Source organism: Dendrobates tinctorius, unplaced genomic scaffold (assembly GCF_039654945.1).
Source record: "Dendrobates tinctorius isolate UK_male_01 unplaced genomic scaffold, ASM3965494v1 ptg000028l, whole genome shotgun sequence".
Taxonomy (NCBI): Eukaryota; Metazoa; Chordata; class Amphibia; order Anura; family Dendrobatidae; genus Dendrobates; species Dendrobates tinctorius.
The window spans coordinates 26,579,049-26,723,227 of NW_027361696.1; the positions used below are offsets into that span (position 1 = coordinate 26,579,049).

At 46.3% G+C, this 144,179-nt stretch overlaps 3 protein-coding genes across 3 annotated transcripts; 1 reads left to right on the forward strand and 2 right to left on the reverse strand.

The window, feature by feature from the left end:
* Positions 1 to 2,817: 2,817 nt before the first annotated feature.
* On the reverse strand, positions 2,818 to 6,601 carry LOC141085243 (von Willebrand factor-like). The gene is made up of 4 exons (XM_073570515.1): positions 6,491 to 6,601; positions 5,863 to 5,927; positions 5,575 to 5,613; positions 2,818 to 3,589 (listed from the first exon to the last, which is right to left on the reverse strand). The coding sequence occupies exons 2-4, from the start codon at positions 5,897 to 5,899 to the stop codon at positions 2,910 to 2,912; spliced, it is 756 nt and encodes a 251-aa protein (XP_073426616.1). The 5' UTR covers positions 5,900 to 5,927; positions 6,491 to 6,601; the 3' UTR covers positions 2,818 to 2,909.
* Positions 6,602 to 45,154: 38,553 nt separating this feature from the next.
* LOC141085245 (SCO-spondin-like) lies at positions 45,155 to 93,962 on the forward strand. Its single transcript, XM_073570517.1, has 4 exons — positions 45,155 to 45,277; positions 45,388 to 45,445; positions 59,401 to 59,442; positions 93,508 to 93,962. Exons 2-4 carry the CDS (start codon positions 45,409 to 45,411, stop codon positions 93,858 to 93,860), a joined length of 432 nt encoding a protein of 143 aa, XP_073426618.1. The 5' UTR covers positions 45,155 to 45,277; positions 45,388 to 45,408; the 3' UTR covers positions 93,861 to 93,962.
* On the reverse strand, positions 46,600 to 55,372 carry LOC141085244 (uncharacterized). The gene is made up of 2 exons (XM_073570516.1): positions 55,164 to 55,372; positions 46,600 to 49,928 (listed from the first exon to the last, which is right to left on the reverse strand). Exon 2 carries the CDS (start codon positions 49,920 to 49,922, stop codon positions 47,259 to 47,261), a length of 2,664 nt encoding a protein of 887 aa, XP_073426617.1. The 5' UTR covers positions 49,923 to 49,928; positions 55,164 to 55,372; the 3' UTR covers positions 46,600 to 47,258.
* Positions 93,963 to 144,179: the final 50,217 nt, after the last annotated feature.

Sequence of the window (144,179 nt, forward strand, 5' to 3'; positions counted from 1 at the left end):
GCGAGTGCATGGACAGGATAACCAAAAAGGGGTGGACAATCTAGTAGACGAGTACCTTCATGGGCTGAAGTTGGTCACAGGAAGAGAGGTCGAAGTGTCGTTTTCACCAGGCTCCTCGTTCTGCTGTTTATTTGTGGTCCATTCTGGTGTAGCTGAAAAAGCTAAGTGTTGCTGTAGAAGATGTATTGCTGGTACCGTGTTGAGTGTGCAAATGTTGTACTGTAAGTTCTGTGTCGGGAAGATAATAAAGCTGAACTGTATGAAATTATTCTGGGCTCTGCCTCCCATCCTTTGATCCCCAGGGAAGAATCAGCTGTCAGCACAGTAAGTACCGTGCTGAAGTGTCCACTCCCCGGCGATGGTTTACAAATGCACAGTGTCCCCCACGAGATGACCCCAACTTTGACTGTCTGTTCATTTTAAGGGAAGGCTCAGATTCCGTCAGTACCTGCTCAGCAAGAGGGCCAGGTAAGGAATTAAACTCTACAAACTGTGTGAGAGTACCTCAGGGTACACCCATAGGTTTAGAGCTTATGAAGGAAAGGACACCAGGATTGAACCCCCTGAGTGTCTCCCTGTCCTGGGAGTGAGTGGGAAAATTGTGTGGGAATTTTTGCATCCACTGCTGGATAAAGGTTATTACCTCTACACCAATAACTTTTATACTAGTATCCCACTCTACAAATCCCTAGTTCCTGCAGTACTGTCCGCAAAAATCAGAGAGGCCTCCCAAAAATGCTACTTGGGAAGATGCTCAGAAGGGGTGACAGCAGAGCCCAATGTAGCGACCACCTGCAGGTTGTCAAGTACAAGGACAAGAGGTATGTCCTTCTCTTGACCTCCATACACGGTGATGGCAGCGTCCTCAGCACTGTACGATGTACTTCTACACAGGTCTGCAAACTGGACTGTGTACTGGGGTACAACAAAAACATGGGGGGGCGTTGATCTCTATGATCAACTCCTCCAACCGTACAGTGCTTTGAGAAAGGCCATGGTGTGGTACAAAAAGTTGGCAGTGCACAACGTTCAAATGGCAATGCTCAATGCCTTCCTGCTGTCACGATGTGCACGCCACACCACGTCGTACCTTCAGTTCCAGGAGGTAGCGGGTAAGACCCTTATATTTGGCACTCAGTAAGAGGAGTGGGCCCCAGTACTTCGGAAACTGAAGGTGTTCGTATCGTACCAGGTCAGCATTTCCCGGGGGTGGTCCATGAAAAAGTCAAACGGCGCTCCTTCCCTTCTGAGCCCTGCCGTGTGGCCAAACAGTGGTTCCCCCCCCCCCACATATGGGGTATCAGCGTACTCAGGACAGATTGGACAACAACTTTTGTGGTCCATTTTCTTCTTTTACCCTTAAGAAAATAAAAAAAATTGTTGCTAAAAATAATTTTTGTGACTAAAGTTAAATGTTCATTTTTCCTTCCACGTTGCTTGTGCTCCTGTGAAACACCTGAAGGGTTAATAAACTTCTTGAATGTGGTTTTGATCAGCTTGAGGGGTGCAGTTTTTAGAATGGTGTCACTTTTGGGTATTTTCTGCTATATAGACCCCTCAAAGTGACTTCAAATGTGATGTGGTCCCTAAAAAAAATGGTTTTGTAAATTTTGTTGTAAAAGTGAGAAATCGCTGGGCAAATTTTAATCCTTATAACTTCCTAACAAAAAGAATTTTGTTTCCAAAATTGTGCTGATGTAAAGTAGACATGTGGGAAATGTTATTTATTATCTATTTTGTGTTCCATATTTCTCTGTTTTAAGGGCATAAAAATTAAAAGCTTGAAAATTGCAAAATGTTCAAAATTTTCGCCAAATTTCCATTTTTTACACAAACAAACACAAGTTATATCGAAGAAATTTTATCACTAATGTGTCAATATGTCACAAAAAAGCAATGTCAGAATCGCCAAGATCCGTTGAAGCATTCCAGAGTTATTACCTCATAAAGGGACAGTGGTCAGAATTGTAAAAATTGGCTTGATCATTAACGTGCAAACCACCCTTGGGGGTAAAGGACAATTGCTCCTGGGTACATGGGTGTTGGTTGTGTTATCTGTCATCTGGAGGAGCCTGGACTGTGATTACAGACTATACGAAATTTGTGGGACAACCAAAAGTTGGGAGACAGTGAGCATCACCTGATATGGGGGAAGTGGGACTACCAGCCCCGGGCAGCAGATCTTGTGGACTGGTGGCAATATATTTTGGCCATCTACCTGGATTTACAGTAAAATCATGGACGTAAGGAATAAAAAATAGTTGAATCGTTATCCTGCCTAGGTGATTATTGAAACCCACAACCACATATCCTCACACTTGACATGGACTTTTATTTTTGGAAAGTTTGTTGTAACTTTTTCCCATACATGGCAGATTTATGAGTTGACAACAAAGTCTGGAGTGGGTTAGATGCGACCATCAACTTTAAAGACTTATTATTACCTTCTTCAAAAATGGGTCTAATTATTTTTATTGTAGTTTGCTCATTGCCAAGGATACCGGCCATTACTGGCAGTGCCTACAAACTCTCCTCTACTGAGATTGTAAGCAGGAATTGCAGCACCACTCTGCAGAGACGAAGCATCAGAGAACGCACAGTTTGGGCCAGTGGTGCAATGATGATGTTTCTGTGAACTGTCAATCAAGGAGCGCACTGCAACTCAGCAAAGAAGAAGCATTGAGGTGGGCTCCTGAAGTGCAACCAAAGGACAAACCCTGAGGCAGGTTCACCTATTAAACTATCTAGATTAACAGTGATCTGATTGGTCAGAGATCTGTGTATGTAGAAGTACTGATACACATAAAAACAACGACGTTAGCCAATCAATTTATTTATATTAGACGCCTCCTTAAAAATCAAAGTCACTTTAAATGTATCAGTTGTTACAAAGACATAAAGTGGCAGATTTAATAGTAGTTACTACTTTTGGGGCAGTACTTGGGAAGGACACATTCCTTGCTGTTAGGGAGGCGCTTGTATCCGGGTTTGCAGAAGCAGCCAGTAGAACACTGCATTGTGCACATTACCGGTTCCGGACTGTTGTGTGCCGCACAGGTGTTGGGACAGTCATTGCCACAACCCTGGTACTCGGTGTTCCCACTGCAGCATTTTTCCACCGTCACACATTCGCCCTTGTCGTTTCTTATAGTGCCCTTCTTGCAGAAACATCCGGATTTACACACAGCAGCACATATAGGACTCCTGTTTTTGCAGGTCGGCGGACAGGCGCTCCCACATTGCTGGTACTCGGTGTTTCCACTGCAGCATTTTTCCACCTTCACACATTCGCCCTTGACGTTTCTTATGGTGCCCTTCTTGCAGAAACATCCGGGTGTACACACTTTAGTACACACAGGACTCCTGTTATCGCAGGTCGGCGGACAGGCGCTCCCACATTGCTGGTACTCGGTGTTCCCACTGCAGCATTTTTCCACCATCACACATTCGCCCTTGTCGTTTCTTATAGTGCCATTCTTGCAGAAACATCCGGGCACACACACAGCAGCACATATAGGACTCCTGTTTTTGCAGGTCGGCGGACAGGCGCTCCCACAGTCATTATGTTCCTCGCCTGTTTTACATCTGGCTGCAAAAATTTAAGATGAGAACAATAAGGAGCATTTTAGTGTTTGTACGGTGCTTCCGCTCATAGAGAAAAAACAATGATAAGTCCTAAACCAAATGCTGTAGAAGCCACTGCTTAATATATATGAGGTGCAGCCTTTATCTCTGTTTTGTCTTTTCTTTGTCAATAATAAACATTGTACATAAATATTTGGGGGTCTGTGAATAAAGAAGATGTGCTCTGGATCAGATCTGCAGGATAAGAGGGTGAACTGCACTAACTATGACGTAATTAAAGGGGTCCTACAATTTTTGGGACTTTTTACTTACTTCAAGAAAACTCCCTATTTATATGTTTATGGCTTATACCTGTGTGTATGTAATATGTAGTGTAGCATAGGAGTATTGGTAAACTCACGGATTGCAGTCTTCTACGGCATCCAGTGCTGCTCTGTCCTATTCTGAGTCACTTTTTTAACTTGCCGGATCATACAGGACTCCATGTGTGACCCGAAAGTCACTGTTAGGCCGGATCACACTACAGCGAGATACGGCCGAGTCTCGCAGGTTAAAACCAAGCTCTGGCCCCGGCACTCCGGAGCGCAGCGTGCAGCTCCATGTATTGCTGTGCGGCTGCACACTCCGCTCCGGAGTGCCGGGGCCAGAGCTTGGTTTTAACCTGCGAGACTCGGCCGTATCTCGCTGTGTGTGATCCCGGCCTTACAATGTAAATCTACAGCGCCTCATTCATGACTTTTAAACACACCTACTCTACACTACGTATGCATTCACACAGATTTAGTCCATAAAAATTTTAATGAGAGTGCTCATTTAATTACATGTAATCAGAGCTTAAAAATCATTTTGGCAATAAGGTTTCGCAAACAATTTTACACGGTTTGCCTTCTCTTACTGCAGAAAGAGTAGGAGCTCATACTCACTGGAGAGAAAATCGGACGAGTGCAATCCGATTAAAAATCGGATTGCACTCTGACCAATGTTCGTCAATGGGTGACATCTCACTTGCGATTTTTTTCCCATCCGAAATCATACTGAGAAAAAAAAAAAATCGCAGCATGCTGCGATTTGCTGCAATTTTTGCTTGAAAATCGCCAATGCAAGTCAATGGATGCTATTAAAAAACGGACCAAAAACGGACCATCCGTTTTCCATCCGATTTAAATGGATACATTACCATTCTGTGTCATAGAACACTGTAAATGGTCCTGTAAATGACTGTAGAAAAATAGTTGCCTAGAAAAAAAACGCATCGCATACGGATGAAAAATGGATGTAAAACGGATGGTGCAATTAAAAATCGCATACAAAACGCATGACAATTGCATAGTTTTGGTCCATTTTTTTCTGTCAAGAAAACGGACCGTTTTTTTTTTACTCGCAAATGAGGATGAGCCCTTAACTGAGAATTCATCAGTCAACTCAGGTGAGATTCTGACTGGAAGTATGTAACTCTTTCATGTATTTTTTAGCTTCTCTCCGCTGATCTATGACCACAGACCACATCAAAATTGAGTGTGCAATGAAACAAATAGCCTGTAAAAACAAAACGGCTCAAAATGTTAAATAAAACCCGTTTGCAAAAATTATTTTCATGTAAAAAATATAGTATATACGGTCTCCAAATGTGGACAAAACTGATACAATGTGTTATGCCACCTAATGGCCTGAAGGGTGGAGCCTCGCACAGGAAACAAAAAAGGAAGCCAAACTTCACCCTACCTAATGGACATGACACAATGTATCAGTTTTCTCTTAGTGCTCCATTTCAAGATTCCACTTTTAGATAAGAGCTTTATCTAAATCCTTCCTACAAAAAATAAAGCGTACAAGTGGGGCAAAGAATGTGACAACACCTCTAAGCATGAGTTGTCACTGTGGCCCATGGGAAGCTCCCTGGAAGATTAGACAAAACCAAATCCTTACATTATAATCGTCATGATACAAAGTAGGACATCATGTATATTATAGAGAATATCAAATACTTACTGGCTGCTGATTGTGCAGTGAACACCATGAGGAGCAGAGCTGCAAAATATTAAGATAAACAATAAAATAAATAATAATATAATAATAAATAATATTTCTAGTGCAAAATATTCATTAAAAACAGCCAAGGAAAATGGGATGTCATGATGTTTGCAATCCAACTAGATAAAAGTTATGCCTCCTCCTAATATACTGTATATGAATATATCTATAGTATAATACAATGTAACACAACAGTATACAGATATATAATGCAGTATACACAGATATATGACGCATGCAACTCACTCAGGGAAGCCAGCAGCACTGCAGATGTTCGCCCCATGTTTAGCGATGATGTTGCACTGTTTTTTCTGTAAATTATCAGTTGCATGCATTAGGGTGAGAAAACATCCAATATTGAGTTTTTTCTCTTGCTACATTGGGGAAATCAGTAAATGTTTGGGATAAGACTTAAATGACTAGTCTATTTTGCCAAAAAGCCTTCTCAGAATGAAACCATTCCTATAATCAACTGATTGATGGAGGTGCAGCTTCTCTTGGAAGCCGTTCAATTCCTTGCAGAGGCCACTAGAGGAGAAATGTGGTATTACATGCCAGCTGTTTAAATAAATGGGGAGCACCAAGGAAGAGAAGCTCTTTACAAAGGTCTCCAGCTTCTGATGCTTTCTTCCTGACATCCATACATTTTATGGGATGGGATAAACCCTTTAATACAGTAATGAAACAAGTGACAGATCCATTATAAGGGGAACTCCAGCCCCGATATCCTCAGTGTGGTTCCCAATGGATGCTATGAATATAATTTTAGCTCCATCTCCTGATGGGTATTCTATAGATGTATCACTTGTCTGTGGTATTGGGATAATGTGATTCTATCATTCCTCTGGATAAGAGCAGACATTTTGGTGCCTACCTGGAGGATGCACGGTGCCCGGGCTCCTGGTGATGCCGGATTCTACAAGTGCAGCATCTTATATACAGTAAGTTTAGGAGCGCCCAGGGTGTGATGTGTGACCTATGTATAATGTCATCATCACCAGACAATGTGCAACTAGTGAATGTGCCAAGAACAAACCGGAAAAACAACATCAAGAATTGCAAAATAAGAAGATTATGCAACTTTAACCACTTAGTGACCACCAATATGACTTCAAACTGACCTGAAATATGAGACTAGCATCCCCCACACAGATGACAATCCAGCACCTGTCAGCAGTATTCTATAACTGACAAATGCTGCATCAGTTATGATCAGCACCGACCATAGACATTTAACCTTTTAAATACTGTGGTCAATAATGACTACAGCATCTACATGGTAAACAGAGTGTGGGTGCTCTCTTTTTTGACCCATCGGCACCCTGAGATCTTGATCGTGAGTTCCTGATGTTTGAGATGGCAATTTGGGGCCCAATGACAGCGGCCTGTTGCAAAATTAGAAACATTTAGGCAAAAATAGATTTTTTTTATTCTTTTTATTTCACTTTACATGAATTCCTGAAAAGCATCTGAAGGGTTAACAAACTACCTGAAAGCTATTTTGAACATGTTGAGGGGTGCTGTTTTTACAATGGTGTCACTTTTGGGGAATTTCAATATATAGGACCCCCAAAGTAATTTCAAAATGGATTTGCTCCCTAAAAAATAAGTTTTGTAAATTTTCAGGACAAAAAAATTAAATTTGCTGTGACATTTTTAAAACCTTCTAAAACGTTAACAAATAAAACAACATTTTACAAAAGCAGCGTATGTAAAGCCGACATGAGAGAAATGATCAATGATATCATTGATTTTGTGTGGCTTGACCTTCTGGATTAAATGAATACCGTATTTTTAGGACTGTAAGACACACTTTTTTCCTTCCAAAATGTGGAGGAAACTTATAGTCCAGATGTATCGGCTCTGGCTGTGGTGGGGGAGGGTTTTGGCCGGGCAGCAGGTCACAGAGGCAGGAGCAGGCGGCTGCAGCTAACTCCTGTGCCCACTGCATTCCACACCCATGGGGTGGAGGGCAATGAATATTCATTTCTTTTTGGCATCCTGGTATGATTGACCCCATCCTGTTCCTGGTATGATTGGTCCCATTCTTATTCTAGTATGATTGGCCCCATCCCGTTCCTGGTATGGGGCCAGTCATACCAGGATATGGATGGGACCATGCATAACAGGACTGGGATGGGGTCAATCATACCAGGATAAGGATGGGGCCCATGCATACCAGGACTGGGATGGGGCCAATAATACCAGGATAAGGATGGGGCCATGCATACCAGGATTGAGATGGGGTCAATTTTACCAGGATAAGGATGGGGACATGCATAGCAGGACTGGGATGGGGCCAATCATACCAGGATAAGGATAGGGCCATGCATACCAGGACTGGGATGGGGCAAATCATACCAGGATAAGGATGGGGCCATGCATACCAGGATTGGAATGGGGTCAATCATACCAAGATAAGGATGGGGCTATGTGTTGTGAGTTCATTCTCTGGTTTACCAGTTGTGAGTTCTCCTTCCAGACTCCCTCTGGTGGTAACAGGAGGTAGTGAGGCTGATTTGATCGGTGGAGATCTGCCACCTGAGAATGAGGATGACGATTGGACCTCAGGAGTCTCAGATTGGATTTAAGACAGCCGACGCCCTATTCAGTTGCTGGTGATTCCTTCTGGCTTGTCAGCTCTTGGTTTTCAGCTCTGTTCCAGTCATCTAAAGCTAAGTTTTTCTGCTAATGTTCACACTTGATTTTGTTGGTCTATTCAGTTTTTTGTGTGGTCAGCCAGCCCCGGCTGGGGGCTGTGCTGAATTTCCACTCTTATTTATCAATATTTTGCCAATTTGCTTTTTGTCCCTTACTAGTTTGGTCTCTTTTTGCTCTGTCTCAGAAAATTTCATAGTGCTGATATAGTGGGAGAAGTCTAGTGACTTCAGGGTTAATTTTGCTATCAGAAGTGTTGGACATTATTTTTGTAGGGTTTTTTGCAGATTGCAGACAGTATCTTTCCTTTCCTTTCCTTTCTAGTTAGTTTGGGCCCCATCGTTTGCTCAGCCTATTTTCCTGCCTGTGTTTGTGCCTTCATCTTGTTTCACCGTCAATACATGTGTGGGGGCTATCTATTCCTTTGGGGTCTGCTCTGGGGCAGTTAGTTTTCCCCTTTTCATGCTTCAGGCTTATTTAGTCCTCCGGCTGTGATGAAGCATCTAGGAACATCATAGGTACGCTCCACGGCTGCTGCTAGTTGTGTGGTAGGATCAGGGATCTGCAATCTGCATAGTTACCAACCTCTCTGGTTTTCTGTGACTTAGCTTGTTTTGCTTTTTTCTCCTCGGTGACCCATTCATAACAGCCATGCATACCAGGATGGGGATGGGGTCAATCATACCAGGATAAGGATAGGGCCATGCATAACAGGACTGGTATGGGGTCAATCATAACAGGATAAGGATGGGGCCATGCAAACCAGGATTGGGATGGGGTCAATCATACCAGGATAAGGATGGGCCATGCATACCAGGAGTGGGATGGGGTCAATCATAACAGGATAAGGATGGGGCCATGCATACCAGGACTGGGATGGGGCCAATCATGCCAGGATAAGGATGGGGCCATGCATACCAGGATTTGGATGGGATCAATCATACCAGGATAAGGATGGGGCCATGCATACCAGGATGGGGATGGGGTCAATCATACCAGGATAAGGATAGGGCCATGCATATCAGGATTGGGATGGGGTCAATCATACTAGGAAAAGGATGAGGCCATGCATACCAGGACTGGGATGGGGTCAATCATACCAGGATAAGGATGGGGCCATGCATGCCAGGATTGGGATGGGGGCCAATCATACCAGGTTAAGGATGGGGCGGGCCCTGCATACCAGGAAAAGGATGGGGCCATGCATACTTGGTCGAGATGGGGACCCTGCATATCAGTATAGGGACGAGGGCAATCATTGCTGCCAGAATAAGGATGAAGGGGACCATTCCTACCAGGATAGGGATGAGGAGGCATGCATACCAGGATAGGGAAAAGGGTGCCATGCATACCAGGATAGGGATGAGGGGCCATGTCCATCAGGATAGGGATGAGGGAGCCATGCAAAGCAGGATAGGGATGAGGGAGCCATGCAAAGCAGGATAGGGATGAGGGAGCCATGCATACCAGGATGGGGATGAGGGCCATGCATATCAGGATAGTGATGAGGGTAACCATATTTACCAAGATAGGGGATATTAAGCACAGAATTGAGCACATTTTTTGCTTCAGGTTTTTTTTCCTAATTTCCACCTGTAAAATCTAGGTGCGCTTGAAAATTTCAATGTTTAAAAAATGTAGAATTTCTGATATTTTTAAACATAAACACTAAACATATCAACCTAAATTTGCCATTATCATAAAGGATAATGTGTCACAAAAAGAGAAATCTTAAAATCAATAGGATATTTTGGAGCACTATAAAGAGTTATTACTACATAAAGTGACACGTCAGATTTCAAAAATTTGGTCCAGTCATTATTATTAAACAGATAAGGTTTCTTGGTTTATTCTAATACTAGCTGAAGAGCCCGGCACTGCCCGGGCATAGTAACTAACTGTGGTTAGTTATAACAAATTATAATTATCCTCCATCCCATAGTCCCATGCCCATATACCCATCATACATATTCTCCATCCCATAGTCCCATGCCCATATACCCATCATACATATTCTCCATCCCATAGTCCCGTGCCCATATACCCATCATACATATCTGCCATCCCATAGTCCCGTGCCCATATACCCGTCATACATATCCTCCATCCCATAGTCCAGTGCCCATATACCCATCACACATCCTCCATCCCATAGTCCCGTGCCCATATACCCGTCATACATATCCTCCATCCCATAGTCCAGTGCCCATATACCCATCACACATCCTCCATCCCATAGTCAACCATTATGACATCATAATGAGCGGTGGGGCTTGCAGCCTATGATGACATCAGCGTCGCCATGGCAACCATTATGACATCATAATGAGGGGTGGGGCTTGATACACACACACACTTTTTCCCCATTATGTAGATAGGGGCAAAATTGTTTGGGGAATTGGAACGCGTGGGGTTAAAATTTCGCCTCACAACATAGCTTAGGACACTCTCGGGGTCCAGACGTGTGACTGTGCCAAATTTTGTGGCTGTAGCTGATACGGTGTGGATGCCAATCCCGGACATACACACACACATACATACACACATTGAGCTTTATATATTAGACTAGCTGAAGAGCCCGGTGCTGCCCGGGGATAGTAACTAACCGTGGTTAGTTATAGCAAATTATAATTATCCTCCATCCCATAGTCCCGTGCCCATATACCCATCATACATATCCACGATCCCATAGGCCCGTGCCCATATACCCATCATACATATCCTCCATCCCATAGTCCCATGCCCATATACCCATCATGCATATCCTCCATCCCATAGTCCCATGCCCATATACCCATCATACATATCCTCCATCCCATAGTCCCATGCCCATATACCCATCATACATATCCTCCATCCCATAGTCGAGTGCCTATATACCCATCACACATCTTCCATCCCATAGTCCCATGCCCATATACCCATCATACATATCCACGATCCCATATACCCATCATAGATATCCTCCATCCCATAGTCCCATGCCCATATACCCATCACACATCCCCCATCCCATAGTCCCATGCCCATATACCCATCATACATATTTGCCATCCCATAGTCGAGTGCCCATATACCCATCACACATCCTTCATCTCATAGTCCCATGCCCATATACCCATCATACATATCCTCCATCCCATAGTCGAGTGCCTATATACCCATCACACATCCTCCATCCCATAGTCCCATGCCCATATACCCATCATACATATCCACGATCCCATATACCCATCATAGATATCCTCCATCCCATAGTCCCATGCCCATATACCCATCATACATATTTGCCATCCCATAGTCGAGTGCCCATATACACATCACACATCCTTCATCTCATAGTCCCATGCCCATATACCCATCATACATATCCGCCATCCCATAGTCCCGTGCCCATATACCCATCATACATATCCGCCATCCCATAGTCCCGTGCCCATATACCCGTCATACATGTCCTCCATCCCATAGTCCAGTGCCCATATACCCATCACACATCCTCCATCCCATAGTCAACCATTATGACATCATAATGAGCAGCGGGGCTTGCAACCTATGATGACATCAACGTCGCCATGGCAACCATTATGACATCATAATGAGGGGCGGGGCTTGATACACACACTTTTTCCCCATTATGTAGACAGGGGCAAAATTGCTGTGCCCTTTAAGGCCTGGATAGTTCCGGCCTTAAAGGGCACAGCAAACCGTTGACTTTGTCTTGTCTCACCTTCTTACACCCCTCTCTCTTTTCACTCTCTATTCCACGGGCGAGAACTTGGGAGCACAACTAGAGAGTTTATTTACAGGTTCAGCGGTTTGCCGCCAAATGAATTGGTCCTGATTGTACCAAATGGGGGGCTGGCCGGCTTTCAAGCGACATGGATTGGAAGAAATAGTGGCGTCTTCTGGTGGAGGCAAAACCGAATCTCCATTCACTATAACACTTGGTTCAGGAGGCTCGAGACCCTGATCTGTGGACGTATTTCCAGATGGTTGTTCGAGATTTTCCTCTTGTTCTTCTTCCACATTCACAGGAGGCACTTCTTCGGAAGCTTTGGGAGTCTCTTCCCTCCGTATGGGTTCCTCTGAGAGGCATGGCCGGAGCATATTCCTGTAGACCACCCTAGTGGGTGCATCCTCTTCTCCTTCTGGAAAAACCTCATATACAGGTCATTCCACACCGATTCGACGCTTCACTCTGTATGGCCTACCTTCCCATCGATTTTCCATCTTGTCACGGGGACCAATGCACCAACAATCAATCACCCACCTGAAGATCTGTCCTCTGAAGAGGAAGTTTCACAACATGCTCCAGCTCCCGAAGCCGGGTCAGCACTAGAAGATGTAAAGTTTGTAGATGGTGACGATGTTGTCGGACCCAGGTGGACACCCCCGTCCATGGGTAATTCTCTCCTGGATCCAATTCCAGCTCCGTGACTTCCTTACATGCTCAGACAAGCAACAAGGAGTAAGGTGTGTGACTGGTGGTTTGATGGACTCGATTGTTATAGAAGTTCAAAAACGTATTCTGGCCTCCTAGCCTTTCTATCATCGTCAAGAGTTCTTAGCATGTGAATCAGGGTACGGTTGAATCGTTCACAGGCCCCGTTTCCCTGAGGATGATATGGTGTGATATGGGACCTGTCAAATTGGTAGAGCCACTGCAATTCATCCATCACTTTGCCTAAGAAACATGCTCCTTGATATGAATGGATCCGCTGGGGGCACCAGTACATCGGGTGGGCATTACCAATGCAAATTTTGTGAAATGTCTACCATCACTAGGCACTGGCCATATCCTTGATGAGCGGGCCTGATCGTTAAATAATCAACAGTCAATAGTTCCAGGGGAGTGGGGGTTATGTTCGTCTGCACAGGGGCTTGTTGTTCTGGGGACTTGGCCAACTCACAGGCCTGACAGAGTCTACAAGCTTTCTCGACCTCTGCTCTCAGCCGTGGATGGTACACAAACCGTTGGAGCCACTGAAACATTTTCTCAAGGCCAAAGTGAGCTCCCTTCTCATGAGCTTTGATGGCCAATGTAGGCAGTATTGTCTCCGGTATCACCACCTGCCACAAAGCTCCCAGTTCTCCCCGGAGTTGCACCTTCCTGTATAACAGTCCTTTCTCATCTGCAGACGCTCCCACTGCCGGAGGATCTTCAATGCTTCTGGGGTCAAAGCACTTCGCTGCTCTGGACTAGGCAGCTCCTCCATCGTCACCCAGTGCCTGAACAAAGCGTGTTCACTGTCCTCCTGCTACAATTGGACCCATTCATCCCGAGATCTTCCCCATACTCCTTCAAGGGGGAGGGTCTGTATTTGGTCCAGCGTGGCCGCCACCGTCCCAGCGGTCCTTCGAAACCAGGGAACCACTTCTCCCTCCAGCCATTCATCCCTACTCTTCCCTGTTGGCGCATGCCTTGCTCTAGACAGGGTGTCAGCGTGTGTGTTCTCTGCTCCCCTCCTGTAGGCGATTCGGTACCTCAAGGTTCCATCCTTTTTCTGCACCAATACAATGGGGGCCGCCCACAGACTCTATCTTTCCCTAATGACACCGCCTGCAACATCTGACTGAGCATTTCTCTTACTTCTTGGTACAACTGAGGGGGGATCTTCTAGTAGCGTTCTCGAATGGGCGCTGTCTCCCCCATAGGAATTTCATGGGTAATTGCCATGGTGCAGCCGAAGTCATCTTCGTGGCTTGAAAAAATGGATTGGTATCGCCCCAACAACGCCTCCATTTGATGCACTTGGGTGGGCGTGAGTTCGGACAGACGCGCCGACCCTCCTGGATGTATTAAGATTCAGCCGTCGGAGAGGTAGTGACTTTCACCGACCATGGGTCTTCTGGACTCACTGCTAGCTGTATGTCCTGGGGGCAGTACGACTTCTATCCAGGCAATTTACCACGTGGTGAGCGCCGCTGATCGCGGCCGGGTGTCAGCTGATTATCACAGCTGACACCCGGCACAATGTGTCAGGGGCGGTCACGGACCACCCCCGACACATTAACCCCTTGCACACCGCAATCAAACACGATCGCGGTATTCCGGGGGTTAAAGGGAAGCATCGGCAGGGAGGAGGCTCCCTCCGTGCTTCCCTGAGCACCCCAAAGCAGCGCAATGTGCAGAGTTGCTGCAGGGGGCTCTTTCCCTGCAGGTCCCCGGATCGAAGATGGCGACGGGGACCTTCGGGGGCCTGAAGGGAGCTGGCTTCCTCATGCATGCAAAGCGCAGGCAAGGAGGAAGCCTTGTGCAGTGCCTGTGACAGATCGCTGATCTGTCACAGTGATGTGACAGATCAGCGATCTGTCACAGGACAGTGATGTCCCACCTAAGACAATCTAATAAAGTTAAAAAAAGTGTAAAAATAATTTAAAAAAACGCTAAATAAATCTAAAAGAATGAAATATTCCCTAATAAATTCATTTTTTGGAAATAAAAAAAAAAAAAAAAATCAATAAAAAGTACACATATTTTGTATTGCCGCGTCCGTAACGACCCACCCTATAAAACTGTCCCATTAGTTAACCCCTTTAGTGAACCCCTTAAAAAATAAAAATAAAAAACGAAGCAAAAAATAATGATTTATTATCATACAGCCGAACAAAAAGTGAAATAACGCGCGATCAAAAAGACGCATATAAATATGCATGGAACCACTGAAAACGTCATCTTGTCCCGCAAAAAATGAGCTGCCATACAGCGTCATCAGTGAAAAAATAAAAAAGTTATAGCTCGCAGAATAAAGCGATGCAAAAATAATTATTTTTTATATAAAATTGTTTTCATTGCATAAAACCGACAAAACATAAAAAAAGACCTAACTGAGGTATCTCTGTAACCGTACTGACCCGAAGAATAAAAGGGCTTTATCAATTTTACCGCACGCGGAACGGTGTAAACGCACCCCCCAAAAGAAATACATGAAACGCTGGTTTTTGTTCATTCTGCGTCCCAAAAATCGGAATAAAAAGCGATCAAAAAGTGTCACGTGCCCAAACATGATACCAATAAAAGCGTCAACTCGTCCTGCAAAAAATAAGACCTCACATGACTCAGTGGGTCAAAATATGGAAAAATTATAGCTCTCAATATGTGGTGATGCAAAAACTATTTTTACAATAAAAAGCGTCTTTTCGCGTATGACAGCTGCCAAATAAAAAAAATGCCATAAATAGTAAATCAAACCCCTCTTTATCACCCCCTTAGTTAGGGAAAAATAATAAAATAAAAAAATGTATTTTTTTCCATTTTCCCATTAGGGTTAGGGCTAGGGTTAGGGCTAGGGTTAGGGCTAGGGCTGAGATAAGGGTTAGGGGTGTGTTGGGGTTAGGGTTGGAGTTAGAATTGGGGGGTTTCCACTGTTTGGGCACATCAGGTGCTCTCCAAATGCAACATGGCGTCTGATCTCAATTCCAGCCAATTCTGCATTGAAAAAGTCAAATGGTGCTCCTTCCCTTCCAAGCTCTGCCATGCGCCCAAACAGTGGTTTACCCCCACATATAGGGTATCAGCCTACTCAGTACAAATTGCAAAACAACTTTTGTGGTCCAATTTCTCCTGTTAACCTTAGGAAAATAAAAAATTGGGGCAAAAATATCATTTTTGTGGAAAAAAATGTTTTTTTTTTTATTTTTACGCCCGGCGTTATAAATTTCTGTGAAGCACTTGGGAGTTCAAAGTGCTCACCACACATCTAGATAAGTTCCGTGGGGGTCTATTTTCCAAAATGGGGTCATTTGTGGGGAGTTTCAATAGTTTAGGTACATCAGGGGCTCTCCAAACGCACATCACACACGCAGACCATTCCATCAAAGTCTGCATTCCAAAAGTCACTACTTCCCTTCCGAGCCCCGACGTGTGCCCATACAGTAGTTTTCTCCCACATATGAGGAATCAGCGTACTCAGGATAAATTGGACAACAACTTTTGGGGTTCAATTTCTCCTGTTACCTTTGGGAAAATAAAAATATTGGGGACTAAATGATCATGTTTGTGGAAAAAATACAATTTTTTTATTTTCATGCCCGGGCATTATAAACTTCTGTGAAGCCCTTGGGGGTTCAATGTGCTCACCACACAACTAGATAAGTTCCTTAGGGGTCCAGTTTCCAAAATGCTGTCACTTATGGGGGGGTTTCCACTGTTTAGATACATTCGGGGCTCTCCAAAGGCAACATGACACCCGAAGAGCATTCCATTAAAGTCTGCATTCCAAAAGTCACTACTTCCCTTCCGAGCCCCGACGTGTGCCCATACAGTACTTTTCTCCCACATATGAGGTATCAGCGTACTCAGGACAAATTGGACAACAACTTTTGGGGTCCAATTTCTCCTGGTACCCTTGGGAAAATAAAAAAATGGGGACTAAAAGATCATATTTGTTGAAAAAATATGATTTTTTTATTTTCACGCCCGGTCGTTATAAACTTCTGTGAAGCACTGGGGGTTCAAAGTGCTCACCACACATCTAGATAAGTTCCTTAGGGGGTCTAGTTTCCAAAATGGGGTCACTTGTGGAGGGTTTCCACTGTTTAGGTACATCAGGGGCTCTCCAAAGGCAACATGACACCCGCAGACCATTGCATCAAAGTGTGCATTCCAAAACGTCAGTACTTCCCTTCCGAGCCCCGACGTGTGCCCATACAGTAGTTTTCTCCCACATATGGGGTATCAGCATACTCAGGACAAATTGGACAACAACTTTTGGGGTCTAATTTCCCCTGTTACCCTTGGGAAAATAAAAAAATTGGGGACTAAAAGATCATGTTTGTGGAAAAAATATTTTTTTATTTTCACGTCCGGGCGTTATAAATGTCTGTGAAGCACTGGGGGGTTCAAAGTGCTTTAGGACAAATTGCACAATAACTTTTAGGGTCCTGTTACCCTTGGAAAAATAAGAGTTGAGGGTGAAAAGATCATTTTTGTGGAAAAAATATGATTTTTTAATTGTACCGCTGTACATTATAAACTTCTGTGAAGCCCTTGTGGGTTCAAAGTTCTCACCACATATCTAGATAAGTCCCTTGAAGGGTCTAGTTTCCAAAATGGGGTCACTTGTGGGGGGTTTCCACTGTTTAGGTACATCAGGGGCTCTCCAAACGTGACATGGCATCCGATCTGAATTCTAGCCAATTTTGCATTGAAAAAGTCAAACGATGCTCCTTGCCTTCTGAGCTCTGCCATGCGCCGAAACAGTGGTTCCCCCCCACATATCAGGTATCACCGTACTCAGGACAAACTGCACAATAACTTTTGCAGTCCAACTTCTCCTGATACCCTTGGTAAAATAAAAAAAATTGAACCTGAAGTATTTTTTTTGTGAAAAAAAGTTAAATGTTCATGTTTTTTAAATATTCAAAAAATTCCTGTGAAGCACCTGAAGGGTTAATAAACTTCTTGAATGTGGTTTTGAGCACCTTAAGGGGTGTAGTTTTTAGAATGGTGTCACTTTTGGGTATTTTCTATCATATAGACCCCTCAAAGTGGCTTCAAATGTGATGTTGTCCGCAAAAATAAAATGGTGTTGCAAAAATGAGAAATCGCTGGTCAACTTTTAACCCTTATAACTTCGTGCCGTATCTCTGTGATTTAAGGGCATAAAAATTCAAAGTTGGAAAATTGTGAAATTTTCAAAATTTTCGCCAAATTTCCATTTTTTTCACAAATAAACGCAAGCTATATGAATACAATTTTACCACTAGCATGAAGTACAATATGTCACGAGAAAACAATTTCAGAATCACCAGGATCCATGGAAGCGTTCCAGAGTTATTACCTCATAAAGGGACAGTGGTCAGAATTGTAAAAATTGGCCCGGTCATGAACGTGCAAACCACCCTTGGGGGTTAAGGGGTTAATAATGGGTAACTTGCGAATTTGCGCATTATTACGCAGTTCCATCACGGTCATAAAAAATTTATTAAGATTATTGCCCTTGTAACAAGTTTTACGTGGGTCGCACAAAACACGGTCTTACGGACCGGATTAAGGAGCATTTTAATAATATTGAGAAGGGTTTTATTGGACATCCCCTATCCAGGCATTTTAAGGATTATCACAAGAGATCAGTGAAAGGGGCAGTCTTTTGTGGCATTCAGAGTGTATTTAAAAACATGAGAGGGGGCGATTATCTTAAACAGATGTCGCGTATTGAATCCAAATGGATTTTTACCCTAGATTGCCTAGACCCTAAAGGGTTAAATCACGAAATAGAACTTTATGCCTTTTCATGATGTCAGGCTAGACCATCTATGTTCTATTTTGTAATGACCCTTTATGCTTTTACACGTAAACATATAAAAAAAATATATATTTTTTATTTTGAATTATATATTTTTTACTGACTACAAACTAGTATGGGTATATTTTCATGATATATTTATTTATATGTATGTATATTTATGTATATACAAATTTTAAAGTTGCGTCTTTGGGTATATCTTGAGGGCGTTTTTTCTATTTTTCCATTTTTTATCATTTATTAATTCTAATAAAGTGTTCCACAATTTTTAACTTTATATATTTTTTAAGTAATATTTTTGCACTTTAATCCTCGGGTTGAGTGCAACAGGATTATTAGGGAGTCCCCTTTAAATGTTTTTACAGACCAAGGAGGGCACTCCAGTAGAGGGGTGGGTACTTTACTTCCCTATTTAATGGTTATGGCAGTGGCCAGGCCAGCAGCCCTGACGAAGAAGGTCCGTGCACCTTCGAAACGCGTTGGCGATTGGCCCTTCTCAGCCACCGTCTCTCAGCTCCCTGTTCTAGGTGACGTCACCCAGACCACGCCTCCTTTACACTCCGACACTGCCAGCGGCGTCTCCCGGCCAGAGCACGCTGCGTGCACTAAGCTCTTGGTGAAGGTTAGGTGGGTTCCATCCAGGGGAGGATGCTCTCCGGTCCCCAGCCTCCCTCTACCCGGTGCACTCATTCCATCTCATGTGTCGTGTGATCCTGTGTGATTACCGGTGTATGGCTCAGTTTACATCTCCCTGCTCCGGCGCCCAGGACTTTCCTGTTGGTCATTCACGGGGATCGGCCATTCAGCGTTTTATCTCACATGACCCCCCATATTACTTTGTTGCCATTCCCTGGATGGAGGACCAGTTCATCTTAAGGTAGGCAGGTTTATTACTATTTATATACCGCATTATCTATATCCCTTCAGCCATCATTTATTGCAAGCAGACAGTTTTTCACCCATATAGCAGCAACTTTAGCGCGGTGCACTTTTTGCTTTTGTTTTTGCATTTATTATTACTGCCAGCCATCAGCACAGAAGCGGCCAAAGCACCTGCAGCTTTAGTTGGCACTGTTAGGAGCGCCGGTGTATTGTGGTTATAATTACCTTCTACATTAACCATTAGTAAGTCTGACTTCTATACCAGGAAAGATCTTTGAAGAAATTATTAAACAACATGTATGTCAATACCTGGATAAGAATGAAGTGATTAAACAGAGTCAGCATGGGTTTGTAACTAATAAGTCATGTCAGACTAACTTAATTTCCTTCTTTGACAGAATCACTGACTGGGTGGATCAAGGAAATGCTGTAGATATAGTATAACTTGACATCAGCTAAGCATTTGGCAAAGTATCTCACACCATCCTTATTGAAAAAATGACTAAGTATGGAAGGGACAAAGCAACTGTTAGGTGGATTCATAACTGGCTTAGCAATCGGACCCAAAGAGTGGTCGCTAATGGCTGCACATCCAGTTGGAAAAATGTCTCAAGTGGGGTACCACAGGGCTCTGTCCTGGGCCCTGTATTGTTCAACTTGTTTATCAATTATTTAGCTGAATGAATTGAGGGTAAACTAATTAAATTTGCTGATGACACAAAGCTAGGAGGGATAACTAATACTAGAGAAGAGAGGATTCAAAAAGATATAAATAAACTGGAGCAGTGGGCATCAACTAACAGAATGGTTTTTAACAGGGAAAAATGCAAAGTACTACATCTGGGCAATAAAAATGAAAAAAGCATATACAGAATGGGAGTAATAGGGTTAAGCAACAGCACATGTGAAAAAGACTTGGGTATACTAATAGATCTTAAATTGAACATGAGTCAACAGTGTGATGCAGCAGCAAAAAAGGCAAATGCAATTCTAGGATGTATTAACAGAAGCATACAGTCTAGATCACGTGAAGTCATTATTTCCCTCTACTCCTCTTTGGTCAGACCTCATCTGGAATATTGTGTCCAGTTTTGGGCACCACATTTTAAAAAAGACATCAACAAACTGGAGCAAGTTCAGAAAAGAGCGACCAGAATGGTGACCGGTCTGCAAACCCTGTCTTATGAGGAAAGGTTACAGGATTTGGGAATGTTTAGCTTGCAAAGAAGAAGAAGACTGAGAGGAGACTTAATAGCCATCTACAATTATCTGAAGGGCTGTCACATTGTAGAAGGATCAACTTTATTCTCATTTGCACAAGGAAAGACTAGAAGCAATGGGATGAAACTGAATGGGAGGAGACACAGATTAGATATTAGAAAAAACTTTGGCAGTTATTGTGATCAATGAGTGGAAGAGGCTGCCACGAGAAGTGGTGAGTTCTAAATCAATGCAAGTCTTCAAACAGAGGCTACACAGATATCTGTCTGGGATGATTTAGTGAATCCTGCTTTGAGCAGGGGGTTGGACGAGATGGCCCAGGAGGTCCCTTCCAACCCTACCATTCCATGAATTTTTTACAGGATGTATCTCAGGATCACTACAGGATCAGTAATGTAATGTATGTACACAGTGATTGCATCATCAGAATAGTGAATGCAGCTTTGGGGAATAATGCAGGATGTAACTAAGGATCAGTAATGTATATACACAGTGACTGCACCAGCAGAATAGTGACTGCAGCTCTGAAGTATAATGCAGGCTGTAACTCAGGATCAGTAATGTAATGTATATACACAATTACTGCACCAGCAGAATAGTGAGTGCAGCTCTGGAGTATGATACAGGATGTAACTCGGAATCAGTACAGGATCAGTAATGTAATGCATGTACACATTGACTGCACAAGCAAAATAGTGAGTGCTGCTCTGGAGTATAATACAGGATGTAACTCAGAATCAGTAAAGGGTAAGTAATGTAATCAATGTACACAGTGACTGCACCAGCAGAATAGTGAGTGCTGCTCAGGGGTATAATACAGGATGTAACTCAAGATCAGTACAGAACCAGTAATGTAATGTGTGTACACAGTGACTGCACCAGCAGAATAGTGAGTGCAGCTCTGGAGTATAATACAGGATGTAACTCAGGATCAGTAATGTAATGTGTGTACACAGTGACTGCAACAGCAGAATAGTGAGTGCAGCTCTGGAGTATAATACTGGATGTAAATCAGGATCAGTAATGTACTGTATGCACACAGTGACTGCACCAGCAGAATAGCGAGTGCAGCTCTGGAGTCTAATACAGGATGCAACTCAGGATCAGTACAGGATCAGTAATGTAGTGTATGTACACAGTGACTGCACCAGCAGAATAGTGAGTGCAGCTCTTGAGTATAATACAGGATGTAACTCAGGATCAGTAATGTAATGTATGTACACAGTGACTGCACCAGCAGAATAGTGAGTGCAGCTCTGGGGTATAATACAGGATGTAACTCAGGATCAGTAATGTAATGTATGTACATAGTGACTGCACCAGCAGAATAGTGAGTGCAGCTCTGGGGTATAATAAAGGATATAACTCAGGATCAGTAATGTAATGTGTGTACACAGTGACTGCACCAGCAGAATAGTGAGTGCAGCTCTGGAGTATAATACCGAATGTAACTCAGGATCAGTAATGTACTGTATGCACACAGTGACTGCACCAGCACAATAGTGAGTGCAGTTCTGGAGTATAATAGAGGATGCAACTCAGGATCAGTACAGGATCAGTAATGTAGTATATGTACACAGTGACTGCACCAGCAGAATAGTGAGTGCAGTTCTTGAGTATAGTACAGGATGTAACTCAGGATCAGTAATGTAATGTGTGTACACAGTGACTGCACCAGCAGAATAGTGAGTGCAGCTCTGGGGTATAATACAGGATATAATTCAGGATCAGTAATGTAATGTATGTACACAGTGACTGCACCAGCAGAATAGTGAGTGCAGCTCTGGAGTATAATACAGGATGTAACTCAGGATCAGTAATGTAATGTATGTACATAGTGACTGCACCAGCAGAATAGTGAGTGCAGCTCTGGGGTGTAAAAAAGGATATAACTCAGGATCAGTAATGTAATGTATGTACACAGTGACTGCACCAGCAGAATTGTGAGTGCAGCTCAGGAGGATAATATAGGATGTATCTCAGGATCAGTACAGGATATCCCATGCTTATGTCTCCTAGTATCTTAAAATAGAAAAATTTAAATATTCCCAGTGTCATAATTTGTTTCGCTTCAGTTTTGATTGTCTTAAAAAAAAGTTTATTCCTCTTTAGGTGTGGTTATAGACACGCATATGAGATACTATGTTGCAACACACATCAAATTAAATATGATGCAATCCTAAAAATAAACCAGGAACTAATACTACATGTACGAGCTTATAAATCGGATGAATGCATCGTGAGTAGTGTTGAGCGATACCGTCCGATACTTAAAAGTATCGTATCGGATTGTATCGGCCGATCTAAAAAAAAATATCGGGTATCGCCGATTCCGATACCGGAAGTCCCATTCAAGTCTATGGGACTTCCGGTATCGGAATAAGAAAAACCCTATTTTTGCCTTGTACAGCCTCTCTGGGGTCTGTACGGGCCTTTCGGGGGGCTGTGCCGGCCTGCCGGGGGGTCTGTGCAGGCTCCGGTGGTCTGTGCCGGCCTGCCGGGGAGTCTGTGCAGGCTCCGGTGGTCTGTGCCGGCCTGCCGGGGGGCTGTGCCGGCCTGCCGGTGGTCTGTGCAGGCTCCGGTGGTCTGTGCCGGCCTACCGGGGGCCTGTGCCGGCCTGCCGGTGGTCTGTGCAGGCATCGTCCGATGGGACTACAAGTCCCATCGGGCGAAGCCTGCTACCATGACAGTGATTGACACATTAGCCAATGATGGGACAGTAGTAGTCCCATCATCCGGCTAATGTGTTGAATGTAAAAAAAAAAATAAAAAAAAAAAAATTACATGCTACATACATACAACATATATACTACATGTAACATACATACTACATACATGCTACATACTACATGCATGCTACATACATATATACTACATATATACTACATGTAACATACATACTACATACATGCTACATACATGCTACATACTACATGCATGCTACATACATACTACATGCATGCAACATGCATACTACATATATACTATATGTAACATACATACTACATGCTACATACATGCAACACACACACACTACATGCTACATACATGCAACATACATACTACATACATGCAACATACATGCTACATACATGCCACATGCATGCTACATACATGCCACATGCATGCTACATACATGCCACATGCATACTACATATATACTGCATATATACTACATGCATGCAACATACATATACTACATACAATACATACATATAGACATACAGTACATATAACAGAGTACATACTTACCGTCACTTGTCACTTTGATCCCCGAAGCCATTGTCACCTGAGGGATAAATATCAAAATAAAAAAACACCAATATACTCACCCCGATCCGCAGAAGTCCACGAGGGTCCCACGTCCATCTTGCGTGGAGAACAGCAGCATCAGCTGATGCTACCGTTCTCTACCAGCTCCAGGAATACAATGACGGAAGGTAGGTATCCTTCCGCACTGTATTCCTCCACCACTGTAAAAAAAAAAAGTCCCTAGTCTCACTTTATGCCATTGCTGCGTGGGAAATTCCCACGCAGCAATGGCATAAAGTGAGACTAGGGACTTTTTTTTTTTTTTTTTTTTACAGTGGTGGAGGAATACAGTGCGGAAGGATACCTACCTTCCGTCATTGTATTCCTGGAGCTGGTAGAGAACGGTAGCATCAGCTGATGCTGCTGTTCTCCACGCAAGATGGACGTGGGACCCTCGTGGACTTCTGCGGATCGGGGTAAGTATATTGGTGTTTTTTTATTTTGATATTTATCCCTCAGGTGACAATGGCTTCGGGGATCAAAGTGACAAGTGACGGTAAGTATGTACTCTATGTTATATGTACTGTATGTCTATATGTATGTATTGTATGTAGTATATGTATGTTGCATGCATGTAGTATATATGCAGTATATATGTTGCATGCATGTGGTATGTATGTAGCATGTATGTAGCATGTAGGTAGCATGTAGGTAGCATGTAGTGTGCATGTATGTAGCATGTAGTGTGCATGTATGTAGCATGTAGGTAGCATGTAGGTAGCATGTAGGGTGTATGTATGTTGCATGTAGGTAGCATGTAGTGTGTATGTATGTTGCATGTATGTTGCATGTATGTTGCATGTATGTAGCATGTAGGTAGCATGTAGGTAGCATGTAGGTAGCATGTAGGTAGCATGTAGCTAGCATGTAGGTAGCATGTAGGTAGCATGTAGGTAGCATGTAGTGTGCATGTAGGTAGCATGTATGTAGCATGTATGTAGCATGTAGGTAGCATGTAGGTAGCATGTAGGTAGCATGTAGGTAGCATGTAGGTAGCGTGTAGGTAGTGTGTAGCATGTAGGTAGCATGTAGGTAGCATGTAGGTAGCATGTAGGTAGCATGTAGGTAGCATGTAGGTAGCATGTAGTGTGCATGTAGTGTGCATGTATGTAGCATGTAGTGTGCATGTATGTAGCATGTATGTAGCATGTATGTAGCATGTAGGTAGCATGTATGTTGCATGTATGTTGCATGTAGGTAGCATGTAGGTAGCATGTAGTGTGTATGTATGTTGCATGTAGGTAGCATGTAGTGTGTATGTATGTTGCATGTAGGTAGCATGTAGGTAGCATGTAGGTAGCATGTAGGTAGCATGTAGCATGTAGGTAGCATGTAGGTAGCATGTAGGTAGCATGTAGGTAGCATGTAGGTAGCATGTAGGTAGCATGTAGGTAGCGTGTAGCATGTAGGTAGCATGTAGGTAGCATGTAGGTAGCATGTAGGTAGCATGTAGTGTGCATGTATGTAGCATGTATGTAGCATGTAGGTAGCATGTAGGTAGCATGTAGGTAGCATGTAGGTAGCATGTAGGTAGCGTGTAGCATGTAGGTAGCATGTAGGTAGCATGTAGGTAGCATGTAGGTAGCATGTAGTGTGCATGTATGTAGCATGTATGTAGCATGTAGGTAGCATGTAGGTAGCATGTAGGTAGCATGTAGGTAGCGTGTAGGTAGCGTGTAGCATGTAGGTAGCATGTAGGTAGCATGTAGGTAGCATGTAGGTAGCATGTATGTAGCATGTAGGTAGCATGTAGGTAGCATGTAGGTAGCATGTATGTTGCATGTATGTTGCATGTAGGTAGCATGTAGGTAGCATGTAGTGTGTATGTATGTTGCATGTAGGTAGCATGTAGTGTGTATGTATGTTGCATGTATGTTGCATGTATGTTGCATGTATGTTGCATGTATGTTGCATGTAGGTAGCATGTAGGTAGCATGTAGGTAGCATGTAGGTAGCATGTAGGTAGCATGTAGCATGTAGGTAGCATGTAGGTAGCATGTAGGTAGCATGTAGGTAGCATGTATGTAGCATGTATGTAGCATGTAGGTAGCATGTAGGTTGCATGTATGTAGCATGTAGTGTGTATGTTGCATGTAGTGTGTATGTTGCATGTATGTTGCATGTATGTAGCATGTATGTAGTGTGTATGTATGTAGCATGTAGTGTGTATGTATGTAGCATGTATGTAGCATGTATGTAGCATGTATGTAGCATGTATGTTGCATGTATGTTGCATGTATGTTGCATGTAGGTAGCATGTAGGTAGCATGTAGGTAGCATGTAGGTAGCATGTAGGTTGCATGTATGTAGCATGTAGTGTGTATGTTGCATGTATGTTGCATGTATGTTGCATGTATGTAGCATGTAGTGTGTATGTATGTAGCATGTAGTGTGTATGTATGTAGCATGTATGTAGCATGTATGTAGCATGTATGTAGCATGTAGGTTGCATGTAGGTTGCATGTAGGTTGCATGTAGGTTGCATGTATGTAGCATGTAGTGTGTATGTTGCATGTATGTTGCATGTATGTTGCATGTATGTAGCATGTATGTAGCATGTAGTGTGTATGTATGTAGCATGTAGTGTGTATGTATGTAGCATGTATGTAGCATGTATGTAGCATGTATGTAGCATGTATGTAGCATGTATGTAGCATGTATGTTGCATGTATGTTGCATGTAATGTGTATGTTGCATGTATGTAGCATGTAGTATATATGTAGTATGTATGTTACATGTAGTATATATAGTATATATGTAGTATGCATGTTGCATGCATGTAGTATATATGTATTATGTATGTAGTATGTATGTAGCATGTATGTAGTATGTATGTTACATGTAGTATATATGTAGTATGTATGTTACATGTAGTATATATGTAGTATGTATGTTGCATGCATGTAGTATGTAGCATGTATGTAGCATGCATGTAGTATGTATGTAGTATGTAGCATGTATGTAGTATGCATGTAGTATGCATGTATGTAGCATGTAAATTTTTTTTTTTTTTCTACATTCAACACATTAGCCAGATGATGGCACTACTACTGTCCCGTCATTGGCTAATGTGTCAATCACTGTCATGGTAGCAGGCATCGCCCGATGGGACTTGTAGTCCCATCGGACGATGCCTGCACAGACCACCGGAGCCTGCTCTGACCACCGGCAGGCCGGCACAGCCCCCCGGCAGGCCGGCACAGACCACCGGCAGGCCGGCACAGACCACCGGCAGGCCGGCACAGCCCCCCGGAGCCTGCACAGACCACCGGCAGGCCGGCACAGACCACCGGCAGGCCGGCACTGACCACCGGAGCCTGCACAGACCACCAGCAGGCCGGCACAGCCCCCCGGAGCCTGCACAGACCACCGGCAGGCCGGCACAGCCCCCCGGCAGGCCGGCACAGACCCCCGGAGCCTGCACAGACCACCGGCAGGCCGGTACAGACCCCCGGACAGTCGGCACAGCCCCCCCGAAGGCCCGAACTGATGGCGCATCATGATGCGCACAGACAGCACAACATGATGACGTCATTTCGGCAGCCAATCAGAGCCACAAAAGTGGCTCATTGCACTTTGGACTTCCGATTCCGGTATCCGATACGAAAAAAGTATCGGTACTCGGTATCGGAATTCCGATACGGCAAATATCGGCCGATACTTGCGGTATCGGAAAGCTCAACACTAATCGTGAGAAAACATCACTTTGCACTCGCACCAAGGTTATTCAGTGAGTTAGTGCTGATCTGTGATTTTTTTTCTAAGTTCTTATCCAACTGAAAAAAAAAATCACAGCATACTGCAAGTGGATGCGATTGTAGATAGATAGATAATAGACGGATATATTATAGAATATATAATAGATATATAATAGATAGATATGTAGGGAAGGTGACCTGACGGACGGATTTGTTAGTAGGAAGAAAGGACGCATTGCACACTTTTGACGGATGTCAGTTATGACAGAAAGGAGACAGCAAGAAAAGTGTAGATGGAATGCAGTACCTTTGGTTGAGCACAAGATGGCAGGGGAGAGTGTAAGTTCAGGACTTGACAGCAGCTTAGGGCTTAGAAACCGTTAGTCATGGGGGCGAAGTTACAGGGAACCGGGAAAGTTATAAATTTGACAGGAGGGTTCCAGAAAGTTCCAGTCCCCGGGAGGAGCTCAAGAGAAGAGGAGCTTGTGGCAAAGTGGGTGTTGTGAGGAGAGCTCAACCAGGGGACTGAGGAGAGAGAAAGTCAGGGGGGTGGTCCTGACACGAAGTACAGTAGTACAGACGAGGCCCCGGAGGAAAATATACCAAAATGACGACGACCTCTGATCAGTAAAATTGCTGTTGGTGTACAGGCCTAAGGCGGCCACAGTGACCGAGCAGGCGGGAACGTCACTGAGTTAAAAAGAAGGACGGTGTGTGTATCAACGTCTCAAGTGAAAAGTACGGTGTGTACCGGGGCCTGGAAATGGAGAGCTGGGGAAGAATTGCGGTGTTTTGCTGGGGCTGTCAAACAGATGGCTAAAAATAAACTTGGACCTGTTGCACCCGAAACCTGCCTCCATTTTGTGTCTGTGACGTCTTTGCGCAGTGAGAGAGGGACCACCCCCCCAGTCCGGCCCTCGACTCTACAGATATATAATAGGCAGATAGATAATAGATAGGTTCAAGCAACATATTGTAATCTGATTTCTTGTATTTTATTCTACTTCTTCTTCTCCGCGTTTTCTGCAATTAATGCAGCAGCGCTGTTCAAGCACCACATATTTCCTTCAGGAACTGCCCATCTAGTTCCTTTTCTTCTCTTACTTTGGTTTAACTCCATCCTCCACTTCCCGATGCATTCCTCTGTCGTATGTGTGAGTATATTTGTATGTTTGGTATTTTCACCTTTGGTGGTTCCCTGCTTGGAACACTAGATGTGCTGGGAGGTGGGTGGAGTTCAGAATATATATATATGAGCGGGATGGTTTAGGATGAGAGGTCAGTCTGACAGGAGGTCAGTGAGGAAGGAAGCCAATCGGGAGGAGTGGGGATCCCTGGAAGAAGGGATGGAGGAAGGAGTGCTGCAGCTGCCTCAGTGACCTGAGCCAGCTGGCACGGGAAAGGAAAGGAAAGAAGGAGATGGACATTGACCTGAAGCCTGAGCTTCCATAGAAGGGAAAGGACAAGTACGGAACGTAGGAGTAAAAGGGAACACAGAGGACGTGGGTTAGAGGAAGAACCCTGCCTAGAAGTTCTAAGCTCAAGGCCGGGGCCTGGTCCCCGAGGTTGTATGAACACTAATGGTTCTGCAGGAGACACTGGTGGAGTAGTGGGCTGTAAATGCACTACTCCCATCTAAGACTTGAGGGCACAACAGCAATACGGATAGAGAGCCGGGACTTAGGAGTAGAGAGTCCCCGAAGCAGGCTACAGCTGTCTGCCGTACAAGTAGAGTTCTTGGCAACATCTGTCAAGAGGAACTCCAGTGTTACACGGCACTGGAGATCTTCACACCTAAAGGCGCTATAGAGGAGACGTTCAGGAAAGGCACATAAGTTGGCGGAGTGTGGAAGGGAGCTTTCCATCTTGCCTGGAGGTTGACTGAGTCCCAGACCCGGAGGACAAGAAAGTGAAAGAACAGGGAGCGCAGGTGGTCTTCTCTTCCATCCTCCCAGAGGATGGCCATGGAACAAGGAGGTGGAATAAGATTCTGCAGGTGAACAACTGGCTACGTCGATGGTGCCGTCAGCAACGATTTGGATTTCTGGATCACGGAGTGAACTACTTATACGATGGACTACTTGCTAGAGATGGGGTGCACCTTACGAAGACTGGAAAACATGTATTTGGAAGTCGCCTTGCTACACTTGTAAGGAGAGCTTTAAACTAGAACAACATGGGAAGGGAAGCAAAAGACCAGAAAAAGCCATACACCTGACAAATGCTATTGAGAACTCTGCTATTAGAAGTGGAAAGAAAGAACAAAGACGAAAGAATCTAATTAATAAAAATATTGGAGAAAGAGAAACCAATCACAAACTAAAATGTTTCTATACTAATGCACAAAGCATGGGCAACAAACAAGGAGAATTGGAACTACTAACACAGGAAAAGAAATATGATGTCATTGGAATCACTGAAACTTGGTGGGACAATACACATGATTGGAATACAAGACTAGAAGGATACAACTTATTTGCAAGAAACAGACTTGATAAACAAGGAGGGGGTGTCGCATTGTATGTTAGAAACACGTATATCTGCACAGAGATTGAAGCTTCAGAGACTGGGAGTTCTGTGGAAACTGTTTGGGTAAGAATACAAGGACAGAACAATGGAAAGGACACCATTGTAGGCATTTACTACAGGCCGCCTGTGCAAGCTGAAGATATGGATGAACTCTTTATGCATCAAATGGCCAAGTTCTCCAAAAAATATGACATAGTTGTCATGGGAGATTTCAACTATCCAGACATTTGTTGGGAATCTCTCTCAGGCAAAACTAACAGGTCAAGGAAATTCTTATCCTCTCTTGCTGACAACTTTATCTTCCAAAAGGTAGGGGAGAAAACAAGGGGAACTGCTACCTTGGATCTAATCCTTATAAACAGGGAGGAAATGGTTGAGGAGGTAAAAGTGGCTGGGACCCTAGGAGGTAGCGACCATGCTATTTTAGAATTTTGGATAACTAGAGGCGGAAGACTTGTGAAGACTCAGACGTCAAGGTTAGATTTCAGAAAGGCAGATTTTAAGGGATTCAGAAAGAGAATTGGAGGGATCCAATGGCTGGATATCCTTAAAGACAAAAATGTCCAGGAAGGATGGGAAATCTTGAAAAATGAAATTCTCAAAGCACAGTTGTTAACAATTCCGAAAAGAGGGAAGAATAGGAAGCATTTAAGGAAACCAAGATGGATGAACACAGAACTTAAGCACATGCTAAAAAGGAAGAAAAAAAAATGTTTACAAAATGGAAAGAGGGAGGCATATCTAAAGAAGAATATAATGCTGTCTGCAGAACCTGCAGGGCACAAATCAGATTATCTAAAGGTGAAAATGAATTGAGGCTTGCAAGAGATGTCAAAAGCAATAAAAAAGGATTTTGGGGATATGTCAAAAGTAAAAGAAAAGTCAAAGATGCTATAGGATTTTTACAGGATGAAAATGATGAAATGGTAAGACAGGATGTTGAGAAGGCTGAACTTTTAAATTCCTATTTTGCATCTGTTTTCTCTCAGAAAGGAAATGTAACATCAACTGTTATTCACTGTCCTATTAAGGGAATAGAAGAATCCAGGATATCTATAAACAGAAAGATAGTGAGGAAACACTTAGCTAACCTAAATGAATTCAAGTCTCCAGGTCCAGATGAATTACACCCCAGAGTACTGAAGGAGATAGCAGAAGAAATTTTTGAACCCCTCTCCATAATCTTTGAAAATTCTTGGAGAACAGGAGAAGTGCCAGAAGACTGGAGAAGAGCAAATGTTGTTCCTATCTTCAAAAAGGGGAAGAAGGTGGACCCAGGCAACTATAGGCCGGTGAGTCTGACTTCTATACCAGGAAAGATCTTTGAACAAATTATTAAACAACATGTATGTCAATACCTGGATAAGAATGAAGTGATTAAACAGAGTCAGCATGGGTTTGTAACTAATAAGTCATGTCAGACTAACTTAATTTCCTTCTATGACGGTATCACTGATTGGGTGGATCAAGGAAATGCTGTAGATATAGTATATCTTGACTTCAGCAAAGCATTTGACAAAGTCTCTCATACAATCCATATTGAAAAAATGACTAAGTATGGAATGGACAAGGCAACTGTTAGGTGGATTCATAACTGGCTTAGTGATCGGACCCAAAGAGTGGTCGTAAATGGCTGCACATCCAGTTGGAAGAATGTCTCAAGTGGGGTACCACAGGGCTCTGTCCTGGGCCCTGTATTGTTCAACATCTTTATCAACGATTTAGATGAAGGAATTGAGGGTAAACTGATTAAATTTGCTGATGACACAAAGCTAGGAGGGATAGCTAATACTAGAGAAGAGAGAGAGAGGATTCAAAAAGATTTAAATAAACTGGAGAAGTGGGCAGCAACTAACAGAATGGTTTTTAACAGGGAGAAATGCAAAGTACTACATCTGGGCAATAAAAATGAAAAAAGAATATATAGAATGGGAGGAATAGGGCTAAGTGACAGCACATGTGAAAAAGACTTGGGTATACTAATAGATCACAGACTGAATATGAGTCAACAGTGTGATGCAGCAGCAAAAAAGGCAAATGCAATTCTAGGATGTATTAACAGAAGCATACAGTCTAGATCACGTGAAGTCATTATTTCCCTCTACTCCTCTTTGGTCAGACCTCATCTGGAATATTGTGTCCAGTTTTGGGCACCACATTTTAAAAAAGACATCAACAAACTGGAGCAAGTTCAGAAAAGAGCGACCAGAATGGTGACCGGTCTGCAAACCCTGTCTTATGAGGATAGGTTGCAGGATTTGGGAATATTTAGTTTGCAAAAGAGAAGACTGAGAGGAGACTTAATAGCTGTCTACAAATATCTAAAGGGCTGTCACATTGTAGAAGGATCAACTTTATTCTCATTTGCACAAGGAAAGACTAGAAGCAATGGGATGAAACTGAATCGGAGGAGACACAGATTAGATATTAGTAAAAACTTTTTGACTGTTAGAGTGATCAATGAGTGGAACAGGCTGCCATGAGAAGTGGTGAGTTCCCCTTCAATGGAAATCTTCAAACAGAGGCTGGACAGACATCTGACTGGGATGATTTAGCGAATCCTGCTTTGAGCAGGGGGTTGGACCAGATGGCCCAGGAGGTCCCTTCCAACTCTACGATTCTATGATACAGCACAGAAGCGGGCACTACAGACTGTGAGTAAAGCTTTGGAACTACATGCCCTGGTGTCCTCCATTCCTTCCTGCATCCGTCCGCCTGACACTGCTACATCCCATGCACCAGACACTACATCACCTAAGTGTCTCCACATCTACACAGAACTGGGACAACAGCCTTGCCTGTGGAGGGCTATACCATCATTGCTGCACCACCCCATCTGTCCCGGAGGATCTGCATGCAGCGTCGGCTTAACACCTCCCTTGCCGAACACCACAGGTGGCGTCACAAACTATTCATCTAACTACATTCCACCATTCACATCTCCCTATTACTTGGGTGCCCAGGGCCACGGTCCGGGTCACCGCTGCTGTGACACGTCCCACTGATACCGGCCCGGTACCAAGTATCCCACAGCTCTGGGAGGGCGACCCAGAGTCATGGCAGATAGACTATGGCGTCCTTAGTTTGAGGGATCAGGTAGCTTGAGATTTAGCATTGTTAACGGCAACTAAAAACTTTGCAGCTCTGACCTGCATTATTGAATAACATTGGTCTGAGTGCAATACGATTTTGTATTGGATTGCACTGGTCCATTTTATGTGCTCGTGTGAAAGCAGCCTAAAAGACACCATCTGACGACCTGCCCTTTCTAGCTGTTTTCTAGATTTGGCGCTAGTGCACCAAGCTGGCAGGTAGCCGGAAGCCAGGCATCATGGTCCCACAAGCCACGTGTGGCTCCAGAGACAGAGGTTGGGGATCTCTGCTCTAGGAGACATAGCATAAAAGTAATAGATTTGTTGGTACCTAAACTTCTGTATGATGTTCAGGGAATGGACAACGCCTGAGAGTGGACCCTCTGGGTCGCAGATCTGGAGCCCCTGGGTCGAGCGCGCCAGGTGATGACCGACCCCTATACAGGGATCGTTAGGGGCAAAACCGCAGAGGACAGAACCGCGACAGCCGGTACCAAGAGGGACGGCTCAGGGACAAGTAGGGCCAGAGGAGGGCCAGGGACACTGGGCAGAGATAAGCGTACCTGAACAGGGTTATAGGGAGAGCAGGAAACCATGCGGCAGCTACTAGAAGGGCCAGCAGGAGTAGCCACAGAAGCAGGGGGAATGCAGATGTGGAGAGCCCAGGAAGAGATATAGGGACGGATAGGCAGGAGGGGAGAGCACCAGGGAACCAGGAGAGCGAGGGAGGAAGCAGGACAAGACGGAGGCTGACAGGGAGAAGGCGAGAGGAATATAACCAGAGAACTATAGTAACACTATAGCGGCCAGAACAACGCGTGGATTAGCACACAATCATCAGGCGTCCTCTCTACAGAGCGGACACCTGAAATACTTTAGGATCAGGAAGTGGGTAAGCGAGCACCGCCCTCAGCGACCCCCACCGCCGGCAGAAGAGGGAGCGCTGGCTCGCGCCCGCGGCCTAAGGGAGGAGCCCCGGGACGCCACAGAGCTGGACGCTGAGTGAGAGTGCGCGCTGCAGAGGGAATGCCGGTAAGAAGGGGCAGCAGCGGTTGCCGCCGTAGAAGACGCCAGGGCGGGCACGGCCGCCGATGTTACATTCTGCAATGGGGAGCATCCTACAGCTTTGGGACTAGAAAAGACCATCAATGGAGGATAGCTCAGGTGGCAGGAAAGGGGGTCTATTCTGGTTTTAGGCACTTGAAGGATTATACTACACATGCTTTACTACTTGTAACCTCAAGGAGATGTTTTTATCCAATGTAACTCCCACATCTACTTGGAGTAAGGTCTGGATGCTACTAAGAATGATGAGCAGAATCCTGTCAATGAGATCGGTGGGGTTTTCAGATACCTTTATCCATATTAGTTCCTAGCTTGTTAATCCCTGAGACTTGGCAAGTGTCTACGTCAGTTCATCCTTGGGTGATGGACCTTGTGTTCCCTTATGTTTTCCTAAGGAGATTAAAACATATACTTAAGGAAAATTGAAGACAATAAAGTAATTAATATGCGAGGACATGAAGTAACGAGGAAGAAGAGTGACGACAATGTAACGTGTAGTCACTGCCAGGTTGGAATGACGTGAAATATTGGGAAACTTCACATGATGAATAGACAGTTTATTATACATATTTAGGATGTGAGCCAATTGTGTCATTAATATTCCACTTGTACAATTGTTTCACTTACAATACACAGTATATAATAGTCCTGGCATATATATTACTCAATACAATGCATAAATGCAAAAAATGTATATGTAAAATATCAGCTCTGGATTACAGATCATAGTGTCTGACAGTGCAGTGTTATCAGCTCAAGTACATAATAATCCATCATACATACCCTCTAGGATGAGCCTTGGTGCACAAATAATAGCTTCCTGATCATATCTGACTGCTAGAGAACATACTAATAAGACAGGTAAAGTGGTAGAAATTTTAGGAATCCTGACACTATACAAGAGTCTCAGGATGGTGCTTTGCAGGTGGTGTGGGTGGGCACTGAGTTTGGAAGTATCTGAGCTGTTGGACAGATTCAGCTCTGTTTCATGGGATGTATATGTGATGAAGGAGCAGCCGCCGTCTTGGATATGGGGCATAATGCTCGCCCCACCTTCTGACACAGGGGGGAGGAACCCAGCATGCTTAAGAACTGAGAGCACATGGCAGAGACACTCACTCTCACAGAAGAGCTCAGGAGCCAGACCCCCGTGGTCAGTCCCGCAGTGGACTGTCCACTACCTGCCCGTCCCAGCCTGTCCTGATCGGAGGCCCTTTTCCAAGCGGCTATGGCACAGCTCGAGGCTGGTAACGATGCCGCCCATGACAGACTCCTGGTGTCGACAGAGAAAGCGGCAGAGCGTGAGCATACAGAACGTGTGCAGCAGGCTACAGAACGCCGTGAAGCTGCGGAGCGCCGGCACCAAATGGAGATGGCTCAGCACGGGCTCCCGCTGGACGCTCCAGCCCCACCGTGGACCAAGGCTTCCAAGGTCCGGGCGGAGGACTTTTCCTTGCTTGAAAAGGATGGAGACCTAGATTCCTTTCTACTGGTCTTTGAGAGAACCTGCCTTCAACACCATCTGGCCCTGGATCAGTGGGCAAAGTGCCTGACCCCCTGTTTGAGGGGTAAGTCCCTGGAAGTTTTGGGGGACTTACCTGCTGGGGAGGAACAGGACTACAACAGCATCAAGCGGGCCCTGATCCAGCACTACAACCTCACCCCAGAGTCGTACCGCAGGAAGTTCCGAAGCCTGCAGCGGGGCTCAAAGGACTCCTGGACTGACCATATGCGGACACTGCTTAGAGCTGCGGAGCACTGGACTTCGGGTCTAGAGCTCACCTCCCACCAGGAGGTCCAGGAACTGTTCATCACGGAGCAGTTCTTGTGGAACTGCCCAGAGGACCTCCAGCAGTTCCTCCGTGACCGGAAACCAAAGGGGGGCTTCTGCTACAGCCGCCCTGCCAGGCGAGTATGCCAACAGGGCATCTGAGCCAAAGAAGCCTGCCAGCAGCACCTGGAGAGGGGGTAAGCCCAATCCTGCCCCTGTCCCCTCAGCACCCAGAGTACAAGGGGTGTACCCCCCTGCTGCCCTCTCCAGGCCAGGAGCAGAACCCAGGCATTGTCATCATTGCAACCAGCCAGGACACTTTAAGGCTGCCTGTCCCCAGCGCCATAAGGCCCCATCCCTGTCCCAGAAACCGTCCACTGTTTGGTGTGTGGGAGGGGGTGGTGGGAGGTCCCTGGACAATTACCAACCCGTCACTATCGGCCGCTTAGCGGTCATGGGACTGCAGGGCACAGGCGCTGAATGAATCCTGGCACGTCATGAGGTGGTGTCTCCTCAAGACTTGGTGCCTGGGAAAACCCTTTCTGTCTCCGGAATTGGAGGCGTTGAACCGGCGCTGCCCGTCGCCAAGGTGTTTTTGGACTGGGGCGCCGGGAGGGGAATGAGGGAGGTGGGAGTAACGCCAAATATTCCTGCCAATGTGTTACTTGGGACCGATTTGTGGCGGCTAGTGTCTCAGTATGGGGCCACTGAACCTCCATGTCCGGCTCCCCAAGAATGTCATGACTCTACTGTGAATGCTAATGTTAATGTGTTGAATGTACCTCCAACAGTGGAGGAGGGAGTGAAACCTGATGGTAAGCCATGCACTGACACTACACACACAGGGCTCACAGTGAGGACAGGTGAGAAAACTGCAGGGGAGAGCTCAGAGGTGAAGGGAGGGGCTGCTATGGGCAGTGTAGGGCCCCTAAGTGAATCCAGCCTGCCGAGTCTAGGGCCTCTGCAGAAAGAGGAACAGGCCATGGGGGGAGGGGGCGTCCCAGGAGAGGAGCCACCAGGTAAGACCCCAGGGCAGGAGTTCCCCGCATCCAGGATGTCAGGAGGCCAGGGAAATCTGCCTGACCCGGCGACTTGGTCAGGTGCCGAGGGGGAGCAGGCGCTACCTGTGGTCTCAGCGATCGTGGCCACTGTTACCAGGAATAAGAGCGCCGGAGCCCAAGGAGCCTCGCGGAGGTCCGACGGCTCCCCCCTCTCCGACCAAGTGGCTGCCGAGTCAGACAGCAGCCAGGAGACAGATTGCGGGAAGCTGACAGAGGATGTGGCAGTTTCGTCAATTCTTGCCACATCGAGTTAGGGATTTCAGGCAGCGTTGGAAGCTGACGCTAGCCTGAAAGCTCTCAAGGAGCAGGCGGCACAGCCTCCCCTGGAGTCCGACCGTGAGCGAGTGGTCTTGGACCAGGGATGGCTGTACCGGGTAACGGTCCAGCAGGGTTCACCAGAGGTGTGGCCCAGGGACCGACAGTTAGTGGTACCCTATCCGTTCAGGGCGGAATTGTTGCGGATTGCACATAAGATTCCCATGGCTGGACACCTAGGGATCACTAAAACCAGGGCCAGGCTAGCTCAGCATTTCTACTGGCTGGGAATGAGGACCAAGGTGGCTGCCTACTGCCATTCGTGTGACACCTGTCAGAGGGTGGGGAAGGCGGGGCGGCGCCCCAAAGCCCCACTGGTAACTCTGTCCATCTTCAAAGAGCCTTTCTCGAGGGTGGCTGTGGATCTCATTGGACCTCTGTTCACTCCCAGCCGCTCTGGGAAATGCTTCATACTTACGGTAGTGGACTATGCCACCCAGTACCCGGAGGCGGTAGCTTTGTCGTCCATTCGGGCTGACAAAGTGGCCACTGCCTTACTGGAGATTTTCTCCAGAGTGGGGTTTCCCCAGGAAATGCTCACCGACCGAGGGACCCAGTTCATGTTGCAGCTGATGGAGTCTCTCTGTAAGCAGATACAGGTGCAACATCTGGTAGCCATCCCGTACCACCCACAGACCAATGGCCTGTGTGAGCGGTTCAATGGCATCTTAAAGCAGATGCTGAAGATGTTGGTCGACTCCCACGGGAGAGACTGGGAGAGGTATCTATCACACCTGCTGTTTCGCTACCGGGAGGTCCCACAGGCCTCAACAAGGTTCTCCCCCTTCGAGCTCCTGTATAGGTGACGTGTACAGGGGCCCCTTGCTCTGGTGAAGGAAGCATGGGAAGGGGATTTGGCCACCCCTGGAGTGTCGGTCATTGAGTATGTTGTGCGCTTCCGGGACAGAATGATGGCCTTGACATGGCTGGTGCATGACAATATGGTCCAAGCCCAGGCTGACCAGAAGCGGTGGTACGTCCACAATGCTTGTGAGCGGACCCATCAGGTGGCTCAGAAGGTGTGGGTACTGGTCCCTGTACCTCAAAACAAGCTTCAGGCAGCCTGGAAGGGTCCATACCTTGTGCACCAGTGGCTCAATGCTCTCACCTATCTGGTCATCCTGGACCACACCCGTGGAAGGAGGAAGGCCTTCCACGTGAATATGATGAAGGCCCATCATGAGCGGGAGGCTTGTGCCCACCCAGTATGCAACCTTCCCGAGGAAGGAGAGGTAGAAACCCTCCTGGATCTGCTCACCCAAACCAAGGCGGGTGGATCCATCGAGGATGTGGGGGTTGGCCAACAGCTCTCGGAGGACCAACGTTTCCAGCTGGGGGTCACCCTACACCCCTTTCGGGAGCTGTTCAGCAGCCTGCCCGGAAGGATTGAGACAGCCGTCCATGACGTGGACACCGGCAATCACCCCCCGATCCGGCGTTCAGCATATCGGGTCTCTCTTGAGGTGCTGCAGCACATGCGCCAAGAGATAGATGATATGCTGAAGCTGTGGGTGATCCAAGCGTCCAACAGTGTGTGGGCTTCGCCTGTAGTCCTCGTCCCTAAAAACGACCAAACTACGCGGTTCTGCATGGACTACCGGGGGCTCAACGCTGTGACGGTCACCTGTTATGAAAGAGTCACCGTAGGAGGCAGACACAAAAATAGAAGCTACGTCCAGAAAACCAGAGAAGTTGGCAACTATCAGATTGCAGACCCCTGAACCTATCAACACAACTAGCAGTAGCCGTGGGGGGTTCCTACGGTGCCCTAGACCCCTCGATCACAGCCGGAGAGCTAAATAGCCTAAAGACAAAAGGAAATCTAAACTGCCCCAGAGCAGACCACAAAGCAAAAGGCAGCCCCCAACATATAATGACGGTGAAGCAAGATGAAAAAACACTCACACAGACAGAAAGACAGGCTGAGGAAACGATGGGGCCCAAGCTAACTAAACAGGACAGGAAAGGAAGGTTGCTGTCTGCAATCTGCCAAAACCCTATCAAAGACATAAGCCAACAGGCTGATATGGAAAAAGACCCTGAAGCAGCTAGGCTTCAAAAAACTATATCAGCACTCAGGTATTTTCTGAAGACAGAGCTAAAGGAATTCAGCTCACCCCAGCAGGGAATGGCAGAAATCCAGAAAAACAAAGCAAAACAAAGTCAAAGCACAAATGCAAAAAGCAGCACAGAAAACTTAGCTTTAGAAGAGCAGGAATTCAGACTGGTCTCCAAGAATCCCTCAGAGAAATCACCCGCAGGGCAGAAGGGCGTCGGCGGCCTTATATCCAGTCAGTAACTCCACTCAGCCAGTCATCATCATTAGGCTCAGGTGCTTGATAATCAGGCTCACTACCTTTCTTTACCAGAAGAGGGAGTTCATCGGGCCTCAGTGGCGAAGGGGAAAATGAACTCACAACAGTCACCGATGCGTACCCAATGCCGCGCATCGATGACCTGTTTGATCAGCTGTCTGGGGCCAAGTACCTAGCCATCATGGATCTGAGCAGGGGGTACTGGAAGATTCCCCTGACCCCTGGGGCACAGGAACGCTCTGCCTTTATCACCCCATTCAGACTGTACGAGTCCACGGTGATGCCATTCGGCATGAAGAATGCCCCTGCCACTTTTTAGAGGATGGTCAACACGCTGCTCAAGGGACTGGAAGGGTATGCGACCGCGTACCTGGATGACATTGCCATCTTCAGTCCCACCTGGGAGGATCACCTAGAGCACCTGGCGCAGGTGCTCGGGCGGATCCTACAAGCAGGCTTGACCATTAAGCCGGAAAAATGCCAGCTGGGTATGAGTGAGGTCCACTACCTGGGACACCAGGTAGGTGGGGGAGCTCTGAAGCCAGAACCACGGAAGGTGGAAGCCATCGCATCCTGGCCCACCCCCAGGACCAAGAAGCAGGTGATGTCCTTCTTGGGGACTGCCGGGTACTATAGGAGGTTTGCTCCACACTATAGTGTACTGGCCAAGCCCCTGACGGACCTCACCAAGAAGAAGCTGCCCGTCGCAGCCGACTGGACAGTCGCTTGCGAGACAGCTTTCCAGGCACTCAAGACCGCCCTTTCTATCTCTCCTGTACTACAGGCAGCTGATTTCACGCGGCCGTTCGTAGTGCAGACCGATGCCAGCGACTTTGGCTTCGGTGCTGTGTTCAGCCAGATCGACACTACGGGCCATGAACACCCCATTTTGTACCTGAGCTGGAAGCTCAGCCAAGGGAAGTGTCCTATTCCATGATGGAGAAGGAATGTCTGGCAATTGTGTGGGCCCTGCAGCGTCTGCAGCGATACTTGTATGGATCCCAATTCACCGTGGAAACAGACCACAACCCCCTCAGCTGGTTACACACAGTCTCTGGGATGAATGGGAGGTTGCTACGCTGGAGCCTCGCTCTCCAGCAGTATCACTTCATCATTTGCCACAAAAGAGGTAGGGACCATGGTAACGCTGATGGGTTGTCCCGGCAAGGAGAGGGTGCTGAAGGGCACATGGGGGAACACAGGAATGTGATACCCCCTAGCGCCCTCTAAAGCAAGGAGGTGTGATGGAGGAGCAGCCGCCATCTTGGATATGAGGCATAATGCTCGCCCCACCTTCTGACACAGGGAGGAGGAACCCCGCATGCTTAAGAACTGAGAGCACATGGCAGAGACACTCACTCTCACAGATGAACCAGATGATGATGATCTAAGAAGGAACTGGGAACATATCTGCCAAGGGAGCAACGGCACGCGCTTTGGGGTCTGTCCGGCAACTAAGATTCTTGTACCTGTGGACTGCAGAGCTCCCGGCATCCACATGCAACCTACAACCTGGTTAATTGACCTCCAGCTTAATATCTCTAAGTCTTATACCATTATTGTTATATTTTACTCTGACTGCAAATCCACAGTAATTCCATTGTATAACTTACTGTATATTTCTGTAATTATCTAGTGCGCCCTTAAGGCAATTAAACCATAAAATTAATCTTGGGCTGGTTCTTTTACTCTGATTACGAATCTTAGAATACCCAGCGGGTAACAGGACATCCTCCCTGGCGGCCATTTGCTCTAGGTGCAGTTCCCTTACTGACCTGAGAGACAAAGGGGGCACCGGAGAGCTGTGCCTGTGTAGTTACGTCACATTGCTGATGTGGGAGAAACAGGTCTCCTTCACAGTATAGTTTATAGGCACAGAGGAAGAGCTGTCAGGAAATTCAGGGTGTAAACAATTTCTAACCCCATGGAAGACTGCATGGTCTGAAGAGTGGGGACGCTTTAGCGGACCTCCAGATCATTTATAAATTCTTTTCTGCCTGGAAAACTAACTAGGATGAACCTAGTGACTTTATAATATTGACTCATACTATACAAATGCAGTGGGTACGGAAAGTATTCAGACCCCTTTAAATTTTTCACTCTTTGTTTCATTGCAGCTATTTGGTAAATTCAAAGAAGTTCATTTTTTTCTCATTAATGTACACTCTGCACCCCTTCTTGAATAATAAAAACAGAAATGAAGAATATTTTGCCAATTTATTAAAAAAGAAAAACTGAAATATCACATGGTCATAAGGATTCAGACCCTTTGCTCTGTATTGAGTAGATGCACCATTTTGAGCTAGTACAGCCATGAGTCTTCTTGGGAAAGATGTCACAAGTTTTTCACACCTGGATTTGGGAATCTTCTACCATTCTTCTTTGCAGATCCTCTCCAGATCCATCAGGATGGATGGTGAACGTTGGTGGACAGCCATTTTCAGGTCTCTCCAGAGATGTTCAATTGGGTTTAGGTCAGGGCTCTGGCTGGGTCAGTCAAGAATGGTAACAGAGTTGTTCTGAAGTCACTCCTTTATTTTAGCTGTGCTTAGGGTCATTGTCTTGTTGGAAGGTAAACCTTTGGACAAGTCTGAGGTCCAGAGAACTCTGGAAGAGGTTTTCATCCAGGATATCTCTGTACTTGGCCGCATTTATGTTTCCTTCAATTGCAACCAGTCATCCTGTCCCTTCAGCTGAAAAACACCCCCGTAGCATGATGCGGCCATCACCATGTTTCACTGTTGGGATTGTATTGGGCAGGTGATGAGCAGCGCTTGGTGTTCTCCACACATACAGCTTAGAAATATCACCAAAAAGTTCTACCTTCATCTCATCAGACCAGAGAATCCTATTTCTCATAGTCTGGGAGTCCTTCATGTGTTTTTAGCAAACTCTATGCGGGCTTTCATATGTCTTGCGCTGAGGAGAAACTTCCTTCGGGCCACTATGCCATAAAGGCCCGACTGGTGGCGGGCTGCAGCGATAGTTGACTTTGTGGAATTTTCTCCCATCTCCCTACCGCATCTGTAGAGCTCAGCCACAGTGATCTTGGGGTTCTTCTTTACCTCTCTCACCAAGGCTATTCTCCCACGATTGCTCAGTTTGGCTGGACTGCCAGGTCTAGGAAGACTTCTGGTGGACCCAAACTTCTTCCACTTAAGGATTATGGAAGCCACTGTGCTCTTAGGAACTTTGAGTACTGCAGAAGTTCTTTTGTAACCTTGGCCAGATCTGTGCCTTGCCACAATTCTGTCTCTGAGCTCCTTGGCCAGTTCTTTTGACCTCATGATTCTCATTTCGTCTGACATGCACTGTGAGCTGTGAGGTCTTATATAGACAGGTGTGTGCCTTTCCAAATCAAGTACTATCAGTTTAATTAAACACAGCTGGACTCCAATGAAGGAGTAGAACCATCTCAAGGAAGTGATGCGCCCTTGGGGCCGTGGAATACTCGGTACCGGGGCGGTCATCTTAAAGGGATGTGTCACAGTGGCAGTGACCTGGTCCGTGGCCCCAGGTGGTCATGAAAAGTAGTATTGATTAGGGATAAAGTTTATGTAGTGATTCGAGATGCCAGTTGGAGTGTTCGACTTTAATATAGCCGGCACTGCAGATGATCCCTGGGGGGGTAGATGGTGATGGCAGTGCAGATGTTAAACCCCCTCCAACCAGGGCTGACCCCCAGAGATTGTGATGGAAGTAGAAGGCACAGAGTAATAAGTCAGGAGACAAGGAAAGTCACTTTATCATTTACTGTAGTTCAGCTGCAGTTCAGAGGAGATATTACAACTCTCACCAGGTTACAGTCTGCTCTGCAGAATGGGAGTTACCATTCTCTCTGCTGTGACTCGGTGTAAGCTTCCTGCTATTCTAATCCCTTCTGGGACCAAGGCTTCCCGGAGTTTGAAACTTTCCAGTATAGCCACTACTCACTGTGTTTTCCTCCTCTGGCAATTTGCAGCTTGGATCCTGTGTGAAGCTCCAGTTCCTTCTTGCACAATCTTTCACTGATCCCAGTTTGCTGCAGTCTTCCAGGGGAAAACACTCTTCTGTTGGTTGTATAAACTCACAGTCTCTCAGCTTACCACCCTGCTCTGAAAGCATGGATGGCCCAGGGGCTGATCCCTGATTCTTATTAGCTTTACTCGTGGGGTGAGCACATGTCATGGCTTCCAGGAGCGTTCTTCATTCTCCTTCTTCTTCACTGAAAACAACTCTGGACTCCACTCCCTCCCAGTTAGGGCAGGTCTGCAAAGCTCTAAGCTTCAGACAAGTAAGGGAGTGAGGTAAATTGTGTGTGTGTGTTGTGGTCTCTAGCAGAGAAAGCATAACTCCCATTGCTTACAAAACACATGCAAAACGTACATATTTAACCCTTTTGGGGTGGTAAAGACGCAGGGCGCCACAGAGGATCACAAGGAAATGGAGAGCATGTGACTTAAAAATGAGTGTCTGAGCAAAGGGTCTGAATACTTATGACCCTGTGATATTTCAGTTTTTCTTTTTGATAAATTTTCAAAATTTTCTTCATTTCTGTTTTTTTTCAGTCTAGATGGGGTGCAGAGTGTACATTAATGAGAAAAAAAAGAACTTTTTTGAATTTATGGCTGCAATGAAACAAAGAGTGAAAAATGTAAAAAGGTCTGAATATTTTCCGTACCCACTGTATATAATATAATGAGTATATATAATTCAAATAGCTTAATTGCATACATATTTAAGCATGTAGCATTGCCGGCCCAAATGAAGGCACATTTGCAGTCAAAATGATTCAACGCCTTGTTAGTGCAAGGTAATGATCTCTTTTTTCGACTGTTTGGACAACTCTCATGGCAACCAAAGAATAATAGCTGCATACTCATTAAGAATGTTGTCAAAAGCCAGTCTGTCAATGTATCATGTCTGCAGCAGGTCATAACAGCCAGAGGGTCTCTGTTAAGTGCTAAAAGACGCTGGTCATGAAGAGGTGAATAATCCTGCAAGAGTCAGTAAAATTCACATTTTATACAGAAACTTCTCTTTACCTTATTTTACATTCTTCTTATTTGATGGGTCTATTGCAAACAGCAGAAAGTTTGTAGATTTTACTAATGAAATGATTTTGCCATTGAGGAGGGGAGGGTTGAATTAGAGCTGAATTATTACTTAAATGTTTACATTTACCCCAGAGCATCGCTCTGTTTATGTTTCCGCTGTTGGGACATCTGCCCTCAGCATAACCTGGGGCAATGTTACTGTAACAATAGTTCTCATTGTCCCAAATGTTACATAATATCCCTGGTGGCAACATAGAACTGGAAATGAAGTATAGGTTAGATATAAGGACCCACCCAGCCAGTGCTATATAAGCTGCCCTTCCGTGGGGAAGAACATCAGTACTGCAACACCTGACATAACGCAAGTACCAGCTTCCACTGAACTACAACTCCTCTCATCTAGACAGAATAATGGCTGCACATCTTTTCCCATTCCGTAGAGAGCTCTGATACAATGTAACAAACCCCGCACCTGTGTCATGATCAGGGCAGATCAGCATTCACTGTCAGTGGGCAGAGGTCTGGAAAATGCTGAATATTCTAATTTCATTGTTTCTTTTTTACAGGAAGAAACTTCAGAAGTGAAGATGTCGCCCATCTCTGCCCTTCTGCTGTCATTGCTGGGTGAGCGTTTATTACGCCTCTTATTTCTCTCTTTCGTGTTTACGGAGTTTTTCTAATTTCAGTTTTTATTTCCAGAAATTGTTGATCAGTTTGATCAGTTTGATAAATATTTGTATTGATCTTGACACATTTTGTGTCATTGTCTCCATTCCAGGGCCGGACTGGGACAAAAAGCAGCCCTGCCACACAAATCCCACCAGCCCACATACTATAACACTCCCCCCACACCCGATCAGTGGATTTTGCTATACTTTGTCATGCCCTTCAACACTCCTCTTAAAGGCGTTATTTGAAGAGCCATGTGTGAATGCCGCCGCAGTGCACATGATCAACCGCTTCTTTAGAGCGCCGGTTCTCGGGATCATGGGGGTCCCAGCGGTCGGACCCCAGACACTATATAGGTCTCATGATAGGGGATTACTTGGCATAATCCATTTAAATGGGTTTTCCAATATATACACTGTATTTTTCGGACTATAAGACGCACCTAGGCTTTAGTGGAGGAAATTAGGGAAAAAAAAACTGAAGCAAAAAATTATAATTCTGGCAGGAATGGTCACCCTCATCCCTATATTGGTATGCAGGGTCCCCAGCTCATCCAAGTATGTATGGCCCCATCCCTATCCTGGTATGCAGGGCTCCATCCTTTACCTGTTATGATTGACCCCCATCCTAGTCCTGGTATGCATGGCCCCATCCTTATCCTGGTATTCCAGGGATGAGGAGGTATGCATACCATGATGGTGATGAGGGCCATGCATACCAGGATAGGGATGAGGAGCCATGCATACTAGGACGAGATGGGGCCCTGCATACCAGGATAAGGAAAGGATCATATCAGAATAAGGATAGGACCAATCATACAAGGACCGGGATGGGGGCCAGTCATACCGGGTTGATAAAAATAAATGAATATTCATTGCCCTCCAGGCCCATGGGGGTGAAATGCAGTGAATATTCATTTCTCTTTAGCAGCGGGCACAGGAGTTAGCCGCAGCCGCCGGCTCCTGCCTCTGTAACTGTAGAAAAATATATATATATCTTCTTGCACGGTTGAGAATCAAAAGTAAAGGCAATGTTGAATTGAGGATAAAATAAATCTTGTTTTTAATTGTTCATTTCAAAAAATGATTACAAAAATGAAGAAAAGTAAGTTCATGACATGCAGTAATTATTTGAAGAGAAAACGAGCATTGTTCTTACATATAGTCTTGAGCAGCTGTCCGGGTGTTAGAGAGTCTCAAGGGATATGAGATCTCCTGAACAAGAGTTAGGCCGGCTTTATATACTATTCTGACCTATAAACTACAACCACATATGGTGGCTTGCCACTATGTTCATAAGTTCTTCCATATTAAGTGAACCGTAGTTATTTTAACAATATGCATACAGTTATTTATGCATTACCTTAGTCTGAGATATTTAAGCCTAAAGTCTGAGATCTTTAGAACCATTCATTATCTCTAAATAGTCACATTTTGACAGCTTTGACTATTTTGACCTATACATTTGACAAGAGAGACAGCTGTGTGAGCCAAGGAATCCAGAATAGCTCAGTCACACTCTAACCAGAGCCTCTGCTAGCTGGACTAGACTCTGTATGTGAGAATTAATCTATATGAGAGAATTAATCTATATTATAGAAATACTGATATTTTACAGTCCCCCCTGATTATGATTTGAGACATATCATAATCAATCCTAACTCATTCTCTCACCATTCGTATCACATTCATTCTTTATTCTGAAAACCTTGTATCAACATCTGCCCTGAATGTCATCTGAATTTTCAAACCTATTGTAAAAACAAAAATTAAATCAGAGAGTTATATTTTTTTCGTTTTAACATCTCTCTTAAAATATCATCTTCCTTTTTCATTTCTATCTTTATATTCTTATAAATACTCCTAATTTTACACATAATAATTATTTGATATATTATACACAGCAAAACTATGATAAATAAAATAACGATCGGATTAGACAATACATTTCCTGCTGCCATTTTCGCTGAAGACTGTGACCAACTGGTTACAGATTTTCCTAAATTTCTCCACCAAGATGAGCCTGACATACTCGTCCATTCATGTTCAATATCATTTAGATTACCTTGTTCATGTCTAAATACAATTTCAGCTTCTTTTAATTGTTTTGTCAGCAGATTTAATAAACCCTTGTCTTTCTTTATTTCATTTGTCCACAAATCCCAAGGAAATTTATTGACTTGTGACAAATTGAACTGGATCGGAAGGATTTTCAGACGTCTTGAGCTTATTGACGTAATATTAATACTTCCTTCCTTCTTTGTGAGAGTTTTAACATTTCCCTCAATACAATATAAACCCATTGTCAGATTTTCGACATGTACACAAGATGAGAAGAATGCAGAAACTGCTTCTTTTCCTGACATGACTTGGAAACAAGTTTTGTTAGCGCTTACTGGTGTCACCAAGTCATGTATCGTGTGGACATTCTCAACTCTGGCATAACAAGAAGTATGATTATGGAAACATGAATGATAAATGACTTTATCCTGTCCAGGTAGACACATTACCTTGGAAACAAAATTTAAGCATGACGAAATGTCTAATTGTTCAGTGTTGATACCATCAAATGCAAAATCTGTGTACTGTAATTGATAATATAACAATTGTGTAGGACTGACAGGAATTCCCAGAACACCTATAGGAACCAGGGTTTCTTCTCTTCCTGACACTGGAATCAATGATGTTCCTACACAAATGTTCTGTTCACATCCTAACCACTTATTTACCCACAAATCTGTATGGTTTAACGCAAAGTTATATTCTATGGGCAAATTTCTTATTAGCCCTAAAGGGGTAATTCCACTTTGTAAGGCTTGTGCAATCATTTTCAGATTGGTGGAATATTCAATCTGAATTTCTAGACATGTTTTGGCCACTTGAGATTCCTGTTCACTTTCCATCAAAGCTAAAGTAGCATCTTGAAGATGTGATACAGAAGATCCCAATACAGTAGCAGTGTTCAAAACCATCTTTTCAAGGACTTGATTCAAGCTTTTCTGAATCTTTACCCCTTTTACTCCAATATACCCAATATTTTCCAGATCTGATTTAAGTGTATGAATGTCCATAGTGTTAATTAAACTTCCTACTGTTCCTAATCCCCCCAAAATACCTTCAAACACTCCCCTCTTACTTCTAACCTGTGTTGAAGTTCTTTTCCCAAACCATTGTTCTATTCCCATCTCCATGTTAGTGAGATGTGGTTGACACTGGGGATATCTAGAAGAGATTTTCCAGTTAGACATGTTAAAGGTCCATACCATGGTCAGAAACACTCCATCTCGTAACAGAGGTTTAATTTGGAACTGATTGATCTGAAAAGGAGTAGATGGTTGAAATCTTGTCTGTGTGCATACATTATCTACTGCTGACCATATATTTACCTTTACATCTCTACATTGTTTGTAGTTATATTTCGTTAAAATGCAACATTGGTAAAGTCCAGAATCCTTAGGAGATGGATTATCTACAGAAAAAATAAAATCCTTATTTAACCATCTCACGTTACCGGATTGACCTCTGTGTATAACATTTGTTGGACCATTTGAAAAACTTCCCAAAAATGATTTATCTTTGGTCCATATTAACAAAGATTCTGAAGGTAGCTCTAACCTCGTGCTGCATTTTAGTAATAAAGGAGACATATTTTCTTGACTATATACTGCTTGTGGTGTAACCCTTACTTCTGGAGCTATAGTATTTGAAACTGTAAAAACTACAGATACCTGTACTTGTACTGGTTCTCTGGTTATCTGAAAATTCCATGTTTTTACCCAATCCTCGTCTCCTTCTGTAATAGAAAGAAATGAAGGATCTAAAACTTTCCCAAAAAGTTGTGTCTTTAACAAAGCATCTGTTTTGGATGTTTCAACTTTCCCTTTTGCGATCATATCATTTGTAATGTCGCCTGACCACACAGCTTTCTCTTCACCTCTTATCTCTATATTCCAGAATAACACATCTGTAGGACTACATTCCCATGTGCCTGTCTTATTATTGTGTATATAATCTCCTTGTAACTGTGTGAACTTCGTCTTAGGTCCTGTGGTTGCGTGTAATATTATGTCAGTGTCATGTATGAAGTGTAGCTCAATACAGCATTTTGCACCAAAACCCATGCAAATGTTTCCAGTAATATCTACTGAATCGTCCGGTATGTCCTCATCTATTAAGCTTTGTAGATTCGTTCCTCTTGGTTTCCTTGGATGTAAAGTTCCTTTGAAAAGTTCCTTCACTTCACTAGTATTTGTTCCATGGTGTGAAATATCTTCAGCGTAGATCACAGTTGAAACAGTACAAAACAGCAGAAATGTGATTCCCATCAGATAGTAGCTTTTCCTGGGCAACGTCTTTTTCTCCTGAAGGATTGGTGTTGAATCCCTTCCGTCAAAGACGTGGAGTTTCATATTCCAGTTCTTATTGGAATCCATTTCTTCCTAAAAGAAATGCAGTATCATTATTTTGCAATATACAGTTTGCATTGATCAACATGTACCCACAATTTTTGTTGTCTGCGGGTATTTTTAACCACCTTAGATGCTCGTTGCACAAGTATCATCACTTGTCCCATGGTTTCGATAATTTCAAAGGGACCTTCCCAATTACTTTCCCAAGGTCCATTCTTCCTGAAAGTTTTAATCATCACTAGAGCCCCTTTCTTGAATTTGGATACATATGGTGGCTCCATTCTCTGCATTCTTGATGCAGCATGTGGAAGAATCGTTTTCAAATTTTCCTGTAACAATTGCAACCATTTGGACCTTACAACAGCATCTTTTTGTGGTGTAGACAAAAATGGTTCATGAGGAAAAATCAATGGCATTTTTCTTCCTGTCATCAGTTCAAAAGGAGTAAACTGAGTTGTGGCAGAGGTTGTTCCTCTTACACTCAACAGTACAAAAGGTACTGCATCAACCCAAGTATTGCCTTTGTCCAATAACATCTTGGCAATTCTGGATTTTATTGTTCTATTCATCCTTTCCACAATACCAGCAGACTGTGGATGGTAGGGTACATGAAACTGTTGTCGTACCCCTAGAATAGCACAAACGGCTTGCATGATTTTTCCTGTAAAGTGACTTCCTCGGTCAGAGGTGATCATTCTTGGGATCCCCCAAGTACAAAAGACATGATTAACTAATGCTCTAGCTGTAGACAAAGCATCATCTTTCCTGACAGGTAAAATTTCAACCCACTTAGAAAAAACATCTACCACAACCAATGCATACCTGAGACCATTTTTACCTGATGGTAACGGTCCAATGTAGTCGATTTGTAACGTAGACCATGGACCCTCTGCAGGTGCGATTCGGAGTAGTGGCGGTTTCTGTCCTTTTGGTCTTGGATTAATTTGGGCACAAATGAGACATGATTGAACAACACTTTGCACTGTCTCTTCCATCTTTTCCCAGTAAAATTTCTCTCTGAGAATGCCTAACAATTTTTGTTGGCCCAAATGACCCAAACTTTCATGATTGTATTTTGTGAACTCAACCTGTAGATGTCTTGGGACAACAGGACGCAACTCCCCGTTTAAGTCATGACACAAAACCCCGTTTTCACAAACAAAGGGAGGTTTTGGATCAACCCGGGAAGCAACAAGAGATGAGTCTTTTTCTTGTTCTTCCGCAAAAGAAGGGATATGCGTGTCTGTTCTTTGAACTGCTGAAACCTCGAGAGGTTCAGGTTCAAACACCTCTTCTCCTGTCAGGGCTGCCTCTTTGGCTAGCATATCTGCGGTTGCATTTCCAACAGATAATTCATCATCAGATTTTTTATGGGCCGGAACCTTGACAATAGCAAAACCATTAGGGTTTTTTGATGCTATCCTGAAAATTGTCTTCAGTGTGTCACTGTGAACAAGAGTCTTATTAGATGAATCTACATAGCCTCTTTTTTCCCAAACTGACAAGTAATCTGTCAGTGATCTTACAACATAAGAGCTATCGCTGTAGATTGTAATGGGACACTGATCATCTGCTTCATTCAGCTGTAGTACCATTTTTACTGCTTCTAGCTCTGCTCTTTGAGCTGAAAAATGACTCGGTAATTTGTGCTTCACAACCTGTCCTCTGTTGGGATAAAAAATGGCATATCCTGAATAATAGTGCCCATCTGAATAGAATCTGGAACCATCTACAAAAATTGGTTCGTCTGTTACCTCTGCTTTCCGTCTGAAAAGTGATGGACTTGGATCCTGAAAAGACTGTAAACAATCATGAGTTTGTCCTTCATATTGCATCAGCTGAGGAAGAACATATTTGGCCTTGTAATCTACCTCAATTTGTTTGGGAGACAATGACAATAACCAATGAGCAAATCTCTGATGTGACCCACCTGGGATATTATTCTCAAAGAGAAGTTTTAATGTAGAGTGAGGAGTTTGCAAAATGATTTTGTTGAACCCGACAATATGTTCGGTTGCTTTGACTGCAAAGTACACACCTACCAAGTGTCTTGCACAGGTCTCAAAACCTTTTTCAACAGGTGAGAGAAGTTTTGAAAAATAGCCCAAAATTCTCCACTCTTCCCCATGTAATTGCAGCAATACAGCAGAAACAGATGTTCCTGATGTATGCACTTGCAAAGCAAATGGAGCCGAAGGATCTACTGTGGACAAAGCAGGTGCATTTTGTAAATTCATTTTCAATTGTTCAAATGAGGTTTGCTGTTCATCACCCCAAGGACCAAAGTAATCACTGTTTTCACCTTTCAAAAGATCATATAAAGATCTGGCCTTATCTGCAAAATTCTCAATGAAATCCCTTGAATAATTCATAAGACCTAAAAAATGTCTCAATGCCTTGTGTGATGTCGGAATTGGTAGGGAAGCAATTGCCTCAATTCTTTCCTGCAGTGGCTGTCTTTTTCCTGGACTCAACAGCACTCCTAAAAATCTGACCTCAGTCTGCATTAATTTGACCTTTTTGGTGTTCAATTTCAACCCTGCATCATGCAGCAACTCAAACAATTCTGTCAGAAGAGAAACATGTGTCTCTTTATCCTCTGTAGACAATAAAATATCATCCACATATTGCAGAATGCAATCAGGCCTCGAAAATCTGGATAATACCTTTGCCAATGCCTGATGAAAAACACTAGGTGACAAATGTGCTCCTTGAGGTAACCTGCAAAACAGATATTGCTCGTCCAAGAAAGTAAATGCAAACTTATACTGACAACTCTTTTCAAGAGGTATACTGAAAAAACCATTGCTAATGTCCAGTACAGAAAAGTATTTGGCCTTTGCATTTAACCTTGCCATCATGTCATGAGTATCTGCCACAATTGGTGTGACATTGGGTGTATGCTTATTGAACATCCGTAAATCCAATATCATTCGATAAGAACCATCAGATTTCAAAACACACCACAAAGGATTGTTACTTACAGAATTAGCCTTTCGGATAACACCTTGATCTAACAATTCCTGTATGATCTTTGACATAGAGTCAATTGATTCTGGAGGCAATTTATACTGACGCTGTGGCGGGGGATCACGCCCCTCCACATTCACGATAACGTCTTTCATTGTTCCAACCTGATTCCTGAACTGAGCCCAAAGAGAAGGAAAAAGCTGTACAATTTCTGTCAATACCTTGTCATCATTAGTGTCAGGCCACAAATGGTCAGATGACACCACATCATTCAAGCAAATACTTCCAACATGGCTATAATCATTAGGATCAATGACTACCGGTTTACAACCATTGGAATCTTTCCAGATCACTTGATTTCCTAGGTCAACTACCCATCCGAATTTCTGCATAAAGTCTGTGCCAAGTATATTTTCAGAATCACGACAATACCAGATGTCAATTTCTGTTTTGAAAGAACTAGGTATTTCCAAAATCACATTGGGAACTAAGGTTGCTTTAGTTCCACCTTTTCCACTGAAACCGACAATTGTACAAACTGGTGAATCTGGGTTTAGCTTCAAATCAAGGTTTGTAACACTTAACTGAGCTCCTGTGTCAATGAGAAATACAACATTCTGGCCTGCTAAACTTACTTTGATAAATGGTCTTCCACAGTCATCCAATGTAACTCGAGTCACAAATTCCAATGGATGTGGTACAGGAATAGTCTGTGATTGTCAGAAAGATGAAGGAGATGGGAGAAGACCAGTGTCCTTTTTAAAAGACCTTGGAATTCTATCCCTTGACTCTGTTTCCTTCACTGTCATCTCTCTGATCTGTCTGATTAATGGTGCATATGGTGACTGTGTTTGTCTGTTGGCAGTATGAGCAGGTGCAGATAATTGTAATGCAGGTGCGGAAGGTGTGGTGTATGATTTTGGCATGAGTCCGTTTTCCCTTCCAAGCTTACCTGTTCCTTGTGTACCCATCTCTGATTCTGCTCTCAAAAATTTCCTGCACTGCCACTTCAAGTGTCCAGGTATACCACAAAAATAACAATGGATATTGTTCCTTTGTGTAGTATTTTTACCTCTATGCTCAATGTAATCCCTGCTCTTGGAGATTACTGTGACTCTAGGTTTCAGTTGACTGTTTTCCTTCTCATGAACTACCGCTATTTTAGCCTTGACCTGATTTTGTTTCATGGATCTCCTTATTCTGTCAATAAAAACTGTTGCTTCTTGCAATGATGGCTGAGTGTTAGCCAATTGCACTGAGGCAGGATCTAAGTACTTGAACTTCTTTACAAAAAATTTGATCATGGATGCTGGCTCTTCGTGAGGCCCGAGATCCATTACCATCCTATAGGCCTGTTCAAACTTTACCAAAAAAGAGAAAGGATCTTCAGAAATATTTGTTTGTAAACTCCCTAAAATATCAACTGTAGGCATGTCTTCTCCAGTTGTAAACAATACTAATTGTCTAAGTCTGTCTTCTTTTGTACTATGTGCCATTTCATTCTCATCATTTAATCTGGGTGTGGTCTGTAATCTTTTTCCCATATGTGAAGGTAACCAAACTTTGAATATTTTATTCTTTTGCTCATCATTCAGATTGTATTTGTCTGTGTTTGATTCAAAAGTGTCCGCATTATAAAAGGCATCCATCTTATCATTGTAATTTGGAATGTCTTTTACAATTTTCATTAGCTGATCGTGTATTTTCAGATTAATGCGTGCTGCTCTGTCATGTAATTTTTTCCGTTGTAATTCTACTGCCTCTAATTCCTCTACTGAAGCATCTGGATTTTGCATATTTGGTACAAATGATGAGGCAACACCGTCCTCCTGTTTACCTGTTGATCTTGTGTTAACAGAAACCCTCTTTATATCTTGTCGTAATTTAGACAATAACTCTGTCCTGGTATCTATTTGATCTTCCAATTGTTCTATATGCTCTGACAAAATCAAACAATTTGGACAATCAAAGTAATCCCCGTCAGACTCTTGTGTGTCACCTGGTGTGTCAGTGTGATTAATGTCTTGTGTGACAATGCATGTTTTATAGGTGTTAGGTTCAGTTTTCTCAAAGACTAGGCTATTATACACATGGACTAGCTGCATAACATTCTGAAGTTTCCTTTGTAATTTTCTTACTGAGAAAAACCTTTTGTCAATTTTAACATTTTCTGCCTCACATTGATTATACAAACTAGACCATAATTGGGCATCCGTATGATTATGAACAAACTTGAAATCTATGTTACTTTTCTTAGCATAATCATGTATAAAATCCATTATATTTTTTTCTCACCTATTGAGAGTCTTTCCCGTCAATGGATGGTCCTCTGTGTCCTTATGCAATCCTCAGATCTCCGTCTGGATGAGACGCATGCAGCTCTTTACGATCCTCACCCGTCGTCTTCAGGTTCAGTGTGATTTTTGTGCCGTGAAATAGTGGAATTCCTGAGGAAGCTTGTACAACAGGTGGTTTTTTAGCAGAGTTCGTGCTCCCCCCTTGCACAATCGAGGAAGGAATGCCAACCAAAATTAGCACAAAAGATCAGGCTGGCTACGGCTCGCCAAAATGTAGAAAAATATATATATATCTTCTTGCACGGTTGAGAATCAAAAGTAAAGGCAATGTTGAATTGAGGATAAAATAAATCTTGTTTTTAATTGTTCATTTCAAAAAATGATTACAAAAATGAAGAAAAGTAAGTTCATGACATGCAGTAATTATTTGAAGAGAAAACGAGCATTGTTCTTACATATAGTCTTGAGCAGCTGTCCGGGTGTTCGAGAGTCTCAAGGGATATGAGATCTCCTGAACAAGAGTTAGGCCGGCTTTATATACTATTCTGACCTATAAACTACAACCACATATGGTGGCTTGCCACTATGTTCATAAGTTCTTCCATATTAAGTGAACCGTAGTTATTTTAACAATATGCATACAGTTATTTATGCATTACCTTAGTCTGAGATATTTAAGCCTAAAGTCTGAGATCTTTAGAACCATTCATTATCTCTAAATAGTCACATTTTGACAGCTTTGACTATTTTGACCTATACATTTGACAAGAGAGACAGCTGTGTGAGCCAAGGAATCCAGAATAGCTCAGTCACACTCTAACCAGAGCCTCTGCTAGCTGGACTAGACTCTGTATGTGAGAATTAATCTATATTATAGAAATACTGATATTTTACAGTAACCCACTGCTCCACCGATGCCACTCTCCCACCTCCCCACCACAGCGGGTTCATCCGGACTATAAGATGCACCCGCATTTTCCTCCACATTTTGGGAGGAAAAAAGTGCATCTTATAGTCCGAAAAATACGGTATTTTTTATTTTCCCATAGTATTCCTGAAAATAATAAACCAATATTAACCCTCCCAAAGACCAATGTCGCCTCTCCAACAACAGGACAGGAGTGGTATTGTGCAGTGTATATATACAGGACAGGAAAAAATGGTATTAAGCAGCAAGGCTGCCACTAGGAATTTTGGGGTCCCATACTGGCAAAAATTTTCGGGCCCCCTTGAGACTCCGCCCAGGCTCTACCCCAGCTCCGCCTCCATCCTTCGAACCTTCCACAGTCCCACGGCTCACTCTTGGAAAAACTCAACTTCTCCACCACGTCCTCATCAATCAGATATTAACTGTTCCCATCAAACACTAGATCACATACATAGCTAGCAGCTTTTGTTCTGGCCGCCATGACACGGTAGACTCATTTGGCCGAACCCTACTCTATTCTAACTTATTAAATATAAATATATTTTTATGTATTTTTCTTTAAGGGAATGAGTCACAAACAATTTTTTTAAATGACCATTGATACAACATACAAGGGACAAATATCGTCACACCATCACCAGACCACATAATACCACCACATAGTGACTTATAATACCACATACAAGGGACAAATGCCATCACACCATGACCAGACCACATAGTGACCAAATAATACCACATACAAGGAACAGATATCACCACACCATGACCAGACAACATATTACCACCACATAGTGACTGAATACTACAATACCGATAATTAAAAAAAATAAACACAATACTAAGTGACATTCTACACAGGAATTCTGTGTTTACTGTCAGTGTACAGCTAATACAGTGATCACCAGTGATATTATACACAGAAGCTCTGTACATAGCATACAGTGTCAGTGTACAGGTAATACAGTGATCACTGGTGACATTATACACAGGAGCTCTGTATATAGTGTCAGTGTACAGGTAATACAGTGATCACCAGTGACATTATACACAGGACCTCTGTATATAGCATATAGTGTGCAGGTAATACAGTAATCATTGGTAACATTATACACAGGAGCTCTGTACATAGCATACAGTGTCAGTGTACAGGTAATACAGTGATCACTGGTGACATACACAGGAGCTCTGTATAAATTGTACAGGTAATACAGTGATCACTAGTAACATTATACACAGGACCTCTGTATATAGTGTCAGTGTACAGATAATATAGTGATCACTGGTGACATTATACACAGGAGTATAGCATTAGTGTACAGGTAACACACTGACTCACCAGTGTCGTCTCTAGCTGAAGTCCTTCATCTTTGCTTTTCTTTTTCATGCAGCGCAGACTGCCATCACCTCTTCCAGTCATCTCTGCATAAAATAACACATAGTTACCTAGAGCACCGCTTCCAGAGCACATTCCCCTCTTTTTTCCTTTCTTCTACGCTACACATCTGAATTCAGATATGCACCCACCATTAATACATAAGTGGCTATTATGCAACCCACCATTCCAAATATAAATTATAATATACCACTGAGCCCCTTCTAGCTATACATAGCCACTTTTCCCACCTAAAAAATATATTAATTAATTAGCACCTGTACTCTTTTCCCCAATTCATTACCAGTCACTGCATACTCAACGACCCCCAACATGTACCTCTTGCTCCCGCGACTCATATTTACATGCCCCTTCCGCACCAATTCATTGTCATGTCTTCTCTCTCCCACTCTCTATTCATTATCAAAAGCTTTTCCACCACATTCAATACATCATTTACTTCCCCACCCTCAAAATTCATTATTATTTGCTCTTTCCCCAGATCATCATTTGCTCTTCTCACCCTCAATTCAATTGCTGTCCCACTTCCCTCATGCTTAATTCATCATTTGCAGTCTCCCATCCCCTTCCCCCCACTTCATCATGTGTAGTCCCCTTTACCCCTTGTCGTCCTTTGCAGTTCCTTTTAACACCTTCCCCACATCATCATGTGCAGTCTCCCTTTAACCCCCTACTTCATCATGTGCAGTCCCCCTTTAACCCCCAACACCGTCATGTGCAGTCCCCCTTTAACCCCCCTCCCCACATCATCATGTGCAGTCCCCCTTTAACCTCCACATCATCAAGTGCAGTCCCCCTTTAACACCCCTCCCCACATCATCATGTGCAGTCCCCCTTTAAACCCCCTTCCCACATCATCATGTGCAGTCCCCTTTTAACACCCCTCCCCACATCGTCATGTGCAGTCCCCCTTTAACACCCCTCCCCACATCATCATGTGCAGTCCCCCTTTAAAACCCCTCCCCACATCATCATGTGCACTCCCACTTTTTCCCCCCACATCATCATGTGCAGTCCCCCTTTAACTCTCCTCCAACATCATGTGCAGTCCCCATTTATCCCCCCTCCCCACATCATCATGTGCAGTCCCCTGTATATACATCATCAGCCCAGGCTCCCCAGCCCCTGTATATACACATTATCAGCCCAGGCAGGCCCCCAAGTCCCTGTATATACATCAGCCCAGGCCCCCCAGCCCCTGTGTATACATCATCAGCCAAGGCCCCTGTATATACATCATCACATCAGCCCAGGCCCCCCCAGCCCCTGTTGTACTGTATATACACATCATCACATCAGCCCAGTCAGGTCCTCGGGCCTCAGCACCTCTATTACAGCCGGTGCTGGGGCTGATGCATTTTAATTTAAAGTGCTTCTGGGCTGCCTGGGAGTATCTCAGTCTCTTACTCACCCAGCCAGACCACTCGGCATCACTGAATACATGATTGCATCATTGCACTCAGCCGGGTAGGAGCTTATCTGGATACCTGATAGGTCAGTGCTGCAGCCATGGACGGGAGAGCAGAGCGTGCTCTCTCCGCCCTCAAAGAACGTCTGACGTGCATCATCACGTTGCTTGTTCTTCTTATTCCCTAGGGTGCCCCCCCCAGCCTTCTTGCCACTGACTGATGTGCACACCTGTAAAACCATCGCCGTGCCCGCAGACTTAAAGGGCCGGCGGCAGGAAAAACAGGCCGGTGGCCACCGCATCAGCTGGCAAGCGGCCAGATGAGCAGGCGCCGCCAGCCAGTGGCCCACAAGGGACAAATACATAGCAGCCCAGCGGGAAAATGCCTGACTGGGCAGATTATCAATCCAGGCCTGCTCCATTACTCTGCTCTCTGGTATCAGCAGAAATCGTATATTAGCTTTGGATGTGAATTTAACCAGACATCTGATTGTGCTTTTCAGGGACAGCCTTCATTCTGATCACCGCACAAGACCTGCAAAAAAGTGAGTATTAGTCATTATTATGCTCTAACACTTTTTTTTTGTATGTCACTTTTAGGGCTCATACTCACTTGCGAGAGCCTCACACGATTCTAGTGCAAGTCTCTCGCATGAAAACTCGACAATGCCGCCAGCTCTGGGACTGGAGTGTGCGGCTTCACAGAAATACATGTAGCCGCACGCTCCGGTCTCAATGCTGGCAGGAGTGCCAGATTTTCATGCGAGAGACTTGCACAAGAATCGTGTCAGGCTCTCGCAAGTGAGTGAGTATGAGCCCTTATATTTACTCATTGCTATTTTTGCAACCCCGGGCGCTGTGAGTAAATTGACCCCTATTAGCAATGGTGTCCCCAATACCTAGTGATCATTTACTTGACAAAATATTAAAGGGTGTGCACATTTTTTGCAACCAATTTTCCAATGGCTTCAATGCATTTATATAAAAAAAAATGAAGCAACTATGCAAAAATCTCCCAGTGTTTTGTGCACACAGCTCCTATGCAAAGTAATGTGTCTCCGATGGTTGCAGACAAGCAATCCTATTTAGCAGTCACATCTCTCAATAATCTACAATGGAGAGAAGATATGGTAAAGGCTGTGGAGTAACACATGATTGCAAGAGCAAACTTAATACAGGGTTTATTTGTAGTGTATAACTGCAGGGTCACATAGATCTGCATAGTAGCTGTAAACACAAAACGGTGAAAGATTTGTCAAGAATTTTTGCATAGTTAGACAATTTATTTTGTTTATGATGCACCAAATCAATAGAAAAATTTGGATCACTATAAAAGGGATCCTTTCTGATCCACTACTTTTTGGTATCTGCCAAATATACATGCTGTGTGTGTATATATATGTACTATGTATGCTTTTTTCTATGAGAAAACATACTCTCTTATGTAATTATTGTTAAATACTGTAATTATGTAGACCCTTTATATATCCAGCATTTGCACATGTTCATGGACCAAACCGTCGCCGCGATGGGTGAAATAAAATAGCTCTTTTTTCACTAAAAATGGTGTGCTGCCCCTGATTTTTGGATTTTTACAATTGAGGTTTGATATTTGCCTGGGGTGCTTTGCACTTTCTGTTTTCTCTTGTGTTGCTCTAACTTTGTATATATATATTGTGAGGTAGCGCTGTCATTCAGGGTTGGGGGACACTCGCTTGCAGCGATCAAAAAACACATCCGGCACAGGATTTTCCAACAAATCATAGTCCATGAGGTTTATTCATCCTTCATAAACCTCCAGCAGTAACATGCAACAGTCTTACAGCAGGGTATCTTCACACTGGAGCTCTGCTCCCCTATAGCCTTCCTAGTCACACAGACTGTGCATCATCTAGCCAGCAGGCTATACAGTCTCTCAGTAGTAGTCCCATCTCCGGGTTACCTTGCATGCTGCTTTACACTGCAAACGTTCCTTCCCTCTCCCTGGGAACGGTCAGGCACATATCGCCCTTAGTCACAGCGTCCACATGTGCTGTTAGTGAGGAGATCCTTCTCCACACGGGACCTTCCAAACTGGACCAATCAGGTCCCAGCATTCACCCCTTGTGGCCAGACCTCAGGTACCTTATATGGTCCATAACCACACCCACAGGTGATCACATGACTATGACCTCACACAAGGTCCTATTGCATACAGCTACACACAGGCTTCCCTGACACATTGTAACGGAACGTACTACTCAGCAGTACCTCTGCTGATCATTATGATCTTTCAGTATCCTACACCTATCAGGGTAATGGAAATGCTTATACTGCTGTCCTGGGACACCCACACAGCGCCCCCTAGTGGACACAGCGGCCACTGCACCACAATATATATATATATATATATATATATACACACACACAATGATAGCAACTTTACAGGAAGGCTTTTAAAGTTCCATAAAACCGTAGTTGCAACAAAGACAAACACCACAATTGTTAAAACTTATCACACAAGTTTTCCCAACAAGTTTCGCCATTAGTTCAGCTTCTTCAGGGGCTTTAGCACAAGTAAGGTGGTACGTTCTGCAGACAAGCCATCAATGCAGTAATATGTACAGGGGTTTAACAAAATAATGGAAACACCTGGAAAAATCAACAAAAGTTAGTTTAATATGGTGTAGGTTCACCTTTTGCGGGGATTACAGCCTCAATTATCTGAGGTATGGATTCATGCAAGGTGTGAATTGTTTCCAAAGGAATTGTAGCCCATTGTTCAGTTAATTGGAGCTACTACTTAACCATTGTGATGTAACTGCTCATAGTCATGTGAAGTCATGGATGCTGTATAAAGTGTCTTTCATTTTCTCTTGCCGAACGATATGTCACTCATAGAGTTGAGCGAAATGGGTCGGTCAAATTCATAAGTCGCCGACTTTCGTTAAAGTCGGGTTTCATGAAACGAAACCCGACCATAGGGTGAGTTCAGCCATGAGGTCGGCGACCAGAGCGCCAAAGTCGCGTTTCAAATTATGCTTCCAGCGCCCTTTTTCAGCCAATGATGGTGGCGCACATTGTGGGCAACGTGATGACATGGGCAGCGGTCACCACGATCTTTGAGAAGGGCATGCAAGTGATTGGCTTGCTTTGTGTGGCATCACAGGGGCTATAAAAGGGTGTGCATGCCGACCGCCATCTTACTTCTGCCGATCTTAGCATAGGGAGAGGTTGCTGCTGCTGATTCTGAATAAGGGAGAGCGTTAGGCAGGGAGGAAGAACAAAAAAACTGCTTCTGCTGGTAGCGATTTTCATTGTACAACACAACAGTTTGTGTGCAGTGACAGGGGAGGCTATATTTTGGTGCATCAGCTCTGTTGGTTATTAGGCTGCCTTATAAGGCTCCCTGATAGCTGCATTGCTGTTTGCACACTGCTGAGCAAACTGCTTTTTTAAAAGCAAAAATACTTTTCTTCCTCTTTTCTGCACAGTTACCAAGCGTTCATTTTTCCACACTTTTGTGTGCAGCAGTCCTGCTTATTAGGCTGCCTGCTGCCATAGTTGGACTGAGAGCATCATTGTCAGCCTCCTAAAATCTCTAGGGAGATTCAAATTCTCCCCAATACTATATAGACCTTGTACTTTGTCATACACCAGCCACTTTCAGCCTATTAAATTGAGGTGTAATCTATAGTGGGCCTGAGATAATAGTTCAGCCTCCTAAAATCTCTAGGGAGATTCAAATTCTCCCCAATACTATATACACCTTGTACCTTGTTTTACAGTACCATATAGCTGGTGGTATTTTGGGTACATTTTCCCAAAAATGAGGAAGTATGGTAGAAGAGGCCGTGAACGTGGGCGGGGGTTGCCAGCTGGTACTGATGGTGGTGGTGGTGGTCGTGCATCTGCTGGTACTGGCAAAAGCACAATAGCACCTAAGGCAGGAGGTGTTGAACCTGCGCCATCATCTGGCTCCACAAGGCCTCGAAGTCTCCCTTTTCTGGTAGTAGGTAAACCGCTTTTAAAGCCGGAGCTTCAGGAACAGTTTTAGCTTACATTGCTGACACAGCCTCCAGCTCTATCGCATCCTCTTCTGAAGTTTCAATGAATAAAAGCATTGAGTCGTCTGTGGAGGCTCCTGGTCAGGAACAACACCTTTCCTTGTGTCCTTCACCCCTACCAAAAGTGAAGGATGCGCAGGCCACACTACAGATTACTCCATGGAGCTCTTTTCACATACCATGCCTGGGTTATCAAGTCAAATCGTGAATTCCCCAGTCCAAGATGAATCTGACATGGAGTGCACTGATGTACAGCCACTGGTAGATTTTTCTGCTGGTACATTCACTCAGAGCACTACATTGTCCTCGCAGTGTACTGAGCCAGAATCTGACCCTGATGAAACTCAGGTGCCCCTTCCCGCATACTATACCACCTTACACGGTGACACAGAGGAAGGTGCACATGAAATTGAAGAGGAGGTGATGGATGACCCAGTTGTTGACCCAGATGGGCATCCATTGGGGGAAGAGGGTGCCGCTGCCAATAGCTCAGAAGAGGAGGAGGAGGATCCGCAGCAGTCATCGACATCGCAACAGCTGATAGCTGGCAGGCCCGTAGCAGTCCAAAAACGGGTTACAAAAATCAAAAACGTTGCAGGACAGCTTGGCCAGACGGTCAAATTAGCACAGCGTGCAAGGCCTCAAAATGTCTTCCATAGTAGGAAGAGTGCAGTCTGGCACTTTTTTGAACAAAATCCTAATGATCAGGCAAAGGTTATCTGTAAGAAGTGCGCAAAGACCTTTAGCCGAGGGAAAAATCTGAGAAATTTGAATACCAGTTGCATGCTTAGACATTTAAACACCATGCACTTGCAAGCGTGGATGGACTACCAAACCTCATGTACCACATGTGCACCTGCTCCGAATAAAGGTAGTCAGCAACGCTACATCGCTTCCCCCACTGTAAGCCCACCGGTTAGCACACCACCAGCAGCAAATGTTGAGGTGTCGTTGCAAGGCCAAAGCAGTCAGGGAATCACAATGTTATTGCTACGAAAGACTGAATCTAGGCCATTGCTACGAAAGACTGAATCTAGGCCATCAGCAAGACCACCAACACCATCACCAACCCTTTCACAGTCCGCCATGTCCACCGCTAGTTCCACCATATGCAGCTCTCAAGTCCAGCTCACCCTACCAGAGACTCTGAGTAGGACAAGAAAGTACTCATCCTCTCATCCGCGTACACAGTGTTTGAACACCCACATTGCCAAACTAATCTCGTTAGAGATGATGGCCTACCGGTTGGTTGAAAGCGAAGCTTTTCACGAGCTCATGGCCTACGCAGTACCACGCTATGGCTTACCCAGTCGGAACTTCTTTTCTCGAAAAGTCATCCCAGCCCTCCACCTGCATGTGAAAGACTGCATTGTCCATGCACTCAAGCAATCAGTGAGTGGAAAGGTGCACCTCACAACAGATGCATGGTCCAGTAGGCATGGCCAGGGCCGTTACGTGTCCATCACTGCGCACTGGGTTAATGTAGTGGATGCAGGGTCCACAGGGGACAGCGGCGGTGGGACAGTGCTGCCTAGCCCACGGTATAGGAAACAGTTGGCTGTAGGCGTTCGACCCTTCTCCTCCTCCTCCTCCAGAAGCGTAAGCTCTTCCACAGAGTGCAGTCGCACGAGCACTCTATCCGCAGCTGCCAGTGTTGCACACGAGGTGTCCCACTATCGAACAGCTAGTGGTAATCATCAGCAGGCTGTGTTGAAGATGATGTGTTTGGGCGACAACAGACACACCGCGGAGGTACTGGCCGACTACTTGCAGCGACAAACTGAGTCATGGCTGGGCAGTCTACATCTTGAGGCAGGCAAGGCAGTTAGTGATAATGGCCGGTATTTTGTGGCAGCCATAGCCCTTTCAAAACTCAGACACATACCTTGCCTGGCTCACACCTTGAACCTGGTGGTGCAGTGCTTCCTCAATAATTATTCGGAGTTAACAGCCCTGCTCCATAAGGTGCGAAGACTGTGCTCGCACATCCGCCGGTCGCCCATACACTCCAGTCGTATGCAGAAGCTGCAGCGATTGCTCCACCTTCCCAAGCACCGCCTAATTATCGACGTTGAAACAAGGTGGAACTCCACCCTGCACATGGTTCAGAGGCTGTGCGAACAGAGGCAGGCTGTAATGCATTTGTGGGAGGATACACGGGCAGGCAGTTTGAGGGCAGACATGGAGTTGTCTGATGTGCAGTGGTCGAAGCTGAAAGACCTCTGTAAAGTCCTTCAGTGTATTGAGGAATGCACATGGCTGGTAAGCGCAGATGACGCCATCATAAGCATGAGCATCCCACTTATGCGTCTGCTCATGCAAACTTTGATGCACATTAAGGAGCAGACGTCTGCAGCCGAGGAGGAAGTGGAGGAGGGAAGCCTTGATGACAGTCAGCCATTGTCTGCTCAGGGAACTCTCTTGGACGAGGTGGAGGAAGAAGAGGAAGAGGAGGAGGATGATGAGGATGATTATTTAGGGGAGGAGGATGCTTCTCAGGGGGCAAGAGAAAATGTTGGCATGGCAAGGTCAGGTACAGGGTTTGTGCGTGACTGGAGGGATGTGGATTTGCCAGAAAGTGCTCCTCCACCCAGCACTCGCAGTGCATCATTGACACCTGAAACATTGGCCCACATGTGTGATTATGCCTTGCAGATCCTAAAAAGGGACCCCCGCATTGCCAAAATGATGAAGGATGACGACTACTGGTTGGCCAGCATCCTGGATCCACGCTATAAAGGCAAATTCCAAAACATCATGCCACAGGAGAACCTAGAGTTAATATTGGCTAACAAACAAGCAACTCTGGTAAACCGTTTGTTTGAGTTATTCCCAGCACACAGCAGCGGTGATGGTTCTCACATGAGCCATAGGAGGCAACATGGAAGAGGTGTTCGTGGTGCACACATCCGAAGTGGCGTTGGAGACAGGGGTTTCATGACCATGTTGTGGACTGATTTTTCAAGTACCGCTCACACGACTGGTAATACTGGATCGATTGAAAGTGACAGGAGACAGCAGTTGTCAACTATGGTTACAAACTACTTCTCCTTCCTTATCGATGTTCTCCCTCACAGGTCATTCCCCTTTGACTATTGGGCCTGTAAACTGGACACCTGGCCTGAATTGGCACAATATGCCTTACAAGAGCTCGCTTGCCCTGCTGCTATTGTGCTATCTGAAAGAGTCTTCAGTAGAGTTGAGCGAAACGGGTCAAAAAAATTCAAAAGTCGCCGACTTTGGGAAAAGTCGGGTTTCATGAAACGAAACCCGACCCTAGGATGAGGTCGGCCACGAGGTCGGCGACTTACGCGCCAAAGTCGCGTTTCAAAAGTTTGTTTTGCGCTCTTTTTCAGCCAATCAGGATCCACGGACACTGTGGGCAACGTGATGACCTAGGCACGGGTCACCACCATCTTTCAGAAGGGCATGCAAGTGATTGGCTTGCTTTGGTGGGCGTCACAGGGGGTATAAAAGGGCGTGCACGCCGACCGCCATCTTACTTCTGCCGATCTTAGTATAGGGAGAGGTTGCTGCTGATTCTGTAGGGAGAGCGTTAGGCAGGGAAGAAGACAAAAAAACTGCTTCTGCTGCTAGCGATTTGGCCTGCACAACACACAAGTCACTGTGTGTGCAGTGCAAGGGGAGGCTATATTGTGGTGTATCAGTGGTGTTGGTTGTTGGGCTGCCTTTTAAGGCTTCCTGACACGCTGGCATTGCTGTTTACCCACTGCTCCGCAAACTGCTTTTTTAAAAGCAATCCAATCTCCCTTATCCTCTAGTCACTTTTGTCACAGCTGTGCCATCGAGCGTGTCACATAGCGCTCAGATATCAGTGGGCCTCACACAATCCACAAGTGTCCAGTGTCCAAAAGTGTGCGCAGAGATTCAAAATCTCCATTATCCTCTCGTCACTTTGGTCACAGGCAGCTGTGCCATCGAGCGTGTGACATAGCGCTCAGATATCAGTGGGCCTCACACAATCCACAAGTGTCCAGTGTCCAAAAGTGTGCGCAGAGATTCAAAATCTCCATTATCCTCTCATCACTTTGGTCACAGGCAGCTGTGCCATCGAGCGTGTCACATAGCGCTCAGATATCAGTGGGCCTCACACAATCCACAAGTGTCCAGTGTCCAAAAGTGTGCGCAGAGATTCAAAATCTCCATTATCCTCTCGTCACTTTGGTCACAGGCAGCTGTGCCATCGAGCGTGTCACATAGCGCTCAGATATCAGTGGGCCTCACACAATCCACAAGTGTCCAGTGTCCAAAAGTGTGCGCAGAGATTCAAAATCTCCATTATCCTCTCGTCACTTTGGTCACAGGCAGCTGTGCCATCGAGCGTGTCACATAGCGCTCAGATATCAGTGGGCCTCACGCAATCCACAAGTGTCCAGTGTCCAAAAGTGTGCGCAGAGATTCAAAATCTCCATTATCCTCTCGTCACTTTGGTCACAGGCAGCTGTGCCATCGAGCGTGTCACATAGCGCTCAGATATCAGTGGGCCTCACACAATCCACAAGTGTCCAGTGTCCAAAAGTGTGCGCAGAGATTCAAAATCTCCATTATCCTCTCGTCACTTTGGTCACAGGCAGCTGTGCCATTGAGCCTGTCACATAGCGCTCAGATATCAGTGGGCCTCACACAATCCACAAGTGTCCAGTGTCCAAAAGTGTGCGCAGAGATTCAAAATCTCCATTATCCTCTCGTCACTTTGGTCACAGGCAGCTGTGCCATCGAGCCTGTCACATAGCGCTCAGATATCAGTGGGCCTCACACAATCCACAAGTGTCCAGTGTCCAAAAGTGTGCGCAGAGATTCAAAATCTCCATTATCCTCTCATCACTTTGGTCACAGGCAGCTGTGCCATCGAGCGTGTCACATAGCGCTCAGATATCAGTGGGCCTCACACAATCCACAAGTGTCCAGTGTCCAAAAGTGTGCTCAGAGATTCAAAATCTCCATTATCCTCTCGTCACTTTGGTCACAGGCAGCTGTGCCATCGAGCCTGTCACATAGCGCTCAGATAACAGTGGGCCTCACACAATCCACAAGTGTCCAGTGTCCAAAAGTGTGCGCAGAGATTCAAAATCTCCATTATCCTCTCGTCACTTTGGTCACAGGCAGCTGTGCCATCGAGCGTGTCACATAGCACTCAGATATCAGTGGGCCTCACACAATCCACAAGTGTCCAGTGTCCAAAAGTGTGCGCAGAGATTCAAAATCTCCATTATCCTCTCGTCACTTTGGTCACAGGCAGCTGTGCCATCGAGCGTGTCACATAGCGCTCAGATATCAGTGGGCCTCACACAATCCACAAGTGTCCAGTGTCCAAAAGTGTGCGCAAAGATTCAAAATCTCCATTATCCTCTCGTCACTTTGGTCACAGGCAGCTGTGCCATCGAGCGTGTCACATAGCGCTCAGATATCAGTGGGCCTCATACAATCCACAAGTGTCCAGTGTCCAAAAGTGTGCGCAGAGATTCAAAATCTCCATTATCCTCTCGTCATTTTGGTCACAGGCAGCTGTGCCATCGAGCCTGTCACATAGCGCTCAGATATCAGTGGGCCTCACACAATCCACAAGTGTCCAGTGTCCAAAAGTGTGCGCAGAGATTCAAAATCTCCATTATCCTCTCGTCACTTTGGTCACAGGCAGCTGTGCCATCGAGCCTGTCACATAGCACTCAGATATCAGTGGGCCTCACACAATCCAAAAGTGTCCACTGTCCACAAGTGTGTGCAGAAATTCTAAATCTCCCCTGTCCTATAGACACCTTGTACCTTGTTTTACATTACCATACAGTTTGTTGGATTTTGTCTACATTTCTACCAAAAATGAGGAAGGCTGGTGGAAGAGGCCGTGGAATTGGGCGGGGGTTGGCAGCTGGTAATGATGGTGTTGGTGATGGATCTGATGGTAGTGGCAAGAGCAAAATAGGACCGAATGCAGGAGGTGCTGACCCTGCGTCATCGTCTGGCTACATAAGGCCTCGAACGCTTAGTTTTCTAGGAGTTGGCAAACCGCTTTTAAAGGCAGAGCATCAGGAAAAAGTTTTGTCTTACATTGCTGACTCAGCCTCCAGCTCTATCGCCTCCTCTTCTTCAGTTGTAAAAAGTAAAAGCACTGAGTCGTCATTGGAGGCTCATGTTCATGAACCACACCTTTCCTTGTGTCCTTCACCCCAACCAAGATTGAAGGATGACGCAGGCCATACTGCTGATTACTCCATGGAGCTGTTTTCACATACCATGCCTGGATTATCAAGTGAAATGGTGAATTACCCAGGCCAAGATGAATCTGACATGGAGTGCACTGATGCACAGCCGCTGATGGATGATTCTGCTGGTACATTCACTCAGAGCACTACATTGTCCTCGCAGTGTACAGAGCCAGATTTTGACCCTGATGAGACTCAGGTGCCCCTTCCCGCACACTATACCACCATACACGGTGACACAGAGAAAGGTGCACATGACATAGAAGAGGAGGTGATGGATGACCCAGTTGTTGACCCAGATTGGCATCCATTGGGGGAAGAGGGTGCTGCTTCCAATAGCTCAGATGAGGAGCATCCACAGCAGACATCGACATCGCAACAGCTGTTATCTGGCAGGCCCGGAGCACTCCAAAGACAGGTTCCAAACATCAAAAGAGTTGCTGGACAGCTTGTCCAGAGGGTCAAAAAATCACAGCGTGCTAGGCCGCAAAATGTCTGCCAAAGTAGGAATTGTGCAGTGTGGCACTTTTTTGAACAAAATCCTCATGATCAGGCCAAGGTTATCTGTAAGAAGTGCGCAAAGACCTTTAGCCGAGGGAAAAATCTGAAAAATTTGAATACCAGTTGCATGCTTAGACATTTAACCAGCATGCACTTGCAAGCGTGGACACAACACCAAACCTCAAGTACCACATGTGCAACTGATCACAACGAAGGTAGTCAGCAACGCTACATTGTTTCCCCCACTGTAAGCCCACCGGTTAGCACAGCAGCAAATGTTGAGGTGTCGTTGCAAGACCACAGCAGTCAGGGAATCCCACTGTTATATCAACGAAAGACTGATTCTAGGCCATCAGAAAGAACACCAACTCCATCACCATCATCAACCCTCTCTCAGTCCGCCCTGTCCACCGCTACTTCCACCATATGCAGCTCTCAAGTCCAGCTCACCCTCCCAGACACTATGAGTAGGTCAAGAAAGTACTCAGTCTCTCATCCGCGTACACTGGGTTTGAACGCCCACATTGCCAAACTAATCTCGTTTGAGATGATGCCCTTTCGGTTGGTGGAAAGCACAGCTTTCTGCGAACTCATGGCCTATGCAGTACCACGCTATGACCTACCCAGTCGCCACTTCTTCTCTCGCAAAGCCATCCCAGCCCTCCACCATCATGTGAAAGACCGCATTGTCCATGCACTCAAGCAGTCAGTGAGCGGAAAGGTGCACCTCACAACTGATGCATGGTCCAGTCGGCATGGCCAGGGCCGTTACGTGTCCATCACTGCGCACTGGGTTAATGTGGTGGATGCAGGGTCCACAGGGGACAGCGGTGGTGGGACAGTGCTGCCTAGCCCACGGTATAGGAAACAGTTGGCTGTAGGCGTTCCACCCTCCTCCTCCTCCTCCTCCTCCTCCTCCAGAAGCGAAAGCTCGTCCACAGAGCGCAGTCGTACGAGCACTCCATCTGCAGCTGCCACTGTTGCACACGATGTGTCCCCCTATCGAGCAGCTAGTGGAAAGCGTCAGCAGACTGTGTTGCAGATGATGTGTTTGGGCGACAGACACACCGCCGAGGTGCTGGCCGAGTACTTTCAGCGACAAACTGAGTCATGGCTGGGCAGTGTACATCTTGAGGCAGGCAAGGTAGTTAGTGATAACGGGCGCAATTTTGTGGCAGCCATAGCCCTTTCAAAACTCAGCCACATACCTTGCTTGGCTCACACCTTGAACCTGGTGGTGCAGTGCTTCCTCAAAAATTATCCGGAGTTAACAGCCCTGCTCCAGAATGTGCGAAGACTGTGCACGCACATCCGCCGGTCGCCTGTACACTCCGTTCATATGCAGAAGCTGCAGCGATTGCTCCACCTTCCCAACCACCGCCTCATTATCGACATTGCAACAAGGTGGAACTCCACCCTGCACATGGTGGAGCGGCTGTGCGAGCAGAGGCAGGCCATAATGCATTTGTGGGAGGATACACGGCCAGGCACTTTGAGAGCAGACATGGAGTTGACAGGTGTGCAGTGGTCGAAGCTGAAAGACCTTTGTAAAGTCCTTCAGTGTTTTGAGGAATGCACACGGCTGGTAAGCGCAGACGACGCCATCCTAAGCATGAGCATCCCACTTATGCGTCTGCTCATGCAAACTTTGACGCACCTTAAGGAGCAGGCGTCTGCAGCCAATGTTGATGAGGAGGAAGAGGAGGAGGGAATCCTTGATGACATTCAGCCATTGTCTGCTCAGGGACCTCTCCTGGACGAGGTGGAGGAAGAAGAGGAGGAGGAGGAGGATGATGGGGATGATTACTTAGGGGAGGAGGATGAATCTCGTGGGGCAAGTGAAAATGTTGGCGTGGCAAGGTCTGGTACAGGGTTTGTGCGTGACTGGAGGGATGTGGATTTGCCAGAAAGTGCTCCTCCACCCAGCACTCGCAGTGCATCATTGACACCGGGAACATTGGCCCACATGTCAGATTATGCCTTGCGGATTCTAAAAAGGGACCCCCGCATTGCCAAAATGATGAACGATGACGACTACTGGTTGGCCAGCATCCTGGATCCACGCTATAAAGGCAAATTACAAAACATCATGCCACAGGAGAACCTTGACCTAATATTGGCTAAAAAACAAGCAACTCTGGTAAATCGGTTGCTTGAGGCATTCCCAGCACACAGCAGCGGTGATGGTTCTCACACGAGCCGTACGGGCCGGGGGCAGCTTGGCAGAGGTGTTCGTGGTGCACTTTTGGAAAAGTCGGGTTTCACGAAACGAAATGCGACCCTAAAAAACCAAAAGTCGCTCAACTCTAGTCTTCAGTGCTGCTGGATCATTCCTGATAGAAAAAAGGACCCGTCTGTCGACCCAAAATGTTGATGATCTAACCTTCATTAAAATGAACCATGCATGGGTTTCAAAGGATTTTGTCCCACCTTCCCCTGCTGACACATAGGTTGCCAGAAAAATGGCTCGCTTTTGTCCTCCTCTTCCTCGGACTTCTCCAGTTCCTCCATTTGCAGGAGCTGAATGTCCAACATCAACATATGCCATTTTTTCAACCTCCCTAACTGGGCTGCCTCACCCCACAGGGCCGGGGTCACCACCTACCGCACGACACCGTGCGAGTGCCGTTGCCCTGGACAGGTGGGTAGGCCGACTCTTGGGCGTGGGCACTGGCACAGGGTCCCTCATAGTGCAATCAAGTGTCTCTGACGGTGGTGGTGCACACCCGCCATCAGACACACCGCTGTACTATGAGGGGCCCAGTGCCAGTACCGACGCCCACGAGTGGGCCCCCCTTGCTTGGGCAGGGCCCCAGCATTTGCAGTCTTTACCTCTCCCTGCTCCTCCGCTGTGTAATCTGGGCCGTCAAATCCATACTGTGCCTGACACCGTCTGAGCCTGCCTCCTGAGACATATATTTTGAATGTGTACGCTATCCATACATGTTATCTGGGGATACGGTACCCTTTCTAACCTTTGTGCAATGACGTGCAATCCATACTGGGCCTAACACCGTCTGAGCCTGCCTCCTGAGACATATATTTTGAATGTGTACGCTATCCATACATGTTATCCAGGGATACGGTACCCTTTCTAACCTTTGTGCAATCACGTGCAATCCATACTGGGCCTAACACCGTCTGAGCCTGCCTCATGCTGTATAGACATATATTTTGAATGTGTACGCTATCCATACATGTTATCCAGGGATACGGTACCCTTTCTAACCTTTGTGCAATCACGTGCAATCCATACTGGGCCTAACACTGTCTGAGCCTGCCTCATGCTGTATAGACATATATTTTGAATGTGTACGCTATCCATACATGTTATCCGGGGATACGGTACCCTTTCTAACCTTTGTGCAATCACGTGTGATCCATACTGGGCCTAACACCGTCTGAGCCTGCCTCCTGAGACATATATTTTGAATGTGTATGCTATCCATACATGTTATCCAGGGATACGGTACCCTTTCTAACCTTTGTGCAATCCATACTGGGCGTGAGAACGGCTGGCGAGCTTTTAAGCAAGCTACAGCACCTGTCCAGACAAGTACAGGGATTCCCTAGCGAGGAGACTTATTTGATTGTTTTCAATGTTGGGACAGCAATTTTTGGGGAGCACTATACTCTGGAGAATGATAGATGGGGCCCACCATACACTGGAACATTCCAAAGGTGGACATCAGACACTGGAGCAGCATTTACAGGGCACATTATACACTAGAGCATTAGAAATGGGGCCCATTATGTTTGGAGCATTATTTGGGCCCATAAGACAGTGGAGCTTCATCCATGGGGACCAACATATACTGTAGCATTATGTGGAGCTCATCATATACTGTTTCAAACATTATATGGGACCAATGATTCTGTATGGAGAAATAGATGGGCCTTGTCATGAGATGTAAAAAGTGAGGTATTTTTCATTGTACTATACCGCTATTTATCTGCCGTATCGGAGCATGATGAGTTGTGGTATGTGTTAAAGGGGCGCTCTTTCGCCCAGGGCACATGAAAACCTGCAGCCAGCCCTCCCCCCCCCCACAACTTTAGCCAAATAACCCCCATTTTTCAGTGCGTAACTTGTATTATGAAGTTAATTAAGGTTGACAGGCTTAAGTAAGAAGAATTGATGCTTTTGGCATTCAAATGGGCACTGTAGGTGTGTTTCCTGTCCTCCTCTCACTGCCGACTTTTATTCCCCATTGACTTACATTGGGTTTCGAGTTTCGGGACGACCCCGACTTTTCCCTATAATCGGACGATCTTGCTCGACCCGACTTTTGGAAAAGTCGGGTTTCACGAAACGAAACGCGACCCTAAAAAACCAAAAGTCGCTCAACTCTAGTCTTCAGTGCTGCTGGATCATTCCTGATAGAAAAAAGGACCCGTCTGTCGACCCAAAATGTTGATGATCTAACCTTCATTAAAATGAACCATGCATGGGTTTCAAAGGATTTTGTCCCACCTTCCCCTGCTGACACATAGGTTGCCAGAAAAATGGCTCGCTTTTGTCCTCCTCTTCCTCGGACTTCTCCAGTTCCTCCATTTGCAGGAGCTGAATGTCCAACATCAACATATGCCATTTTTTCAACCTCCCTAACTGGGCTGCCTCACCCCACAGGGCCGGGGTCGCCACCTGGCGCACGCACCCGTGCGAGTGCCGTTGCCCTGGACTGGTGGGTGGGCCCACTCTTGGGCGACGGCACTGGCACAGGGTCCCTCATAGTACAATCAAGTGTCTCTGACGTTAGACACACCGGCGGACTATGAGGGGCCCTGTGCCAGTACCGCCGCCCACGAGTGGGCCCCCCCTGCTTGCTCAGGGCCCCAGCAGTTGCAATACTTACCTCTCCCTGCTCCACCACTGTGTAGTCTCTGGGCTGTTAAATCCTTCACTGGGACTGCCACTACAAATTTGGTGAACTGATAGATGATGGTTAAGACGTAGCTCTGCGTTGTCCTGCTGGGCTCTATCTACAGATGATCAATGGCTTCCATTTGTTAGGAACGTCAACTCACAATGAGATGCAGTGGTGGTTTATCATCAGCTTTCACAGCTTTCCTACTCACAGACGTGTGACATTCCTGCCCACATTTTTAAATGTGTCCTCTCATGCCAATCCAATAGAATCGCCTACGGCATGTGGCTTCTGTCTTTTGCACTTCAAAGTTACCTGACAGATCATGATAGGCATTGAGGACCATGTCTACATCTCTCCCTGTGATCACAATTTGATGGAGATGAGTAAAAGTGATGGGATCCACGGTACTGCTATGCAGCAACCCTTTCTTCACAAAGAACTGTTTTCGCTGTCTCCACAGACAAAGTAATTGAGGGTCAGCATCGCCTCTGAGAATTCTCCCGGGAGTTTTTCCCATGATTAGTAATTCCAAAATTTCTGCAATCACTCGACTTTCCGTCTGTACTTGTATCCATCTCGTTTCCTCTTGCGGAGAGTCTGGACTGTCTCACTGAGATGGAAATATATATGAAGATTTAAAAATATCCCAACAGTGAATACTGGTGTACACTTCGAATACATAACCCTTTTTCTACTTTTTAGATTCTTGTCTAATCCATACTGAGGCTGTGAGTGTCTTTGTCGGACTCCGGAAATAGACACAAAGATTTTTAATGTTTAAACTATGCTATATATACCTGTTATCCGGTGATACTGTACCCTTTCTCAACTTTCTACAATCTTGTCGAATCCATACTGGGCCTGAGACCATCTGAGTATGCCTCCTGATTAGAGATGAGCGGTGTTCGAGTCGAACTGTTTGCCAAGTTCAAATTCGAGCTGTTTTGGGCGGTGTTCGAGCCGTTCGTCGAACTCGAACACTTTGCTTAAAATTCGGCTGTTCGAGGTTCCGTTCGAGAACGGTTCGTTCACCAAAAGCGTAACTTTATTTTCACATTAATAATGCTTTTCAATGTTAATAGAGAGTTTCATGGCATAGTAGAGGTGTCTGGTAGCCAGCGGTGTAGTACATCTGTCAAGGAGCTACACTGTGTGTGTTTCTAATAATTTTTTACCACATCTTGTCCAAGAAATCCTTTTGGGCCTTGTAGCACTGTCTGCTACTCAGCAGAGGAGCCCACCCGTGAACCAAGCTGTGCCGCCTGTTTATGTAAGAACCATTTTTTAACTCCATTAACCCAGTCAATACTTTGGGCCTAGTACCTGTGTCTACTGCTCAGCAGAGGAGCCCACCCTGGAACCTTGCTATGCCGCCTGTTTATGTAAGCACTGTCTGCTACTCAGCAGAGGAGCCCAGTTGTTAAGCAAGCTACAGCACCAGTGGTTTGGACACTTAATTTTTGCACATTCATTCTGGAATGCCGGTTAGGCCTAATTCCGGAATTCCGGTTGACCTGCACTTACTGGGAAATCCTCATTCGAGGGGAAGAATTGGAATCCCATATCCCCATCACTAACGGGGTTCAGCGGGTTATCCGCACCTGTAAGCGACACACGCTGGTCCTTTCAGTGTAGCGCGCGTGCAGCCCCGGACATGTAAAGGCATGACAGACCTGTTATTGCTCGATCTCGCGTGCCAGAGCCTCGCGTGTCCCTCTAGTAAGCTGGACGCGGACCACTGGGGCATGCAGGAGTCTCGTTCGTTAACGGAATTAAGCTGACAAATCGCTAGCACAACTAAAAACGGCCATGCACCACCACCCACAGAATCGAGAAAGCTTGCAATCTGTCCATCTTTTCCGTGGCTGGGATAGTTGAGGTTGCCCGTGTGGAGACCAATTAAGCTGCAGGCTCCACTCCTTGTGGTGGTGCCCTTCTGGACATTCCTTTAAGGTTCAGCTTTGCAACCATACTGCCCCCGTAAACCAAACATTTTGCCTTCATGGACACTGTTCAGAGGGTCGCTGGAATAATGCCGCCCGATCGGCAGTTGGCATAATTTATGGTGGGAAGTCCGATGGTATATGATCGTCTTTGATTTTAGAATTTTAGAATTTTTTTTGTATTTTAGATTTTTATTCCAGCCTTTCTTGACTTTATATCTGTGTCTTCTCCTCCTCCTTTTACTCCTCCACTTCTTTTCTATATGTAGTTGCCCTTTTCCATATGTTATTTGTGTCTTCTGAGCATTTTGTCTGATTTGGGACACCTTTTAAGGTGTTTTGTATGTGTTTTGTATGTGTTTGTATGTGTTTGTGTTTGCCTGCCATTGTTTTCAATGGGGTTCGATGTTGTTCGTCGAACGTTCGACGAACATTCGGCGAACTTGCCTCCTGTTCGACGAACCGAACCGAACTCGAACACTAGCGGGGGTGGCTCAACACTACTCCTGATATATAGACGTACATTTTTAATATTTAAACTATGCTATATATGCCTGGTATCTGGTGATACTGTACCCTTTCTGCCAGAAAGTCCTCCTCCACCCACCTTTCTAAGTGTATCATTGACACCTGGAACATTGGCCCACATGTGTGATTATTTCTTGCGGATCTTCTTTTTATATTGTGGTGTGATCCATCCTGAGCGTGTGAGAGTCTGTGTGTTACTCCTGCAATTTTTATGTAGATTTAAAAATTACCCCAGCATTAGTCCATGTAGCTCTTTCTCACATACCATGCCTGGGTTATCAAGTCAAATCGTGAATTCCCAAGTCCAAGATGAATCTGACATGGAGTGTGGGTGGCCAGCCAAGGCAGTGGGGTTAATCGATACCGGGCCAGTGTCTCAGAGAGATGTGTCACGGTGGTGGTGACCCGGTCCGTGGCCCTGGGCGTCCATGCAAAGGGGTGAATAACGTTTATAGGTGAATGATACGTGACACCACCTGTGGTTTCTGATCAGATTGACCAGCTCTGCAGTGTCGCTTCTCTGGTACAGATGTTGTGGTGCAGCTAAGATGTAGAAGCCCTGCACAGGTAGGGCCATAGTCGCAGGGCAGATGAAAGAGTTGGTAGATGGTGTGCAGTGCACGATGTAGCAGAGCCGTGCGCCAGGCGCAGGAGAAAGATGACAGACACAGTCGTGCAGTTCCTTTATCTGTACTTGGTAAGTGCCGTCCATGACCCAGAGTACAGATGGAGAAGGAGTTGGTCAGCCTGGAAGCAAATTAGGAATTCTCTCTCTGCAGATAGGTAGTGTGGCCTCCGTTCTAGCGCTTATCTGAGGTACTCGCAGTACTGAGTTCACCAAAGTTCCCCCTGTTGACTCTCTTTTGGAACTTTCTCGTATGGCAGGCAGCCGTAGCCTTTTCCTTTTGGCTCACACACGTCACTGCTGGGGCCTCCGAGCCTTAGTTGGGAACAGAGCATTTAAAGCTGCTACTTCCTCCGGTTTCTGCTGCAGGACCGTCACTGTCCCTACAAACTCGGAGACTGGAATCCAGACCATGCGCTCCAGCTAGGAGTGAGCCTTAACTCTGCTCATCCTCCAGCTCCCCTTCTCACGTCCACACACTTCCCCTTCCCTTCACAGACTGCCCTAACTTCCCTCCTCCCGACCACAGAGAGCAGCTCCTCAGCAGTCAGGTTCAGAGCTCTCCCTGCTGACCTGGAGTGGGAACTGTGTTGTGTGTTGGTTTAACTGCTAGAGAGATCCTTCGTTGCTCCCAAGCATGACGTCACACTCCCTAGGAGGAAGGTAATGCCACTGTGGCGACCGTACTCCTGGGGGCGCCACAAGTGCACTGATGCCCAGCCACTGCTAGATGATTCTGCTGGTACATTGACCCAGACCACTACATTCCCCTCGCACTCTACACAGCCAGAATCTGACCCTGATGAAGCTCAGGTTCCCCTTCCCGCATACTATACCACCTTGCACGGTTACAAAGAGGAAGGTGCAGATCAGTGGCGTAGCAACTGTTTGTGGCGCCCGGGGCGGTCGAAAAATTTGCTGCCCCTTTGGTCTTTGATAATCCGGAAGCATCCGAAGAAACCACACTACTCTCAAAGATCTAATTGTTAGTCTGCTACTAACTCTGCTGTTATTATTTCTAGACTTTCATCTTCTTGCAGTTCTCTATATATATGTATGTATTAGCTTGATGATGCTGGATGAAGACCTAATGGCTTTTTTAATAATAATTTTTAATAATGTGACAGACCTTACATATTGGATTATATAGAGCCCTGTTTTTTATTACATACCATCCTGTCTTGTTAAGCTGTATAATGCAATGATGGCTGATGAAGCATGGGAAAGCTTCCTTTCTAATGGAGGAGCTGATGGACTGGTAGTTTGGTCACCGGCTCTTCGATCAACAGTCATTTTATATCTAAAAAGAGAGGGGACTATGTAATAAAAGAGGGCACTGTAAATAACAAAATTAACAAGAATACACTATGTAAGAGACAGCACTATGCATAACAGCAGAGGAAGCTATATAATAAGGGACGGCATCATATATAACTAGAGAGGATGGTACGTAATAAGGGATGGTGTTATACATAATAAAAGAGGAAACTATGTAACTATGGATGGTGTTATACAGAATTAGTGAGTACACTATATACTAAGGGACTGTGTTAGACATAGTGAGTACACTATATACTAAGGGACTGTGTTAGACATAGTGAGTACACTATATACTTAGGGACTGTGTTAGACATAATAAACGATAATGTCTTCCTCCACCTCCCCCTGTTCCTAAGGCCATTATAAGTCCCCCTTCCTCCCATCCCAATCCCCCACACCCCTCATTGTCCTCCTCCCCTCACATCCCATTATTGTCCTCTCCCCCACCCCATCATTGCCCTCTTCACCACCTCCATCTTTGCTTTCTCCCCCACCACTCCCATCATTGCCCATTCCACCACCTCCATCATTTCCTCCTCCTCCACCACCCCCATTTATTGCTCTTTCCACCACCACCATCATTGCATTCTCCCCCACCACTCCATCATCATTTATTTTCCCCCCACCACCCAATCATTGCCCTCTCCATCACCCCCATCATTGCCTTCTCCCCATCACCTCCACCCTTGTGTTCTCCCCATCATTGCCTTCTCCTTCACCCCATCACTGCCTTTTCCCCATCACTCCCATCATTGCCTGCTCCATCACCCCATCATTGTCTTCTCCCCAATCACTCCCATCATTGCCTGCTCCATCACCCCATCATTGTCTTCTCCCCATCACTCCCATCATTGCCTTCTCCATCACCCCATCACTGCCTTCTCCCCATTACTCCCATCATTGCCTGCTCCATCACCCCATCACTCCCATCATTGCCTGCTCCATCACTCCCATCATTGCCTTCTCCTTCACCCCATCACTGCCTTCTCCCCATCACTCCCATCATTGCCTGCTCCATCACCCCATCATTGTCTTCTCCCCATCACTCCCATCATTGCCTGCTCCATCACCCCATCATTGTCTGCTCCATCACCCCCATCATTGCCTGCTCCATCACTCCATCACTCCCATCATTGCCTTCTCCTTCACCCCATCACTGCCTTCTCCCCATCACTCCCATCATTGCTTGCTCCATCACCCCATCATTGTCTTCTCCCCATCATTGCCTTCTCCATCACCCCATCACTGCCTTCTCCCCATCACTCCCATCATTGCCTCCTCCATCACCCCATCACTTCCATCATTGTCTGCTCCATCACCCCCATCATTGCCTGCTCCATCACTCCATCACTCCCATCATTGCCTTCTCTGCATCACCCCCATCATGGCCTTCTCCCATTAGCCCCTCATGGCCTTCTCCTATCACCCCAGGCATTATGGCCTTCTCTCCCCATCACGGTCTTCTCATGTCCCCATCTCCTCCAGGGCCAGGCTAACCTACACACACAGACACACACACAGACACACACAAAGACATACACACAGACATAAACACAGACATAAACACACATACAGACAGACATACACACACACAGACATACATACATACACACACACACACACACAGACATACACACATACATATACATACACACACACACACACACATACATACACACACACACACACAGACATACACACATACATATACATACACACACAGACATACAGACACCACCTCTCTCCTCTCACCTGTCCGCAGCATCGCCCGCGCTTCCTCGCTCACACAGCAGCGGCCGCTGAATGATGATGTCTTTCAGCGGCGCTTCTCTGTGTCAAACAGGAAGCGCAGCTTCCGGGCAGGAAGCAGGACGGACCCTTGCAGCACTGCTCCTGCTATTCCCGCTTGCAGGCAGCTGTGATTGATCCCTGCCCGCTGCTGCACTGCACTGTGCCTCACTGTCTCCGCGCTTCTCCCACAGAGAGGAATTGCTGCTGCTGCCACACCGCCCCCACACATGCGCCGCCTGGGGCGGACCGCCCCCCCACGCTACGCCACTGGAGCAGATGAAAGTGCAGGTTCCTTGAGCAGGTGGGGGGGCATACTCATGGGCAACGGCACTGGCACAGGGCCCCTCATAGTACGCAAAAGTGTCTCTGCCGGTGGGAGGGGAGGGGGAGGGGGATGGCCCATCCGCTGTCAGACACACCGCCGTACTACCTCCCACCCGCTGTCAGACACACCGCCGTACTAAGAGGGGCCCTGTGCCAGTGCCGTCGCCAACAAGTGGGCCCCCCCTGCTTGCTCAGGATCACAGCACTTGCAAAATTGAAATACTTGCCTCTCCCTGCTCCACCGCCATGACGTCTTCCGCGTTTCCTGACAGTGACATTCTGGTCAGAGAGCGCGATGACATCACGTCTGTACGCCCTCTGCCTAAATAGTCCAAGTGCAGAGAAATGGAAGATGGGGACGAGGAGGAGTCCAGAGTACAGGGATTCCCTAGCAAGGAGACTTATTTAATTGTTTTAAAGGTTGGGAGCAATTTTGGGGGAGCACTATACTCTGAAGAATGATATATGGGGCCCACCATACACTGGAGCATTCCAAAGGTGGACATCAGACACTGGAGCAGCATTTACAGGGCCCATTATACACTGGAGCATTAGAAAAGGGGCCCATTATATATGGAGCATTATTTGGGCCCATAAGATAGTGGAGCTTCATCCATGGGGATCAACATATACTGTAGGTAGCATTATGTGGAGCTCATCATATACTGTATCGAACATTATATGGGACCAATGATTCTGTATGGAGAAATATATGGGCCTCATTACTCTGTATGGCGCACTATGCGATGGCCATAATACTGTATGGAGTAATATACTGTCCGTTTTTGGAGCTATTGGAAAATTTAAAATGGATATCAGTCATGTGATGTAAGAAGTGAAGTATTTTTCATTGTACTATACCGCTATTTCTCTACCGTATCAGAGGATCATGAATTGTGGCATGTGTTAAAGGAGCCCAGTGACACTCTTTGGCCCTGGGCCCACGAAAACCTGGAGCCAGCCCTCCCCCCCCACAACTTTAGCCAAATAGCCCCCCAGTTTTCAAAGTCTAACTATTATTATAAAGTAAATTAAGGTTGACAAGCTTAAGTAATAAGAATTGATGTTTTTGGCATTAAAATGGGCACTGTAGGTGTGTTTCCTGTCCTCCACTCACTGCCGACTTTTCTTCCCCATTGACTTGCATTGGGTTTCGTGTTTCAGTCGGCCTTCGACTAGAGTTGAGCAAAACGGGTCGAAAAATTTCAAAAGTCGCCGACTTTTGGCAAAGTCGGGTTTCATGAAATGAAACCCGACCCTAGGATGAGGTCGGCCACGAGGTTGGCGACTTACGCGCCAAAGTCGCGTTTCAAAAGTTTGTTTTGCGCTCTTTTTCAGCCAATCAGGATCCACGGACACTGTGGGCAACGTGATGACATAGGCAGGGGTCACCACCATCTTTCAGAAGGGCATGCAAGTGATTGGCTTGCTTTGGTGGGCGTCACATGGGGTATAAAAGGGCGTGCACGCCGACCGCCATCTTACTTCTGCCGATCTCAGTATAGGGAGAGGTTGCTGCTGATTCTGTAGGGAGAGCGTTAGGCAGGGAAGAAGACAAAAAAACTGCTTCTGCTGCTAGCGATTTGGCCTGCACAACACACCAGTCACCGTGTGTGCAGTGCAAGGGGAGGCTATATAGTGGTGTATCAGTGGTGTTGGTTGTTGGGCTGCCTTCTAAGGCTTCCTGACATTCCTGCATTGCTGTTTACCCACTGCTCCGCAAACTGCTTTTTTAAAAACAATCCCAATTTTTTTTTTTTGTCCTGCTGAGAAGAAAAAAAACTACTTCTGCTGCTAGCAATTTGGCCTGCACAACACACCAGTCACTGTGTGTGCAGTGCAAGGGGAGGCTATATTGTGGTGTATCAGTGGTGTTGGTTGTTGGGCTGCCTTTTAAGGCTTCCTGACAGGCTGGCATTGCTGTTTACCCACTGCTCTGCAAACTGCTTTTTTAAAAGCAATCCAATCTCCCTTATCCTCTAGTCACTTTTGTCACAGCTGTGCCATCGAGCCTGTGACATAGCGCTCAGATATCAGTGGGCCTCACACAATCCAAAAGTGTCCAGTGTCCAAAACTGTGTGCAGAGATTCAAAATCTCCCTTATCCTCTAGTCACTTTGGTCACAGCTGTGCCATCGAGCCTGTCACATAGCGCTCAGATATTCATTGGGCCTCACACAATCCAAAAGTGTCCAGTGTCCAAAAGTGTGTGCAGAGATTCAAAATCTCCCTTATCCTCTAGTCACTTTGGTCACAGCTGTGCCATCGAGCCTGTCACATAGCGCTCAGATATTCATTGGGCCTCACACAATCCAAAAGTGTCCAGTGTCCAAAAGTGTGTGCAGAGATTCAAAATCTCCCTTATCCTCTAGTCACTTTGGTCACAGCTGTGCCATCGAGCCTGTCACATAGCGCTCAGATATTCATTGGGCCTCACACAATCCAAAAGTGTCCAGTGTCCAAAAGTGTGTGCAGAGATTCAAAATCTCCCTTATCCTCTAGTCACTTTGGTCACAGCTGTGCCATCGAGCCTGTCACATAGCGCTCAGATATTCATTGGGCCTCACACAATCCAAATGTGTCCAGTGTCCAAAAGTGTGTGCAGAGATTCAAAATCTCCCTTATCCTCTAGTCACTTGGTCACAGCTGTGCCATCGAGCCTGTCACATAGCGCTCAGATATTCATTGGGCCTCACACAATCCAAAAGTGTCCAGTGTCCAAAAGTGTGTGCAGAGATTCAAAATCTCCCTTATCCTCTAGTCACTTTGGTCACAGCTGTGCCATCGAGCCTGTCACATAGCGCTCAGATATTCATTGGGCCTCACACAATCCAAAAGTGTCCAGTGTCCAAAAGTGTGTGCAGAGATTCAAAATCTCCCTTATCCTCTAGTCACTTTGGTCACAGCTGTGCCATCGAGCCTGTCACATAGCGCTCAGATATTCATTGGGCCTCACACAATCCAAAAGTGTCCAGTGTCCAAAAGTATGTGCAGAGATTCAAAATCTCCCTTATCCTCTAGTCACTTTGGTCACAGCTGTGCCATCGAGCCTGTCACATAGCGCTCAGATATTCATTGGGCCTCACACAATCCAAAAGTGTCCAGTGTCCAAAAGTGTGTGCAGAGATTCAAAATCTCCCTTATCCTCTAGTCACTTTGGTCACAGCTGTGCCATCGAGCCTGTCACATAGCGCTCAGATATTCATTGGGCCTCACACAATCCAAAAGTGTCCAGTGTCCAAAAGTGTGTGCAGAGATTCAAAATCTCCCTTATCCTCTAGTCACTTTGGTCACAGCTGTGCCATCGAGCCTGTCACATAGCGCTCAGATATTCATTGGGCCTCACACAATCCAAAAGTGTCCAGTGTCCAAAAGTGTGTGCAGAGATTCAAAATCTCCCTTATCCTCTAGTCACTTTGGTCACAGCTGTGCCATTGAGCCTGTCACATAGCGCTCAGATATTCATTGGGCCTCACACAATCCAAAAGTGTCCAGTGTCCAAAAGTGTGTGCAGAGATTCAAAATCTCCCTTATCCTCTAGTCACTTTGGTCACAGCTGTGCCATCGAGCCTGTCACATAGCGCTCAGATATTCATTGGGCCTCACACAATCCAAAAGTGTCCAGTGTCCAAAAGTGTGTGCAGAGATTCAAAATCTCCCTTATCCTCTAGTCACTTTGGTCACAGCTGTGCCATCGAGCCTGTCACATAGCGCTCAGATATTCATTGGGCCTCACACAATCCAAAAGTGTCCAGTGTCCAAAAGTGTGTGCAGAGATTCAAAATCTCCCTTATCCTCTAGTCACTTTGGTCACAGCTGTGCCATTGAGCCTGTCACATAGCGCTCAGATATTCATTGGGCCTCACACAATCCAAAAGTGTCCAGTGTCCAAAAGTGTGTGCAGAGATTCAAAATCTCCCTTATCCTCTAGTCACTTTGGTCACAGCTGTGCCATCGAGCCTGTCACATAGCGCTCAGATATTCATTGGGCCTCACACAATCCAAAAGTGTCCAGTGTCCAAAAGTGTGTGCAGAGATTCAAAATCTCCCTTATCCTCTAGTCACTTTGGTCACAGCTGTGCCATCGAGCCTGTCACATAGCGCTCAGATATTCATTGGGCCTCACACAATCCAAAAGTGTCCAGTGTCCAAAAGTGTGTGCAGAGATTCAAAATCTCCCTTATCCTCTAGTCACTTTGGTCACAGCTGTGCCATCGAGCCTGTCACATAGCGCTCAGATATTCATTGGGCCTCACACAATCCAAAAGTGTCCAGTGTCCAAAAGTGTGTGCAGAAATTCAAAATCTCCCTTATCCTCTAGTCACTTTGGTCACAGCTGTGCCATCGAGCCTGTCACATAGCGCTCAGAAATTCATTGGGCCTCACACAATCCAAAAGTGTCCAGTGTCCACAAGTGTCTGCAGAAATTCAAAATCTCCCTTATCCTCTAGTCACTTTGGTCACAGCTCTGCCATCGAGCCTGTCACATAGCGCTCAGATATCAGTGGGCCTCACACAATCCAAAAGTGTCCAGTGTCCACAAGTGTCTGCAGAAATTCAAAATCTCCCCTGTCCTATAGACACCTTGTACCTTGTTTTACATTACTATATAGTTTGTTGGATTTTGTCTACATTTCTACCAAAAATGAGGAAGGCTGGTGGAAGAGGCCGTGGAATTGGGCGGGGGTTGGCAGCTGGTAATGATGGTGTTGGTGGTGGATCTGATGGTAGTGGCAAGAGAAAAATAGGACCGAATGCAAGAGGTGTTGAGCCTGCGTCATCGTCTGGCTACATAAGGCCTCGAACGCTTAGTTTTCTAGGAGTTGGCAAACCGCTTTTAAAGCCAGAGCATCAGGAAAAAGTTTTGTCTTACATTGCTGACTCAGCCTCCAGCTCTATCGCCTCCTCTTCTTCAGTTGTAAAAAGTAAAAGCACTGAGTCGTCATTGGAGGCTCATGTTCATGAACCACACCTTTCCTTGTGTCCTTCACCCCAACCAAGATTGAAGGATGACGCAGGCCATACTACTGATTACTCCATGGAGCTGTTTTCACATACCATGCCTGGATTATCAAGTGAAATGGTGAATTACCCAGGCCAAGATGAATCTGACATGGAGTGCACTGATGCACAGCCGCTGATGGATGATTCTGCTGGTACATTCACTCAGAGCACTACATTGTCCTCGCAGTGTACAGAGCCAGATTCTGACCCTGATGAGACTCAGGTGCCCCTTCCCGCACACTATACCACCATACACGGTGACACAGAGGAAGGTGCACATGACATAGAAGAGGAGGTGATGGATGACCCAGTTGTTGACCCAGATTGGCATCCATTGGGGGAAGAGGGTGCTGCTTCCAATAGCTCAGATGAGGAGCATCCACAGCAGACATCGACATCGCAACAGCTGTTATCTGGCAGGCCCGAAGCACTCCAAAGACAGGTTCCAAACATCAAAAGAGTTGCTGGACAGCTTGTCCAGAGGGTCAAAAGATCACAGCGTGCTAGGCCGCAAAATGTCTGCCAAAGTAGGAAGAGTGCAGTGTGGCACTTTTTTTACCAAAATCCTCATGATCAGGCCAAGGTTATCTGTAAGAAGTGCGCAAAGACCTTTAGCCGAGGGAAAAATCTGAAAAATTTGAATACCAGTTGCATGCTTAGACATTTAACCAGCATGCACTTGCAAGCGTGGACACAACACCAAACCTCAAGTGCCACATGTGCAACTGATCACAACGACGGTAGTCAGCAACGCTACATTGTTTCCCCCACTGTAAGCCCACCGGTTAGCACAGCAGCAAATGTTGAGGTGTCGTTGCAAGGCCACAGCAGTCAGGGAATCCCACTGTTATATCAACGAAAGACTGATTCTAGGCCATCAGAAAGAACACCAACTCCATCACCATCATCAACCCTCTCTCAGTCCACCCTGTCCACCGCTACTTCCACCATATGCAGCTCTGAAGTCCAGCTCACCCTCCCAGACACTATGAGTAGGTCAAGAAAGTACTCAGTCTCTCATCCGCGTACACTGGGTTTGAACGCCCACATTGCCAAACTAATCTCGTTTGAGATGATGCCCTTTCGGTTGGTGGAAAGCACAGCTTTCCGCGAACTCATGGCCTATGCAGTACCACGCTATGACCTACCCAGTCGCCACTTCTTCTCTCGCAAAGCCATCCCAGCCCTCCACCATCATGTGAAAGACCGCATTGTCCATGCACTCTAGCAGTCAGTGAGCGAAAAGGTGCACCTCACAACTGATGCATGGTCCAGTCGGCATGGCCAGGGCCGTTACGTGTCCATCACTGCGCACTGGGTTAATGTGGTGGATGCAGGGTCCACAGGGGACAGCGGTGGTGGGACAGTGCTGCCTAGCCCACGGTATAGGAAACAGTTGGCTGTAGGCGTTCGACCCTCCTCCTCCTCCTCCAGAAGCGAAAGCTCGTCCACAGAGCGCAGTCGTACGAGCACTCCATCTGCAGCTGCCACTGTTGCACACAATGTGTCCCCCTATCGAGCAGCTAGTGGAAAGCGTCAGCAGGCTGTGTTGCAGATGATGTGTTTGGGCGACAGACACACCGCCGAGGTGCTGGCCGAGTACTTGAATCGACAAACTGAGTCATGGCTGGGCAGTGTACATCTTGAGGCAGGCAAGGTAGTTAGTGATAACGGCCGTAATTTTGTGGCAGCCATAGCCCTTTCAAAACTCAGCCACATACCTTGCTTGGCTCACACCTTGAACCTGGTGGTGCAGTGCTTCCTCAAAAATTATCCGGAGTTAACAGCCCTGCTCCAGAAGGTGCGAAGACTGTGCGCACACATCCGCCGGTCGCCTGTACACTCCGTTCGTATGCAGAAGCTGCAGCGATTGCTCCACCTTCCCAACCACCGCCTCATTATCGACATTGCAACAAGGTGGAACTCCACCCTGCACATGGTGGATCGGCTGTGCGAGCAGAGGCAGGCCATAATGCATTTGTGGGAGGATACACGGCCAGGCACTTTGAGAGCAGACATGGAGTTGACAGGTGTGCAGTGGTCGAAGCTGAAAGACCTCTGTAAAGTCCTTCAGTGTTTTGAGGAATGCACACGGCTGGTAAGCGCAGACGACGCCATCCTAAGCATGAGCATCCCACTTATGCGTCTGCTCATGCAAACTTTGACGCACCTTAAGGAGCAGGCGTCTGCAGCCAATGTTGATGAGGAGGAAGAGGAGGAGGGAATCCTTGATGACATTCAGCCATTGTCTGCTCAGGGACCTCTCCTGGACGAGGTGGAGGAAGAAGAGGAGGAGGAGGATGATGATGGGGATGATTACTTAGGGGAGGAGGATGCATCTCGTGGGGCAAGTGAAAATGTTGGCGTGGCAAGGTCTGATACAGGGTTTGTGCATGACTGGAGGGATGTGGATTTGCCAGAAAGTGCTCCTCCACCCAGCACTCGCAGTGCATCATTGACACCGGGAACATTGGCCCACATGTCAGATTTTGCCTTGCGTATCCTAAAAAGGGACCCCCGCATTGCCAAAATGATGAACGATGACGACTACTGGTTGGCCAGCATCCTGGATCCACGCTATAAAGGCAAATTACAAAACATCATGCCACAGGAGAACCTTGACCTAATATTGGCTAATAAACAAGCAACTCTGGTAAATCGGTTGCTTGAGGCATTCCCAGCACACAGCAGCGGTGATGGTTCTCACACGAGCCGTACGGGCCGGGGGCAGCTTGGCAGAGGTGTTCGTGGTGCACACAGCAGAAGTGGCGTTGGAGACAGGGGTTTCATGACAATGTTGTGGACTGATTTTTCAAATACCGCTCACACAACTGGTAATAATGCATCGATGGAAAGTGACAGGAGACAGCAGTTGTCAACTATGGTTACAAACTACTTTTCCTCCCATATCGATGTTCTCCCACACAGGTCATTCCCCTTTGACTATTGGGCCGCTAAACTGGACACCTGGCCTGAATTGGCCCAATATGCCTTACAGTAGCTCGCTTGCCCAGCTGCAAGTGTGCTATCGGAAAGAGTCTTCAGTGCAGCTGGATCAATCCTGACAGAAAAAAGGACCCGTCTGTCAACCCAAAATGTGGATGATCTAACCTTCATTAAAATGAACCACGCATGGGTTTCCAAGGATTTTGTCCCACCTTCCCCTGATGACACATAGGGTGATAGAAAAATGGCTTGCTTTGGTCCACCTCTTCCTGGGACTTCACCTATTTCGCCTTTTGCATCAGCTGAATGTCCAACATCAACATATGCCACTTTCTAAAACTCCCTAACTGTGCTGCCTCCCCCCCCATGGCCGGGGTCACCACCTAGCGCATGACACCGTGTGAGTGCCGTTGCCCTGGACAGGTGGGTAGGCCGACTCTTGGGCGCGGGCACTGGCACAGGGTCCCTCATAGTGCAATCAAGTGTCTCTGACGGTGGTGGTGCACACCCGCCGTCAGACACACCGCTGTACTATGAGGGGCCCAGTGCCAGTACCGACACCCACAAGTGGGCCCCCCTTGCTTGGGCAGGACCCCAGCATTTGCAATCTTTACCTCTCCCTGCTCCTCCACTGTGTAATCTGGGCCGTCATATCCATACTGTGCCTGACACCATCTGAGCCTGCCTCCTGAGACATATATTTTGAATGTGTACGCTATCCATACATGTTATCTGGGGATACGGTACCCTTTCTAACCTTTGTGCAATCACGTGCAATCCATACTGGGCCTAACACCGTCTGAGCCTGCCTCCTGAGACATATATTTTGAATGTGTACGCTATCCATACATGTTATCTGGGGATACGGTACCCTTTCTAACCTTTGTGCAATCACGTGCAATCCATACTGGGCCTAACACCGTCTGAGCCTGCCTCCTGAGACATATATTTTGAATGTGTACGCTATCCATACATGTTATCCGGGGATACGGTACCCTTTCTAACCTTTGTGCAATCACGTGCAATCCATACTGGGCCTAACACCATCTGAGCCTGCCTCCTGAGACATATATTTTGAATGTGTACGCTATCCATACATGTTATCTGGGGATACGGTACCCTTTCTAACCTTTGTGCAATCACGTGCAATCCATACTGGGCCTAACACCGTCTGAGCCTGCCTCCTGAGACATATATTTTGAATGTGTACGCTATCCATACATGTTATCTGGGGATACGGTACCCTTTCTAACCTTTGTGCAATCACGTGCAATCCATACTGGGCCTAACACCGTCTGAGCCTGCCTCCTGAGACATATATTTTGAATGTGTACGCTATCCATACATGTTATCTGGGGAAACGGTACCCTTTCTAACCTTTGTGCAATCACGTGCAATCCATACTGGGCCTGATACCGTCTGAGCCTGCCTCCTGAGACATATATTTTGAATGTGTACGCTATCCATACATGTTATCTGGGGATACGGTACCCTTTCTCACCTTTGTGCAATCACGTGTAATCCATACTGGGCGTGAGAACGGCTGGCGAGCTGTTAAGCAAGCTACAGCACCTGTGGTTTGCACACGTAAGTTTTTCATTTTTTCAGGAATGACGGTTAGGCCTAATTCCGGAACTGCGGTTGACCTGCACTTACTGGGAAATCATTGTTCGCGGGTAATAATTGTAATCAGTGATCCCCATCACTAACGTTGTTCAGCGGGTTATCTACACCTGTAAGCGACAAACGCTGGCCTTTTCAGTGTAGCGCACATGCAGCCACGGACATGTAAGGGCATGACACACCAGTTATTGGCCAATCTCATGTGCCAGAGCCTCACGTGTCCCTCTAGTAAGCCGGACTCGGACCGCGGGGCATGACGGAGTCTCGTTCGTTAACGGAATTAAGCTTGCAATGTGTGCATCTGTTCTGTAGCTGGCATGGTTGAGGTTTCCCAGGTGGAGTCGAATTTAACCGTAGGCTCCACTCCTGGTGGTGCCCTTCTGGACATTCCTTTAAGGTTCAGCTTTGCAACCATACTGCCCACGTAAAACAAACACTTTGCCTTCATGAACGCTGTTTGGAGGGTCATGACTCGTGGGAATAACGCCGCCCAATCAGTTAACCTGCTAGAGAGATCCTTCGTTGCTCCCAAGCATGACATCACACTCCCTAGGAAGAAGGTAATGCCACTGTGGCGACCGTACTCCTGGGGGCGACACAAGTGCACTGATGCCCAGCCACTGCTCGATGAATCTGCTGGTACATTGACCCAGACCACTACATTCACTTCGCACGCTACCCGGCCTGAATCTGACCCTGATGAAACTCAGGTTACCCTTCCCATATACAGTTCCATCTTACACGGTGACAAAGAGGAAGCTGCAGATGAAAGTGCAGGTTCGGCCCACCCGCCATCAGACACACCACCGTACTATCAGGGGCCCTGTGCCAGTGCCGTCGCCAACGAGTGGGCCCCCCCTGCTTGCCCAGGATCACAGCACTTGCAAAGTTGAAATACTGTGCAGTGAGATGGAAGATGGGGACGACGAGGAGTCCAGACTAGTACAGGGATTCCCTAGTGAGGAGACTTATTTGATTGTTTTCAATGTTGGGACAGCAATTTTTGGGGAGCACTATACTCTGGAGAATGATAGATGGGGCCCACCATACACTGGAACATTCCAAAGGTGGACATCAGACACTGGAGCAGCATTTACAGGGCACATTATACACTAGAGCATTAGAAATGGGGCCCATTATGTTTGGAGCATTATTTGGGCCCATAAGACAGTGGAGCTTCATCCATGGACCAACATATACTGTAGCATTATGTGGAGCTCATCATATACTGTTTCAAACATTATATGGGACCAATGATTCTGTATGGAGAAATAGATGGGCCTCGTCATGAGATGTAAAAAGTGAGGTATTTTTCATTGTACTATACCGCTATTTCTCTGCCGTATCGGAGCATGATGAGTTGTGGTATGTGTTAAAGGGGCGCTCTTTCGCCCAGGGCACATGAAAACCTGCAGCCAGCCCTCCCCCCCACAACTTTAGCCAAATAACCCCCATTTTTCAGTGCGTAACTTGTATTATGAAGTTAATTAAGGTTGACAAGCTTAAGTAAGAAGAATTGATGCTTTTGGCATTCAAATGGGCACTGTAGGTGTGTTTCCTGTCCTCCTGTCACTGCCGACTTTTGTTCCCCATTGACTTACATTGGGTTTCGTGTTTCGGGACGACCCCGACTTTTCCCTATAATCGGACGATCTTGCTCGACCCGACTTTTGGAAAAGTCGGGTTTCACGAAACGAAACGCGACCCTAAAAAACCAAAAGTCGCTCAACTCTACCCACCACATCAAAACCCTATCATGGGCAGCCCATTCTCCAGACCTGAACCCCATTGAAAACCTCTGGAATGTAATCAAGAGGATGATGGATAGTCACAAGCCATCAAACAAAGAAGAAGTGCTTACATTTCTGCACCAGAAGCAGTGTGAAAAACTGCTGGCAAGCATGCCAAGACGCATGAAAGCTGGTTTTAAAAATAATGGTTATTCCACAAAATATTGATTTCTGAACTCTTCTTGAGTTAAAACATTAGTATTGTTGTTTCTAAATGATTATGAACTTGTTTTCTTTGCATTATTTGAGGTCAGAATGCACTTGTTTTTTTTTTAATTTTGACTATTTCTCCTTTTCAGAAAAGAAATACAAAATTTATTGCTTGGAGAATCGGAAACATGTCAGAAGTTTATAGACTAAAAGAGCAATTTACATTTTATTCAGCAAATAAATATATAACCACTGAGCCTCTATATTACCAGTGAATCAATACATAACCACTTAGCCCCTATATAACCAGCAAATCAATATATATCTACTGAGCTCCTATATTACCAGTGAATCATTATATAACTACTAAGTCATTACATTACCAAAGGATTATTGTTTAACTAACAAGACACTTTATTTTGATTGTCGAACAACTTTGTAACTTCAAGCAATTTAACATTTACTAAATCATCACAAAATCACTGGACCACTATGTCTAAATCACTGAGCCACTACTTTACTATTGAGCAACTCTAAATCAAATAATCATTGAGCCACTCTATTAGTGAACCCTAACTAAAAAAAATCACTGAGCCACTTTACCTTATTCACTAAGTAAGTCACTATATCGATCTCACTAAGCCAATTGGTAAATACTGAGCCACCATGCAAATGACCTTTGAGCCTCTATATCTTAGTTATTGAGCTACTGTGTAATCACTGAGCACCTATGTAACCATTGAATCATTCTATAATTACCTTGTCACTTTATTTTACTTACTGAGCCACTGTATCTACACATATGGTTGTTAGAAAGTCCTGCCCTCTCTTTGTTTACTCCTATCTTAAAATTATATATTTCCATTTTATAAAGATTTATTTTCATTTGTTCCGCTTTCTCCATCTGACATTATTCTAATTTTGCAGCCCGCATCAGAGACTGTGGACCCGATAAAGAATATAAAAGAGTGTGTGGGTGTCTGCCTTCAAACTGCACCCACCCTAATGGAACTGGTAACACGAAGAATTGTAAGAGCGGCTGCTTCTGTAAGGATGGATATGTGGAGGTGGGGGAGTCTTGTGTAGAGAAGGAAAAATGTGAGGGCTGCACCGGGAACAAAACGTACACAACATGCGGCAGCCCATGCCCCAGTACCTGTAACTATAAGGCTAAGTGTCTCTTTGAATGTACTGAAGGCTGCTACTGTAAGGACGATTACATATTCCTGGATGATAAGTCAGCGTGCGTCCTTCACAAGGACTGTCCCATAGCAGACTAACCCCCCAGAGCCCATCGAGGCGCCATATCATATCTCCTTTCGTTTGTTCTCTGTGGTCGGATATTGTGTATCTATAAAATGATAATAAAAGATTCATATTGATGTTTTATGCCTTTTTCTATGATCAGTTGTCACACTGCTGCTATGCAGATAGATGCATGCTCCACTAGATGGCAATAGAGTGGAGGGAGGACTGCACACAGCAAGAGGAGACCTGCAATGCAGCAGCGAAGCTACCACCAGGTGGCAACAGAATAGTCAAACAAGCCGGGTCAATATTAGTCTGTAGCGCAGTACCAAAGGAATAAACAAACACAGAGTCAGAAGCAAGCCAAATGGGATAGCACTGGTCAGGAGCAGATATGTCAAATACAAGAGACAAACAGCAGGTCAGGCTCCAAGCTGAGTCAAAACTGGGGAGTCCTAAACATGAAAGGGAAACACTGAGTTGGGATGGGGAGTGGGGAACAAACAGACACGGGCAAAGTCAGCAACAACAGGAGGACAAATCAGGGTATACATAAAGTTAGCTACTCACGCCGTAGGCAGGAACTATAACTGACACCGCCTGCAGGATGCAGCAGAGAGAAATAGCCAGCCTTGCACCAGAACGAGGCAGAGAAAAGTTAATCCTCAACATGATCAGACCGGGAAAGAGAAAGGATACGTGACATCAGTGTTTTCTAAGACCACCAGTCACACGGGAGAACTAAGGGTGAACAGCCGTTTTCAAGAATCATTGTGCGGAGGCGTTCTTGTATTAAATTATTTTTAGCAATAGATATAATTTTGCAAGCCAGAATGAAACAATTTTCTTCACATAATACTGTATACTTTAAGAACACACAAATGATATATAATATCATTTCATGTCATTAACTCTATTTTTGCCCCTACAGGACTGGTATCCTTCCTTTTTCACCAGTTAGACTCTATCTGTAATTTTCAGTTGTCTCTGAGCTAGAAGGAGGAGACTAACAGCTATCATGCCTTCCATACACAGGACACACAGACATACACAGTACACACAACACAGAGAACATTATACAGCAGTACTGACAAGTGTAGCTGCAAATTCAGCACTGGGGTGAGACAAAATACTTACAAGAAAGCTACAGCAAGGAAGACATTATATAGCAATACTGAGCAATATTGCTCTGTGATCCCACTGATGCAAACACTTGCTACAAAGCAGAAGCATGGAGGACATTATACAGCAGTACTGAAAGGAGTATATATGAATACAGCAATGGAGTGAAATAATACACATAATAGAAAACAGCAGCATGGAGGATATTATACCGAAGTACTGTGCAGTATAGCTGTGAATCCATCTCTGCGATGAGGTAAAAGACTTCTTAGAAAGCTCAGCACAATATTCATATGTCTCCCTCTGCCTATTTTCTCACTCTGCTCTTTACTCCTCCCTTCTTCATTTTAATGGAGTGCAGTAAGAAGTCTAACCTGACACCAAGGGAGCTGGCAGTCCGTATTGCCTGATAAAGAAAGATTTTAGCATTTTTTTTCACAGTGAATAACAGGAGGCAGGGGGTGAGAAAGAAGTGGTGTATAAGTGGAGAAAGAAGCAGATTTCTCTGATGACATTTGTTACAAAGTTTCTTATGTTGTAAACTTGTGTCATTAATTAATGTAGAGTACAGTTCACATTGAATATCATTTTTTGCCACTGAATTTTAATTGATGACTCTGATGGACTCTCGACTCTTTACTATACCTATATATACACACAGTATAGCCTAGTGTAAATGCTACCACCAGTCAGTCTACAGTCTAGTGTAAAATGCTACTGCCAATCAGTGAACAGTTTAATATAAGCGCTGCCACTGGTTAGTACAGAGTCTAGTGTTAACGTTGCCACCAGTCAGCCCATAGTCTAGTGCAAATTGCAGGTTTGATTAGACCTGGATATGCTTTCTGACGTCATAACGTGCCTAACATGACTATGTGGTGACACAAAGGCAGAGTGTGGGCTAGGAAGACAGTGCAGGCCAGTGGGGAGCTGCTGCTGCAGCAGCAGCAGCAGCAGCAGCAGCAGGGAACTGGTATGGTGTTATAATCCCTTTCCGTTTACTATACTTTGGGATTAGGAGACCTCAGTGTCTAATAAATATCCTTTGTTATCTGCAGTTGGGGCTTATCAATTGGCTTTTGCACCATTTTCTCTTCCATACTTCTGCTGTAATCCTTGTGCTGATATAAAATGGGTAAGGAAAGTATTCAGTCATTTGGCAAATTCAAAAAAGTTCATTTTTTTTCTCAATAATGTACACCCTGCACCCCACATTAACTGAAAAAAAAGAAATGTAGAAATTTTTGTACATTTATTAAAAAAGAAAAACTGAAATATCACATGGTCATGAGTATTCAGACCCTTTGGTCAGTATTGAGTAGAAGCACCCTTTTGAGCTAGTACAGCCATGAGTCTTCTTGGGAATGATGCACAAGTTTTTCACATCTGGAATTTTGGGATCCTCTGCCATTCTTCCTTGCAGATCCTCTCCAGTTCCATCAGGTTGGATGGTGAACGTTGGTGGACAGCCATATTCAGATCTCTCCAGAGATGCTCAATTGGGTTTAGGTCAGGTCTCTGGCTGGGCCAGTCAAGAATAGTCACAGAGTTGTTCTGAAGCCAAACCTTTGTTATTTTAGCTGTGTGGCTAGGGTCATTGTCTTGTTGGAAGGTGAACCTTCGGCCAAGTTTGAGGTCTAGAGCACTTGGCTGCATTCATGTTTCCTTCAATGACAACCAGTCGTCCTGACCCTGCAGCTGAAAAACACCCCCAAAGCATGATATTGCCACCACCCTGTTTCACTGCTGTATTGGGCAGGTGATAAGCAGTGCCTGGTTTTCTACACACATACTGCTTAGAATTGTCACCAAAATGGTCTATCTTCATCTCATCAGACCAGAGAATCTCATTTCTCATAGTCTGGGAGTCCTTCATATGTTTTTTTAGCAAACTGTATGCAGGTTTTCAAATGTCTTGTACTGAGGAGAGGCTTCCGTCGGGCCACTCTGCCATAAAAGCCCGACTGGTGGAGGGCTACAGTGATAGTTGACTTTGTAGAACTTTCCCCCATCTCCATACTGCATCTCTGGAGCTCAGCCACAGTGATCTTGGGGTTCTTCTTTATCTCTCACCAAGGCTCTTCTCCTATGATTGCTCAGTTTGGCTGTATGGCCAGGTGTAGGAAGACTTCTGGTGGTCCCAAACTTCTTCTATGTAAGGATTATGGAGACCAATGTGCTCTTAGGAACCTTGAGTACTGCAGAAATTCTTTTGTAACCTTGACCATATCTGTGCCTTTCCACAATTCTGTCTCTGAGCTCCTTGGCCAGTTCCTTTGACCTCATAATTCTCATTTGGTCTGACATGCACTGTGAGTTGTGAGTAGTGTTGAGCGATACCATCCGATACCCTAAAATATCGGATCGGATGGTATCTGCCCGATACGAAAAAAGTATCGGGTATCGCCAATTCCGATACCGGACGTCCCATTCAAGTCTATGGGACTTCCGGTATCAGAATAAGAAAAACCCTTTTCTGTCCTTGTACAGCCTCTCGGGGGGTGTACGGACCTTCCGGGGATCTGTGCCGACTGCCCGGGGGTCTGTGCCGGCCTGCCGGGGGTCTGTGCCGACTGTCCAGGGGTCTGTGCAGGCTGCAGGGGGCTGTGCCGGCCTGCCGGTGGTCTATACCGACTGTACGGGGGTCTGTGCAGGCTGCGGGGGTCTGTACCGGCCTGCCGGGGGGCTGTGCCAGCCTGCCGGTGGTCTGTACCGACTGTCCGGGGGTCTGTACCGGCCTGCCGGGGGGCTGTGCCGGCCTGCCGGTGGTCTCTACCGACTGTCCGGGGGTCTGTGCAGGCTGCGGGTGTCTGTGCAGGATCGTCCGATGGGACTACAAGTCCCATCGGGCGATGCCTGCTACCATGACGGTGATTGACACATTAGCCAATGATGGGACAGTAGTAGTCCCATCATCCAGCCTATGTGTTGAATGTACAAAAAAAAAAAAAATGCATACTACATACATACTACATACATACTTACTACATGCTACATACATACTACATGCATGCAACATACATACATACTACATATATACCACATGCATGCAACATGCATACTACATACATGCAACATACATATATACAAAATATATACTACATGCAACATACATACTATATATACTACATGCAACATACATACTACATATATACTACATATGTACCACATGCATGCAACATACATATATACTACATGCATACTAAATATATACCACATGCATGCAACATACATACTACATATATAGCACATGCATACTACATATATACCACATGCATGCAACATACATATATACTACATATATACAACATGCATGCAACATACATACCACATATATACTAGATGCATACTACATATATACCACATGCATGCAACATGCATACTACATATACCACATATATACTACATGCAACATACATATATACTACATAGTGTTGAGCATTCCGATACTGCAAATATCGGGTATCGGCCGATATTCGCTGTATCGGAATTCCGATACCGAGTACCGATATTTTTTCAATATCGGAAGTTCCCATAATGCAAAGAGCCACTGCTGTGGATCTAATTGGCTGCCAAAATGACGTCATCATGATGCGCGGTCTGCCGGTGGTCTGTGCCGACTGTCCGGGGGTCTGTGCAGGCTGTGGGGGTCTGTGGAGGCATCGTCCGATGGGACTACAAGTCTCATCGGGCGATGCCTGCTACCATGATGGTGACTGACACATTAGCCAATGATGGGACAGTAGTAGTCCCATCATCCGGCCTATGTGTTGAATGTAAAAAAATAAAAATACATACTACATACATACTACTTACATACTACATACATGCTACATGCTTCATACATACTACATGCATGCAACATACATACATACTACATATATACCACATATATACTACATGCATACTACATATATACCACATGCATGCAACATGCATACTACATATATACCACATATATAATACATGCATGCAACATACATATACAGTATACTACATATATACTACATGCAACATACATACTACATATATACTACATAGTGTTGAGCATTCCGATACTGCAAATATCGGGTATCGGCCGATGTTCGCTGTATCGGAATTCCGATACCGAGTACCAATATTTTTTCAATATCGGATATCGGAATCGGAAGTTCCCATAATGCAAAGAGCCACTGCTGTGGCTCTGATTGGCTGCCGAAATGACATCATCAAGATGTGCGGTCTGTGCGCATCATGATGCGCCGTCAGTTCGGGCCTTCCGGGGGGACTGTGCCGACTGCCCGGGGGTCTGTACCGGCCTGCCGGGGGTCTGTGCCGACAGCCCGGGGGTCTGTGCGGACTGCCGGGGGTCTGTACCGACTGTCCGGGGGTCTGTACCGACTGTCCGGGGGTCTGTGCAGGCTGCGGGGGTCTGTACCGGCCTGCCGGTGGTCTGTACCGACTGTCCGGGGGTCTGAGCGGACTGCCGGGAGTCCCATCGGGCGATGCCTGCTACCATGACGGTGATTGACACATTAGCCAATGATGGGACAGTAGTAGTCCCATCATCCGGCCTATGTGTTGAATGTAAAAAAAAAAAAAATTACATACTACATACATTCAACATCCATACTACATATATACCACATGCATGCAACATACATATATACAACATGCATACTATATATACTACATGCATGCAACATACATACTACATATATACCACATGCATGCAACATGCATACTACATGCATGCAACATGCATATACTACATGCAACATGCATACTACATATATACAACATATATACTACATGCAACATACATACTACATGCATGCAACATACATATATATACATATATATTACATGCAACATACATACTACATATATACTACATGCAACAAACATACATAATGCATATATACCACATGCATGCAACATACATATATACAACATATATACATGCATGCAACATACATATATACCACATGCATGCAACATACATATACTACATATATACCACATGCATGCAACATACATATACTACATATATACCACATGCAACATACATACTACATATATACTACATGCATGCAACATACATACTACATATACCACATGCATGCAACATACATACTACATATATACCACATGCATACTACATATATACCACATGCATACTACATATATACCACATACATACTACATATATACCACATACATACTACATGCATGCAATATATATACTACATGCAACATACATGCTACATGCAACATACATACTACATGCAACATACATACTACATATATACTACATAGTGTTGAGCATTCCGATACTGCAAATAAATATCGGGTATCGGCCGATATTCGCTGTATCGGCATTCCGATACCGAGTACCGATATTTTTTCAATATTGGAATCAGAAGTTCCCATAATGCAAAGAGCCAATGCTGTGGCTCTGATTGGCTGCCGAAATGACGTCATCATGATGCGCGGTCTGTGCGCATCATGATGCGCCGTCAGTTCAGGCCTTCTGGGGGGGGGGGGGGACTGTGCCAACTGCCCGGGGGTCTGTGCAGGCATCGTCCGATGGGACTACAAGTCCCATCGGGCGATGCCTGCTACCATGACTGTGATTGGCTAATGTGTCAATGATAGGACAGTAGTAGTCCCATCATCCGGCCTATGTGTTGAAAGTAAAAAAAAAAAAAAAAAAAAAAAAAAAATTATATATATATATATATATATATATATATATATATATATATATATATATATATACACATACTACATATATATTACATACATGCTACTCACATACATACTACATGCATGCAACATACATACTACATATATACCACATATATACTACAAGCAACATACATACAACATACATATATACTACATGCAACATGCATACTACATATATACCATATGCATGCAACATGCAAACTACATACCACATGCATGCAACCTACATATATACCACATATATACTACATGCATACTACATATATACCACATATATGCAACATACATACAACATACATACAACATGCATGCAACATACATATATACACTACATATATTACATGCAACATACATACTACATGCAACATACATACTGCATATATACTACATGCATACTACATATATACCACATGCATGCAACATACATATATACCACATGCAACATGCATACTACATATATACTACGTGCAACATGCATACTACATGCTTGCAACATACATATATATACCACATATATACTACATGCATACTACATATATACCACATGCATGCAACATACATACATACAACATATATACTACATGCATGCAACATACATACAACATATATACTACATGCATGCAACATACATACATACAACATATATACTACATGCATGCAACATGCATACTACATATATACCTCATATATACTACATGCATGCAACATACATATTGTGACGGACTCAGCTCCTGCTGAGCCCATTTTTTGAGTGGACCCTCTGGGTCATGGCACCCACCCACCGAGGGCGAGCTTACCTTGTGAGAATACACCCCCTATACAGGGAGTGTCAGGGGCAAGACCAAGGGGGTGAGCCACCACGACTGCTGGGACCAGACGGCCGGCTCAGGGAACACTAGACGAGTGTCTGACGACAAGGACGAGCAGGAAGCAAGACGAGACAAGACGTAGGTGCAAGGTAACTTCATTAGATTAACTCAGGATCACATACAGTGTAAACAAGCAAAACGTGCAAGGTGCGCGCGTGGGCACGCCAAGGTCCATAGCATGGTACGTGCCAGGAGGCACGCCTAGGTACGGGTAACGGCACGATGGCATCGGACTCCGGACTGCTGGCAACGATCGACATCATCAAGGCATCAGGCTGCGGACATCAGGCCGCAGTCATCCAGCTCATGATCTCTGGCAGCGATCGGCAGGTTCCGGGCATCCGGCAGGCAAACCAGGTTCCAGGCAAGGAAGCACGACAGGTGTCCAAGCAGGGTGCATGTTAGGGAACACGCCAAGGTCCAAGGCTAGGTGCGTGTGTAGGGGACACACCAGGGTTCAAGGCTAGGTGCGTGTGTAGGGGACACGCCAGGGTCCAAGGCTAGGTGCGCATGTAGGGGACACGCCAGGGTTCACAGACGAGACAGGGTGCGTGTAGAGACACGCCATGGCACACGGTACAAGACAGGGTGTGTGTCAAGACACTCCAAGGCACAAGGTCACAAGGCAGAGTCCTGCGCGTGCAGAGAGGCACGCCAGGATCAGGCGAGGCAGAGTCCTGCACGTGCAGAGAGGCACGCCAGGGACAGGCGAGGCAGAGTCCTGCGCGTGCAGAGAGGCATGCCAGGGACAGGCGAGGCAGAGTCCTGCGCGTGCAGAGAGGCACGCCAGGGACAGGCGAGGCAGAGTCCTGCGCGTGCAGAGAGGCACGCCAGGGACAGGGTTCAAGGACCAGGTTAGGACCTGTGCGTGCAAGAGGGCATGACAGGGTACATGGCCAAACCTGCACGTACTATTATAGAAGCACGGGGAGGTATGCCATGGGCAGGCGAGGGCCTGCGCGTGCTTTAGAGAGCACGCAGAGCACAGTGCAGAAACAGCGTGAAGTGCAAGGGAGCACAGAGGGCACGGCTGGGGCACTGGCTAGCTGATCGGGCTGCGGCACAGACAGACGGCCAAGACTCCAGTGAACCCGGCTGAGGCATGGCAGGCGACACAGCTGTCACTGACCGACGAGCACGGCTGAGGCACAAGCAGGAGGGCACGGCTAGGGCGCGCACGGCTGAGGCACAAACAGGAGGCTAGGAAGGCCAGGCGCATGCAAAGAGCATACGAAGAAACAGAGCAAGGGAAGACAAGACGAGAAACAAGGCAGGGCTTAAGCAGAGTACAGAACCAGGAACGGAAGCAGATCAGAGCAAGAACAGAGCTAGCAGCGGAGCGTAGACCGAAGCCCAGAGCCGGGCCAAGGGAGAACCTTGGGACTAGCCTAGAAACGTGCAAGAGAGCATAATAGGAAAGAGTCTAGCAGCGGAGCGTAGGCGAAGCCCAGAGCCGGGCCAAGGGAGAACCTTGGGACTAGACATGGAAAAGAGCGGAGGAAGGGTGCATGTGCCAGGGAGCACAACAGAGCACCATAGGAGAGAGCGAGGCAGAGCAACCAAAGACCATAGGGAGGAACAAGGCAGAGCAAGGCAAGGTACGGAACAAGGTATAGCGAAAACAGGCCAGGCAGAGAAACAGAAGAACTACAAGTCCAAGCAGGACAAAGACGAACATGGCACAACAGACAAACATAAGACAAGGCACGGGACAAGAGATGGAGTATGAGCATGGAGCGTGTGCAGAGACGCACGACAGAGCAGAGTGCAAGGGCACAGAATAGAGGAAGCGCCCCACAAACCAAGCAGCCATGCAGGGACACCACACAATACTCAGGCCCAGAGCATAGGAAGGGGCGGCCTGATATAGGGCATAGCACCTCCTCCTCCAGGTCAGGACCAGGGGAGCACTTCCGGGTTCAGATTCACAGGATAACAGAGCACAGTCACATGATCAGAGTTCCAGACATGACGAGACGACTGCAGATCCAGTTCTGAAACCTAGACAGGTCACATGATCAGAGTTCTAGACATGACGAGATGATTGCCGAACCAGACAGTGCAGGATCCTAGGAAAGGTCACATGATCAGCGTTTCATAGAGTACATAGAGTACATACTCACCATCACTTGTCACTTTGATCTCCAAAGCCATTGTCATCTATGGAATAAATATTAAAATAGCAAACCACCAATACTTACCCCTGATCCGCCGAAGTCCACGAGTGTCCCACGACGATCTTGCGTGGAGAACAGCAGCATCAGCTGATGCTACCGTTCTCTACGGGCTCCAGGAATCCAGTGTCTGGAGGTAGGTATCCTACTGCCCTGTATTCCTCCACCACAGTAAAAAAAAAAAGTCCCTAGTCTCATTTTATGGCATTGCTATGTGAGAAATTTCCCACGCAGCTTTTGCCATAAAGTGAGACTAGGGACTTTTTTTTTACATGGTTGTGTACATGTAGTATGCATGTTGCATGCATGTAGTATATATGTTGTATGTATGTATGTATGTATGTTGCATGCATGTAGTATATATGTGGTATATATGTAGTATGCATGTGGTATATATGTATGTTGCATGCATGTAGTATATATGTAGTATGCATGTTGCATGTAGTATATATGTAGTATATATGTATGTTGCATGCATGTAGTATATATGTGGTATATACGTAGTATGCATGTTGCATGCATGTAGTATATATGTTGTATGTATGTTGCATGTATGTAGTATATATGTGGTATATATGTAGTATGCATGTTGCATGCATGTGGTATATATGTAGTATGTATGTATGTTGCATGCATGTAGTATATATGTAGTATGTATGTTGCATGTAGTAAATATGTAGTATATATGTATGTTGCATGCATGTAGTATATATGTGATATATGTAGTATGCATGTTGCATGCATGTGGTATATATGTAGTATGTATGTATGTTGCATGCATGTAGTATATATATAGTATGCATGTTGCATGTAGTAGATATGTATGTTGCATGCATGTATTATATATGTAGCATGCATGTTGCATGCATGTAGTATATATGTTGTATGTATGTATGTTGCATGCATGTAGTATATATGTAGTATGTATGTTGCATGCATGTAGTATATATGTAGTATGCATGTTGCATGTAGTATATACGTATGTTGCATGCATGTAGTATATATGTAGTATGCATGTTGCATGCATGTAGTATATATGTGGTATATATGTAGTATGTATGTTGCATGCATGTAGTATGTATGTAGCATGTAGCATGTATGTAGTATGTATGTAGCTTGTAGTATGTATGTAGTATGTATTTTTTTTTACATTCAACACATAGGCTGGATGATGGGACTACTACTGTCCCATCATTGGCTAATGTGTGAATCACCGTCATGGTAGCAGGCATCGCCCGATGGGACTTGTAGCCCCCGCAGCCTGCGCAGACCCCCGGACAGTCGGCACATACCACCAGCAGGCCGGCACAGCCCCCCAGCAGGCCGGTACAGACCCCCGGCAGTCCACTCAGACCCCCGGACAGTCGGTACAGACAACCGGCAGGCCGGCACAGCCCCCCGGCATGCCGGTACAGACCCCCGCAGCCTGCACAGACCCCCGGACAGTCGGCACAGCCCACCGGCAGGCTGGTACAGAACCCCGGCAGTCGGCACAGACCCCCGGCAGGCCGGTACAGACCCCCGGGCAGTCGGCACAGACCCCCCGGAAGGCCCGAACTGACGGCGCATCATGATGCGCACAGACCGCACATCTTGATGATGTCATTTCGGCAGCCAATCAGAGCCACAGCAGTGGCTCTTTGCATTATGGGAACTTCCGATTCCGATATCCGATATTGAAAAAATATTGGTACTCGGTATCGGAATTCCGATACAGCGAATATCGGCTGATACCCGATATTTGCAGTATCGGAATGCTCAACACTATGTAGTATATATGTAGTATGTATGTTGCATGTAGTATATATGTAGTATACTGTATATGTATGTTGCATGCATGTATTATATATGTGGTATATATGTAGTATGCATGTTGCATGCATGTGGTATATATGTAGTATGCATGTAGTATATATGTGGTATATATGTAGTATGTATGTATGTTGCATGCATGTAGTATGTATGAAGCATGTAGCATGTATGTAGTATGTAAGTAGCATGTAGTATGTATGTAGTATGTATTTTTATTTTTTTACATTCAACACATAGGCCGGATGATGGGACTACTACTGTCCCATCATTGGCTAATGTGTCAGTCACCATCATGGTAGCAGGCATCGCCCGATGAGACTTGTAGTCCCATCGGACGATGCCTCCACAGACCCCCACAGCCTGCACAGACCCCCGGACAGTCGGCACAGACCACCGGCAGGCAGGCACAGCCCCCCGGCAGGCCGGTACAGACTCCCGCAGCCTGCACAGACCCCGGACAGTTGGTACAGACCACCGGCAGGTCGGCACAGCCCCCGGCAGGCCAATACAGACCCCCGGCAGTCCGCTCAGACCCCCGGACAGTCGGTACAGACCACCGGCAGGCCGGCACAGCCCCCCGGCAGGCCGGTACAGACCCCCGCAGCCTGCACAGACCCCCGGACAGTCGGTACAGACCACCGGCAGGCCGGCACAGCTCACCGGCAGGCCGGTACAGACCCCCAGCAGTCCGCACAGACCCCCGGGCAGTCCACACAGACCCCCGGGCAGTCGGCACAGACCCCCGGCAGGCCGGTACAGACCCCCCGGGCAGTCAGCACAGACCCCCCCGGAAGGCCCGAACTGACGGCGCATCATGATGCGCACAGACCGCGCATCATGATGACATCATTTCGGCAGCCAATCAGAGCCACAGCAGTGGCTCTTTGCATTATGGGAACTTCCGATTCCGATATCCGATATTGAAAAAATATCAGTACTCGGTATCGGAATTCCGATACAGCGAACATCGGCCGATACCCGATATTTGCAGTATCGGAATGCTCAACACTATGTAGTATATATGTAGTATGTATGTTGCATGTAGTATATATGTAGTATATATGTATGTTGCATGCATGTAGTATATACTGTATGTGGTATATATGTAGTATGCATGTTGCATGCATGTGGTATATATGTAGTATGCATGTAGTATATACACTCACTGGCCACTTTATTAGGTACACCATGCTAGTAACGGGTTGGACCCCCTTTTGCCTTCAGAACTGCCTCAATTCTTCGTGGCAGAGATTCAACAAGGTGCTGGAAGCATTCCTCAGAGATTTTGGACCATATTGACATGATGGCATCACACAGTTGGCGCAGATTTGTCGGCTGCACATCCCTGATGCGAATCTCCCGTTCCACCACATCCCAAAGATGCTCTATTGGATTGAGATCTGGTGACTGAGGAGGCCATTTGAGTACAGTGAACTCATTGTCATGTTCAAGAAACCAATCTGAGATGATTCGAGCTTTATGACATGGCGCATTATCCTGCTGAAAGTAGCCATCAGATGTTGGGTACATTGTGGTCATAAAGGGATGGACATGGTCAGCAACAATACTCAGGTAGGCTGTGGCGTTGCAACGATGCTCAATTGGTACCAAGGGGCCCAAAGAGTGCCAAGAAAAAATTCCCCACACCATGACACCACCACCACCAGCCTGAACCGTTGATACAAGGCAGGATGGATCCATGCTTTCATGTTGTTTACGCCAAATTCTGACCCTACCATCCGAATGTCGCAGCAGAAATCGAGACTCATCAGACCAGGCAACGTTTTTCCAATCTTCTACTGGCCAATTTCGATGAGCTTGTGCAAATTGTAGCCTCAGTTTCCTGTTCTTAGCTGAGAGGAGTGGTACCCAGTGTGGTCTTCTGCTGCTGTAGCCCATCTGCCTCAAAGTTCGACGCACTGTGCGTTCAGAGATGCTCTTCTGCCTACCTTGGTTGTAACGGGTGGCAATTTGAGTCACTGTTGCCTTTCTATCAGCTCGAACCAGTCTGCCCATTCTCCTCTGACCTCTGGCATCAACAAGGCATTTCCGGCCACAGAACTGCCGCTCACTGGATTTTTTTTCTTTTTCGGACCATTCTCTGTAAACCCTAGAGATGGTTGTGCGTGAAAATCCCAGTAGATCAGCAGTTTCTGAAATACTCAGACCAGCCCTTCTGGCACCAACAATCATGCCACGTTCAAAGGCACTCAAATCACCTTTCTTCCCCATACTGATGCTCGGTTTGAACTGCAGGAGATTGTCTTGACCATGTCTACATGCCTAAATGCACTGAGTTGCCGCCATGTGATTGGCTGATTAGAAATTAAGTCTTAACACACAGTTGGACAGGTGTACCTAATAAAGTGGCCAGTGAGTGTATGTGGTATATATGTAGTATGTATGTATGTTGCATGCATGTAGTGTGTATGTAGCATGTAGCATGTATGTAGTATGTATGTAGCATGTAGTATGTACTGTATGTAGTATGTATTTTTTTTTTTTTTTACATTCAACACATAGGCCGAATGATGGGACTACTACTGTCCCATCATTGGCTAATGTGTCAATCACCGTCATGGTAGCAGGCATCACCCGATGGGACTTGTAGTCCCATCGGACGATGCCTGCACAGACCCCCGCAGCCTGCACAGACCCCCGGACAGTCGGCACAGACCACCGGCAGGCCGGCACAGCCCCCCGGCAGGCCGGTACAGACCCCCGGCAGTCCGCTCAGACCCCCGGACAGTCGGTACAGACCACCGGCAGGCCGGCACAGCCCCCCGGCAGGCCGGTACAGACCCCCGCAGCCTGCACAGACCACCGGACAGTCGGTACAGAACACCGGCAGGCCGGTACAGACCCCCGGCAGTCCGCACAGACCCCTGGGCAGTCGGCACAGACCCCCGGGCAGTCGGCACAGACCCCCGGCAGGCCAGTACAGACCCCCGGGCAGTCGGCACAGACCCCCCGGTAGGCCCGAACTGACGGCGCATCACGATGCGCACAGACCGCGCATCATGATGACGTCATTTCGGCAGCCAATCAGAGCCACAGCAGTGGCTCTTTGCATTATGGGACGTCCGATTCCGATATCCGATATTGAAAAAATATCGGTACTCGGTATATTGAATTCCGATACAGCGAATATCGGTTGATACCCGATATTTGCAGTATCGGAATGCTCAACACTATATAGTATATATGTAGTATGTATGTTGCATGTAGTACAGTCATGGCCAAAAGTTTAGACAATGTCCCAAATATTATATTTTCACATGATCTGCTGCCCTCTGGTTTTTATTTGTGTTTGTCAGATGTTTTTATCACATACAGAAATATAATTGCAATCATATTATGAGTAGCAAAAGGTTATATTTACAGTTAGAATGAGCTAATGCAGCAAGTCAATATTTGCAGTGTTGATGTTGACCCTTCTTCTTCAGGACCTCAGCAATTCTCCCTGGCATGCTCTCAATCAACTTCTGGATCAAATCCTGACTGATAGCAGTCCATTCTTGCAAAATCAATGCTTTCATTTTGTCTGAATTTGAAGGTTTTTGTTTGTCCACCCGTCTCTTGATGATTGACCACAAGTTCTCAATGGGATTAAGATCTGGGGAGTTTCCAGGCCATGGTCCCAAAATCTCTATGTTTTGTTCCCTGAGCCATTTAGTTATCACCTTTGCTTTATGGCAAGGTGCTCCATCATGTTGAAAAAGGCATTGTTGATCGCCAAACTGCTCTTGGACGGTTGGGAGAAGTTGCTCTTGGAGGACATTCTGGTACCATTCTTTATTCATGGCTGTGGTTTTAGGCAAGACTGAGAGAGAGCCCATTCCCTTGGCTGAGAAGCAACCCCACACATGAATGGTTTCAGGATGCTTGACAGTTGGCATGAGACAAGACTGGTGGTAGCGCTCACCTGGTCTTCTCCGAATAAGCCATTTTCCAGATGTCCCAAACAATCGAAAAGGGGATTCATCAGAGAAAATGACTTTACCCCAGTCCTCAGCAGTCCACTCCCTGTACCTTTTGCAGAATATCAGTCTGTCCATGATGTTTTTTCTGGAGAGAAGTGGCTTCTTTGCTGCCCTCCTTGAGACCAGGCCTTGCTCCAAGAGTCTCCGCCTCACGCCGATACCCAATATTTGCAGTATCGGAATGCTCAACACTAGTTGTGAGGTCTTATATAGACAGGTGTGTGCCTTTCCAAATCAATTCCTATCAGTTTAATTAAACACAGCTGGACTCCAATAAAGGAGTACAACCATCTCAAGTATGATCACAAGGCAATGGACAGCACGTAACTTAAATATGAGTGTCTGAGCAAAGGATCTGAATACTTTTGACAATGTGATATTTAAGTTCTTTTTTAATAAATTTGCAAAAATTTCAACATTTCTGGTCATTTTCAGTCAAGATGGGGTGCAGAGTAGAGTTGAGCGAAACGGGTGGAAAAAATTCAAAAGTCGCCGACTTTCGCCAAAGTCGGGTTTCATGAAACGAAACCCGACCTTAGCGTGAGGTCGGCCACGAGGTCGGCGACCATCGCGCCAAAGTCGCGTTTCAAAAGATGCTTTTGCGCCCTTTTTCAGCCAATCAGGAAGAACGGACACTGTGGGCAACGTGATGACACAGGCAGCGGTTACCACCATGTTTGTGAAGGGCATGCAAGTGATTGGCTTGCTTTGTGTGGCGTCACAGGGGGTATAAAAGGGCGTGCACGCCGACCGCCGTGTCACTTATGCTGATCTCAGAATAGGGAGAGCTGCTGCTGCTGATTCTGTAGGGAGAGCGTGAAAAACTACATCTGCTGCTAGCGATTTTGCCTGTACAACACACCAGTTACTGTGCAGTGCAAGGGGAGGCTATATTTTGGTGCATCAGCTCTGTTGGTTATTAGGCTGCCTTTTAAGGCTCCCTGATAGCTCCATTGCTGTTTTCAAACTGCTGAGCAAACTTCTTTTTTCAAAGCAATCTTAATTTTATTGTTTTGTCCTGGTGAGTTACTGAGCGTTCATTTTTTCACACACTGTACAGCAGTGTACGCTCCTCACACAGTACCGTGTACTGGCTGTTATCACGGCCAAATTGAAGCTATCTGTGTGTGACTCTGTAATAAAAAGCCGAGGAGTTTGTCCGTTCTTACAGACCTACACTCTAGGGAGATTCCAATTCTGCACAATTCTATATACACCTTGTAGTTAGTCATAAACTACGCAATTTCTGCCTGTCACATTGCGGTGTAATCTCTACTGGGCCTGAGACAATAGTTCAGCGTCCTCCAATCTACAGTGAGATTCAAATTCTCACCAATGCTCTATACAGCTTCTGTCTTCTCATACACCAGCCAATTTCTGCCTGTCACATTGCGGTGTAATCTCTACTGGGCCTGAGACAATAGTTCAGCGTCCTCCAATCTACAGTGAGATTCAAACTCTCACCAATACTCTATAGACCCTTTACCTTGTTTTACAGTACCATATAGCTGTTGTTATTTTGGGTACCTTTTTCAAAAAAATGAAGAAGTATGGTGGAAGAGGCCGTGGAACTGGGCGGGGGTTGCCAGCTGGTCCTGATGGTGGTGTTGGTGGTGGTGCTTCTGCTGGTTGTGGCAAAAGCACAATAGCACCTAAGGCAGGAGGTGGTGAGCCGGTGTCATTGTTTGGCTCCACAAGGCCTCATAGGCTCCCTTTTCTGGGAGTAGGTAAACCGCTTTTAAAGCCGGAGCTTCAGGAACAAGTTTTGGCTTACATTGCTGACACAGCCTCCAGCTCTATCGCCTCCTCTTCTGAAGTTTCAAAAAATAGAAGCACTGCGTCGTCAGTGGAGCCTCCTGGTCAGGAACAACACCTTTCCTTGTGTCCTTCACCCCTACCAAAAGTGAAGGATGCGGCAGGCCACACTACAGATTACTCCATGGAGCTCTTTTCTCATACCATGCCTGGGTTATCAAGTCAAATCGCGAATTCCCCAGTCCAAGATGAATCTGACATGGAGTGCACTGATGCACAGCCACTGCTAGATTTATCTGCTGGTACATTCACTCAGAGCACTACATTGTCCTCGCAGTGTACTGAGCCAGAATCTGACCCTGATGAAACTCAGGTGCCCCTTCCCGCATACTATACCACCATACACAGTGACACAGAGGAAGGTGCACATGACATTGAAGAGGAGGTGATGGATGACCCAGTTGTTGACCCAGATTGGCATCCATTGGGGGAAGAGGGTGCCGCTGCCAATAGCTCAGAAGAGGAGGAGCATCCGCAGCAGGCATCAACATCGCAACAGCTGTTATCTGGCAGACCCAGAGCAGTCCAAAAACAGGTTACAAAAAGCAAGAGTTGCAGGACAGCTTGGCCAGACGGTCAAAATAGCACAGCGTGCAAGGCCTCAAAATGTCTTCCATAGTAGGTAAAGGGGAAAGTGTGGCACTTTTTTGAACAAAATCCTAATGATCAGGCAATGGTTATCTGTAAGAAGTGCGCAAAGACCTTTAGCTGAGGAAAAATTGGAGAAATTTGAATACCAGTTGCATGCTTAGACATTTAATCACTATGCACTTGCAAGCGTGGACGGACTACCAAACCTCACGTACCACATGTGCAACTGATCACAAAGAAGGTAGTCAGCAACATTACATTGTTTCCCCCACTGTAAGCCCATCGGTTAGCACACCACCAGCAGCAAATGATGAGGTGTCGTCGCAAGGCCAAAGCAGTCAGGGAATCACAATGTTATATCAACGAAAGACTGAATCTAGGCCATCAGAAAGAACAACAACTCCATCACCATCATCAACTCTCTCTCAGTCCGCCATGTCCACCGCTAGTTCCACCATATGCAGCTCTCAAGTCCAGCTCACCTTACCAGAGACTATGAGTAGGACAAGAAAGTACTCATCCTCTCATCCGCTTACACTGGGTTTGAACGCCCACATTGCCAAACTAATCTCGTTAGAGATGATGCCCTACCGGTTGGTTGAAAGCGCAGCTTTCCGCGAACTCATGGCCTACGCACTACCACGCTATGACCTACCCAGTCGCCACTTCTTTTCTTGCAAAGCCATCGCAGCCCTCCACCTTCATGTGAAAGACCGCATTGTCCATGCACTCAAGCAATCAGTGAGTGGAAAGGTGCACTTCACAACTGATACATGATCCAGTAGGCATGGCCAGGGCCGTTACGTGTCCATCACTGCGCAATGGGTTAATGTGGTGGATGCAGGGTCCACAGGGGACAGCGGTGGTGGGACAGTGCTGCCTAGCCCACGGTATAGGAAACAGTTGGCTGTAGGCGTTCGACCCTCCTCCTCCTCCTCCAGAAGCGAAAGCTCATCCACAGAGCGCAGCCGCACGAGCACTCCATCCGCAGCTGCCAGTGTTGCACACGAGGTGTCCCCCTATCGATCAGCTAGTGGAAAGCGTCAGCAGGCTGTGTTGCAGATGATGTGTTTGGGCGACAGACACACCGCGGAGGTACTGGCCGACTACTTTCAGCGACAAACTGAGTCATGGCTGGGCAGTGTACATCTTGAGGCAGGCAAGGTAGTTAGTGATAACGGCCGGAATTTTGTGGCAGTCATAGCCCTTTCAAAACTCAGACACATACCTTGCTTGGCTCACACCTTGAACCTGGTGGTGCAGTGCTTCCTCAATAATTGGGTCACCCTCGCTCACCCAGGGCAGCGGGGTACTCGGTACTGGGCCGGTGTCAGGGGGGGAAAGTTTCACGGCAGCCGTGACCCGGTCCGTGGCCCTGGGCATCCAATATCAATGGCGGTGATGTTAATGGTGTTAAAATCTATATGAATAGTTTGTGACACCACCCGCGGTGTTTGGCAAGGGAGATGGTAAGCCAACGCTGCATACAGCTCCGCTGGAACTGATGGTGTGGTGCAGCAGAGATGGTATAGCTCCCCACAGGTGGAGTTGTAGTCCCAGGGCAGTGTAGGTGCAATGGATGAGGAGAGGCGCAGAATGGTATAGATGCTGGTACCCAGGTGTAGTGGTGCGGGAATAACTGGAGGACACCAGAGTATGCGGTTCCAAAGCTTTACTCACTGTTTGCAGTTCACATAACTGCCTGCCTCCGTACTGTGTTCTCCAGGTCAGGGCTCCAGCCAACCTCCATGCAGGACAGAATTCTCCCTTCCACACTCTGCCAACATGTACCTTACTGAACGACTCCTCCAATGCGCCTTTAGGTGCGAAGCACTCCAGTACTTAGTTACCCTGGAATGCCTCTCTCTAGGTGTTCCTAGTCTTTACTTGTATGACAGACAGCTGTAGCCTGCTTCGGGGACTCCTCTCTGTGTCCCGGCTCTCTCTTCAGTTGCTGTTGTGTTCCAAGTCTATGAGGGGAGCAAGTCGTTAGTGGCTCACTACTCCTCCGGTGTCTGTTGCCGGACATAAAGATCCAATCAACCTCGGGGACCGGGCCCCGGCCTTTGCGCTCTCTGGACTGGAAGGGTTCTCTATCTTTCTTCAACCAGCTTCCCACCGTCCTTCTATTCTCCTTCATTCCGATCTATTCTATCTCTCTCTTATGGAAGGTTAGGTTATCAATCTTATCAGTCTCTTTCTCTGTCTTTCTCGTGCCAGAAGCCCAGATCACTGGGACCTGCTGCAGCACGTCCTTCAGACATCCATCTTCTCTCATCTCTCTCCTCTAACCAACTAACTCTCACTCTTCCCACTCTTTTGTATCATCTCACTCCACCCGCCTCCCAGCACATTTCGTGTTACGAAGCGGGGTTCCACGAGGGGTGCTCTGCTAACCCCCAGCCTAAAGCTGTTAGGTGGCCCAACTGAACTATCCTGAGTGTGGTAAGGAGTTCCCACCTTACCTGGATGGTGGGGCACTACACCTTAGGAGAAGGTGCAGTACGTCTGTGGCGACTGAAGCCTCAGGGGCGCCACATACCCCCCGTTAAACACAGCACGTCCGCGGGCTGCAAGACAGCAAAATTACAATATAGGAACACACAAAAATTTTTAAATGCTGTTCAACAATACTTATCTAATCTTCCTAATGTAGGAGGCACATTTCTTAAATGTTACAAACAGGCCAACTTCCTATCTTAATATCAAAAATGTACTTAAGTGCAATTCTCAATTCAAAGTGCTATACTCAGCACATTTTCTTTATTACATTTTCTATCAATTATTCTCTTTTTCTTTTTCTCTCTTCACTGGATGCAAGACACTGAGCATCTACGCTTGGCCTGTCACCTGTCACTTTCAATTCTGTATTCTTTATTCAATTCTCACATTCTATCTCAAAATTTTTCTAATCCTCTGTATCAAACTGTCATGATCCAGGACGGGGTTTTGCTTTGGCCCGTCCTGGTCTGATTGGGGGTTAATTGCTCCGCCTCTCCCTGGTAGAGGGCGGCTATTTAATGCTCACTGGACCTAGGTCCGGTGTCAGTTATACTCCTGCCCTCGGCTGAGTTAGTTGACCTTGTGCGTATGTGTGCCTTGTGCCTGATATCTTGCTTGCTTGTTTGGTTTTGATCTGGTCCTGTCCCTGTTACGAGTTCTGCCTGTCCCTCTTGTACTGCGCTACCTCTCGTGTATGATTCTCTGCTTGTGACCCGACTTCTCTCTGCTCGTCCGCTTGGTACCGCGTCGCCCTCTTGTGTTTGACCTTTGGCTTTGTCTGACCTCCCGTCTGTTTATCGCTCCTGTACCTCGCTGTCCGTACTGTGAATGACCTCCGTTTTGCCCGACTCTGAGTTTTCTGTCTTCTCTGAAAGCAGGATGCTAAGCCCCGCCCCTTGGCAGTCACATGACTGTAGGTCCCGTGCCAGCTTGTTAAACTTCATCACTAAGGTCATGTGCACCTATACTTTCTAGCTATCCTGGTCCCCAGGGGTCCCTACAGTGCGGGTGAGTCCCTGCTCAGCGGAGGCTGTACGCCGGTGCTGTCAGGATCCTGATACAAACATTCTATAAAAGACATTTACTTTTCATAAGACACAACATTATCAAATACATTATCATAAAACATTCAAAATTCTTGCAAAGCGCTGAACACTGCTCCCAGCCGGGATTTCTTGCAGTGTTCCTTGAGGTAGACATCATTCTTCGAAAAGTGTCCATTCAAAAACATCATCTTCGCAAAGAGTCATTATATGTATAACCAAGATCGAGCACCCAAAGGGGCGCAAACTATTTACAAGAACGTTTTGGATAACACAGCGTTCATGATCTCCACAATTCCATTTGTAGAAAAACACTGCCAATCAAAAGCAGGCAACAAAAGTGCTACCAGAAAAACATGATAGCAAAACAAGGCACAACTGGTGCAAACAAAACCCTCCTGGGTAACGAGATTTTGTAAATTATTGTAACGGCTACCAGATTCCAAGTAGTCATTAGCAATCCGCAGGTACTCCTCTTCCCACGGTGTCAAGCCAGGGATCTTTGGTTTGGGCTGCCGAACTGGAGGTGATGCAATAGCAGCCTGGTTCTTGGAAACAGGTACCTGAGCAGTCTGTGGGGTACCGGTGTATGGAGCATTGACTGGTTTTGATGGCAGGTACCTCTCGATGAACTCTGCAGGGATACGTCGTACATTCAGGGCATACCATCCCCTGAGTCCCTCATGCCGGGTAAAGGTCACATATTCCCCAGGCTGCAGGTCTCTTTTAGGGTGTCCTTTGGGCAAGTGGGACTCAACGTCACTCCGGTTAAAGAATAAGTCACTTATCCTCTTGGGGTCTGCAATAAATCCGAACCCCCGTTCTTGATTGACGTTAAGGACCTGCCCCCATCCTGCGGCATCCTGGGAACTGTAATGTCCAGCACGGGCCCTCTCTTTCCTGCTCAAATCCGGGCCCAGCACAGCCAATCTCCTCTGCTCCCTCTCCCGGTACTCAGCTGCCAGCTGTTTAATGGTGGCTCGGCAATAGGCCTCATTCTGCTCCTCCTCCTCCCGGGACCTGCTTTGGCCTACTGGGGCCTGCGGTACCACCATTGGAGGTTCCGGTATCTCCCCCCGGGGACTGGCTTCCCGGTCCCAGACCAGGTCTAGCACAACCTGGCCTGCCGCTGCAACGGTGGGGTAACCCCGGGTCTTCTCAGGTGAAGGGGTGCCGGACATACCTGAGGTCTCCCGGCGGTGTGGCCTCGGCTCTGCTGCAGATGATGAAGGAGCAGTTGCGGGTTCTGGATCCGCAGGGATCTCTGTGGGGGACCGGCGCAGCCGCGCCTGGTCCAAGCGGGAGCTCTGCTTCCGCTCCCGGGTCCTCCGGTAACTTCTCCGGGCCGGTGGTGCTCAACCGCATGATCAAAGTAGAAGTGTAGGTCAGCGCTGCCCGGGGACAGTTCAATGCGGTAGCGGCGGGTACCGATGGAGAGGGTGGTACTGCTGGTGTAGGCCCCGCCGGGGCGCGCTGCCGTCTCAGCCTCTCTAAGGCTTCCTTCCTCAGCTGCAGACTGGCTGTCAATTCAGCGATCTCGGCTTCTAGTCGCTGGCGGTTCATTCCGTAGTTCGGGTTGGAGCCATCAGCCATGGTGCCAGGGAGATCCGTTTCCCCGTGCTCCGCAGGCCCCCTTCCCTCACTCTCCAAAATGGCGTTCTGGCATTCTTCTTCTTGCTCGGCCCTTCTGCTCGCCACTGGCTTCCTCTGCCCCTCCTTCCGGGGCCGGTGTCTTCTTCCAGCGCCTCCATGCCAAGCCAGTATACGAACCCCTTGGGGGGTGGGCCATGCATCGGTCACATAGTAATTCAGGTAGGGACAGCCCAATACTCTTCTCGGTCTTTTCTTAGGACCTCCCATCTCTTCACGCCCTTCTTCTCCGTGCCAGCGGCCATTTCTAATGTCCATTTTACAGTCTATTAAATTTGGTCTTTTGCATATTTTCAAAAGTTGTAAATCCAAGGCACACAGAACCCGATCGCATCGGGTCTCGTCATCCTGTTCGTGAAGCCAAAATTGGGTCACCCTCGCTCGCCCAGGGCAGCGGTGTACTCGGTACCGGGCCGTTGTCAGGGGGGGAAAGTTTCACGGCAGCTGTGACCCAGTCCGTGGCCCTGGGTGCCCAATATCAATGGCGGTGATGTTAATGGTGTTATAGTCTATATGAATAGTTTGTGACGCCACCCGTGGTGTTTGGCAAGGGAGATGGTAAGCCAACGCTGCATACAGATCCGCTGGGACTGATGGTGTGGTGCAGCAGAGATGGTATAGCTCCCCACAGGTGGAGCTGTAGTCCCAGGGCAGTGTAGGTGCAATGGATGAGGAGAGGCGCAGAATGGTATAGATGCTGGTACCCAGGTGTAGTGGTGCGGGAATTACTGGAGGACACCAGAGTATGCGGTTCCAAAGCTTTACTCACTGTTTGCAGTTCACATAACTGCCTGCCTCCATACTGTGTTCTCCAGGTCAGGGCTCCAGCCAACCTCCAGGCAGGACAGGATTCTCCCTTCCACACTCCGCCAACATGTACCTTACTGAACGACTCCTCCAATGCGCCTTTAGGTGCGAAGCACTCCAGTACTTAGTCACCCTGGAATGCCTCTCTCTAGGTGTTCCTAGTCTTTACTTGTATGACAGACAGCTGTAGCCTGCTTCAGGGACTCCTCTCTGCATCCCGGCTCTCTCTTCAGTTGTTGTTGTGTCCCAAGTCTATGAGGGGAGCAAGTCGTTAGTGGCTCACTACTCCTCCGGTGTCTATTGCCGGACATAAAGATCCAATCAACCTCGGGGACCGGGCCCCGGCCTTTGCGCTTTCTGGACTGGAAGGGTTCTCTATCTTTCTTCAACCAGCTTCCCACCATCTTTCTTTTCTCCTTCGTTCCTATCTGTTCTATCTCTCTCTTATGGAAGGTTAGGTTATCAATAGTGTTGAGCATTCCGATACCGCAAGTATCGGGTATCGGCCGATACTTGCTGTATCGGAATTCCGATACCGACTTCCGATATTTTTTCAATATCGGAATTCGGCATCGGAATCGGAAGTTCAAAGTTGATTGACAGACTGACGTCATCATGATGCGCGGTGTGTGCGCATCATGATGCGCCGTCATTTCGGGCCTTCCGGGGGTCTCTGCCGGCCTGCCGGGGGGCTGTGCCGGCCTGCCGGGGGGCTGTGTGGACTGCCCGGGGTCTGTACCGGCCTGCCGGGGGGCTGTGCCGGCCTGCCGGTGGTCTGTGCACCCTGTGGGGGTCTGTACCGGCCTGCCGGGGGGCTGTGCCGGCCTGCCGGTGGTCTGTGCACCCTGTGGGGGTCTGTACCGGCCTGCCGGGGGGCTGTGCCGGCCTGCCGGGGGGCTGTGCACCCTGTGGGGGTCTGTACCGGCCTGCCGGGGGGCTGTGCCGGCCTGCCGGGGGGCTGTGCTGATGTCCGGGGGTCTGTGCAAGCATCGTCCGATGGGACTACAAGTCCCATCGGGCGATGCCTGCTACCATGACAGTGATTGACACATTAGCCAATGATGGGACAGTAGTAGTCCCATCATCCGGCTAATGTGTTAAATGTTAAAAAAAAAAAAAAAAAAAATACTACATACATACTACATGCATGCTACATACATACTACATGCTACATACATACTACATACATGCTACATACATACTACATGCATGCTACATACATACTACATGCATGCTACATACATACTACATGCATGCTACATACATACTACATGCATGCTACATACATACTACATGCATGCTACATGCATGCTACATACATACTACATGCTACATACATACCACATACATACTACATACATACTACATATATACTACATGCATACTACATACATACTACATACATACTACATACATACTACATACATACTACATACATACTACATGCTACATACATACCACATACATACTACATACATGCTACATACATACTACATATATACTACATGCATGCTACATACATACTACATATATACTACATGCATGCTACATACATACTGCATGCTACATGCATGCTACATACATACTACATACATACTACATGCCACATACATACCACATACATACTACATACATACTACATACATACTACATACATACTACATGCTACATATATACTACATACATACTACATACATACTACATGCTACATACATACCACATACATACTACATACATACTACATATATACTACATGCATGCTACATACATACTACATATATACTACATGCATGCTACATACATACTGCATGCTACATGCATGCTACATACATACTACATACATACTACATGCTACATACATACCACATATATACTACATACATACAATACATTCATACAATACATACATAGACATACAGTACATATAACATAGAGTAACATACTTACCAATACTTGTCACATTGTTCCCCGAAGCCATTGTCGTCTACGGAATAAATATTAACATAACAAACCACAAAAATACTCACCCACGATCCGAAGCAGTCCACGAGTGTGTCCCACGACGATCTTGGGTAGAGAACGGCAGCATCAGATGATGCTGCCGTTCTCTACGGGCTGCAGGAATCCAATGACGGAAGGTAGGTATCCTTCCGCACTGTATTCCTCCGCCACTTAAAAAAAAAAAAAGTCCCTAGTCTCACTTTATGCCATTGCTGCGTGGGAAATTCCCACACAGCAATGGCATAAAGTGAGACTAGGGACTTTTTTTTTTTTTAAGTGGCGGAGGAATACAGTGCGGAAGGATACCTACCTTCCGTCATTGGATTCCTGCAGCCCGTAGAGAACGGCAGCATCATCTGATGCTGCAGTTCTCTACCCAAGATCGTCGTGGGACACACTCGTGGACTGCTTCGGATCGTGGGTGAGTATTTTTGTGGTTTGTTATGTTAATATTTATTCCGTAGACGACAATGGCTTCGGGGAACAATGTGACAAGTATTGGTAAGTATGTTACTCTATGTTATATGTACTGTATGTCTATGTATGTATTGTATGAATGTATTGTATGTATGTAGTATATATGTGGTATGTATGTAGCATGTAGTATGTATGTAGTATGTATGTAGCATGCATGTAGCATGCAGTATGTATGTAGCATGCATGTAGTATATATGTAGTATGTATGTAGCATGTAGTATGTACGTAGCATGCATGTAGCATGCAGTATGTATGTAGCATGCATGTAGTATATATGTGTTATGTATGTAGCATGTAGTATGTATGTAGCATGCATGTAGTATGTATGTGGTATGTATGTAGCATGTAGTATGTATGTAGTATGTATGTAGCATGCAGTATGTATGTAACATGCATGTAGTATGTATGTAGTATGTATGTAGCATGTAGTATGTATGTAGTATGTATGTAGCATGCATGTAGTATATATGTAGTATGTATGTAGCATGTAGTATGTATGTAGCATGCATGTAGTATATATGTAGTATGTAGCATGTAGTATATATGTAGTATGTAGCATGTAGTATGTATGTAGCATGCATGTAGTATGTATGTAGCATGCATGTAGTATGTATGTGGTATGTATGTAGCATGTAGTATGTATGTAGCATGCATGTAGTATATATGTGTTATGTATGTAGCATGTATCATGCATGTAGTATGTATGTAGTATGTATGTAGTATATATGTGGTATGTATGTAGCATGCAGTATGTATGTAGCATGCATGTAGTATATATGTAGTATGTATGTAGTATATATGTAGTATGTATGTTGCATGTAGTATTTATGTAGTATGAATGTAGTATGTAGTATGAATGTAGCATGTATGTAGTATGCATGTTGTATGTATGTAGCATGTAATTTTTTTTTTTTTTTTTAACATTTAACACATTAGCCGGATGATGGGACTACTACTGTCCCATCATTGGCTAATGTGTCAATCACTGTCATGGTAGCAGGCATCGCCCGATGGGACTTGTAGTCCCATCGGACGATGCCTGCACAGACCCCCGAAGCCTGCACAGCCCCCCGGCAGGCCGGCACAGCCCCCCGGAGCCTGCACAGCCCCCCGGCAGGCCGGCACAGCCCCCCGGCAGGCCGGCACAGCCCCCCGGAGCCTGCACAGCCCCCCGGCAGGCCGGCACAGCCCCCCGGCAGGCCGACACAGCCCACCGGAGCCTGCACAGCCCCCCGGCAGGCCGGCACAGACCACCGGAGCCTGCACAGACCCCCTGGCAGGCCGGCACAGCCCCCCGAAAGGCCCGTACAGACCCCAGAGAGGCTGTACAAGGACAGGAAAGGGTTTTTCTTATTCCGATACCGGAAGTCCCATAGACTTGAATGGGACTTCCGGTATCGGAATCGGCGATACCGATACTTTTTTTAAAGATCGGCCGATACCATCCGATACGATACTTTGAAGTATCGGACGGTATCGCTCAACTCTAGTTATCAATCTTATCAGTCTCTTTCTCTGTCTTTCTCGTGCCAGCAGCCCAGATCACTGGGACCTGCTGCAGCACGTCCTTCAGACATCCATCTTCTCTCGTCTCTCTCCTCTAACCAACTAACTCTCACTCTTCCCACTCTTTTGTATCATCTCACTCCACCCGCCTCCCAGCACATCTCGTGTTACGAAGCGGGGTTCCACGAGGGGTGCTCTGCTAACCCCCAGCCTAAAGCTGTTAGGTGGCCCCACTGAACTATCCTGTGTGTGGAATGCAGGTGTGGAGTGTGGTCAGGAGTTCCCACCTTACCTGGATGGTGGGGCACTACACCTTAGGAGAAGGTGCAGTACCTCTGTGGCGACTGAAGCCTCAGGGGCGCCACATAATTATCCGGAGTTAACAGGCCTGCTCCATAAGGTTCGAAGACTGTGCTCGCACATCCGCCGGTCACCCGTACACTCCAGTCGTATGCAGAAGCTGCAGCGATTGCTCCACCTTCCCAAGCACCGCCTAATTATCGACATTGCAACAAGGTGGAACTCCACCCTGCACATGGTTGAGCGGCTGTGCGAACAGAGGCAGGCCGTAATGCATTTGTGGGAGGATACACGGGCAGGCACTTTGAGAGCAGACATGGAGTTGACAGGTGTGCAGTGGTCGAAGCTGAAAGACCTCTGTAAAGTCCTTCAGTGTTTTGAGGAATGCACACGGCTGGTAAGCGCAGACGATGCCATTATAAGCATGAGCCTCCCACTAATGCGTCTGCTCATGCAAACTTTGACGCACATTAAGGAGCAGGCGTCTGCAGCCGAGGTAGATGAGGAGGAAGAGGAGGAGGGAAGCCTTGATGACAGTCAGCCATTGTCTGCTCCGGGACCTCTCCTGGACGAGGTGGAGGAAGAAGAGGAAGAGGAGGAGGAGGATGATGAAGGGGATGATTATTTAGGGGAGGAGGATGCTTCTCGTGGGGCAAGAGAAAATGTTGGCGTGGTAAGGTCTGGTACAGGGTTTGTGCGTGACAGGTGGATTTGCCAGAAAGTGCTCCTCCACCCAGCACTTGCAGTGCATCATTGACACTGGGAACATTGAACCACATGTCAGATTATGCCTTGCAGATCCTAAAAAGAGACCCCCGCATTGCCAAAATGATGAACGATGACGACTACTGGTTGGCCAGCATCCTGGATCCACGCTATAAAGGCAAATTCCAAAACATAATGCCACAGGAGAACTTTGACCTAATATTGGCTAACAAACAAGGAACTCTGGTAAACCGGTTGGTTGAGGCATTCCCAGCACACAGAAGCGGTGATGGTTCTCAAATGAGCTGTAGGGGTCGGGGGCAGCTTGGAAGAGGTGTTCGTGGTGCACACATCAGAAGTGGCGTTGGAGACAGGGGTTTCATGACCATGTTGTGGACTGATTTTTCAAGTCCCGCTCACACGACTGTTAATACTGCATCGATTGAAAGTGACAGGAGACAGCAGTTGTCAACTATGGTTACAAACTACTTCTCATCCCATATCGATGTTCTCCCTCACAAGTCATTCCCATTTGACTATTGGGCCGCTAAACTGGACACCTGGCCTGAATTGGCCCAATATGCCTTACAGGAGCTCGCTTGCCCAGCTGCAAGTGTGCTATCAGAAAGAGTCTTCAGTGCAGCTGGATCAATCCTGACAGAAAAAAGGACCCGTCTGTCGACCCAAAATGTGGATGATCTAACCTTCATTAAAATGAACCATACATGGGTTTCCAAGGATTTTGTCCCACCTTCCCCTGATGACACCTAGGTTGCCAGAAAAATGACTTGCTTTGGTCCTCCTCTTCCTCGCACTTGCCCAATTTCGCCTTTTGCAGCAGCTGAATGTCCAACATCAACATATGCCATTTTGTAAACCTCCCTAACTGGACAGGTGGGTGGGCCGACTCTTGGGTGCGGGCACTGGCACAGGGTCCCTCATAGTGCAATCAAGTGTCTCTGATGGTGGGGGTGCACACCCGCCGTCAGACACACCGCCATACTATGAGGGGCCCAGTGCCAGTACCAACACCCACGAGTGTGCCCCCCTTGCTTGGGCAGGGCCACAGCATTTGCAATGTTTACCTCTCCCTGCTCCTCTGCTGTGTAGTTTGGGCTGTCAAATCCTTCACTGGGACTGCCACTACAAATTTGTTGAACTGATAGATGATGGTTAAGACGTAGCTATGCCCTGTCCCGCTGGCCGGGCTCTAGCTTCAGATGATCAATGGCTTCCATTTCTTATGGACGTCGACTCACAATGACATGCAGTGGTGGTTTATCATCATCTTTCACAGTTTTCCTACTCACAGACGCGTGACATTCCGGCGCACATTTTTAAATGTGCCCTCTCATGCCAATCCCATAGAATTGCCTACGGCCTGTGGCTTCTGTCTTTTGCACTCCAAAGTTACGTGACAGATCATGATAGGCAGTGAGCAACATGTTTACACCTCTCCCTGTGATAAAAATTTGATGGAGATGAGTATCGCTGATGGGATCAATGGTACTGCGATACAGCAATACTTTCTTCACAAAGTTATGTTTTCGCTGTCTCCACACACAAATTAATTGAGGGTCAGCATCGCCTCTGAGATTTGTGACGGAAGTTTTTCCCGTGATTGTTAATTCCTAGATTTCTGAATCACTAGACTTTATGTCAGTAATTGTATGCATCTCATTTCCTATGTCGGAGAGGCTGGACTGTCTTACTGAGACAGGAATATATATGAAGATTTAAAAATACCACCAAAAGTGTATACTGGTGTATGCTTCAAAAACATTTCCTTTTTTCTACTTTTTAGATTGTTGTCTAATCCATACTGAGAACACGGAGATTTTAAATGTTTAAACTATGCTATATGTACCTGCTATCCAGTGATAATGTACCCTTTCTCACCTTTGTCCATTCACATCTAATCCATACTGGGCCTGAGACCATCTGAGCCTGCCTCCTGATCTATAGACATAGGTTTTTAATGTGTAAACTATGCTATACATACCTGTAATCCGGTGATACATTACCCTTTCTCACCTTTGTTCAATCACGTCTAATCCATACTGGGCCTGAGACCGTCTGAGCCTACCTCCTGATCTATAGACATAGGTTTTTAATGTGTAAACTATGCTACATATATACGTGTTATCCGGTGAAACTGTACCCTTTATCAACTTTCTACAATATTGTCGAATCCATACTGGGCCTGAGAACGGCTGCCGAGCTGTTAAGCAAGCTACAGCACCTGTGGTTTGGACACGTAATTTTTTCATTTTGTCAGGAATGCCGGTTAGGGCTAATTCAGGAATTGCGGTTGACCTGCACTTACTGGGAAATCATCGTTCGCGGGGAATAATTGGAATCCCAGATCCCCATCACTAACGGTGTTCAGCGGGTTATCAGAACCTGTAAGCGACAAAAGCTGGTCCTTTCAGTGTAGCACGCATGCAGCCCCGGACATGTAAGGGCATGATAGACCTGTTATTGCTCGATCTCGTGTGCCAGAGCCTCGTGTATCCCTCTAGTAAGCTTGATGCGTACCGCTGGGGCATGCCGAAGTCTCGGTCATTAAGGGAATAAAGCTGAGAAATCGCTAGCACAACTACAATAGGACATACCACACCACACACAGAAACGACAAAGCTTGCAATCTGTCCATCTTTTCTGTAGCTTGTATGGTTGTGGTTTCCCGGGTGGAGTCCAACTAAGCCGCAGGCTCCACTCCTGGTGGTGCCTTTTTGGACATTCCTTTAAGGTTCAGCTTTGCAATCATACAGCCCTAGGAAACCAAACACTTTGCCTTCATGGACGCAGTTTGGAGGTTTGTAGGAATAACGCCACCTCATCGGCAGTTGCCATAAGTTATTGGTGGGCAGACCGACGGTATATGATCGTGTTCAATTTTAGATTTTTTTTTTTGGTTTGTATTTTACATTTTTATTCCAGCCTTTCTTGACTTCATAAGGGCATGACAAGCCTATATCTGTGTCTCCTCCACCTCCTCCTTTTTCTCCTCCACCTCTTTTCTAAATGTAGTTGCCCTTTTCCATATGTTATTTTTGTCTTCTGAGCATTTTGTCTGCTTTGGGACACCTTTAAAAGAGCTTTGTAATTGTTTTCTATGTGTTTGTATGTGTTTGCCTGCCATTGTTTTCAATGGGGTTCGACGGTGTTCTTCGAACGTTCGACGAACTTGCCTCCTGTACGACGAACCAAAACACTAGCGGGGTGGCTCAACACTACTCCTGATATATATAAGTACATTGTTAATGTTTAAACCATGCTATATATACCTGGTATCTGGGGATACTGTACCCTTTCTGCCAGGAAGTCCTCCTCCAACCAACACTAAGTGTATCATTGACACCTGGAACATTGTCCCACATGTGTGATTATTTCTTGCGGATCTTCGTGTTATATTGTGGTGTGATCCATCCTGACCGTGTGAGTGTCAATGGGTTACTCCTGCAATTTAGATGTACATTTAAAAATTACCCCAACACTGTATACAGCTCTACGCTTGTGATACATTACCCATTTACTGCTTGTTATATTCTGGTCTAATCCAAACTGACCAAGTGAGAGTTATTTTCTGACTGTGGAAATAATTACTGAAATTGACAACAATGACACCTACATTGTGTACAGCTGTACTCTTGAGATCCATTACCGTTTTACGGCTTTTTAGATTGTGTTGTAATCCAATACTGAGCCTGAGAGTGTCTGTGTGTGCCTCCTCAAATATCTACGGAGATTTAGAATGTTTAAGCTATACTATATATACCTGCTATCTGATGATACTGTACACTTTGTCTAATTTTTATATTCTTGTCTAATCCATACTGAGCCTGTGAGCGTCTCTGTGTGACTGATGGAATATATAGGGAGATTGACAACTATCCTTTGACTGAATAGAGCTGTACGCTTCTGATACAGTGCCATATATCTGATGTTATTTTGGGTCTATTTTCTGCGAAATTTTGAAGTTTGGTGGAAGAGGCCGCGGACGCGGGCGCGGACGTGGGCGTGGGGGGGCCAGCTGGTGCTGATGGTGGTGGTGCATCTGCTGGTAGTGGCAAAAGCACAGTAGCAGCTAAGGCAGGAGGTGTTGAGCCTGCGTTATGGTCTGGCTCTGGAATGCCTGGAAGGCTACCTTTTCTGGGAGTAGGTTAACTGCTTTTAAAGGCGGAGCATGAGGAACTGGTTTTGGCTTACATTGCCGAAACAGACTCCAGCAAATATGCCCTCCTCTTCTGAAGTTTCAAAAAATGCAGGCACTGAGTCGTCAAGTGCTGGCTCCTGGTCAGGAAGAACCCCTTTCCTTGTGTCCTTCACCCCCACCAGAAGTGAACGATGCAGCAGGCCACACTTCACATTAGTCCATGTAGCTCTTTCTATCATACCATGCCTGGGTTATCAAGTCAAATCGTGAATTCCCAAGTCCAAGATGAATCAGACATGGAGTGTGGGTGGCCAGCCAGGGCAGTGGGGTTAATCGGTACCGGGACGGTTTCTCACAGGGATGTGTCACGGTGGTGGTGACCCGTTCCGTGGCCCTGGGCGTCCATGCAAAGGGGTGAATTATGTTTATAGGTGAATGATACGTGACGCCACCTGTGGTTTCTGATTAGATTGACCAGTGCTGCAGTGTCGCTTCTCTGGGACAGATGTTGTGGTGCAGCTAAGATGTAGAAGCTCTGCACAGGTAGGGCTGTAGTCGCAGGGCAGATGAAAGAGTTGGTAGATGGTGTGCAGTGCAGGATGTAGCAGAGCCGTGCGCCAGGCGCAGGGCAAAGATGACAGACACAGTCATGCAGTTCCTTTACCTGTACTTGGTAAGTGCCGTCCCGGACCCAGAGTACAGATGGAGAAGGAGTTGGTCAGTCTGGAAGCCAATTTGGAATTCTCTCTCTGCAGATAGGTAGTGTGGCCTCCGTTCTAGCGCTTATCTGAGGTATTCGCAGTGCTGAGTTCAATGAAGTTCCCCCTGTTGACTCTTTTTTGGAACTTTCTTGTATGGCAGGCAGCCGTAGCCTTTTCCTTCTGGCTCCCACACGTTGATGCTGGGGCCTCCGAGCCTTAGTTGGGTACAGAGCATTTACAACTGCTACTTCCTCCGGTTTCGGCTGCAGGAACGTCAGTGTCCCTACAAACTCGGAGACCGGAATCCGGACCATGCGCTCCAGCTAGGAGTGAGCCTTAACTCTGCTCATCCTCCAGCTCCCCTTCTCACATCCACACACTTCCCCTTCCCTGCACAGAGTGCCCTAACTTACCTCCTCCCGACCACAGAGAACAGCTCCTCAGCAGTCAGGTTCAGAAGTCTCCCTGCTGGCCTGGAGTGGGAAATGTGTTGTGTGTTGGTTGAACTGCTAGAGAGATCCTTCGTTGCTCCCAAGCATGACATTACACTCCCTAGGAGGAAGGTAATGCCACTGTGGCGATCGTACTCCTGGGGACGCCACAAGTGCACTGATGCCCAGCCACTGCTAGATGATTCTGCTGGTATATTGACCCAGACCACTACATTCCCCTCACACTCTACACAGCCAGAATGTGACCCTGAGGAAACTCAGGTTCCCCTTCCTGCATACTATACCACCTTACAAGGTGACAACGAGGAAGGTGCAGATGAAAGTGCAGGTTCCTTGAGCAGGTGGAGGGCATACTCATGGGCGATGGCACTGGCACAGGGCCCCTCATAGTACGCAAAAGTGTCTCTGCCTGTGGGAGGGCCTCCCCCACCCCACCCACCGTCAGACACACTGCCACACACCGCTGTACTATGTGGGGCCCTGTGCCAGTGCCGTCGCCAAAGAGTGGGCCCCCCCTGCTTGCTCCAGATCACAGCACTTGCAAAGTTGAAATACCTCTCCCTGCTCCACCGCCATGACGTCTTCCGCATGTCCTGACAGTGATATTCTGATCAGAGAGCGCAATGACATCACGTCTGTACGCCCTCTGCCTAAACAGCCAAGTGCAGTGAGATGGAAGATGGGGACGATGAGGAGTCCAGACTAGTACAGGGATTCCCTAGCGAGGAGACTTATTTAATTGTTTTCAATGTTGGGACAGCAATTTTTGGGGAGCACTATACTCTGGAGAATTATATATGGGGCCCACCGTACACTGGAACATTCCAAAGGTGGACATCAGACACTGGAGCAGCATTTACAGGCCCATTATACACTGGAGCATTAGAAATGGGGCCCATTATATATGGAGCATTATTTGGGCCCATAAGACAGTGGAGCTTCATCCATGGGGACCAACATATACTGTAGCATTATGTGGAGCTCATCATATACTGTTTCAAACATTATATGGGACCAATGATTCTGTATGGAGAAATATATGGGCCTCATTACTCTGTATAGTGCACTATGCGGTGCCCATAATACTGTATGGAGTAATATACTGTCCATTTTTGGAGCTATTGGAGAATTTAAAATCGATATCAGTCATGAGATGTAAAAAGTGAAGTATTTTTCATTATACTATACCACTATTTCTCTACCGTATCGGAACATCATGAGTTGTGGTATGTGTTAAAGAGGCGCTCTTTGGCCCAGGGCACATGAAAACCTGGAGCCAGCCCTACCCCTCCACAACTTTAGCCAAATAACCCCCAGTTTTCAGTGCGTAACTATTATTATGAAGTAAATTAAGGTTGACAAGCTTCAGTAATAAAAATTGATGTTTTTGCCATTCAAATGGGCACTGTAGGTGTGTTTAATGTCCTCCACTCCCTGCCGACTTTGCTTCCCCATTGACTTGCATTGGGTTTCATGTTTCAGTCGGCCTTCGACTTTTCACGATAATCGGACGATTTCGTTCGACCCGACTTTTGAGAAAGTCGGGTTTCATGAAACCCAACTCGACCCGAAAAAAGGCAAAGTCGCTCATCTCTATTGCAGAGTGTACATTAATGAGAAAAAAATGAACTCTTTTGAATTTATCAAAAGTGAAAAATTTAAAGGGGTCTGAATGCTTTCCATACCCACTGTATGTTAGATTATTAGATATGTTTTCTGTGATCATCTTATGTCTCCAGATTACAGTCCAGTGCACACAAATATTCCATACAATGTATTAATACTGCCGCCTTGTGATGATGACATCGGTCACATATAACACCGGGCAGGATGTAATAAGATTTATGGAAGGACGCGGTCAGTGTAACTTCTGTCACACCTGGTTGGCACAATGCTCTGCAATATCTCATCATCACTGTGTGCAGGGGACGTGCGGCATTGTGCATTGATGAAGTGCCGTCCGGTGGACTGACCAAGAAAGGAAGAGGAGGAAGATCATCTGCCCAACCCAACCTCAATGCTGGAGCTTAGGGCTCATACTCACTTTTGAGAGTCTAGCACAATTCTCATGTGAGTCGCTTGCATGAAAACCTGGCACTGCCACCGGCACTGGGACCGGAGCATGTGGCTACATGTGTTTCTATGCAGCCTCACGCTCCGGTCCCAGAGCCAGCGGCAGTGCCAGGTTGTCATGCAAGAGACTCGCACTATTTTAATTACAGCAGGTCCCTACTTACCTATAGGCATTGCTGACAGAGGTGTCCACATTCACCCAGGAATTCAGACATCAGCCTAAGAGAAGTATTCACATAGGTCAGGGACCCATTCAGACTGAGACCACCTTGACGATGGTTGGTGGGCAGATAATATTTGGCCAAGTTTTATGCTAAGCATCTCATATTTTTTCCTAATACTCCAAAGCTATTCAAATTTCACATATTCCACATTGACATGCTTTAGCATGATAGAGTGCAACTAGAGTTGAGCGACTTTTGTTTTTTTAGGGTCGAGTTACGTTTCGTGAAACCCGACTTTTCCAAAAGTCGGGTCGAGCAAGATCGGTCGAATATAGGGAAAAGTCGGGGTCGTCCCGAAACACGAAACCCAATGTAAGTCAATGGGGAATAAAAGTCGGCAGTGAGAGGAGGACAGGAAACACACCTACAGTGCTCACTTGAATGCCAAAAGCATCAATTCTTCTTACTTAAGCTTGTCAACCTTAATTAACTTCATAATACAAGTTACGCACTGAAAAATGGGGATTATTTGGCTAAAGTTGTGGGGGGGTAGGGCTGGCTCCAGGTTTTCATGTGCCCTGGGCGAAAGAGCGCCCCTTTAACATATACCACAACTCATCATGCTCCGATACGGCAGAGAAATAGCGGTATAGTACAATGAAAAATACTTCACTTTTTATATCTCATGACGAGGCCCATCTATTTCTCCATACAGAATCATTGGTCCCATATAATGTTTGAAACAGTATATGATGAGCTCTACATAATGCTACAGTATATGTTGGTCCCCATGGATGAAGCTCCACTGTCTTATGGGCCCAAATAATGCTCCAAACATAATGGGCCCCATTTCTAATGCTCTAGTGTATAATGGGCCCTGTAAATGCTGCTCCAGTGTCTGATGTCCACCTTTGGAATGTTCCAGTGTATGGTGGGCCCCATCTATCATTCTCCAGAGTATAGTGCTCCCCAAAAATTGCTGTCCCAACATTGAAAATAATTAAATAAGTCTCCTCGCTAGGGAATCCCTGTACTAGTCTGGACTCCTCGTCGTCCCCATCTTCCATCTCACTGCACAGTATTTCAACCTTGCAAGTGCTGTGATCCTGAGCAAGCAGGGGGGGCCCACTCGTTGTCGACGGCACTGGCACAGGGCCCCTGATAGTACGGTGGTGTGTCTGCTGGCGGGTGGGCCGAACCTGCACTTTCATCTGCAGCTTCCTCTTTGTCACCGTGTAAGATGGAACTGTATATGGGAAGGGTAACCTGAGTTTCATCAGGGTCAGATTCAGGCCGTGTAGCGTGCGAGGGGATTGTAGTGGTCTGGGTCAATGTACCAGCAGATTCATCGAGCAGTGGCTGGGCATCAGTGCACTTGTGTCGCCCCCAGGAGTACGGTCGCCACAGTGGCATTACCTTCCTCCTAGGGAGTGTGATGTCATGCTTGGGAGCAACGAAGGATCTCTCTAGCAGGTTAACTGATTGGGCGGCGTTATTCCCACGAGTCATGACCCTCCAAACAGCGTTCATGAAGGCAAAGTGTTTGTTTTACGTGGGCAGTATGGTTGCAAAGCTGAACCTTAAAGGAATGTCCAGAAGGGCACCACCAGGAGTGGAGCCTACGGTTAAATTCGACTCCACCTGGGAAACCTCAACCATGCCAGCTACAGAACAGATGCACACATTGCAAGCTTAATTCCGTTAACGAACGAGACTCCGTCATGCCCCGCGGTCCGAGTCCGGCTTACTAGAGGGACACGTGAGGCTCTGGCACATGAGATTGGCCAATAACTGGTGTGTCATGCCCTTACATGTCCGTGGCTGCATGTGCGCTACACTGAAAAGGCCAGCATTTGTCGCTTACAGGTGCAGATAACCCGCTGAACAATGCTAGTGATGGGGATCACTGATTACAATTATTACCCGCGAACGATGATTTCCCAGTAAGTGCAGGTCAACCGCAGTTCCGGAATTAGGCCTAACCGTCATTCCTGAAAAAATGAAAAACTTACGTGTGCAAATCACAGGTGCTGTAGCTTGCTTAACAGCTCGCCAGCCGTTCTCACGCCCAGTATGGATTACACGTGATTGCACAAAGGTGAGAAAGGGTACCGTATCCCCGAATAACATGTATGGATAGCGTACACATTCAAAATATATGTCAATACATCAGGAGGCAGGCTCAGACGGTGTTAGGCCCAGTATGGCTTGCACGTGATTGCACAAAGGTGAGAAAGGGTACCGTATCCCCGGATAACATGTATGGATAGCGTACACATTCAAAATATATGTCTATACATCAGGAGGCAGGCTCAGAGGGTGTTAGGCCCAGTATGGATTGCATGTGATTGCACAAAGGTGAGAAAGGGTACCGTATCCCCGGATAACATGTATGGATAGCGTACACATTCAAAATATATGTCTATACATCAGGAGGCAGGCTCAGATGGTGTCAGGCACAGTATGGATTTGACGGCCCAGACTACACAGTGGAGGAGCAGGGAGAGGTAAAGATTGCAAATGCTGGGGCCCTGCCCAAGCAAGGGGGGCCCACTCGTGGGCGTCGGTACTGGCACTGGGCCCCTCATAGTACGGCGGTGTGTCTGACGGCGGGTGTGCACCACCACCGTCAGAGACACTTGATTGCACTATGAGGGACCCTGTGCCAGTGCCCGCGCCCAAGAGTCGGCCTACCCACCTGTCCAGGGCAACGGCACTCGCACGGTGTCGTGCGCTAGGTGGTGACCCCGGCCATGGGGGGGGGAGGCAGCACAGTTAGGGAGTTTTAGAAAGTGGCATATGTTGATGTTGGACATTCAGCTGATGCAAAAGGCGAAATAGGTCAAGTCCCAGGAAGAGGTGGACCAAAGCAAGCCATTTTTCTGTCACCCTATGTGTCATCAGGGGAAGGTGGGACAAAATCCTTGGAAACCCATGCATGGTTCATTTTAATGAAGGTTAGATCATCCACATTTTGGGTTGACAGACGGGTCCTTTTTTCTGTCAGGATTGATCCAGCTGCACTGAAGACTCTTTCCGATAGCACACTTGCAGCTGGCAAGCGAGCTCCTGTAAGGCATATTGTGCCAATTCAGGCCAGGTGTCCAGTTTAGCGGCCCAATAGTCAAAGGGGAATGACCTGTGTGGGAGAACATCGATATGGGAGGAAAAGTAGTTTGTAACCATAGTTGACAACTGCTGTCTCCTGTCACTTTCCATCGATGCAGTATTACCAGTTGTGTGAGCGGTACTTGAAAAATCAGTACACAACATTGTCATGAAACCCCTGTCTCCAACGCCACTTCTGCTGTGTGCACCATGAACACCTCTGCCAAGCTGCCTCCGGCCCGTATGGCTCGTGTGAGAACCATCACCGCTGCTGTGTGCTGGGAATGCCTCAAGCAACCGATTTACCAAGAGTTGCTTGTTTATTAGCCAATATTAGGTCAAGGTTCTCCTGTGGCATGATGTTTTGTAATTTGCCTCTATAGCGTGGATCCAGGATGCTGGCCAACCAGTAGTCGTCATCATTCATCATTTTGGCAATGCGGGGGTCCCTTTTTAGGATCTGCAAGGCATAATCTGACATGTGGGCCAATGTTCCCGGTGTCAATGATGCACTGCGAGTGCTGGTTGGAGGAGCACTTTCTGGCAAATCCACATCCCTCCAGTCACGCACAAACCCTGTACCAGACCTTGTCACGCCAACATTTTCACTTGCCCCACGAGATGCATCCTCCTCCCCTAAGTAATCATCCCCATCATCATCCTCCTCCTCCTCTTCTTCCTCCACCTCGTCCAGGAGAGGTCCCTGAGCAGACAATGGCTGAATGTCATCAAGGATTCCCTCCTCCTCTTCCTCCTCATCAACATTGGCTGCAGACGCCTGCTCCTTAAGGTGCGTCAAAGTTTGCATGAGCAGACGCATAAGTGGGATGCTCATGCTTAGGATGGCGTCGTCTGCGCTTACCAGCCGTGTTCATTCCTCAAAACACTGAAGGACTTTACAGAGGTCTTTCAGCTTCGACCACTGCACACCTGTCAACTCCATGTCTGCTCTCAAAGTGCCTGGCCGTGTATCCTCTCACAAATGCATTATGGCCTGCCTCTGCTCGCACAGCTGCTCCACCATGTGCAGGGTGGAGTTCCACCTTGTTGCAATGTCGATAATGAGGCGGTGGTTGGGAAGGTGGAGCAATCGCTGCAGCTTCTGCATACGAACGGAGTGTACGGGCGACCGGCGGATGTGCGCGCACAGTCTTCGCACCTTCTGGAGAAGGGCTGTTAACTCCGGATAATTTTTGAGGAAGCACTGCACCACCAGGTTCAAGGTGTGAGCCAAGCAAGGTATGTGGCTGAGTTTTGAAAGGGCTATGGCTGCCACAAAATTACGGCCGTTATCACTAACTACCTTGCCTGCCTCAAGATGTACACTGCCCAGCCATAACTCAGTTTGTCGCTTCAAGTACTCGGCCAGCACCTCGGCGGTGTGTCTGTCGCCCAAACACATCATCTGCAACACAGCCTGCTGACACTTTCCACTAGCTGCTCGATAGGGGGACACCTCGTGTGCAACACTGGCAGCTGCAGATGGAGTGCTCATACGACTGCGCTCTGTGGACGAGCTTTCGCTTCTGGAGGAGGAGGAGGAGGAGGGTGGAACGCCTACAGCCAACTGTTTCCTATACCGTGGGCTAGGCAGCACTGTCCCACCACCGCTGTCCCCTGTGGACCCTGCATCCACCACATTAACCCAGTGCGCAGTGATGGACACGTAACGGCCCTGGCCATGCCGACTGGACCATGCATCAGTTGTGAGGTGCACCTTTCCACTCACTGACTGCTTGAGTGCATGGACAATGCGGTCTTTTACATGATGGTGGAGGGCTGGGATGGCTTTGCGAGAGAAGAAGTGGCGACTGGGTAGGTCATAGCGTGGTACTGCATAGGCCATGAGTTCGCGGAAAGCTGCGCTTTCCACCAACCGATAGGGCATCATCTCAAACGAGATTAGTTTGGCAATGTGGGCGTTCAAACCCAATGTACGCGGATGAGAGACTGAGTACTTTCTTGACCTACTCATAGTGTCTGGGAGGGTGAGCTGGACTTGAGAGCTGCATATGGTGGAAGTAGCGGTGGACAGGGCGGACTGAGAGAGGGTTGATGATGGTGATGGAGTTGGTGTTCTTTCTGATGGCCTAGATTCAGTCTTTCCTTGATATAACAGTGGGATTCGCTGACTGCTGTGGCCTTGCAACGACACCTCAACATTTGCTGCTGTGCTAACCGGTGTGCTTACAGTGGGGGAAACAATGTAGCGTTGCTGACTACCTTCTTTGTGATCAGTTGCACATGTGGCACTTGAGGTTTGGTGTTGTGTCCACGCTTGCAAGTGCATGCTGGTTAAATGTCTAAGCATGCAACTGATATTCAAATTTTTCAGATTTTTCCCTCGGCTAAAGGTCTTTGCGCACTTCTTACAGATAACCTTGGCCTGATCATGAGGATTTTGTTCAAAAAAGTGCCACACTGCACTCTTCCTACTTTGGCAGATATTTTGCGGCCTAGCACGCTGTGATCTTTTGACCCTCTGGACAAGCTGTCCAGCAACTCTTTTGATTTTTGGAACCTGTCTTTGGAGTGCTCCGGGCCTGCCAGATAACAGCTGTTGCGATGTCGATGTCTGCTGTGGATGCTCCTCATCTGAGCTATTGGAAGCAGCACCCTCTTCCCCCAATGGATGCCAATCTGGGTCAACAGCTGGGTCATCCATCACCTCCTCTTCAATGTCATGTGCACCTTCCTCTGTGTCACCGTGTATGGTGGTATAGTGTGCGGGAAGGGGCACCTGAGTCTCATCAGGGTCAGAATCTGGCTCTGTACACTGCGAGGACAATGTAGTGCTCTGAGTGAATGTACCAGCAGAATCATCTATCAGCGGCTGTGCATCAGTGCACTCCATGTCAGATTCATCTTGGCCTGGGTAATTCACCATTTCACTTGATAATCCAGGCATGGTATGTGAAAACAGCTCCATGGAGTAATCAGTAGTATGGCCTGCGTCATCCTTCAATCTTGGTTGGGGTGAAGGACACAAGGAAAGGTGTGGTTCATGAACATGAGCCTCCAATGACGATTCAGTGCTTTTATTTTTTACAACTTCAGAAGAGGAGGCGATAGAGCTGGAGGCTGAGTCAGCAATGTAAGACAAAACTTTTTCCTGAAGCTCTGGCTTTAAAAGCGGTTTGCCAACTCCTAGAAAACTAAGCCTTCGAGGCCTTGTGGAGCCAGACGATGACGCAGGCTCAACACCTCCTGCATTCGGTCCTATTTTGCTTTGCCACTACCATCAGATCCACCACCAACACCATCATTACCAGCTGCCAACCCCCGCCCAATTCCACGGCCTCTTCCACCAGCCTTCCTCATTTTTGGTAGAAATGTAGACAAAATCCAACAAACTATATAGTAATGTAAAACAAGGTACAAGGTGTCTATTTCTGCAGACACTTGTGGACACTGGACACTTTTGGATTGTGTGAGGCTCACTGAATATCAGAGCGCTATGTCACAGGCTCGATGGCACAGGTGTGAAAAAAGTGACTACAGGATAAGGGAGATTTTGAATTTCTGCACACACTAGTGGACACTGGACACTTTTGGATTGTGTGAGGCCCACTGAATATCAGAGCGCTATGTCACATGCTCGATGGCACAGGTGTGAAAAAAGTGACTACAGGATAAGGGAGATTTTGAATTTCTGCACACACAGTAGTGGACACTGGACACTTTTGAATTGTGTGAGGCCCACTGAATATCAGAGCGCTATGTCACAGGCTCGATGGCACAGGTGTGAAAAATGTCACTAGAGGATAACGGAGATTTTGAATTTCTGCACACACTAGTGGACACTGGACACTTTTGGATTGTGTGAGGCCCACTGAATATCAGAGCGCTATGTCACAGGCAGAAATTGGCTAGTGTATCACAAACTACAAGGTGTATGTAGAATTGGGCAGAATAGGAATCTCCCTAGAGTGTAGGTCTGTAAGAACGGAACAAGTCCTCCACTTATCCTTCCACAGTGACACACAGATAGCTTCACTGTGGCTGTGATAACAGCCGTTACACGGTACTGTGTGAGGAGCGTACACCACTGTATGGTGTGAAAAAATGCACGCTCAGTACCTCAGCAGGACAAAAAAAAAAAATTGGGATTGCTTTTAAAAAAGCAGTTTGCAGAGCAGTGGGTAAACAGCAATGCAGCTGTCAGGAAGCCTTAGAAGGCAGCCTAACAACCAACACCGCTGATCCACCACAATATAGCCTCCCCTTGCACTGCACACACAGTGACTGGTGTGTTGTACAGGCAAAATCGCTAGCAGCAGAAGCAGTTTTTTTTTCTTCTTCCCTGCCTAACGCTCTCCCTACAGAATCAGCAACCTCTCCCTATGCTAAAATCGGCAGAAGTAAGATGGCGGTCGGCGTGCACGCCCTTTTATAACCCCTGTGACGCCCACCAAAGCAAGCCAATCACTTGCATGCCCTTCTGAAAGATGGTGGTGACCCCTGCCTATGTCATCACGTTGCCCACAGTGTCTGTTGATCCTGATTGGCTGAAAAAGAGCGCCAAACTTTTGAAACGCGACTTTGGCGCGTAAGTCGCCGACCTCGTGGCCGACCTCATCCTAGGGTCGGGTTTCATTTCATGAAACCCGACTTTGCCAAAAGTCGTGGACTTTTGAAATTTTTCGACCCGTTTCGCTCAACTCTAAGTGCAACCATTTTTTGTATATTTTATATGGGGGTAGTTCCTCCTGGTATGCACCTATTCACACTAGTCTGGATGTGCCAGTCACGTTTGTTGTGTTTTGTATGGTAGATTACTGACCGAGCACTCTGCCCTCCACCAGGTGGTGATTTTAATTACAGCAGGTTCCTACTTACCCATAAATGCAGGCATTGCTGACAGAGGTGTTCAAATTTACCCAGGAATTTAGACATCAGCCTTAGAGAGTTATTCACACAAGTCAGGGACCCATCAGCCTGAGACCACCTTGACGATGGTTGGTGGGCAGATATTTAGCCAAATTTAATGCTAAGTGTCTCATATTTTTTCCTAATACTCCAAAGCCGTATTGCTATTCAAATTTCACATATTCCACACTGGCATGCTTTAGCATGATAGAGTGCAACCTAGTTTTTGTAGATCTCAGCTTGTGTCAGGATTTTCCAGGGCTTTTTGCTCCTCCCTTTATACATATGTTCAATACTTTTTCCCAATGTTATTTCTCATTATTACACATAATTTATGGACATCTATGGTGACTTCTTTGTGTGGATTGGATGGGTTTTTACCAACATCTGGTGAGAATTTCAAGTAAACAGCACCTTTGGAAATATATTTACTTAGAAAATTAGTGATGTGTTCAATAATTATTTCACCACATTATATAAAATAGTATCATATACAGTATATATGATAGTGTCATGCACTGTGCGTGATTAATTTTCAGATTCAATTTTGTATTCAAGTGACGCAACATAAGTGACCACGACGCCCATCTCTGATCTGCTGCTGCCATTCCTCTGTGAGAAGTATTTATTACACCCATCTTTTGAAGTTTGCTTTTACTCACCCAGCCATGTTGAAGTGATGCCACAGAAGCCCATGAATACATAGCTGATCACCATCAGAAATCTTAAAGGAATTCTGTAATGCTGTAGCTAAGCCCCCAATGTAACCTGAAAGATAAGAAAAAAGAGTTAGATTATACTCACCGGGGTGGGCGGTCCAGTCCGATGGGTGTCACGGTGCGGCGCCTCCCATCTTCTAGCGATGACGTCCTCTTCTTTCCTTCCTGTTGTAGCTCCGGCACAGGCGCACTGCTCTGCCCTGTGGAGGGCAGAGCAGAATACTGCAGTGCGCATGTGCCAGACCCTTCCCGGGGCCTGCGCACTGCAGGACTCTGCTCTACCCTCAACAGGGCAGAGCAGTGCCCCTGCGCAGGAGCCACGACAGGAAGGAAAGAGGACGGCATCGTATGAAGATGGGAGGCACCGAACCGCGACACCCATCGGACCAGACCGCCCCCCCCTGGTGAGTATAATCTAACTCTTTTTTCTTATCTTTCAGGTTACATCGGGGGCTTATCTACAGCATTACAGAATGCTGTAGATAAGCCCCTGATGGCGGTGCTGGCAGCTCATATTCGAAAAAAGGGGTGACAGATTCCCTTTAAAGGTATTGTCTGATCCCAAGATATTTGTGGCCAATTCATATAACAGGTCAGGAGCATGATTCAAGTGGAGTCTGATACCTGCTGTCCCTATAGATCAGCTGCCATAAGCACAGGCGGTGATTCATGGTGTTGTGGTCGCTGCTCGAATGTGCAGATAAGGTGAGCAATATCTTGTAAACTGACAACTCCTTTGATATCATTTACATAACAGTATTATTTGCAGATTGTATAGCACAGTCAGATTGTCAGAGATAACAGCCGGGGGGGGGTCACGCAGATCCCACCGCTGCCACAAGTTTGTTAGGGAACACAACTCCGCTGCCTCCAATCGTCATGATAATTACGCAATTGACTGTTGAGTGATAGACGCTGCTGCAGCTGCTACCGCTACTAGGTTGGTTATTGGGGAACTCTCAGTGAGTATACGGTATATACACCTCCGAATCCAATGCCTGGAAAATATATATATATATATATATATATATATATATATATACTGTGATACGATCACTGCCAACTCCACAATAAAAGGAATCACCACTAGCTGCAACCATCGATCATTTTTACAAGCCAATCGGATACCCATTACAGGTAGCATAAGGCTTCTGGGGTGTGGCTTACAGAGCAAGAGGAACGGAGCTATTCAATTTGATATATTCAATCTGGAAAGGTACAATTATATATATTTAATCCATATATGTACAATTACATAGGATAAAAAGGATAACAATAGAAAAGTACTAAACCTGATATTGAAGGGATGGCTCAGAACTTAGCAGAGGGAGGCACTCTAATTAAGAAAATGGGACAATCTAACAGTGAGTTATGTCTTGCAGAATGAACAATGACAGACACCCAAACTGATTTTTATTAAAGATTATGCCCACATGTTTCCCCTTGATGATCTCATATGAGGTCTGATTGTGAGATGTGTTAGGTCTTCCAGTATTTTATGAGTTCCCTAAATTTCAGGATATCTTCACCCCTGGATGTCCCAGGCGGTAGATATGGTCGTTATGTTTCTTATCACGATTTTACCTTTCTATAGAGATGAATCATGGTATGGATAACACCATCTATCCAACCAATATTAAGTTGGAGGGGTTAGAATTGCCTTACGGTCATGTGATTGAATATGTTATGCTTGTCCCTTTGCTACAATGCCAAAAATATATCTCCTATAAATACTGGATAGATGCAAACTCCACTATTCATCACTGACCTTCAGGTCCAAAAATGTCCCAGAATAGTGCTTTGATCAGAGGAAGCTTTAGCCTGTGAAGCATACTGCCACGCCTCTATGTAAATCGATACCAGTATTAGAGTGTGGCTCTCAGAGCAGATCCTGCTGTAATTACCTGATCACTACAGATGGTCCCTAATTTGATGGAGGTTAAAGTGTCAGTTCTCTCTCACTTCCCCATTTATAATTATTTTCTCACTTCACCGGTTATAATTAATCCCATATGTTCAATGTGAGTGTGATATATCCCCTCTCTGAATATGTCTTTACAGATTTTATTTTTTCTATGACACAGATCATTTTATGTATGGTTCTGTTATGGGGTCAACACTACATGGTGACTTAATTTCAGCATTATATGGCATCATGTGGCACAGAGAACATGGTGCACAGGTATTCTGGCTGCTAAGTTATGATATTAAAATTGCATACAGAAATAAATATTTGTGCAATCTCCAATTTCAACTATGTATATATATATATATATAAATAATAAATGCCCTAAGCAACTTCCAGTTGTAACAACTTCCGTCCAGTTGTAACCGGTGACGTCACCGCACACCTCTTTCCATGTTAACCCTCAACACACACACTCCACTCACCTTTCACCATCTCCACTCACTCTTTCACGCCACATACGACCCTTTCTCTCACTCCGTCTCTCATACTCACGCCGTCATCGCCGCTGATCCACGATCCCCGACATCTTCTTCCGCCGGCGCCATCCTGGATCCAGACGTCCTCCACGCCGGCGACATGTTCTTGCGGCGACGCCATTTTGGATCGGCGAAATCCCACGATAGTCAAGATGGCGTCGCCGCAAGAACATGTCGCCGGCGAGGACGACGTCGGGATCCAAAATGGCGTCGGCGAAAACTCGCGAGATTTCGCCGACGCCATTTTGGATCCCGACGTCGTCCACGCCGGCGACATGTTCTTCCGGCGACGCCATCTTGACTATCGCGGGATTTCACGATACTCAAGATGGCGTGGCCGCAAGAACATGTCGCCGGCGTGGACAACGTCTGGATCCAGGATGGCGCCGGCGGAAGAAGATGTCGGGGATCGTGGAGCAGCGGCGATGACGGCGTGAGTATGAGAGACGGAGTGAAAGAAGGGGCCGTATGTGGAGTGAAAGAGTGAGTGGAGATGGTGAAAGGTGAGAGGAGTGTGTGTTGAGGAGTGTGTGTGTTGAGGGTTAACATGGCAAGAGGTGTGATGCTATCGCATCCTCCCGATGCGATAGCATCGGGCCATAATCTAATATATATATATATATATATATATATATTGTGGTGTAGTGACCACTGTGCCCGCTAGGGGGCACTGTGTGGGTGTCCCAGGACAGGCGTATAAGCATTTCCAGTTTCCTGATAGGAGTAGGATGCTGAATGATCGTAATGTATCTCAAGGTGGGTGGCCTTGAGATGAAGACTTGTGTATGTGTTGATCAACAGTGATACTGCTGAGGTTCCGTGTCAACGTGTGAGGGAGAAGTCTTCAGGTGACTGGTGAGACGGGTTGGACCAGTTGCATACAAATCCACCCAGGGGTGTGTCTGAAACCGCCTATAGTAAAGACTATGTGAGTGTGAATGAGTGAAGGACCTGTGATGAGGTCATAGTCATGTGATCCGGTGGACGTTGCTACGGACCATATAAGGTGGCCAGGGTAGGTCACATGGGTGAATGCTTGGACCCGGTTGGTCAATTGTGGAAGGTCCTGCTGGGAGATGGGGCTTCCTGCCTGACAGCACGTGAATGCTGGGAGTAATGGCTGCAAGCATCTGACAGTTCCCTGGAGGGAATGGACGTCTGAAGTATTGAGTATGAAGCAGCTATGAGAAGGTAACCCCAACGGGGTGAGATAACTGTGAGGCTAGAAAGCCTGCGTATTGGACATTGCTAACAGAGTGGAGCTCTGTCATGGACTCTATGCTGCTTATATGAACTTTATGTTGCTGGTCATGGTTTATGATGCCTGAATAAACCGCATGGACTGTTATGGTTTTATGGAAAACCTGTGCCGGATCTGATTATTTGGCTGCCATGCGAGTGTCCCCCAACCTTGAATGACAGCGCTACCTTACAATATGTAAATGAAATAGTATTGTTTCTCCAGCGATCAGTCCAATGGTAGAGTAAAATATAACTTTTATTTTTTCATTAAAAAGTTTCCATGTTTCTTCAGTAACAATTTTGCATATAGTCAATCCCTTTTGAACGACATGTTTCGACACTACATATGTCTTCCTCCAGGTCCCACATGTAGTGTCAAAACATGTCATCCAAAAGGGATTGACTATATGCAAAATTGTTACTGAAGAAACATGGAACCTTTTTAATGGAAAAATAAAAGTTATATATTACTCTATCATTGGACTGATCGCTGGAGAAACAACACTATTTCCTTTACATGTAAGGCTGTGTGCACACGCTGCGGATTAGGTGCGGATTCATCCGCGCTAATTTTGTAAAATCCGCAGGTGAAACCGCAGGTCAAAAGACCTGTGGTTTTACCTGCGGATTGCTCTGCGGTTTTGCCCTGCGGTTTTTCATCTCCTCAATGGAGGAGATGGCAAACCGCAGCAGAATCCGCAGAAAGAATTGACAAGTCAATTCTTTCTGTGGATTGAAAACCGCGGAAAATTCCGCACCGTCTGCATTGCGGTTTTTGATTCCCATAGGGAATCATGGTACTATACACCGCAGCAAAAACTGCTGCGGGTCCGCAGCGGCCAAAACTGCTGCGGAACCGCAGCAAAATCCGCAGCGTGTGCACACAGCCTAAGGATTTATCCCAATCCATTTTCCGTGCGAACTGCAACCACAGGCTGGACTTATTTCTGGTTTACTTCAAAGCGGTGAGCTGGCTGTGCCCAAAAATTTTTTTTCTCATATATATATATATATATATATATATATATATATATATATATATATATATATATCTAATATATAAAGCTCAAAGTGTGTATGTGTGTATGTGTGTGTGTGTGTGTATGTTTGTTTGTATGTCCGGGATAGGCATCCGCACCGTCGCAACTACAGCCACAAAATTTGGCACAGTCACACGTCTGGACCCCGAGAGCGTCCTAAGCTATGTTGTGAGGCGAAATTTTAACCCCGCGCGTTCCAATTCACCAAACAATTTTGCCCCTATCTACATACTGGGGGAAAAAGTGTGTGCGCGTCAAGCCCCGCCCCTCATTGTGATGTCACAATGCCCCT

Bases quoted from the DNA above. Each gene is read 5' to 3' on its own strand.
- LOC141085243 (XM_073570515.1), bottom strand. From the start codon at position 5,899: ATGGGGCGAACATCTGCAGTGCTGCTGGCTTCCCTGA. The intron at 5,614-5,862 runs GTGAGTTGCATG...AATATTTTGCAG, and splicing joins AGTGCTGCTGGCTTCCCTGA to CTCTGCTCCTCATGGTGTTC. The intron at 3,590-5,574 runs GTAAGTATTTGA...AAATTTTTGCAG, and splicing joins CACTGCACAATCAGCAGCCA to CCAGATGTAAAACAGGCGAG.
- LOC141085244 (XM_073570516.1), bottom strand. From the start codon at position 49,922: ATGGATTCCAATAAGAACTGGAATATGAAACTCCACGTCTTTGACGGA.
- LOC141085245 (XM_073570517.1), top strand. From the start codon at position 45,409: ATGTCGCCCATCTCTGCCCTTCTGCTGTCATTGCTGG. The intron at 45,446-59,400 runs GTGAGCGTTTAT...TGTGCTTTTCAG, and splicing joins CCTTCTGCTGTCATTGCTGG to GGACAGCCTTCATTCTGATC. The intron at 59,443-93,507 runs GTGAGTATTAGT...CTAATTTTGCAG, and splicing joins CGCACAAGACCTGCAAAAAA to CCCGCATCAGAGACTGTGGA.